Here is a 144,179-nt window from a genome sequence, read left to right on the forward strand (position 1 = left end):
TTCTCCTGTCGAGGAAAAAAACGGTGTGTTCCATTCTGTAATGCAGAGGCCTCAACAATGCTGAAAATGGTACTGCCCTATTTTTTGATACCAGTAAAAAACAAGCATTTGCAATGCAATAGGTTTTGCATTTGTGAGAGTTTAAGCTATTGGCATTGTAAATAACAATGCACTTTACTTATGTTTTAAAAATCAACAAGTAAATAAAAGCCATTGTCATTTACAATACCAATAGCTCAAACTCTAGTAAATGCGAGACCTATTGCATTGCAAATGCTTGTTTTGTTTGGAACTCACTTAGCTTCTCACCCTTGGTCGTATCCGCAAACCACATCTCAGCCGCATATCGGCTCTTTGCATCTCTATTCGCTGCCATAATGATTTTCCAACTCGGGGTTTGTTATCCCAAGCACAACCCTCTCCTGGTATTCACAAGCATGTTACACGCTGTAGCTGAACTCGTTCAGCCATACCGATTTCGCCAGCATCTCTGCATTTGTTTGCAATAGATGGATTTGGGACTCCTCTTACTGCTCCGGTGAATCAGCTGATCGACGGATGTCCTGAAAACTCCGTCACTCGCCTCACAGCTGTTAGCGCTTCACGGTTCCTTTATAATCCTGGTGTTATTTCAAACGTTGTAGTGGCGTGCAGGATACTTTATTAATATGTGACATAGCAATTTTGCGAGTTCTCCTGCCTCTGACGGCTTTGGGCTCACGGCGAGGTAGCGGACCTCCAATATCATCTCCTTAGTTTCTTTGTGCAGAAACCAATGCCGAGCCCAATTCCTTTAACAAGGATGTATTTTTATTTTATACAGCAAAAACATCTGACGCCTGCTGGAGAGAGTCTAGAATAGGTTGGGTTTGTGAGAGTGCTTAGTGTTCACTCGCCAGCCGTCTGCAGGTCCTGCTGGAGAGAGTCTAGAATAGGTTGGGTTTGTGAGAGAGTGCTTAGTGTTCACTCACCAGCCGTCTGCAGATCCCGCTGGAGAGAGTTAAGAATAGGTTGGGTTTGTAAAAGAGAGATTAGTGTTCACTCGCGAGCCGTCTGAAGGTCCTGCTGGAGAGAGTTTAGAATAGGTTGGGTTTGTGAGAGAGCGCTTAGTGTTCACTCGCCAGTCATCTGCAGGTCCTGCTATATAGTCCAGAATAGGTTGGGTTTGTGAGAGTGCTTAGTGTTCACTCGCCAGTCATCTGCAGGTCCTGCTATAGAGTCCAGAATAGGTTGGGTTTGTGAGAGTGCTTAGTGTTCACTCGCCAGCCGTCTGCAGGGCCTGCTGGAGAGTCTAGAATAGGTTGGGTTTGTGAGAGAGTGCTTAATGTTCACTCGCCAGCTGACAGCAGGTCCTGCTGGAGAGAGTCTAGAATAGGTTGGGTTTGTGAGAGAGTGCTTAGTGTTCACTCACCAGCTGTCTGCAGGTCCCACTGGAGAGAGTTAAGAATAGGATGCATTTTTGGGAGTGCTTAGTGTTCACTCGCCAGCCATCTGCAGGTCCTGATGGAGAGAGTCTAGAATAGGTTGGGTTTGTGAGAGTGCTTAGTGTTCACTCGCCAGCCGTCTGTAGGTCCTGCTGGAGAGAGTCTAGAATAGGTTGGGTTTGTGAGAGAGTGCTTAGTGTTCACTCGCCAGCCGTCTGCAGGTCCTGCTGGAGAGAGTCTAGAATAGGTTGGGTTTGTGAGAGTGCTTAGTGTTCACTCGCCAGTCATCTGCAGGTCCTGCTATAGAGTCCAGAATAGGTTGGGTTTGTGAGAGTGCTTAGTGTTCACTCGCCAGCCGTCTACAGGTCCTGCTGTAGAGTCTAGAATAGGTTGGGTTTGTGAGAGAGTGCTTAGTGTTCACTCGACAGCCGTCAGCAGGGCCTGCTGGAGAGAGCTTAGAATAGGTTGGGTTTGTGAGAGAGTGCTTAGTGTTCACTCACCAGCCGTCTGCAGGTCCTGCTGGAGAGAGTCCAGAATAGGTTGGGTTTGTGAGAGAGTGCTTAGTGTTCACTCACCAGCCGTCAGCAGGGCCTGCTGGAGAGAGCTTAGAATAGGTTGGGTTTGTGAGAGAGTGCTTAGTGTTCACTCGCCAGCCGTCTGCAGGTCCTGCTGTAGAGTCTAGAATAGGTTGGGTTTGTGAGAGAGCGCTTAGTGTTCACTCACCAGCCGTCTGCAGGTTCTGCTGGAGAGAGCCTAGAATAGGTTGGGTTTGTGAGAGAGTGCTTAGTGTTCACTCGCCAGCCGTCAGCAGGGCCTGCTGGAGAGAGTCTAGAATAGGTTGGGTTTGTGAGAGAGTGCTTAGTGTTCACTCGGCAGCCGTCTGCAGGTCCTGCTATAGAGTCTAGAATAGGTTGGGTTTGTGAGAGAGTGCTTAGTGTTCACTCGCCAGCCGTCAGCAGGGCCTGCTGGAGAGAGCTTAGAATAGGTTGGGTTTGTGAGAGAGTGCTTAGTGTTCACTCACCAGCCGTCTGCAGGTCCTGCTGGAGAGAGCCTAGAATAGGTTGGGTTTGTGAGAGAGTGCTTAGTGTTCACTCGCCAGCCGTCTGAAGGTCCTGCTATAGAGTCTAGAATAGGTTGGGTTTGTGAGAGTGCTTAGTGTTCACTCGCCAGCCGTCTGCAGGGCCTGCTGGAGAGTCTAGAATAGGTTGGGTTTTTGAGAGAGGGCTTAGTGTTCACTTGCCAGCCGTCTGAACCTCCTGCTGGAGAGAGTCTAGAATAGGTTGTGTTTTGTGAGAGAGTGCTTAGTGTTCACTCACCAGCCGTCTGCAGGTCCCACTGGAGAGAGTTAAGAATAGGATGCATTTTTGGGAGTGCTTAGTGTTCACTCGCCAGCCATCTGCAGGTCCCGCTGGAGAGAGTCTAGAATAGGTTGGGTTTGTGAGAGTGCTTAGTGTTCACTCGCCAGCCGTCTGTAGGTCCTGCAGGAGAGAGTCTAGAATAGGTTGGGTTTGTGAGAGAGTGCTTAGTGTTCACTCGCCAGCCGTCTGCAGGTCCTGCTGGAGAGAATCTAGAATAGGTTGGGTTTGTGAGAGTGCTTAGTGTTCACTCGCCAGTCATCTGCAGGTCCTGCTATAGAGTCCAGAATAGGTTGGGTTTGTGAGAGTGCTTAGTGTTCACTCGCCAGCCGTCTGCAGGTCCTGCTGGAGAGAGTCCAGAATAGGTTGGGTTTGTGAGAGAGTGCTTAGTGTTCACTCGCCAGCCGTCAGCAGGGCCTGCTGGAGAGAGCTTAGAATAGGTTGGGTTTGTGAGAGAGTGCTTAGTGTTCACTCGCCAGCCGTCTGCAGGTCCTGCTGTAGAGTCTAGAATAGGTTGGGTTTGTGAGAGAGTGCTTAGTGTTCACTCACCAGCCGTCTGCAGGTCCTGCTGGAGAGAGCCTAGAATAGGTTGGGTTTGTGAGAGAGTGCTTAGTGTTCACTCGCCAGCCGTCAGCAGGGCCTGCTGGAGAGAGCTTAGAATAGGTTGGGTTTGTGAGAGAGTGTTTAGTGTTCACTCACCAGCCGTCTGCAGGTCCTGCTGGAGAGAGCCTAGAATAGGTTGGGTTTGTGAGAGAGTGCTTAGTGTTCACTCGCCAGCCGTCTGAAGGTCCTGCTATAGAGTCTAGAATAGGTTGGGTTTGGCAGGGAGAGAGTCAAGTAATGGCTGACCTTTTCCATGGTGGGGTACTGTTAGCAGATAAATGTACACACACTTGCTAGTAGTACTAACAGTGTTGATCAGGGCTTGGCTTTGCCCTCACCGTTCCTTTGTAATGCTAGCATGATTCCATTACTACAATGTTTTACATCACAAACCTTGATTTACAAACCTGTGCTGAATATACCCAGCTGGCAGCCCATCTGGACATGGTTGGAGGGGCCTGATCCAGTCACTTATTGCGATCAGTGAGGATGATTAAGTGGTGATGAACAGGTTCGACATTGAAATCCATCGGCTTTGAGTCTCTGTGCCCTCCCCTTTATGATTTGACCAACCAACAGTGTCACATCAGGTCCCTCACATCTCTCTGATGAGGAACACCCAAGACCAGTGGTCTTAAAACCTTTTATTACCACACTCCCCCCTTCCTCCCAGCAATCATAGGGCGCCCCTTAGAATTGTTCACAATTATTCTATTCAATTGACAATGTTTAAATATGTCTAGACTTTTTTAAGCATTGCAGTTAAGTTCTGTTTTAAAGATGCAATCAAATGCATGATTGCCCAACATACTGTTCTAGTGAGGCAGGCCTTACTATAGCTTAATAGCCCGCTGCCGAGGGCCTGCGGCTCGGGCCTAAACCTCAGGTTCAGGGCCTTTAACAACCGGTATACCCTGAGGCAGAAAGGCTATAAGGCTATTAGAAAATTCCACCCACTGAGGGTAGAATGTTCTAAATTAAAAAGGGAGAAACATGAAGACAAACATTGGAACATTGGAGCTCAGGACAGATATTGGTCTCAGGCTCACTGTGCCACGGTATTCAAGCTAGCCTGGCTGATGAGGAGCGATACCTCAAAACTGATCCTAGGATGCTTGTTTCTAGTCCAGGGAGGACCTGCCTTGGCAGTTAGGGCTGGATTGTTTCCATGAGGAGCAGGGTCAAGACGAATTTGTACATTGCCTGCACGCAGACACTCCAGCACGCAGTGGTCTGACATCCCTTGCGCGGTGTCCATCTTGAGACCAAGACGGGATCCTTCATTCTCTCACACCAGGTAAAAGGGTTGGTTTTATCTTAGGGGGATTCTTGGCTGTACACATACATACATGCTAGGTTCATTTAGGTACATCTAGTTAGTGTTTGCATTGTAGAGTGCGCATTATTACTGTTATGTTTTTATAAGCTTGCATATGTTCATTGTTTTAGCACTATGGTAGAAATCTACCATCCATTTATTCTGTTGGTGCTTATAATCGTTTATATCTGTTTCTGTCTTATGGTTGTTTCAGCACACATATTTTTAACTGGAATGATGCTTGTTCAATAAATGCTTATTAAAATGTCCCCACTGTTTATTCTGTGTATCTCTCTGAGACAAAGTGAGCACGAGTGACTGAGCGAAAAGTACTGTACTTCTTTCATGATACGTGATGGGACAGAGAAGTCATGTTCGATAGTTGCCAGAAACTATTCCGTCCTTCGTAAGAGGAGTTCCTAGTGGCACTGTGAGCTAGCTGGTATACAGGTGAACATACCTGGCGGGGGTGTCTGGAATCAGTCTGGGCACCAATCCCACAGTTTATGTTGACTAAACATGCAGATCCTATTTAGATTTAAAGGAACCACACAACAGCGTACGTGAGTCAGAGATATCAAACTGGACCAACGTGGGCTGCAGACAAAACATGGGGACTGTATCAACCTAGAAAAGCAATTATATCAGCAATGACGTCTAGTACCAGCTCTTTGATGCAGTCATCTTTGTGAGTGTCATGTTGTAAGATATTTTTATCTCTGTACTGGCACTATTTCATATTTAATGTCTTTTTATTAAATTATTGTAAATGTTTTATGTACTTTTATGCAAAATAAAGTATTGAATTGATTGAGAGAGGGAAGTGGTCACCAAAGCAACAAACAAAGAGACAGTCCCAAGTATCAATGCCAAGTGGCCGCCGCAAACGTAATATTTTACGAGGCCATTGTGCTCTTAAACCAGAAACTCTACACCTAATTTAGGCCACAACTTCAATCTTGTTCAAAGATGTAAAACCATATTAAATATAAGAAATTTACCACAGATAGAGGAAAACTAGCACGCTTTCCTTAAAATTTTTGCTTTGACACATGAACTATGCCACACACTCTATTTGATCTAGTGCATAAAACTATGTGGTATTTTTCCCTGTTTGCTTTGCTATGAACCGCGCTGTGCTGTGCATTTGAGAAAACCTGATAAAGTTCTTAAAAATTGCACCACAGACCAATAGTCTCATATATTTCATGATATACAATCTGTCACTTCCAGTTGTCATCTTTCTGTAAATACTTTTAGTTCTCGATATTAGGTTTAGGAAGATGCTCATCTGAAGTGAAGCTATAAATAGTTTTCTACAGCAGCAACCAAGTGTGAGGCCTGCACTTGAATGCGCGTATCTTGAAAACATCCCCAGAGCTGCCAAGGTTTCAGATTGCTTATGTGCAACATTTTCATAATTTCAGTGTAATTATGAGTGACATTTCAATGACTTTGAATGACACTTAAAATAAAGCAATGAAATACATAGGGAAACATAAATATCAGAAATTACACCCATTTGAGTAACGAGAAACTCTAAGAAGTCACTGAAGACACAACATTCATCTCATATTTGTTCACGCATTTTTCATTCACTCTTTGTGAATGTATCTAGTTAACCTACATGCATAACATTTGTGTCCGTTTCAAATGAGTGAGATATAAATTAAGAAAACTATGCGACGTCTCATTTTGGTGTAAACTGATTGGAATTACGTCCTACGACTGTTAAAACATATGCCTGCAGCGGTCAGACAGAACTTCAGTACAGACTCAGGGCCCGATTCAGAAAGGGAAACTGAGACGTTTAGACCAAAACTTAAGTTAAACTGAGATAAAAGTCTAACTTTACGACTTTCGCTATTCACAAAGGGCATTTACGAGTAGTAAAGTTAGACTTTTTCTCAGTTTAACTTATATTTGCACTCAGTTAGACTTAAGACCAAAGTTAGACTTTCATCTCAGTTTACATTTGTGAATCGGGCCCTAAGTGCGTGACTCCCCCAGGCTGCCTGTTCACACATGCCTGGGGGAGTGTGTCTGCCCATCGGAGCGCTTCACTGGTGACGTGGCAGTGGTACTTGTGCTGAGGCCCCGGCTCAGGGCTGCTGTAAGTCCACCTGCATGAGAGTCTGCTAGCTGCAGACAGGAAGTCATCTGAGTTGTCACTCTGATATCTGGCGCTAGGATGCAGCAGACCGAATGCTCTCTTGACCTGACTATGGCAGGCTTGAGCACACCAGGAAAGAGTACATTCATAGCTGCTGCCAGCTGCAAAGCTAGTTGCCCTTTGGGGAGGTGCTGGAATGTCTACCTCTTGGCAATCATGAATAAGCGTGGCAAGCCTTGCCAGAACATATCCACAGGCAAGGCGCAGCCTCATGGATCCACGTGTGTCTAACTCTGTCTGCAGGGGATGGCAGTTATGTTATCAACATTTGAGTACCAGCTACGCACGCAATAAGACACGGGCTGACTCAGCTACTAATAATAATTTAGGATTTTTTTTGCCTGCGCCAGAACCCAGACCAGAGTAAAATCGACAACATAATGCAAGCACCCCCTCCCCTGGATTAGGGCTGTAGGATATAAATACTGGTTGTGGCAGGCACTATTGTGACAGAGAAAACCACGGCCCGACCGGAAACCGAAACCGGCCCTGGCAAACAGCTCAGCATTGGGGAAATCATTGCAATCTCACGTGACGGAATGGAGTGCCGTGACTGAATGTAACTGACCCAGAACCTCTAAACATGCGTTGCCAGCTTTGCTCAGTTTTACTTCTAATTATTATCGCATCGTTCCAGCACTTGACAGTTCAGAAAGCTATAAAAATGTGTGACTGCATTTTAGTACGGTGATGCAGATCACCACATTGAAATGTGTTAGTCTAACCCCTGATGCTTGGTACTTTGCAGGCCTGGTCCCCTCAACGCAGGCACCCTTGCACTATGGTACAAGGCTGCCTGCATTGGTGCTCAGCAGCTAAAATTAGCACCAGCTCAGGAAGAAACACAGGGCTGCACTATATTCTTGTAAATACGGTGCACCCCTGCATTTCAGAAGTGGAGAGTGTGGTGTTAAGCCAAGAAGGCTAACGCCGTACTCCTCTAATTGCTTGTAAATATGCCCCTTAATGACAACAGCCTGACCTTTTGTATCAAGAGGCAGAAAATACTCTTATTTCGGGGGATGCTCCACCTTGATGTAGCATTGCTCCAGGACACACACCTGTCACCTATTGAACATGATGAACTCAGAAGGGATTGGATGAGTACGGTACTACATGCCAGCAGGATCCTGACTACCCTTACACAGCCATCTACTCCTTTGGAACATAGAGAGAGTGGGTTGGCCATCTTATTTCACAAATCCCTGGGGGTTTGCACACTGCAGACATGGCGGGACCCCCTGGGCAGATATATAACTTTGTCAAGGTTCAGATGTTCAATGAGTCTTTGTGTGTGGGCTCTATCTATGCCCTGGCGGCTGACCAAACTCCTGCTCTCCTTTGGACAGCCAGGGTATTCATGAGGGGGGGGGGGTGGAATATGGCACCTTGACAAGTCCAGAAACCAAACGACCAGGCAGCCCCGAGACCGGTTCGTCCTCTCTGACATTATTGATGATCGTGCCTTGATGGATCCATGGTGATTGACTCACCTGAGGGACGCGGACTATACTTTCACCTCCTGCGTCCATTGTAAACGTTTACGCCTTGATCCTCCCAAACAGTATCTCTGATCATGATCTTCTGCTACTCGACCATAAACTTCGACGGTTGCAAACCCCTCAGGCCCGTTGGCATATGTATACAGCATTGTATAACGCCCCTGAAAACAAGCACAGATGGTGCCAATATCTGAGCCAGTACTTGGAGGAGAACGCTGGGTCCTTCTCCTCTGCACAGGTGCTGTGAGAGGGCAGGAAGGCCTTTTAGAGGTAATTTGATGAATGATTTGGCTGCCTGTAAGTGCCACTGTGAGGCATAACAGAATTACCCTAAACCCCAACTTTACCTTTTCCGGCCTCCTAATATACAGACCTCTGGAAATGCCAACTTAAGGGCAGCTAACCTAGCAAACTATATCACCCCTTTTCTTCTAGATTTCAAGAATTTTACACTCCTTGGGGACCTAAATTTGCATCTGGAGGACCCGACAAACATGGCGTGCTGTAATCTAATTGATGACCTAGCTGCCCTTAATTTGTCACTACTCAACTCAGGACCCACGCATAAGGCAGGACACTTATTAGACCCTATTCTTTCCAATATCCAAGAACTCAAATGGATTCAAACCAGCCCCATATGTTGGTCAGACCATCATCTCCTCAGTTTCTGCCTAAACCGACCAAACGCCCCCCAAATAAACATAGCATGGCCAGCAATTCCCATGAGAAATTGGAAACTTCTGGATATAGAAAAACTGAACCTAACCTTAGCAAATAGTCCACCTACCCACGACCAGAACATGGAAAGTATAGCTGAAGCCACCAATCTATGGGTAGAAAGCGCAGCCGATAAATGTCTTCCTCAGACTCAGGCAAAAAGAAACACCCATCGCCCCCCAGCCCCCTGGTTCACTGAACTTCTTAAAACCGAAAAATCTAATTGTAAAGCCCTAGAAAGGCAGTGGCGCAAATAATACAATAAAGAATAAAAGTTATTATATAATAAGGCCAGAAATGCGTATCACTCTTCTTGCATTAAGGCCCGTGCACTATATGTGTCCAATACCATAAACAATGCTGCAAATAAATCCAAAACTTTATTCAACACAGTGAAGGACTTTGCAGGTGCTCAAACTATTGCTACGACTCGTCCCTTAAATAAAAAACAATGTCAGGACCTTGCCTCCTTTTTTAATGAAAAAATAGAAAACATCATCCTCAACATAAATTCCATCTCTAATGAATATGGCCCACAGTGCGATGTCCCCGCAATGCCGGTCAAACTGAACACCTTAGAGAATGGCCTCCCATAACAGTGGACTCCCTAAAATCTTCGTTGAAAACTATATCTTCAGGATCCCCTCGTGACCCACTACCCGTTAGAATCCTAAAACAGCTGGATTCCACCTCCCTGACTATCATAGCAAATACGCTAAATTCATCTCTCCAACTCTCCACAGTTCCTTTATGTTGGAAACATGCTATGATAAACCCACTCCTGAAAAAACCCTCAGCTGACCCCACTATCCTGTCAAACTACCGGCCAATATCTTTGCTCCCTGCGTTTTCTAAGCTCTTGGAAAGACATATACACTCTGCTCTCACCCTCTTTGCAGAGGAAAACGACCTCCTCCACCCCACACAGTCAGGCTTCAGAGCAGGATACTCTACGGAGACCGCTCTGCTGGGCGTTACAGAAAACATTAGGAGACTTCTGGATGAGGGACAAACGGTCGCACTAATTTTATTAGATTTGAGTGCGGCGTTTGATACCATCTCCCATAGTAAACTCCTGGCTACACTCGAGAGTAATGGTATCTGCAGGGATGCCCTGAAATGGATTAGGTCCTTCTTAACTGATAGGACCTTCCAGATCAAATCTAATCTTGCCTGCTCAGACTCGTTCCACTCCCTTCATGGAGTACCACAGGGCTTCATCCTGAGCCCGCTGTTTTTCAATTTGTACCTTAGGCCCTTGGCCGACTTAGCGGACTGTGTACGACTAACCCTCATGACCTACGCAGATGACTCCCAAATTATTTTCTCATTGTCAAATTCAAATCCCTCAGTTCCCTCTCTCCTCAAACATGGGCTCCAGAAAATCTTCAACTGGATGACCACCAACCAGTTGAAACTAAACGGTGATAAAACCAAGATCCTTCTGTTAGGAAAAAATAAAGAACTCTGGAACTCCTCTCACTGCCCCCTGAGCTGGGAAATCTTCCCACTCCAGCAACCCGTGTAAGAAACTTAGGAGTTATCATTGAAGATGCCCTATCAATGAAACAGCAGGCAAATAAAGTTGTAGGTCTCTGCTTCACCATAATAAAGTGGTTGAAAAAAATTATATGGATGTTACCACCCGCCACACAAAAGACCGTAGTCAACGCACTAATTACATCGCGTCTTGACTACGGCAACATCCTCTACCTAGGTTCAAACCAAGCAGTCATCCAACGTATTCAGCTGATCCAAAATTCAGCCCCAAGACTCTTGTGTAAAATACCAAAAACTGCAAGAGTGTCAAAACATCTGAATGATCTGCATTGGCTCAGGGTAGAAAACCGTATCAGTTTCAAAACCCTGAGCCACATGTTTAAGATCAAATCTAAAACGGCACCAACCTATCTGCAAGCATTAGCCACTCCCTACCTACCAGCAAGAAACCTGCGCTCTTAAACTGCAGCAAATTTTGCTGTTCCCAGGTTTAGATTGCAAAGAATTGGCGGAAGATCTTTCTCGGTCAAAGAGCCCATCCTGTGGAACACACTTCCCCTACACACCCGGAAAGAAGACAACTACGCCAGCTTCCGAAAGAATGTAAAAACTTGGCTCTTCCAGAAACAACTGTGCTAAAACCATGCTCATCATATACCTTCGTTCATTCACATGCCAAAGGTGCCGGGAAACCCTTTTTGGGTAGCTGTGCGCCATATAAGTGTAAAAATAAATAAATAAATAAATTGGTTGACTGACCTCATGCTTCTCCTGGCTCAGACTTATAACGCATTGCTGACACCTGCTCATCTCAAGGAGCTGCTTGGGGCCAAGTATGATCTGAACTCCGATTACACAGTGGAGGACCAGGATACGCTCTGCTGACGATATAGTAAGGGACGGTGAGTTGGCCCCCTTTGCTACTCTCATGCGTGATTATGGGCTGCCACAGTCGCATCACTGACAGTACCGACAGCTCATGCAGAGCCTGCCACACATGCTGGGTGCTCCCCCTTACGATCTAGAGACTGACCCAATGTTGCATAATATCCTGATGTGGAAAGGATAGAAGGACACTATGATGGGATTGTATGTTATAGCTGCGGGCAGCCTTTTTTTCGAGCACCACTGCCCACACTTTATGCTGTTTGTTGGAGCAGAGGCTGTGCCTCTCACTATCTGAGCAGGACGGACATGACCTTTGGAAAGACCATAGCAGTTTCCTCCAGGTGGTCAGGTTGAAATTCAGTTATTTCAAGTTCCTACACCACTGGCACTGGACGCCGGAGTGGATCTATGAAGCACATGCGGCAGACGATTCCAAGTGCTGGAGGTGCTGAAGGTGTGACGCACTCGCCTGTGACTTTTTACATTTCCTGCGGACTGTACAGTGCTTTGTGCTACTGGGGATCGGTTTGGGATACCTTGATGACCAACCTAGGGGTGGCACCGCAATTGATGGCCCGTCTGACTTTGCTTCACAAAATGTCAGCATTCCAGGTTTTAACCCACCACTGTAAGAGTTAGCTGGCTATGGCCTTCATAGTGGGAGTTGGCTTTTTGGTGGCGACCTTTGGGCCTGGCACCCTGGCATTTTTTTTTCCTGTTCCCATGTCCCTTCCCCTCGTGTTCTCCCTCATCCTCCTTCCCTGATCATCTGCGGGGTTTTCTGAGCCACATCACCTCTATCTAGAGGGGTTATTTCATTTATTGTTTCTCCTGTTTTCAATGTCTTCTCACAAGTTCAAGTTTACACAGTATCTTGGACTCTGCTGAATCGATAAACTTTCATACCTGTTATATGCTCATTGTATATGAAAAATCAATAGAGAAATGAGGTATTAAACAAAGACACAGGGAGTGTTGTCACTTAACATTTGACTTTGACAGTACCAAAGGAAGAAACATTACTGAATTTATAGACATGATGAGAACACATGTAAAGTGATACGATTGACAACCAAGTCTCACTAAAATAGACATTCAATTTAACATTCTACTGAACTGTGTACAGTACTCATGGTGAAATATGAGGAAGGTTTTGCCAACAAAATGTGGGACAGAGGGTCTGCTCTCTGATGAATAGTCATGTGTGAAGTTCTAGTTAATCCCCATAGTTTGGAAGATTGGGCCAGGTTTGAGTGAGACCTCAGCACGACCTCCAAATGTGTTAGTGTCACTCTTGATGAGTGAGGCCTGAGGGCTCTGATGAATGCACGTCTGAATTAATGTCGCTGTCGAGGCACTGAAGGTTGCTTGCATGACAATGCCACAAAGAGTTGACGCACTCACTAATCAATGGTGTATTGATGACGAGTGTACTATGATATAGGGTCCTATGTGAAGGAGTACAATATTTTCGAGTAGTGAAATGCCCCTCCCCTGTTCTTCTGACCAGTAACTCCCACTCATTTCTTTGATACAATGCAAACTGTATGAGAAATTTCTGGTTCATACTTGGTTGCCCTATCTTAGGAATTAATTGTTTCAAAGATATATTGCTTTATTTTTGTCAGTGAATCTTAGTTGAGAGAGGATGGTGGTTACTGTAAACAAAAAAACAAAGCCTGCAAGAGACCGCTATCTTAATATTTTAGGAGACAGTTGTGCTCTTAAACCAGAAACTCAAAACCTAATTAGGGCCTACAATTCAGTCTTGTTCGAGGATATAAAACCATATTAAATATAAGGAATAAGCCACAGACATAGGAAAATTAGAAATAAGCTGTTCCTTCAATTGTTGCTTTGACACATGACAATATGCCTCATTGTCACTGATCTGGTGTATAAAACTCCATGGTATTTACCTCTATTTACTTTGCTATCTAGCATGTTGTGGATTTGAAAAACTGCAAATAAATTATTTAAAAGAATAAATAAGCTGCCCAGTTTAATTACAAAACTGACTGAAATACTCATATATTAATTAAAATACCAACATATTCATTGAAATGCAGATAAATTCTTTGAAATACAGATATATTCATTGAAATACAGATATATTCATTGAAATACAGATATGTTCTTTGAAATACAGATATATTCATTGAAATACAGATATATTCATTGAAATACAGATATGTTCTTTGAAATACAGATATATTCATTGAAATACAGATATATTCATTGAAATACAGATATATTCATTGAAATACAGATATATTCATTCAAATTCAGATATATTCATTGAAATACAGACTGCCACTTCCAGTTGTCACCTTTCTGTAAATACTCTTTAGTCCTCTAAATCAGTGTTTGGAAGATGCTCATCTGAAGTGAACCTATAACATTTTTTTTACAGCAGCAGCAAAGTGTGAGGCCCTGTACTTGAACTGTCTGACCCTTAAAAACATTCCCTTCTGTGACATCTGAAATCCCAGGTTTTTACAGGTATAAATGCTTGTTTGTGTGAAATGTATTCACTGATGGAGCCAGGAGGTGGCAGTTCCGTCTGTGGCCACCAGAGGGCGCTCCTCGCCTGCTGATGAAACCCAATGAGCTGCACATTGAATGAAAGGGAGAAGGGTTTCCTCTTCCAGGTCAGCGGCGGCAGAGACAGCACCAGCAGAGGGGGTGACATCACTTCCGGCCTCTTCTGGTGTGTCCAGCCTGCTGCAGAGGAGGAAGGAGCCCTGTCTATCTGTGCAGTAACCTTCATCTACAGACCCCCACAGACCCCCCCTCAGACCCCAGATCTGCCCCCCCCCCCCAGCCCCAGGAGGAGGAGAGAGCCTGGACAGGTTTCTGCTCAGGTAGGAGAGCTGCCAACTCACTTGGCTGCAATTTATTAATCCATGGATCAGTTCCCCCCCCCCCCCCTGGCATTCACTGTGACGTCAGGAGAGCTCAGCTCTTCCTTCTGCTGAGCCTGAGTGGGGAGCGGAGGAGGTGAGGCCTGTCCAGGGGAGGGGCAGAGGAGGTGAGGCCTGTCCAGGGGAGGGGCGGAGGAGGTGAGGCCTCTCCAGGGGTGCAGAGGAGGTGAGGCCTGTCCAGGGGGGCAGAGGAGGTGAGGCCTGTCCAGGGGGGCAGAGGAGGTGAGGCCTGTCCAGGGGGGCAGAGGAGGTGAGGCCAGTCCAGGAGTGCGGAGGAGGTGAGGCCCGTCCAGAGGAGGGGCGGAGGAGGTGAGGCCTGTCCAGGGGTGCAGAGGAGGTGAGGCCTGTCCAGGGGGGCAGAGGAGGTGAGGCCTGACCAGGGGGGCAGAGGAGGTGAGGCCTGTCCAGGGGGGCAGAGGAGGTGAGGCCTGTCCAGGAGTGCGGAGGAGGTGAGGCCTGTCCAGGGGGGCAGAGGAGGTGAGGCCTGTCCAGGGGGGCAGAGGAGGTGAGGCCTGACCAGAGGAGGGGCGGAGGAGGTGAGGCCCGTCCAGAGGAGGGGCGGAGGAGGTGAGGCCTGTCCAGGGGCACAGAGGAGGTGAGGCCTGTCCAGGGGGGCAGAGGAGGTGAGGCCTGACCAGGGGGGCAGAGGAGGTGAGGCCTGTCCAGGGGTCAGAGGAGGTGAGGCCTGTCCAGGAGTGCGGAGGAGGTGAGGCCCGTCCAGAGGAGGGGGGGAGGAGGTGAGGCCTCTCCCGGGGTGCAGAGGAGGTGAGGCCTGTCCAGGGGGGCAGAGGAGGTGAGGCCTGTCCAGGGGGGCAGAGGAGGTGAGGCCTGTCCACGGGGGCAGAGGAGGTGAGGCCTGTCCAGGGAGCAGAGGAGGCGAGGCCTGTCCAGAGGAGGGGCGGAGGAGGTGAGGCCTATCTAGGGGAGTAGAGGAGGTGAGGCCTGTCCAGGGGTGCAGAGGAGGTGAGGCCTGTCCAGGGATGCAGAGGAGGAGAGGCCTGTCCAGGGGTGCGGAGGAGGTGAGGCCTGTCTAGGGGAGTAGAGGAGGAGAGGCCTGTCCAGGGGGGCAGAGGAGGTGAGGCCTTTCCAGGGGTGCAGAGGATGTGAGGCCTGTCCAGGGGGGCAGAGGAGGTGAGGCCTGTCCAGGGGCAGAGGAGGAGAGGCCTGTCCAGGGGTGCGGAGGAGGTGAGGCCTGTCTAGGGGAGTAGAGGAGGAGAGGCCTGTCCAGGGGGGCAGAGGAGGTGAGGCCTTTCCAGGGGTGCAGAGGATGTGAGGCCTGTCCAGGGGGGCAGAGGAGGTGAGGCCTGTCCAGGGAGCAGAGGAGGCGAGGCCTGTCCAGAGGAGGGGCGGAGGAGGTGAGGCCTGTCCAGAGGAGCAGAGGAGGCGAGGCCCGTCCAGAGGAGGGGCGGAGGAGGTGAGGCCCGTCCAGAGGAGGGGCGGAGGAGGTGAGGCCTGTCCAGGGGTGCAGAGGAGGTGAGGCCTGTCCAGGGGGGAAGAGGAGGTGAGGCCTATCCAGGGGGGCAGAGGAGGTGAGGCCTGTCCACAGGGGCAGAGGAGGTGAGGCCTGTCCACGGGGGCAGAGGAGGTGAGGCCTGTCCAGGGAGCAGAGGAGGCGAGGCCTGTCCAGAGGAGGGGCGGAGGAGGTGAGGCCTGTCCAGAGGAGGGGCGGAGGAGGTGAGGCCTGTCCAGGGGTGCAGAGGAGGTGAGGCCTGTCTAGGGGAGTAGAGGAGGAGAGGCCTGTCCAGGGGGGCAGAGGAGGTGAGGCCTTTCCAGGGGTGCAGAGGATGTGAGGCCTGTCCAGGGGGGCAGAGGAGGTGAGGCCTGTCCAGGGAGCAGAGGAGGCGAGGCCTGTCCAGAGGAGGGGCGGAGGAGGTGAGGCCTGTCCAGAGGAGGGGCGGAGGAGGTGAGGCCTGTCCAGGGGTGCAGAGGAGGTGAGGGCTGTCTAGGGGAGTAGAGGAGGAGAGGTCTGTCCAGGGGGGCAGAGGAGGTGAGGCCTTTCCAGGGGTGCAGAGGAGGTGAGGCCTGTCCAGGGTGCAGAGGAGGTGAGGCCTGACGAGGGGAGTAGAGGAGGAGAGGCCTGTCCAGGGGGGCAGAGGAGGTGAGGTCTTTCCAGGGGTGCAGAGGAGGTGAGGCCTGTCCAGGGGGGCAGAGGAGGTGAGGCCTGTCCAGGGAGCAGAGGAGGCGAGGCCTGTCCAGAGGAGGGGCGGAGGAGGTGAGGCCTGTCCAGGGGTGCAGAGGAGGTGAGGCCTGTCTAGGGGAGTAGAGGAGGAGAGGCCTATCCAGGGGGGGCAGAGGAGGTGAGGCCTTTCCAGGGGTGCAGAGGAGGTGAGGCCTGTCCAGGGGTGCAGAGGAGGTGAGGCCTGTCCAGGGGAGTAGAGGAGGAGAGGCCTGTCCAGGGGGGCAGAGGAGGTGAGGCCTTTCCAGGGGTGCAGAGGAGGTGAGGCCTGTCCAGGGGGGCAGAGGAGGTGAGGCCTGTCCAGGGAGCAGAGGAGGCGAGGCCTGTCCAGAGGAGGGGCGGAGGAGGTGAGGCCTGTCCAGGGGTGCAGAGGAGGTGAGGCCTGTCCAGGGGGGCAGAGGAGGTGAGGCCCGTCCAGGGGAGCAGAGGAGGTGAGGCCTGTCCAGGGGTGCAGAGGAGGAGAGGCCTGTCCAGGGGTGCAGAGGAGGTGAGCCCTGTCCAGGGGTGCAGAGGAGGTGAGTCCTGTCCAGGGGTGCAGAGGATGTGAGGCCTGTCCAGGGGTGGAGAGGAGGTGAGGCCTGTCCAGGGGTGCAGAGGAGGTGAGGCCTGTCCAGGGGAGCAGAGGAGGAGAGGCCTGTCCTGGGGTACAGAGGAGGAGAGGCCTGTCCAGGGGTGCAGAGGAGGAGAGGCCTGTCCAGGGGGTGCAGAGGAGGTGAGTCCTGTCCATGGGGCAGAGCAGGTGAGGCCTGTCCAGGGGTGCAGAGGATGTGAGGCCTGTCCAGGGGTGCAGAGGAGGAGAGGCCTGTCCAGGGGGTGCAGAGGAGGTGAGTCCTGTCCATGGGGCAGAGGAGGTGAGGCCTGTCCAGGGGTGCAGAGGATGTGAGGCCTGTCCAGGGGTGGAGAGGAGGTGAGGCCTGTCCGGGGGTGCAGAGGAGGTGAGGCCTGTCCAGGGGAGCAGAGGAGGAGAGGCCTGTCCTGGGGTGCAGAGGAGGAGAGGCCTGTCCAGGGGTGCAGAGGAGGTGAGGCCTGTCCGGGGTGCAGAGGAGGGGAGCCCTGTCCAGTGGTGCAGAAGAGGTGAGGCCTGTCCAGGGGAGCAGAGGAGGAGAGGCCTGTCCAGGGGTGCATAGGAGGTGAGACCTGTCCAGGAGTGCAGAGGAGGTAAGGCCTGTCCAGGGATGCAGAGGAGGTGAGGCCTGTCCAGGGGTGCAGAGGAGGTGAGGCCTGTCTGGGGTGCAGAGGAGGTGAGGCCTGTCCAGGGGCAGAGGAGGAAAGGCCTATCCAGGGGTGCAAAGGAGGTGAGGCCTGTCCAGGGGTGCAGAGGAGGCGAAGCCTGTCCAGGGGTGCAGAGGAGGTGAGGCCTGTCCATGGGGGTGCAGAGGAGGAGAGGCCTGTCCAGAGGAGTGCAGAGGAGGCTAGACCAGTCCAGCGGTGCAGTGGAGGTGAGGCCTGTCCAGGGATGCATAGGACGCGAGACCTGTCCAGGGGTGCAGAGGAGGCGAGGCCTGTCCAGGGGTGCAGAGGAGAAGATGCCTGTCCAGGGGTGCAGCGGAGGAAAGGCCTGTCCAGGGGTACAGAGGAGGAGAGGCCTGTCCAGGGGTGTAGAGGAGGTGAGGCCTCTCCAGGGATGCAGAGGAGGTGAGGCCTGTCCAGCGGTTGCAGAGGAGGTGAGGCCTGTCCAGGGGGTGCAGAGGATGTGAGGCCTGTCCAAGTGTGCAGAGGAGGAGAGGCCTATCCAGGGGGCAGAGGAGGAGAGGCCTGTCTGGGGTGCAGAGGAGGTGAGGCCTGTCCAGTGGTGCAGAGGAGGTGAGGCCTATCCAGGGGAGCAGTGTCTCTCTTCGGGGGACTGGGCATAGCGCCTTGAGGCTCAGGGCAGAGTGAGAGGTGCTGTATGGGGTGGAATGAAGTCTGGGCTCCTCTGTCCTTAATGAGAATCCTTCACCGAGAGCTCCTGTCCAGTGGGCAGAGGAGGAAAGGCCTGTCCAGGGGTGCAGAGGAGGTGAGTCCTGTCCAGGGGTACAGAGGAGGAGAGGCCTGTCTAGGGGTGCAGAGGAGGAAAAGCCTGTCCAGGGGTACAGAGGAGGAGAGGCCTGTCCAGGGGTGTAGAGAAGGTAAGGCCTCTCCAAGGGTGCAGAGGAGGTGAGGCCTGTCCAGGGGGTGCAGAGGAGGTGAGGTCTGTCCAGGGGGTGCAGAGGAAGAGAGGACTGTCCAGAGGAGTGCAGAGGAGGCGAGGCCAGTCCAGGGGTGCAGAGGAGGCGAGGCCTGTCCAGGGGTGCAGAGGAGGAGAGGCCTCTCCAGGGGAGCAGAGGAGGAGATGCCTGTCCTGGGGTGCAGAGGAGGAGAGGCCTGTCTGGGGTGCAGAGGAGGTGAGGCCTGTCCAGTGGTGCAGAGGAGGTGAGGCCTATCGAGGGCAGCAGTGTCTCTTCGAGGGACTGGGCATAGCGCCTCGAGGATCAGGGCAGAGTGAGAGGTGCTGTATGGGGTGGAATGAAGTCTGGGCTCCTCTGTCCTTAATGAGAATCCTTCACCGAGAGCTCCTGAGAGCAGCACCGAGAGGACTGTCCAGGGGTGCAGAGGAGGTGAGGCCTGTCCAGGGGGCAGAGGAGGAAAGGCCTGTTCAGGGGTGCAGAGGAGGTGAGGCCTGTCCAGGGGTGCAGAGGAGGTGAGGCCTGTCCAGGGGTACAGAGGAGGAGAGGCCTCTCCAGGGGTGCAGAGGAGGTGAGGCCTGTCCAGGGGGTGCAGAGGAGGTGAGGCCTGTCCAGGGGGTGCAGAGGAGGAGAGGCCTGTCCAGATGAGTGCAGAGGAGGCGAGGCCAGTCCAGGGGTGCAGAGGAGATGAGGCCTGTCCAGGGGTGCAGAGGAGGCGAGGCCTGTCCAGGGGTGCAGAGGAGGTGAGGTTTGTCCAGGGGTGCAGAGGAGGTGAGGCCTGTCCGGGGTGCAGAGGAGGTGAGGCCTGTCCAGGGGGGTACAGCGGAGGTGAGGCTTGTCAAAAGGGTGCAAAGGAGGTGAGGCATGTCCTTTTCAGGGGAGTTGCAAAGAAGGTGATGCCTGTAAAGAGGTACAGAGGAGGTGAAGCCTCCCATGGGGGAGGAGAGGAGGTGGCCTGTCCAGAGGGAGTAGAGGAGATGAGGCCTGTCCAGGGGTGCAGAGGTGATGAGGTCTGCGAAGCTGATGCAGAAGAGTTGAGGCCTGTTCTGCGGGGGTGCAGAGGAGGTGTGGCCTGTCCAGGGGTGCAGAGGAGGTGATGCCTGTCCTGAGGGTTGCAGAGGAGATGCCTGTCCAGGGGGAGCAGAAGAGGTGAGGCCTGTCCCAGGTGTGCAGAGGAGGTGAGGCCTGCCCCGGGATGTACAGTGGAGGTGAGGCCTGTCCCGGGGTGCAGAGGAGGTGAGGCCTGTCCTGAGGGTTGCAGGGGAGATGCCTGTCCATAGGGAGCAGAGGAGGCGAGGCCTGTCCGGGGTGCAGAGGAGGTGAAAAATGTCCTGTCCAGGGGGTTAAGCGCAGGTGAGGCCTGTCCAGGGGTGCAGAGGAGGTGGTACCTGTTCCTGGCTGGGGGTGCAGAGGAGGTGAGGCGTATCCGGGAGGGGTGCAGAGTGGTTGAGGCCTGTCCAGGAGGATGCAGAGGAGTGGAGGCGTGTAGTCTGCTGGGATGAAACCTGCCCTGTAGGGGTAGGAGGTGAGGCCTGTCCTGTTCTCTTGGTATGAAGAATGTGGACCGCCTCAGCCGCTGCTCTCACCTCCCAGAGATGCTCCTTTCCAGACATATCATTTTATTTTAAGAGCTCATAATCCGAGTTTTTGAAAAGTATTTGGAGTTACCTTAGAGCCTCAGATGGCTCCTGACCAAGGCAAACTGGCTAATTTCTCTTTCGTGAGTGCCCTGCCTTGTTTTAAGATGTTTATGTGTCGAATTCTGGTAGTTTAGGTGCTCCTTTGGTAACGCCTCCTGTCCTGGTGACGCAGAATGTCTAAAAGCTTTAATTGTGCTTCCAATGAGTAATTGGTTGCATCCCATAGGGCACACTTACATGGTTCCAGTATAGGATTCCACTAAAGTTATGTTTTGCGAGTCCTAATAGCGAATTTTAAGGAATCTCTATTAAAGACTCGCAAAACGGGATGCATGTAGGAATCGCAATGTTATTAGCGATTCCTAAAGATTCCTTATAATGTTCCGCTATTTCAAGGGTGCCAGGGTGTCCAAAGGACACCCTGTTGCACCCCTGAAATGGACCTTTGCACAAATGTTACACACACACACATGACCTAAGGGCATGTGTGTGCGCAACATGTAACTTTGAAAAATGCACAAAAGTGCATTTTTCAAAGTTTTAGCAAATTACCACGAAGTTCAACTTCATGGTAATTTGCTCCCCCTATTAGCGAATTCGCTATTTTTTTGGGTTTCATGCATTGCATTTAAGGAATCTCATTTTGGGATTCCTTAAAGGCAAGAGCAATTTAAGGAATCGCTATTTAGAGATTCCTTAAATTGCGATATCTGCATTTGGGATGATGCATCCCAAATGCAAAAATACCGGGCGCAAACGGCCAGATTCTGAAAATCTGCCAGTTTGCTCCTGGTATTTTCTTTGATGCATCTGCCTGAATGTTTATTCCAATCGTTCAGAAATTATATTCATTTCTTTTCATTTCTTTCATGCTCAGTAAACAAAAAAACTGTATATTTTCATATCGAGTTCAGTTGTTAGCTCTAATGCATTTCGGGCGCTGTGCCCTTCATCTGGGAGCGTGTCTAAAGTAAAAGTAACATAGCTAAGTTTTAGATTACATAGACATCACAAAAAATGTATATAAACAATTGTATCAGCCTGCAACAGTGTCCCCATGCTCTATAAAACGTGAAGTGAGACGTGATTTAAATGAGGTGTGTAATTCGGCGCAGTAAGTGAAGAACGCTCTATGAGTGAACAACAAGCGTGTGGTTAAAAAAATGGTGCACCCAATTACTAATTGGAAGCACAATTAAAGCTCCTGACAAAGGCACACATCTCCTCCAAGCATGGAGTTTATTTTTTAAACCACTGTCTTTAGTAAAGTAACCAAGACTACAACCCCCAGAATGCATTTACGTATTACAGGCATGAATATTCAGGGGATTACTCTGCGGAACTATTTGGTGCTTCCTAGGGCATCGTGGCAGATAAGAGTAGAACAGTTCATGTGCAAGGGTGTTCATTCTCAGCCTCTTTCTGCAGATTGTGAGTCCATTGAGATCTGTGATAATATGAATCTCTCTCAAGGAGATTTCACACAGTTTTATCTGTTTCAGGGAGAAATACAATGAAAAACAGGGGTTGCAAGTCCAGCGCCAGAGTTTCTGGTGTCCTTGGATCTCTGGACTGACCCTTCCCTGGTCCTGCAAGAGAGGACAAACCAGGTGTTTAGCCTGGCCTCTCTAAGGGAGCGAGAGCTGGCTCAGTATCCTGGTCCACTAAGTCCCGTCTCCCATCCTGCTCCTCACACGGCCCGGCTCACGTCCTGGTCCTCACAAGGCCCCGGCTCATGTCCTGGTCCTCACAAGGCCCTGTCTCACGTCATGGTCCTCACAAGGCCCCGGGTCACGTCCTGGTCCACCAGACCCCGGCTCAGGTGCTGGTCTACCAGGCCCACACTCACGTCCTGGTCCTCACAAGGCCCTGGCTCACGTCCTGGTCCACCAGGCCTCGACTCACATCCTGGTCCACCAGGCCCCTGCTCAAGTCCTGGTTTACCAGGCTCCAGCTCACGTCCTAGTCCTCACAAGGCCCTGGCTCGTGCCCTGGTCCCCACAAGGCACTGGGTCATGTCGTGGTCCATCAGACCCTGGCTCACGTCCGGGTCTACCAGGCCCACGCTTACGTCCTGGTCCTCACAAGCCCCGGCTCACGTCATGGTCCACCAGGCTCCAGCTCACATCCTGTTCCACCAGGCCCCGGCTCATGTCCTGGTCCACACAAGGCCCTGGCTCACGACCTGGTCCTCACAAGGCCCCATCTCATGTCCTGGTCCACACAAGGCCCCGGCTCACAGCCTGGTCCTCACCAGGCCCTAGCTCACTTCCTGGTCCTCACAAGGCCCCGGCTCACGTCCTGGTCCTCACAAGGCCTCAGCTCACGTCCTGGTCCTCACAAGGCCCCAGCTCACGTCCTGGTCCTCACAAGGCCACAGTTTAATTCGTTGTCCTCACAAGGCCCCAGCTCTCGTCCTGGTACTCACAAGGCCCCGGCTCACGTCCTGGTCTTTCCAAGGCACCGGCTCACATCCTGGTCCTCACAAGGCCCTGGCTCAAGTCGTGGTCTTCACAAGCTCCTGACTCACGTCCTGGTCCTCAACAGGCCCTGATCACATCCTCTTCCTCACTAGACTCTGGCTCACGTCCAGGTACTCACCAGGCCAAGCCGGAGAGGGAGATCAATTGGTTGTTGGCCCACAATGCCACCTCAAACAGGAAACAAACATATGCAAATTAGCTTTAGACTTCTTCCATTAGGGCAGTCCAGCCTGAAGAGCCAATCCAGATCCTTTCTGAACCGGAACACAATCAACCCAAGACTGGTTTCAGCCTATCTGGGCGTTGACTGTAGGGTGCGGCTTCATTCCAGTGGTGCAGCGAGCACGGGACCCATATCTGGGCACTGATTGCAGGGTGAGACTTCATTCCAGTTTTGCAGTGAGCACGGGACCCACACATGGTCCTTAAACAACAGGGGTAACCCGGTAAACCTATGGCATCTGGGTACGTAAAGATTTTTATAAAGCAAAAATGATGCCTTGGACTCAATTAGCACAAAAATTAATTCAAGAATGGGACCACTCAATTATCTCATTCTCTACCTGATATATTGTATTTGCATGAATCTAATTCTTATATTTCATTTTATCAGATAACCCAACCCTACATACAGAACAACAAATCTTTTTCTTTTTGTTTGATTTTCAATTTATTTGAAAGTAAAGTTAGATTTTTTTATATATCTTCTCAAATCTCTTTTCACCTTATTTCAACAAACAAATATATATACATACACACATTATTTTTTACACATACATATACAATATATACAACGATAAACAGATATTGCAATATTTTTGAAGTTAGCCCAACTTATTACACAGGATGCTTGCTTCTAATATAGCCTCAGCATTCCTTTTAAACAGCGAGTAAGTACCCCAGACCTTTTTGCAAGGAGTCTATCAGATCGTTTTTCATTTTTTGATCTGTCTCATGTCTTTTTCTACTCCTTGTTAAACCAATTGTTTAGTTTACAGTTTTCCAATCTTTTGGCTGGGGTCTTCTTTCAAACAAAGGTGTCGACGCGTTTCAGCCCTCTCATTATGGGCCTCATCAGGACTTGGGCCAATATAATGTTCCGTCTACAAAAGCATACAAAGGTCAACATTTTACTAGATGCATTCGTTACTGAATTTATTTAAAGACAGGGTCCTATATACACTATATACAACTCAACACTCTTTTCCAAAACTCTGGAGTAGTCAGATCAAACAGGCACATCGTCCCTCTTTGGATACCAAACACCATATAGTCTAAAACAAAGTGGTTGCAACCATTTCCACTGACTCCTTATCGCGAGTCTCAAACTCAATCCATTACCGTACAAACAGTGAAAACACCCTTTGTGTAACCTCACCGTTTTTTGCTAGAATGTACCTTATTGCCCATCAGTGTTCGTCAAACACGTGATTTCCGTGTGATTTATATAGGGGTACTTACTCTATATAGGCTTTTCTGACTATCCCAATCGCTAATTCCCTCTTGAAAGGTTCGTCGTGACAACGTATTAAAGCGCTGTAAGGAACAACGTAATGACGTATTTTAGGACATGATATCAATGTATCTTTATACAGCGGTCTAATTCTGCTGTTATCTGCATAGCCTCCCAGCTCTATAAACTTACTTTTCAGTTTTAAACGTCCGTCCAAACTGGCTGTTCTCTGCGTGGGACGGCTTCTACTGCCTCCTTCTTCCCGACAACAATTCAGCCGACCGGAACCAGATTCTAAGCCGGTCACCTCATCCCGTTCCCTCACCACAGACACTATAAGTGGACTAACGGGACGGTTCCAACCATGGAGGTAATAGAAATCCTCACAACTTGTTCTGAATAGGAAAAAAGACGCTATATTAATATAAGGACACCCGAAATACAGGCGCTCCTAATATATTACAAGGGAGTGCTCCGCGATGGACCTAGCAGGCTGCCAACTAATTTCCTCCAAAGTAGGGGCGATATGGCCCATTGTCTGACACTCCGCACAATCTTTCTGATCATATTTGCCATATGTACACATCACAATTTTGTTCCTGCAAATATTATTTCTGAAAATTTAAAAAAATACAAAATACAAAAATACAAAAATACAAATATTTACTCAACATACAGTATGTCGTTTTATAAAGTTCAAACTCTGTCTAATGTGCAGACCTAAAACAGTCTGAATTGCTCTAAATTCCTAATTACATGATCTAGTTACTTAAGTGAGTAATTAAGGGACCTCTCTCTTCTTATATTAATGCCCACATTTCGTCTCTATCATTTAGCCCGGTTGTCGCTGTCTTATATTTTTCATTTAACCTTGCCTCCAACCTGTCCAATCTTGTTTTTATGTCATCTTGTTTCCCTTTGTTCAGCACACATAGGACTGTCCATGTGATGTCATTTTCTGTGTGTTGATGTGCTTCATAATGGTGCACCAATGGTGCTCCGTGTACTTTGCATTTCACCCTCGATTTATGTTGAAGAATGCGTTTTTTTACAGCTTGTGTAGTCTGGCCAATATAAAATCTGTTACACGGACACTTGATACAATATATATTGTTCTTTGTGTTACAGTTCGAAAAACTTTTTTGGTGATGTCTCTGTTCATTGATATCAAAGTATTTTGTATCAGCTGTTTGATTACACGCCACGCAATTAAGGCACCTATAATGTCCTATCGTGGGTGGCAGATTTAATAGTCCCCGTAGGTCCAGCGGCCGCTGTGACTAAGACTTGTCTTTTCTACTTGCTCTTACCAGACTCTGTCTTAAATTCCTGCCTTTTTTGAAAGCAAAGAGGGGCTTCTTTATTCCAAGATGTTCAATGATCTTCCAATGCTTCTGAATAACTTTTTTGACCTTATTGGCTTTTGGGTCGTAGGTAAGTATACATGTCAAAGGGACATCTATTTCTTTGATCTTTGGTACTAAGAGAACCTCTCTTGGAGTAAACCAAGCTCTTTTCAGTGCTATTTTGACTAACCGTTTAGGGTAGCCTCTAGCTACTAGTTCTGCATTTTTAAAATATTCCTTGCTACAATTTCTCTTTATCCGGAGAAATTGCCCGTAGGGCAAATTCTCTTTAAGAGTGCGTGGATGACAGCTTGTGAAATGCAACAATGTATTGCGGTCCGTGCTCTTAGTATATAAACTAACTTCAAGTTGACCTCTGTCTACTCCAATATTGACATCTAGAAAACTTAATTTTTCTCGGTCATTGGACATAGTGAAGTTAAGTTCAACAGTTCTTGTGTTTAGCCAGTTATGAAATTCTTTTAGTGATGTGATGTCGCCTTGCCATATCATAAAGATATCGTCAATATAGCGACACCAAAAGTTTACCTTGATCTTAAAAGGATTGGTGTCGCTATATATCCACTTCTTTTCATATTCTGCCATGACTAAATTGGCAATCTCCGGGGAGAAGCTACAGCCCATTGCCACTCCTGAAACTTGTAAATATAGTTGGCCTTTAACCACTTGGATGCTAAGTCATGCCCAACATTCCCATGTAATTTCCATTGAAATCAATGGAAACTCCATGACGAGTTACCCTTGTCATTAGCACTGAAGGGGTTAAAATCGAAAAAGTTGTTTTTTAGGCAGATAGTGGCTAATGTAACCAGAAAATCAGTGGGTACCTGATGCGGTCGTATCCTCTGATCTAATACATGCTCCATCACTGCAATCGCTTCATCTTGCGGAATGTTGGTGTACAATGATTCTATATCAAAGGACACCAACAGTTGGTTCTCGCAATCAAAGGGGCGTCCCTCTGTCTTAGTTATAAAATCCATCGTATCCCTTACGTAGGATTGTGTCTCTTTAACCAAGGGAATCAGGAAAACGTCAATATATTTAGCTAAGGGTTCTAACATTGAGCCACAGGCTGAAACTATCGGTCTACCTGGGGGATCAGTGGTGGATTTATGTAGTTTGGGCAATACATATATATTTGGTATCTTATTTTGTTCTGAATTGAGAAAATCAAATTCTTTTTGACACAACCATCCTTGTTCCAGACCTTTCATTGTTGTGTTAAAGATTTTTTCTTTTAGTTTTCTTGTAGGGTCCTCGGACAATTTCCTATAATGATTTACATTGGATAATTGTCTATTTACCTCCAAATCATACTTGTCACTGTCCCAAAGCACAATTCCACCGCCTTTATCTGCTGGTTTACTAACCAGCGCTGGGTTCTCTGCCAGATTTTTTAAGGCCGTCCTCTCTTCTTTTTTACAGTTTGAGTTAAAAAAGATTTTTTTAGATTGTAACTCGTCTAATTCCCTCAGGACCAAGTCTTCAAACATTAGTATTTCTGGTGGTAATAATACACTCTCCGGGATAAATGTAGACTTATTTTTCAAGCCACTGATATTGTTGGAATCATTTGTTTCTCTCTCCAAGAAGAAGGCTTTAAGCCTAATCTTCCTGAGGAATGTTAAAACTTCCTTTTTGGTCTCTATAGGGTTTTGCAGGGCTGATGGAACGAAGGACAAGCCTTTAGATAGAATAGACATTTCTGCTTTTGTAGGATTGTAATTTGAAAGATTATATATTGCTATGGTATTTACTTCCTTGGTACCCCTTATCTCACTCAGCGTCTGTATGTTTTCTTGCGTGTTCTGAAAGGTTTGTTCTCCACACATGGGCACACCTGGCGTATTTATGAATAAGCAAAATGATGGGTGGAACGTTTGAGTTCATCTCTGCCACTGGTAATTGCTCTGGGACACAACCCAGCCCAACCTTCTTGTTCGTGCGCTCCGTCACACCTCAGCATACAGCCAATCAGAGAGTTTTAGCTAACATTACTTCCATTGTTGTCTGCTTCAGTAGTCACAGCAGTTCTAACTCTAAGGATCGGCCTGTCTCTCTGCTCCTGATGTTCACCAAACTACCTGAGGCCAGGGTGAACAAGCAGCTCACCAAATACCTTGAGTCCGAACAACTTCTGCACAAAGTCCATCCAGGGCTCCAAAAGAGATCTCTGCAGAGACCTAGCTAGCTAAAGCCACGTGGGATATTAGCGACATTATGTATGGGGGTGGGGAGGTGGGGGCTCTGATCTGATCAGATCTGTCTGCAGCCTTTGCCCTCATCTCCCACTCCACATTACTACAGATATTGCAGATGGTGGGTCTTAGGGGAAAGTGCCTGCTTGGTTCTTATCCTTTTTGAAAGATTTGACCCAAGTGGTGGCATCAGCTAACTTCAGATCAACCCCTAAGACAATTACCCCTCCCCCGGCTGGTTTTGAGTCACAATCTTTTCAATCTTTACATGGCCCACTTGGCCAGCCTGATCGAGTCATTCGATATCACCTCTACTCGATGATACACAGATCATTAGAATAGAAGAAAATACACCTGATCGAGTCATTCGATAATTGATATCACCTCTACTCGATAATACACAAATCATTAGATTAGAAGAAAATACGCCTGATCGAGCCATTCAATATCACCTCTACTCAAATGTACAAAAATCATTGGATTAGAATTAAATACAGATAAAATGGCCACTAATTTCAGGAGCTGCTGCCAGGAAGTTGCTGATTGGATGAGCTCAAACTCCCTGGCGCTAAACAGTGGAAAAACCAAAATAGTGGTATTTGGCACAAGGGTAGTGGCCGGTGTCTTTGGGAGCTCTGCCCACCCCATTCCATCAGGTCAGCAAACTAGGAGTTTGGGTGGACTTGCATCTGTTCCTAAAAGGATACATTAAAATCACCTGCTCTACAGGCTTCTGACTGCTGAAAGTTATCAGAAAAATACTTCCATTAATCCCTGCTTTATCTAGGAGGGACCTGGTACTGGTTCTGATTCTATCGAGAATGGATTCCTGCATCACCTTATACATAGGCATATCTGAATATCGTCTACATAGATTGTTGCTGCTACAAAGACAGCAGCTGGGCTTGTTCTGAGGTTAATAAAATCAAGGTCGATCTCCAACAAACTGGTCAAATTGCAACCGCTTCCTGTCCTGAAAAGATGTCAATATAAAGCACTTTATGTCATAAACGCTGTACAATCAGGGGATTCATTCTTATGTGTCCTCGCCTTTTGCCTGGTATCAGCTGGCCAAGTGGTGAGAACCCATCATGCTTTGCGGCGTAAAGTCTCTAAGTTTATAAAACTCAGAACAGATGGCTGCTCCCTGCCTGTGGTGACTGCAGGTACCTGGAATGGAATGCACTCCCACCTGCCCTGTGTGCCCAAGAAAACACGAGTTCTTTCAGGAAACAAATCAAAACCTTTCTGTTCATGTTCAGGGGCTGTGGGATTTTGATACTAATGTGCTCATACTAGCGCCAGGACACTTCTTTCCCGAACTAGTTATTCAGTGCTATATTAATTTGCTCTCACATCCAGTCATAAGCGATCGATCTCTGGGCAACAGATGCCCTAGGAGGAGGAAAGGCTCCGGGATCTGAAAGTCAGGTGTAAAGTTTTACAAAGCTTAGAAAGAAATTCCTGCCTGAGGTGATGCGACACGGCTATCCCTCCTACGAGAGAGTATAGTCTCCCTGATACAATTAGGATTTGTCCCACATAAATCCACAACGGTTCATCTACGGACAGTATTCGCAGTGCTGCATCGGGAAAACACACACATGAAGGCTGGTGATGCCGATAAGGCGTTTGACTCCCTGGAACAGTCTTTTATGATCGAGACGTTTAGGCGCCTTTGTATGTCAGGGAGTTTGAGATCACGTAGGAAGCTGCTGGACACACAGCCTTTGGCCTGAGTTTACGTAAATGAGCTCAACTCAGACGCCATTCATATCACCTGGCAAAACTGGGTATTTGTTCAAATGATTTTAGTCTGACCTATATGAAACAAACATAGAGGTCTGTTTTTTTTAATTTACATCACTAGTTTATTTATTTATTTAAGCACTAGTGGAAATTTTTCTTTTGGTTATATTTTCATTAGAAACCAGTGTTTGGTGTATAAACACAAAATCAGTACAATGACATATTTACAAGTAATACAAAAAACTGTTGTTGTCTAAAGAGTTGAGGACTCGGGAGTCTGATTGATACGCTGCCGATTACCCAGGTTAGGAGCAAAATACTACAAATATCGAAAATAAACATCAATTTCAGTGGTTTAAGTTGTATAACAGTTTCTACACGTCTACCACGCCAAAGTGCGTTTTTTCTCACCAAATCTAAGATTGTTGGTCCTGAGGAAAACTCCAAATTGGGGAGTTCGAAACGCGTCGACCAGTTGTGTGGTCATTTTGTCAAAAAATTGAAATATTTTTGTTTAAATAGATTCAATAAAAGAAGGTGTAAATATAAAAAAAAAAAAAAATGTAAAATTGTGAATATTGTATATATGTACATTTTCAGAAATTGATATAAGATTTATGTCTATTTTTTTGACATTAGACCTTTAGGATTTGTACTGTTTTTTTTGTTAGATGAATGTAGATGAATGAATGTATCTTGGCCAGTGTGCTAGTTTGGATGTGTGATTTAACCATTGACAAATAGTTTTTTGTATTAGTTGTAAATATGTCATTGTACTGATTTTGTGTTTATACACCAAACATTGGTTTCTAATGAAAATATAACCAAAAGAAAAATGTCCACTAGTGCTTAAATAAATAAATAAACTAGTGATGTAAATTAAAAAAAACAGACCTCTATGTTTGTTTCATATAGGTCAGACTAAAATCATTTGAACAAATACCCAGTATTGGCAGTTGTTTTGTTGTTTGATAGTTTGGACTCAGCCTTGCTGGTTAGGAGTCACGACCCTGTGTCGTTGTTACACATTCATATCACCTGGGGCACTGGGCAGGGACGCCCTCTGTCATCCGTTCTTTATACCAGGAACAAACCCTTAGGCCTGTGAACTCCAGGAGAGGCATACCATAACCATACTTGGCTGACACCTTTTAGACACTGAAACCAAGAAGAAAACACATCTTTATAAATTGAAAGGTTTATAGTCACGGTGGCCAGGCCTGGAGGTGCGTTGAGAGTTGAGAAGGGCAGACAACGGAACTTCAGAGTTCAATTGTTCGAAATCCTTGAAGTTAGAGGTTTTCTGGACAGGTCCGCTGTCCTCTGGAGGTCTGGTCTTTATTGAAGAGTAGAAAATAAAATATCCTCTTGGAATCAAAAGTATCACAAAATAGGTATAGCCACCATTCAATCCACTCTACTCAATCACATCTACACAAGATCCGATAATTATACATATATACCACCAAGAAAGAAATTCCACATAATAGCTTTAATATAGAAAAATACAACTCATGTTATTTCCTTTGTACGTAAAAAGCAGATTATGTATGTGACTCCCTATAAACAGTTCTAGTTTTAATCCCCTAGTACAAATATAATTTGGCGCACTAAAACCCTTCAGAAAAAAATACATGAGGTACTGGCATCAGTGTGGGTTTAATGTGCTGAGAAGTTTGATACCAAACTTCTGAGAAGTTTGATACCAAACTTCTCAGGTTTCAGTGCAGCCATTATGGTGTTGTGGAGTTTGTAGTGACAAACTCCCAGCACCATATACTCTTAATGGCAGGACTGTAGTTACAATGCCTAAGAATGGACTTGGGCACTGTAGGGGTACAGGGCTCTTTCACCTGTACCCTCACTACGGGTATAGTGCACCCAGCTGGAGGGGTGGCTGATCTAGGCCAGGGCAGTGGGTTGTAGGCTTGGCTCATAGGGATGTTTGCCATGTCGACTCTTCACTTTGTTCTGCATCAAAACACGCAGCCTGCAAAGGCAGTGTGTGTGTGTAGAGGTACCGGGCCTCTAAGGGTGGCACAATAAGGGCTGCAGCCCTTAGAGGTTTTCCCTGGTCACAGTGCCCTGGGTACCTGTGGTACCATTTACCAGGGGCTGAACTGTGGCCAAAGATGCCCATTGGGTTAGTTTTGGGGAAAGTACACAGGCCCTGGGAACCTGATTGGCAGGGACCCAGGGCACATCAAGTCAAAGTGCATCAGTGGTCTGGCAAAAAGTGGGGGGCTTACTACAACTGAAACCCAATTTCCTACAGGTAGTCTTTGAACAAAATGTGGAGATGCATACCATGAATTCTCACTTGTCATTTGCTGGTCTATTTTCCAGAAGGGTCTAACTTGGACTCCACCAAGCACGTTTCTTCGTATTTTTCAGCAATATATTTGGGTATCTGCATTCCTTTAATTTGTGCACAAGAATTTCTGCATTCATGAAATAATCACTTTTACCTGAGCAATTCCGTCTTATCTTGATTAATTGGCCGAAAGGCAAATTGTCACGTAAACTGCGTGGAAGATGACTAGTATAATTCAGGGCATTGTTCCTAACCATTAATTTGGTAAACAATGTAGTTCATAATCGGCCATTGTGGCCAAAGACCGCTACATCCAAAAATTTGATAGGTGACTGGCTACTAAACACACAAAATTGTATATCTACTGATCTGGCATTCAACCATTCAATAAACGCATTTAAGATATCATCTTGTGCATCCCAAATGCAAACAATTCCATCAATAAACCGAAACCATTTTCGGATATGATGCACAAATGGATTGTTATCATAGATAAACTTCTCCTCAAATTTGGCCATGAATAGCATGGACAGCTCTGGGGCAAAGGGTCATCCCATCGCTGTTCCTTTGATTTCCTCTCCGTGGGCAGCTCGCTGGTGTGACAGTGTCTCCATGACGACACGTTGAGATGTCTGCCCCAGTACTCATGGCAGAAGGTCCAGCAGTCGCGGTGGGAGGATATCCATCTTGGGTCTGAGGTGCTGGTGTTATTGCAGAAGTGCAACAACGGTAGAGTGAGCAGTGGTTGTCTGCATCTTCGATCTGCGGTCTCCGAATCAGTGTTTTTTATTTAGCAGTTGACAGTGGCAGGACTTCTCGACACTCTGCCACATTTCCTCTGTTCCTTCTAGGCCGTTCCTCACAACGGACTCTGCTGCTGGTCCTCCTCAGAGGGCAGGCAGACTTCTGCTGGACAAGGCTTTCTCCTCTTTCCTCTCATCAGACAGGCATCTCACAGGGCCACTGCCCGAGGCAATAGTTTCGTCCCGGAAGACTTGCAGAAACCAGGCAATGTGCCCTCACCTACGGGGGAGTCACTAATAGTGATACTTATCTTGAAACAGCAGCTCTTCCTGTCGGGCAGTAAAGCAACTTGAGTTACAACAAAGCCTATATGTCTGTGACCCACTTTTCTGTGGTATTTTCAGACCCTGAATGCTTATTCCCTGTCTGGGTTTACTGGTTTCCCTGGTTGCATTTCATTGTCCATTTTCTTCTGCGGCACAAACAAGGACTTTGTGCAGGGTGGTTGCTGCTCACAGCAGGTAGTGATGATGCTGCCTCCATGCGGGAATACTCACAACATGAGCACAGTAAGTGTGAACCTTCTAAAAGGCGGTCCTGACTCCATCCCTCCACTCTTGTGTCCAAAGTTACACCCTTCTCGTCTGGATTGCTGACAATATTGCCCATCTTGTGCCATGTTAGATGAAGGGCAATCGCACATGGATGCGACTGGTAACAACATACATGCACATGTGTAAACAATATAGAGCCCTGCTACCTTATATTATAAAGACACGTCTCGAAATTCAAACGGGATGCCAATGCGGGGTCTGGTCATGACACGTGAATGGAACTTTACTCAATGCCCTGTAGGCATCGCGGCCACCCTCTGACAGGTAAAATGGCCTGTTCAGCTCGTGACCTCTAAGAACATGGCAAGCTGCCACCACCATTCACTGTAGGTGGCAAGAGACACAGACCGGAGTCTTTGCCCCACCAACAGTGTACTTTTAGTGTCTGTCTATGTCCCGAGAGCCAGGTTCTGTGTCTTAGGGTCAATTTTGAGTCCAGTCATGCAGTGCGCACACAGTATCTTCTCTGTGCTGAGGCTAAAATAAAACCAGGATACCAGAGTCACTTGCAGTTCCGTCTCTCAAGGCAAGGGTGCACAGGCTTTGGCCAAGGTGGGGGATAGAGTGACCAAGCAGGGCCCAGCCAGTCTATATTGTTGTCTTCCTGTAAAACAATTGGAATCTGATATTTAAATTTATTTATTTTAGCCTTCATTTGTAAAGCCACAATATACTGCAGCAGAACTTTGAGCTGGACGAGGGTCATGCCAATCAGTTCAGAGTGGTTGGAATTGTAATCTAATGTACACATCTAAAATGAAGAGTAAATGCAAGGTAAACTGTTCTGTATGAAGTGGTCAATTGTTTAGTGTTATAATTTCTGATGTCTTCGTCTCAGACTGGAGGGTCGCTAATTTGAATCCTGGTTGGTGCACTAGTGAATAGTGACTTGTATATTCACAGTGGTATGACATCCCTACCTGTGAGAGACAGCGCTTTGAATATAAAAGCCAATAGTAAAAAGAAGGAATTAAACAACATATAAATACGCTACACAAATTATAGGATGGGATGTACAGAGTATTAGATCAGTCGCGCATAATTTGCAACAAGAGAGAATGTGTAAATGCTTACCATGCTATCAGATGTTAAATTTATAGTAACCGCAATCATACTGTAGCTAGTGTTTACCTTTATTTAGGTTTCCATGAAAATAATGTATTTCAGAAGTACTGGTAACAACCTCACAGTAACCTTAAAAAGAATTACTCTTTGTCACCGGAAACCTCCAGGTTTGTCGCGTCCTCGGGTGGTCTGCTCCATTGCCCGCACTCATCTAGTGCAGCTCGGTGATGCCAGTACAACTGGAACAGCCTGGCAGGGCACACACAGCTCAGCTATACAAGTCCTTATTGTTTGGTTCTGGGTGGCAGGAGCTGTCGGGCATCAAGGATCCCGTATTGAGTGTCCACATGCCAGTTTGTGGGACGTGTTTGCAACCCAACCCAACCATATCAGCATGTTGCGAATCTTTGCCGCCACCACACAAGCAACCTGACTCGAGTTACACATTAGCCATGGAGGCTCCGTGCCATTGCTTACATTGATTGCCCCACTCAGGTCTCTGGCCCTCTGGACAGCTATCTAAACAGAGGACATGCCTTTTGAGAAGCTGGTAACTCCAGTACTTCTTCGAACAGTTGTTTTATTGTAGCGCTCCATTTTATGTGACCCACTCTCACCCCAATGGCCTCCTCAACATGGTGCGATGTTTAACATTTGTTCGCCAAGTCCTAAAGCGTGCATAAAGCACAAGCCCGAAACCCATCAACCTATATCTTCCAGGATCAGCATCTAACGAGAAGAACAAACGCAGAATTCAAATGTTTTGATAGACCAATGTCATAGTCATAGTCACAGTTTGATGCGCTGTAGTCGTTCGCCGTATTTGCAGAACTTTTGTGATTAGGCGCTCCAACCTGGAGACGGTTCTTATGTGGTCACTATTAATAAGGGTTTATTGTTCGTCATTGCGGATACACTGTCTACCTTGATACTTCTGCTTTTCCTCGACCTTTGTGTTGTTCTAAAAGTACCAGTAACCTTTATGAGACAAGTTGGTAAGCTTTATAATGTTGTCTATCAGTTGTCGCTTTATCCCCTTCTTGTAAAATATGCCAACCTAACTTGAAATAAGTACATTTTGTTATGAGAATAATATTACACAACGAAAAGGATGGCTGGGTGACAATTGTGCACAGTTGTGAAGTAGTAAGTTGAATCCACGTAATTAAAGCTCAAAGGATAAAGTAACGGCCATCCACCGTTCACCAAATGGCGTGGAAACCCATACCATTAAACCAAACAAACAATATATCCTGAGCTTATGTTCCCAATAAAGAGTCCTTAAAAGACAAGTTGATCTTCTCATTCTTCTTTTTTATTTTGTAATATTTCTTCAAAGCACAAGGTTTAGCCTCCAATACGTGTTTTGTCCTTGGTGGTGTAAGCCGCGGACTTCCTCAGGGCAAATCACCGTTAAAACCGCTCTTGAATGACCAGCGACATGTACAGTAATAATGTAAGTAAGTCTATCGAACATCCAATAATTTATTTCTTGATCCAAAAACGGACGTAATCATATGTCCTCTTCCAATTGTATGTTCCATAAGTTGCTGTTTTTCAGTAAACCAGTCCTAGCAGCATAACTCGAAACAACATCTCGGCGAAGACTGACCCTCAATACAGCGCGACTCATGGCGCATCATCTTCTTTGGTTCCTAATCTAACATCAATTACTCATTCACTGAGGACGAACCATCATTTTTGTATAAACAGTTTTTTCACCTTGCGTCCCTCGCTGTGTTCACCCACATGTCACTCACGCCGTCACTCTTTGTTTCACTATCACTTAGTGCATAAAGCCCCCTTGGGTTGCCACCGCATTATATGCCTCCAGTGCTGCTTTTGACTGTTTTGTATAAAATATGTCCTTAAATATATGATGCTATATGCACTTCTAAAAACTGAAATATCTGAGTCTCTCTTCCTTTGTGGTCCATGTTCTTTGTAATGTCTTGTACATGCAAATATATCTCCCGCTCTAGTGAATCCAATTTAGATATTGTTTTATGCATATGTACACCCAGATCTCAATCTGGTCTACGGGTTATACTCCTGTTGCTTTTCCCCAAGTTTTCTTTACAGCATGTGCAAGATGTATTGAGCATATTTATAAATGCCTTCCACCAATATTTTCATTTCATGGAAAAAGTTAGAAGAAGGTTGAGACCTTTTCTTTTACCCGTGGAGCAAAAGCTGCTTGTTGTAGTGTAGTGTAGTTCCTATTATCCCAATAGGCTCTGCGCATTGGAATAATATCTTCAATAGTATAGACGTAGGACAGAGGTTTACTAGGTCTTCTACTGACGATATTAGACTTAAAGTTTTGTGTGCCAGCTAGCTCAGAGTTCACTAGAAACTTTCTCGAATAGGCGAGGAGGAGTTTAACCTCCCTGGATAGACAAGAAGGGATTTAGTTTCTGACAACCATAGAACATGACAACTTTGCTCTCCCTGATCAAGAGTATATCTCTAGAGTCGTGTGAAAACAAAAGACAGCTATTTTACTCAGTCAGTACGTGTATACTTAGTTTCACCAGATTGTAGAGAAAGAAGAGATGGGCGTGTTCAATAAAAGGTGTTATTTATTGATCAGTCTCTTTTCTCATACAAGAGAAATGAATCGCTACGATTGCAATACTTATAGTTAAGTAAAGTGCATACAGTAAAAGCAGGATTATAAAATAATACTGTAAAAGCATTGATATGGTTTCTTAGCCATATGATACTTTAAAATGGATAAAAGATATACATACATATATACATTGACTAATCGTACTCAACTGGTGCTTCTAACTACGCCTACCCCGATGTACCTGACCTAAGCCTAACACATGGGAGGGAGTAAATAAGTAGCAGTTTAAGTTAAGTTTGTTTTGCCAAGAGTCTGACTCAAGAATTCTCTGTAAGGGGTTAGTCAGTTCAGTACCTGGGATTTAGAAGGCAGGAGGGCTGGTATCTCTGTCTCAGGACTCGGTATCCCAGTTACCCGCGAGGGCAAGCTGGAAACGCTGGAGGCTGGATTTCTCGGCAAGAGAAAAGGCAGCGTCTTCCTCAGCGCGTCAAAAGGGAGGGGCAGCGTCCGTGGGCTCCTGCATCAGCTGGGCTCTTCGGCAAGTATCGCTGCTCCAAGCTCATCACCACCACCGTGTCTCTGCTTAGGGCAGCGTCGGTATATTTATACCTGAAAGGTGCCGGGTTTGACGTAAGGATGGACATAAGACGTCAATAGGAGATGTCATTAAGAACTGGTCATTCTTACAGTGCTTTACAGAAGTTCTCGAACGAAATCAAAACAATAGCAGCGTGGATTTCCCATGTTTGCTGGAGGCTTGGTTTGTTTAGAGAACTCGGTGTGCTTTCTAGGGGGCTGGAGGAATAGTGCTTGCTCAATGTGACAGCATGCGCTATGACTTAATCTGAAAACGGCTTTCTGCGCCGTTGTATGGACATTAGTGAATAATAACCGGACAAGGGTCAGAAATAGGAGTATCGATACAGGTCCCTAGATAAACATACTACACCCACTCCACGCTTTTATGTCCATATTTACTAACCTAAGCAATAGTAAACATAACCAATAGTGCATGTGTATACCGAACCACCCCAAAATACATTTTTTTGCATTTGAACAATGGCTTATGCGAAATACACGAAATGAGTATAGGTACTGTATGCATTCAAGCAGTGTAATCATTCAAAAAGGATGCACATTTTATATCAGCATGAATGATTTGCGAAATTACACATGAAATGGCTCTTAATACAGAAGAAAAAGTGCGAGACCACTTCATCACATATAAATACAATTACTTGTAACTAAGCTAGAGGTTGAGGTAACGTATTGTCTCTAGAGTTCCTAAAAATATAAGCTCTGTTCTCTAAGAATAGTTTTACTTTAAGCAGAAGATAAGTGCCAAAAAGGTAAATATTTTGGATTGGGAAAAAAGTTTTCACTTTTCAGGGGAAGAAGAAAAAAAATAGTTCACAGTTGCTTTGTTTTCCCAAAGCTGAAGGCCAAATTCAGAGTTCAGGGAACGCTGTGTGCACGTTTGCTTAAAGTTATTCTCTCTGTTCCGGTGGAAACATCATTTCAGACAGACTCTCGAAAAAACAGTCTACCGCTTCTGGTGAAAGTTCGACCAAGGTGGAAAATTTCGCTACCATGCAGTCATGCGCATGTTCGCTTTCAGTGATGGTTCGATCAGCATTGTTAACAGAAGGTCGTACCTGGTTGATGCTGCTTTCATCTTGTACTTCACTACCCTTCAATCGTAGTGGTGAAGTCTCCACGAATGCCGTCATCAGGATAGGTAGCCGCTGGGGACGGCACAATGCATGAGCCTTTACTGGACTCAACAAAGTATCTGCATCCAATGGTACTTCTGATTGTAGTGTAAGAAAGGTGTCCAACGCGCATTCTTCGCCGCATAGCATGCACCTCAATACAGGCATAACACAATTCTGCCATATGGGTCTGAACGAAAGAAACCAGGTCATATTCAGATCTCTTAGCCGGGCTAATCCAAGGACTTTAGTTATGCGGTCCCGATAGCGTATAGCTAGGATCGTTTCTTCCATTGTTGCTGGAGTCTTGTCTGTGACATGGCTTGCCATAATGAATCAGGAGTAGCAAAAATAAAATGCCTGCTGCGAGTCCCAACAGGAGTGGAAGTCCGCCAAAGATGGAATGGACGAAATTAGGAAAAATACCCAGGACTGCTTTGAATGGTGTTAACAGTCCCGTAAAAACGGTCTTAAATACACTCGCGATACCATTTGTATCAGAACTATTTAAGATTTCGCTTAGCATTTCTGCGAAGTGTAGGGGGCAATTTGTTGATAACAATGCATGTATCTCTGTCGTTGTCCTTGCAACTTGGAGATCATACGTTTCTTTTGATGACGTCAAGTGAACTGGCGTCTGTAGGAGCACAGTCTTCATTCTGCTTAAAGTATCAATTCGAATAGAAGAGATATTCAGACTGGGCCAAATTTTTTCCTCCCTGTCTGGAGTGTCATTCGGAAACAATACTCTCTCACAACAAGTGACCATGGAGCTCACGCTTACTAGATAAGGTTTTCCTGGCAGCCAGCCACAACATCTGTGATCCACAATTAGAATGTAACTCCCATTAGAAAGTCTTCTAAAGAATGGTTCTATTTGCGTTGCAGGTGTGCCTAGCTGGTGACATGAAAGGTTATTTGAAGTCCCCTCACAGGCCCCATGTAAACTTATACCCTGACACAGAAGTATACCACTCAGTGATTTTGCACAATTATTACCACTAAGAAATACACTCTGTCCTTTATTACTGTAACATGTGTGTGTATAAGGTAAGTTCCATGTTGACTTAATGTATCCTTTACCCAACCTTTCATACTGGCCTGCCTGTATATATTTTTGGCAGTATCGAAACTAGAAAGTTGTTATTGGAATAGTTATGATTCCGTGTATTATCCATTCAATAACAGGTCGTTCTGACATTGTCAATGGTAATCTCTCAAGTTTTTCAATGCTCAGAATTGTATAATCTGCACCCTTTTGTGCCAAGCTGATTTGTGTATCAGTAAGGTTGAAGATACTGAATAATGACGTTGTGTTGATTAAACGCCAAGGCACGTAGCCTGAACGCAGATTTTGTAACGTCCAGCCAAGCTGTACAATAGAACGTAATTGGGACTGACCGTGTTGCAACATCAGTAAGTCTTGCTCTATTATATCGATTGCGGATGATACAATACTGTCCAGTGAATATATTCTGGAAGACAGAGTCATTAACCCATTGTCCACAACAGAAAGTGATTTCTCCAAATTAACACGGTCAATTTCCCGTATTTTCTCTGCTGTCTCAATTTGAGTTTCTTTCCAAGCTTCGTTGTAAGCTGCATATATAGAGGCCGCTATGAAATGTTTTTGACGCTGTTTGCGTGGTCCCATAATGAAATCACGCAAGTCAGCACCTTCTTTAAGTAAAGTCAAGTGTTGCTTAATTTCAACCAGTGTGGATGTATGTAGCCATTCGAGGCAAAGATTCCCTACACTGTAAGTAGTTACAATCCCTGGATGTAGTCTCTGGGAGTATCTAGGGTCTGGCCTGGTCAGTGTGAACCCCTGTATTTTGTTCAGGAATCTTTCCTGACAGTTATTTGTGTCTGTGGGCCAGATCAACCATTTTTTCCAATCAGGATGCATTCTGTTGTGGTTTAAAATATGGGATACGTCTATCTCAACATCTGTAGTGCTATTACTGTCAGGTGTTGGTTTTGGAATAGACGGTTTGTTCAAGTCTTTAATTTTGGCTAGGCCAAGACAGGTTGTCTGTTGAATTGTATCATTCAAAAATATAATTTGTTCTGGGATCATGCAGGCTCTAAATAATGATTCTATACCTTGCACTTGCCAATCTTTTGTACCCCAGATTGTTTTAGTTTCAATATTTTTATTCCAGAAATCAAAACCGAATGTTTTCATTTTTTCAATAAATGTCTCTGAATAGATTAATTTTGTGTTTGTAAGCATGGTTTTCATTCCTGTCTTATTTAACAATTTGAAATAAAATGTTTCTGCATCGCTTGTGTTAAACCCTGAGAAGCATGAGAATTTTTCATAAAATGTTTTTGAACTGCCTTTTGGTGGAGTTGCACAATGTTCCCATTGGTTATAATTTAAAACATTTCTAGGTTGAGCAGTTTTATGCAGATAATGGTGACCATAGTGGTTATAACAATACATCTGGTCATAATTAGATGAACCTTGCAAATAATCATGTTCTGTAAATTTAGCTGACATCACTAGATCTGACATCATATCATTAATACTTTCAAAGTCCCAATCATCAGCGAATGTGCTTGGTTTTACAAAGTCACTTAATGAAATCTTAAATTGATGAGGATACTTCAGGAGCTCGACCGGGCCATAGATTTCGTAATCAGTTTTGTCCCATGCTACCCCACCGGGTATAGGATTGGCTGTGAAGTTTACTGAAGAAAGTTCTCTTTTCTCGATGTGTGAAGACTTGTGTGGTTTCAGGACCAAGTTGATTTTCTGACTTTCTGTGTCCATTGTAACATATTTTCCCTCAATGTAATGTCCCAAGCATACTACCATGATGAGCCAAAGTATGAGGATAAATACACCTTGTGCCCCCCAAAATTCAATCCATGGAGAAATCAGGTAGGTTTCTTGTAGTTGACGATAGAGTTCTCTTGCTTTGTCTTTAAAAGTTTTTGTTGTTGTTGGCTGTTCCTCAGGTTCACTTGGATCCTCAGAAAAATCATCGAAGTTGATGAAGTAGCCTGATGCTGTTCTGTCAATTGTTTCAATTGCTTCTGGATTCCTTTTTGCTTTTGGAATTTGCTTTGTTTCATTAGCATAGTCTGTTGTTACATCATTGTAGATTGGTGTTTTTTGATGTAAGATTTTGATTTGGGTTTCAAGAGGTTTAAGTTCCATGGCTTTGTTGCATAGTCGTTGTTGATTTACTGTAGGTTTATAAAATGTGATTAGTCTCTCAGTTTGAACCTCTGTGTTTGTAGCAAACTTTGGTGTTCTGCTCATTCTTGGGAGTCCACTTGGCCTACTACTTGTTATCGGCCACATGATTGTGGTTTAACCAGGTCGATGGATACAACTCGGTTCTCCTTTTTACCAGCAAGGGGCGGTAATACTACCGATCTTGTCCCGTTGATAGCCAAGACAGGTACTGCTTTTCTGTAAGAAGGCCCAAATTCCTTCTTTACCGCGATCTTCTCTCTGACCAGATCCCCGATTTTTGGAATCCAGACAGGCCTTGCTGGGACAGGTGGTTTCTCTTCAGTGGTTGTTGGCTGTTGTTTCAGCTTTATGTTGCTCAGGTCTTTTCTTTTTTCGTTTAAGTCCTGTAAAATAGCCAAACGATCTTTGATATCAAAGCATTTTTCTTTCACCACTGAAGTTTGACTATCGAGGTCCTGGATCAACATTCTAGTCCCAAACAATAGTTTGTACAGACTGAGACCTCTCAGAGAATTTCTTGGCAGATTATTTAGACTAGTTGGACACTTATTAAATGTTTGACCCACCCAGCTCCCGAACCTAATACCTTTGCCGTTATAGATTGCTCTATGCCTTGGTTTTTTCTTTACACCATCCCGTTTCCCTCAGGAAGGAAGTGAGAAGAGTCCCGCAATGCAATGCTCATGCTGGCCATGCCCCCCCTATAAGCTCGAGAGCTAACGGCAAGACATTGGTCAGAACATAGCATGCTCCTAGCGTATATGCCATTATAGACTTGCAAATCTTTTTATAACAGTTCAGACGTCAGCCGAGTGCTTGGGTCTACATTATAAGTGAAAATAGTCTTCACTTGTTAATATGACGTATTATTCCTACTGGGTTTTTTCTTTTTATTGTTTAATCCAATCTGGAGCGAAACGCCATGGTAATATACCGTCTCGGTCGCCACTGCGATCTCTGTTGCAGTCTGGGCAGTTTTTTACAAATATGTGATGTTCCAGGCTCATTCCTGGCCAACAGTATATTGATTGTAATTCTTCCAGAGAATCCTTAAGCTTAAGGTGTCTAAGACCCTCACCCATATGTGCGTCTGTTATTTAACAAGACTCTCATGTTCGTGTTTGGAATTACTCTATCCCCCACTCCAGGCATTTCAGCAATAGGAACGGAGTTTGCATCGATTATGTATGTATAATTGAGTGGATATTTGATGGGTAGCGCTGAGCAGTCACCTTTTGATGACGTTTTCACCGCCAGCATTGTTTCCCCGTCAATGTATTTTTTTTAACGCTTTTTGTAGCTACGGAAGCCGATTTAGTTGCTTCCGCTGTGGCTGTCTCAGCCAATGAATTCCCTGCAACGTGAACGCCATCACGCTGATGACTCAGTGAGTGTATCACGTGAGTCTTTGGTAGTTCTTTCTTTAAAAGAACTACTTGTTCCCAAAGCGATTTTTGTTTGATTGTGGCACCTGTGTCATCTTTGTAACCGTTTTGAATCCATTTCTGTAAATCGTTATTGTATGATTTGACGCAGTAATATGAATCACACACTATTAGTGTCGGGAATTCGCGATCGGCATTATCTAGCGCCATTTTTAACGCTATTATTTCAGTTTGTTGTTCTGAAATATTTTCGACTGAGTGTGTTTTCGTAAACAGAGGTCTCAATCTACCTCCGCGCCACACGTCTTTTACAATCTCGCATGTGGCGTTATATGCTTGCTCTCCCCAAACTGAGGGTTGAGCATGTCCGTCTGTATATATTACACAGGCGTACTGTCGTATGGGCAGAATGTCGATTGGCAGAGGGTATTCTCTTTCATATTCTAGATTTTTTAATTTTTTCATTTCCGGATCAAAATAGTATTTTACTTTGTCTGTAGCAAGAGAATTTTCCCATTGTATCCATTTTGGATTTAGTGCCATAGTAGGTAAATTACATGGGCTTGTTAATGCCTCAAAAGCTGATTCTGCTGTTCTGACTGTAATACGTCTGCCGTCAGCTTGGTCTTTTTCTCTTGCTACAGCTGTTTGAACCGCATGAACAATGTTTTCCTTAATGCTGAACGTTTTTTCAGCTTCTGTGTACAAATGAGATTTGTATGCTATTGGTACCGTTTCTCCCTCATTAGAGGTTAGGTATGTGAATCTGCATCTTCCTGGGATGACTCTAATCACAAGGTTGCGTGTGTTATCGCGTGTTTGTAGTTTTGTTTTAACTAACATGTCTGTTTGTAAAGATCTCAAAATTTCTGTGTGTTTTTGAGTCCAATTGATTCTTTTAAAATCTGGTTTTATTAGGTCGTATAGAGGTTTAACTCTCTCCGCATAATTTAGAATGTAAGTTCTTCCGAAATTCAGGAAACCTAGAATTGATTGTAAGTTTTTCAGCGTTCTTGGCGCTTGGATTACAGCACATTTCTCTAGGAAATTATCTGCCAGGCTTTTGCCTTCACTTGATAATTCATATCCTAAAAACAGGACAGTTAGATGGGCAATTCTTGACTTTTTGAAGTTCAATTTGTAACCCTCTGCTGCGAACCCAAGTATTATGGTGTTCACTCTTTTCAAGTGAGTATCCAAGTCATCATCTGTTAGATAGATGTCATCGACATAAGATAATGCCTCATCATCATATATTTGTAGTAACTCTGTTACTCTCACTGAGAATAATCCTGGGCTGTTCTTGAACCCCTGTGGCAAACGACAGAATTTTCTGAGAGCCGTTTATTGAGAACGCGGTCAAATATCTGCTTTCAGGTGCTATATTTTGGCAAAAGAATCCATTAGAGATGTCTAATGTTGTTTTGTATTTTTTTGCGCACTATGCTATTCATTAGTGCTGCACTGTGTGAGTTGTGTACTGCAAAAGCTTTGCAACATGAGTTTAGGTGTCTGTAGTCCAAAACTAGACGATATGAATCGTCTGGCTTGGAGACAGGAAACAAAGGATTGTTCATTTGTGAGGTGCAAGTTTCAATCACCCCTTGGTATTCAAGTTGATCTAAGATCTCCCTGACCTGTTTTTTAGCTTCTTGCTTAATTGGGTACTGCCTCTGTGCAGTTGGTTGTGCTTTTAACTGGATTTTGTGAGGAGGAGAGTCCTCATCCCATCCTACATGATTTTTATATAATGCAGGAGCTTGGGCTACTGCCCACTTTTTGCAAGTGTATATTTTTTATGTATTGGAATGTGATTTGAGAAGGCAGGCATAATCATTTCTTCGCCATGAGGGCACTCCCTGAAAAACTCCGGTGGCCAGTCTTTTTCAGCTAAAAGGATGTCATAACCTTTGGAGAGATTATCCCAAAATAGACCCCTTATTTTCCTAGTCTTATCTCCCTCTATACGCAATGTTATTTCGTATATTTTATGAGGTTTGCTAACTCTGGTATCTGCAGTTTCCACTTGAATGTATTCATTCGTGTCCACTGTCTCCAGATGATTCATCAGGATCTTGCGAGCTATGCTCACTTCTGCTGCGCTGTCTAGCATTGTCTGAGCCCACTCTCCGTTTTTCAGCTGTGTCCTCAGTATCCTCGGCATGTTTGATTACTTTAATACTGGCTACCTTCTTCTTTGGAAATTGTAACTTTTTATTTTGATGAGCAGGTTCCTTGTCTTTGGACTTGACGTGCTCTTCCCTGTGTTCTGACCGTCCTCTTCTTTCCGATTTCTGCGAGGAAGTCTGAAAAGATCGAGAGGGACGTGTATCAATATCTTGATATCTATCAGGTTTCTTTAAATTTTCCCTATTTCTAAGGTTGTATCTTTTCTCAGAGGGCTCCCTCTGGGGAGACTTGTGTCCTTGGTCCGGAGATTTTTCTCTCCGCCGAGGAGACCTTCCTCTGGACTGGAATCTTTTTTCTTTGGGAGTGGATTGTTTATTTCCATCCCAGCTCTTTTTTGGAGTGTTTAGATTATTTTTAATAAATACATTTTCAGGATTTTCAGTTAGTTGGGGTTTCACTGGTTTCCCACCCAAACTATCTCTTCCTAGTTCTTCATAGGATTTTTCTATGATTCTGGCAAGTTCAAATGGCTGGTCTGCTATATCTGTTTCTTTCAGTCTCTGGAGGATCGCCACAGTTGCTGCTTCCCCCTTTATGTTGGCTAGTAATATTGCAGAGACCTGCTTGAAGTCTTTCAGTAATTTCATACCCAGAGTTAAAGCAGGTTCTGGACCGTATTCATTTTGAATCTGTTTTAGCACCTCTGGTATTACCGCCATGGACGAAACACCATGTGTTTTTGTGTAAATGGAAGCAAAGACTGTACCCCAAGTGTCACAGTCCTCCACATGTGGTGCGATCCCCATTGGAAGACAGATAGTCAGAATTCTGTGTTTCTCAACAGTGGTGGTATCCGGAAATACTGCCTCTATTTGAGTGATTTTTTGTGCTAACCAGAATGGAATTTGTTCCCTTTTAATGGGTACTTTACCTAGACAGGACTGTATGTTCTGTGGTGTGATTTTATTTGTGTTCCCCTGATGAGGGGTTAGCTGTGGAATTTTAATAGCTGTTTGGACTGTTGAAGTCCGCATTACATATTGGACTAATTGTCTGTGTATTTTAATCAGTTGTTTTAGCTCTGCTAAAAGATCTGGTATTGACATTTTTTCAATGTCTGGATGTGGTGTGTATCCGGCTAGAACCGGCCATGTTGCTCCTGGTCTACCTAGTGGACCGAGCCTGGAGATGTGATCATTATGTTTTAGGGCGCCTTTAAACCAGAGGAGATGCTCTTGGTATTTTAGTGGTATTTCCACCTCCTCGAAAGGAGTGTACTCATCCGGAGGTTCCTCTATTTTGTAATAGTGGAATTCCTTTGTTACAGTGTTTGCTGCTGGAAAGTTTATCCATGAATAGAATACCTCTGTCTGCCGATATTCATGTGCCTCAATTATGAATATGACTGTACCACCTCTTGATGTCAGTCCATTTTCTATTAGCTTAAGAGTTATAGTTTTCCTTATGCTGACCGGGATGAGTATTGCACCCGGGTCAGTTTGCAGGAGACTTGTGTCATCTGCTAGGAGTTGAGCTGCTATTCTAGCTGCCTCCCTTTCTCCCTCGCTGTCTGACATTTTACTGACAGCAAGGTTTTTTGTTTTTGTTGCAGATCAGGTTTCCAAGGAAACAAAGATTAGGTGCACAATATTTTGGAACACTGTATCCTTCAACGTTGAATAAACCAAAAACCATACATAGGAGTCTCCTCCTACTAAGTTTGGCGGATTTTAACCTTTGACCCACTCCAGACGTCTTTGGAGTATTTATGGGAGAAAGGGTCTGTGTGAAAAAGCACGAATGAGTTACTCTAATGTCTTCTGTTAGATTTATCGCCTATCCAAACCGTTGGGCGCCATGTAGTGTAGTTCCTATTATCCCAATAGGCTCTGCGCATTGGAATAATATCTTCAATAGTATAGACGTAGGACAGAGGTTAACTAGGTCTTCTTCTGACGATATTAGACTTAAAGGTTTGTGTGCCAGCTAGCTCAGAGTTCACTAGAAACTTTCTTGAATAGGCGAGGAGGAGTTTAACCTCACTAGATAGACAAGAAGGGATTTAGTTTCTGACAACCATAGAACATGACAACTTTGCTCTCCCTGATCAAGAGTATATCTCTAGAGTCGTGTGAAAACAAAAGACAACTATTTTACTCAGTCAGTACGTGCATACTTAGTTTCACCAGATTGTAGAGAAAGAAGAGATGGGCGTGTTCAATAAAAGGTGTTATTTATTGATCAGTCTCTTTTCTCATACAAGAGAAATGAATCGCTACGATTGCAATACTTATAGTTAAGTAAAGTGCATACAGTAAAAGCAGGATTATAAAATAATACTGTAAAAGCATTGATATGGTTTCTTAGCCATATGATACTTTAAAATGGATAAAAGATATACATACATATATACATTGACTAATCGTACTCAACTGGTGCTTCTAACTACGCCTACCCCGATGTACCTGACCTAAGCCTAACACATGGGAGGGAGTAAATAAGTAGCAGTTTAAGTTAAGTTTGTTTTGCCAAGAGTCTGACTCAAGAATTCTCTGTAAGGGGTTAGTCAGTTCAGTACCTGGGATTTAGAAGGCAGGAGGGCTGGTATCTCTGTCTCAGGACTCGGTATCCCAGTTACCCGCGAGGGCAAGCTGGAAACGCTGGAGGCTGGATTTCTCGGCAAGAGAAAAGGCAGCGTCTTCCTCAGCGCGTCAAAAGGGAGGGGCAGCGTCTGTGGGCTCCTGCATCAGCTGGGCTCTTCGGCAAGAATCGCTGCTCCAAGCTTATCACCACCACCGTGTCTCTGCTTAGGGCAGCGTCTGTATATTTATACCTGAAAGGTGCCGGGTTTGACGTAAGGATGGACATAAGACGTCAATAAGAGATGTCATTAAGAACTGGTCGTTCTTACATTCTTTACAGGAGTTCTCGAACGAAATCAAAACAATAGCAGCGGGGATTTCCCATGTTTGCTGGAGGCTTGGTTTGTTTAGAGAACTCGGTGTGCTTTCTAGGGGGCTGGAGGAATAGTGCTTGCTCAATGTGACAGCATGCGCTATGACTTAATCTGAAAACGGGTTTCTGCGCCGTTGTATGGACATTAGTGAATAATAACCGGACATGGGTCAGAAATAGGAGTATCGATACAGGTCCCTAGATAAACATACTACAGTAGGGGACTACTGTCCCCACAACCACTCTATGACACTACTAACTACAGTAGTCAGTTTCCAGTAACGTGTCCCTGAACAATGGAGAACAGCGGTGCCAGGGGAAAACACCTGAAATCTCCGGATTCTCCTGTCTCAGAGTTACAGAAACGCGGCAACTTCTTGGTGACGTCAAAGTACAAATTTATTAACTGCAAACAGTAACAGAGATCCACGAAGTACAGTGGCTGTATATTCGTAGGAGACTGCTCAAATTTACAAAGTCAGTCAAACCTTTTTATACGAAATATTACGCTTCAGGCAAACATTCCTTCTTTACAGTAAACCAATCCCATGTGTACAATAAAAGCATTGCATGACAAGCCCACATTTTATTGTCCAACCCAAGATCAAGTATTGCATAACAAACCCACGTTTCATCGTCCAGCCCACCATCAATTACTCGGCAAGACCTAACGTTCTTCATCAGATAAATCGGCTGGACCCCTAATAAAAACGGGCACCTCCTCATCGTAAAACAGGTCATAAAGAACGGAGCAGAGACAGGTGCGTGTAAGATTAGACATAGTTGTGTGCAATAAAGGGTTTATGGTAGGCTGTACCTTGATCCTAATCTCGATCGGCCACTTGTAAAGGAACTGGCTGAACAGGTTTGGCTTCGGGCAGTGGAGTCAGCTTGCCCAGGTCACACAGAAGTCAGCTAAAAGGTGTACGTGTCCCAAAGACTCGTTCGGCCGTAGTCATCAGCCTATGTGAGGGCAACCACAAAATGGCTGCCGTACACAAAATGGAACCCGAGGGTTCAGAACGGAATCTCTGGTTTCACGGTGATCTCGTCACTCGAACACGACGAAAATACTCGTATATAGTATACTCGTCATTCTCGGTCTGCTGATACCAAAATCGTCATGATTCGACGATGTATATGACACGGGTCCAGAATTCACGGAACCACAGACCCTCCTTTTGCCCTTACATAGGCAATAACCTACACTCACGCTAATCTGAGTCCAGGTCTATATTCATAAAGTCATTGAGATGTTGCTGTAGCATCATCCTATTACTTAGCTCGTCCCTCGATACAGGTTTCCTTACACACGATGTAGCACAGAGGCCACATATAGCAGGAGCACACTGTACACAAAGACAGAACAGGAAAAGGATGGCTAAGATCATCCCAATGACCATCAGAATCTTCCATCCCCAGGCGGATAACAGTTCCCAAAACCATCCCATCAACGACCAATCTCCTTTATCCACGTGTATAGATTCGGAGATCTTATGTAGCTTGGAAATGGCCTGGTACACTGTCGGAGCATTATCTGTAATGAAAACGCAGCAACTTGATTGGATCACTTTACATACCCCACCTCGATCTGCAAGTATAACGTCTAATGCAACCCTATTCTGATGAGTCATAAGACGATCTGACTGGAGCTCAGCAGTCAAGTTACTAAGGGCACCGGCAGTATCAACCACAGTGGACTCCACCACTCTCGTCAATTGCCGTATGTTCCTGCTGTTAACCATAGGTCCCCAAAACGGCAGAAAACCCTTCAGAAAGTCTCCCAATTTTTGTCCTGCGGTATCTTCTTTACTGAAGACACCTCTAACAACTCTTGTCTTGTGGTAATCTGCTGCAGCTGTATAGGTGGGAGGCAACAGGAACGAGACAAAACATGTGCCCGAGAAGTCAGGGGGCAACCATGTATATGCTCTATCGTAGCAGATGAAATAGGTACCCCTAGCCGCTAGGAACGAAGGGGAAGTCTGGGACGCAAAGACATATGTCTCGTTGCAGATACTCTTCCCTAGCTGAGCTCTCAGATTCTTGCCATTACCTTGCAGACAGTAGTGACCCTGATGGGGTACAACCCAAATCGGGGAGGATCTTTTCGCTCGCTGGTTCTCACTCAGACTAACTCCATATCCTGTTACGTTCCATCCAATGTACGCTAGTGTCTCATCTCTCGGGATAGTCTCGTAGGAAATAGCTCCTCTAATCATGTCTACTATACCCTTAACTAGAGCACTATTCTTCGGATTATATTTTACAGAACGTAAGGGGTGGACTTCAAGAGCATAGATGAACATCGTTCTGTATGCCCACACAGAACCATTATGACTGAATGGCAGGACTAGATAAGGAATACCTTTATCTGTTGTATGAGGCATAAGACCACACACCCAGCAGTTAGTCGTGTTTAGTACTAATTGGTGTTGATGTAGAAGTTGAACGAAGGAGTTATTGGCAAACTCTAATCTTCTAACAGACTCGTGTTCAGGCAGAGGGTGAAAAGAATGTGAGGAGATAGTAGAAGAAGGCATGGGCTGTACAGTGGGTGAAAACGTCACTCGAAAAGAGAACAAAACATATCCTATTAAAAACATCATTACGCTAAACAGTATCAAAAGGCATAATATCAAAAAACGTTTTCTAATCATTATAGTACACATTTTAGTTCTGAGATTCATTTCTTTGGCAGGTCTCTCCATCTCGAAAAACTCCATCCTCTAACCTTGCTGTTCGCGGAGGTAGGGTGTTCCGTGCTAAGGAATGCGCCTGTCAGTTCAAGGGAAACGCCCAAGAACCAACCAGAACCGTCGACCTTGTGTCTTCGGCTTGCACTCCAAAGACTTGACGACGCAACCCTACAGCTGAACCCGGATGGTGGTTCGAAAAACAAAATCAAAATAGTTCCTCGGATTAGAGAGCTGCACTTTTAAAAATAGCAAGGAAAAGAAATTTTGCTTTATTTGTCCATAGGTCTCGACCTCAGATTGTAACGGCTTTTCAATGGTAATGTCTCATCACGAAATAAAAGGTCAGGCTCAGTAGTGTCCAATCAAACTGAACATGGCACAGCTTCTTGCAGAAGATCGTTGCTTTCTCGTTCAGAATTTGTCCCTTTTAAACGTGCATCACCGAAAGGCAGAAAACGAGGCACAGTCTCAGTCTCTGAATCTGCAATACCCTCCTGGACCCACTGGTCGTACGGCAGAGGCAAAGGGACCCTCTTACAATGTACGCCGTGGATCCAGTTCTTTTTTCCTTGTACTCGTATCGCCGATCTTGTTGATAGCAGGACTAAATAGGGGCCGGACCAACGGGGCTGATCATTCTTTGTCCGCTGGAAGTTCTTAACCAAGACCCACGAGCCAGGATCGATGATGTGACCTGGATCCGTAGAAGCCTGAGGCAGAGTATCGTGAACCTGTTGGTGTAAAACACGCAATTTAGCCGTCAAATCATACAAGTAATCGAGCAGTACAGGGTGTTTAATCTCGCTGTATTTTGTCGGCCTCGGCACTCCCCATATGTTTGCCGGGCGACCGAACACAATTTTATAGGGACTAAGTCCCACTTGTGAATGCACAGTCATTCTTGTCGATAAAAGTGCTAATGGTAAAGCATCGGGCCATTTAAGACCAGAGCTCGCTTGTATCTTGACCAGTTTCAGTTTTAGCGTGCCATTATAGCACTCTACTAGTCCAGCTGATTGGGGGTGATTTGCAGCATGAAATTTCTGCCGGATTCCTAATCCTTCACATACTTTCTTCATCACTTGACCCACAAATTCACTCCCATTATCACTCCAGACCATTCTCGGCAAACCGAACGTAGGGAAGAATTCTTTGACAAGGGCTTTAGCGGATTTTGCGGATCCACGATCCGCGGATTTTGCGGATTTGCGGATCGTGGATCCGCAAAATCGGCGGATTTGCAGATTTGCGGATCCGCGGATTTGCCCTGATGAATGAGTCACTGATTTTGACCTTCAACTAGTTCCAGCGACCATGTGTGTGTTACTATGCAATCGCCCCGAGGGGCGCAGGGGTCCCTTGGGTGAGCTGTCCATCATAGTGGGTCAATGGCGGGAAGACGGTGCACACTGCGAGTGTGTGGGCGGGGCTTCCATGCGAGTGCACATGCCTCTTGTGTGTATAAAAGGTCTGAAACCGATCAGAGCAGTAGATGAAGAGACAGAAGCTCCTGGTCACAGGCACAGCAAAGGGATTGCGCTCGTGAAAGTCAAGGATACAAAGGCTCTATCCAGCATCACAGCTGATTTTCAATGGTAGATTTGGGAAGAAGGCACACCTGCCCAGCCTCGACGACGCTCACAATTGTTTTTGGGCTGATGAATGAGTCACTGAATTTGAGCTTCAACTAGTTCCAGCGACCATCTGTGTGACTATGCAATAGCCCCGAAGGGTGCAGGGGTCCCTTCAGCTCCTGGCCACAGGAACAGCACGAGGATTGCGCTCGTGAAAGTCAAGGATGCAAAGGCCTCTATCCAGCATCACAGCTGATTTTCGACAGTAGATTTGGGAAGAAGGCACACCTGACAGAAGCTCCTGGTCACAGGAAGGGCATGTTGTAAATATTTTACGATGGCGCCGGCAAGCTGCCAGCGCCATCCTAAAATAGTTACTAAATTAGCTTCAACAGGAAGCTCTAATAGATAAAATAAAGCAGGTGCTCGAGCACCTGCTTTATTTTATCTATTAGATCTTCCTGTTGAAGCTAACTTAGTAACTATTTTAGGATGGCGCTGGCAGCTTGCCGGCGCCATCATAAAATAGTTACAACAGGCCAGCCAGGCTTCAACTTTTGCCCCCGGAATCCGCCGCTCGCGGATTTGCGAATTCTCGGTAAATTCGCGGGAGTTTGCGGTTCGCGAATTTACCGAAAATTCGCAAAATCCGCGAGCGGAACGGATTTTGCGCTCATACTTACTGTGGACAAGGCAGTCTTATCTTTCAGGGGATATGCTTCTACCCATCGTGAAACGGCACAAACAACCACAAGTACGTATTTCAGGTTGTTTCATCTCTCCATGTGGATGAAATCTAGCTGCAAAACCTCGAATGGGTACGTTGGAGGAGCAAAATGACCAGCTGGAGTTGGAGTTCCCTTACCAGGATTGTATCTCAAACACACCATACAATTCATGACCACATTTTCTGCACACTTAGGAATTCCAGCGTTTTGCCATACTGGAGCCAACAACTTACAAATCCCTTTCACCCTGATATGAGCCATTCCATGTGCCATCGTAACCACTGCAAGCACGTACGCATCGGGTAACAACTCAATCCAACAACCATTCGCATCCAATTTACCCGTACTTTCTCTCCACACACTCCACTCTTTCTCTGTAGCTTCAGCTTGAATTGACTTCACACTTTCTATCGTATCCTCACACATTCCTCTATCCGGAAACCATCTCGCCGGACCCGCAACATACATTCGACTCATCACATCCCTTGCCACTTCTTTCGCAACTTCATCTGCAAACGCATTACCACAACCAACATCATCGGTAACCTTCTTGTGTGCACTGCATTTCACAATCGCAACTTGCAACGGCAAGGTAAGTGTCTCCAGGAGCTCATTCACCAATTGACCATGCTGTATCTTCGTACCATGTGATGTAAGGAATCCACGTTCCTTCCACAAACGCCCAAAACTATGGGCCACACCAAACGCATACTGGCTGTCGGTATATATGGTCACTTTCTTTCCTTTCGACAACACACACGCTCTCGTAAGTGCAATCAACTCTGCTGCTTGGGCTGAATTATATGGGATACGTGCAGCTTCAACAATCGTATGCAAAGTCGTAACAGCATATGCCGCAGTCGTATCACCATTCGGAAGCTTGAAACACGAACCATCCACCCATAAGGTACCATCACACTTCACAAGAGGAGTGTCCCTAAGATCTATTCTCCCTTTCGTTTCTACCTCTGTCCTGAGAAAGCAATCATGCTGTTCAACATCATCTGTCTCTACTGTAATCGGCAATAACGTGGCTGGATTCAACGTATTGCATCTCCTTATGTGCACATGACTCGCTAGGAGTGTCAACTCGTAACCTGACAATCGAGCACTAGTTAAGTGCTGTGTCTTTGTCCTGTTTAGCAAAGTATCCACTGCATGTGGAACCATCACAATCAACGTATTATTCATCACCAAACCAGAAGACTGTCGAATAGAAACAGCTGCTGCCGCTGTGGCTCTCAAACAACTCGCCAACGCCCTAGCTACTGGATCCAAAGTCGACGAGAAATATGCACATGGACGCTGCTTGCCCCCAAAAGACTGTGTCAACACTGACAACGCACATCCTTCTCTCTCGTGGACATACAGTGTAAAGGGCTTACTGTAGTCGGGGGTACCCAACACAGGAGCCGAACACAACGCATCACGCAATTCAGAAAAACTTTTCTGACAATCTTTGGACCACGGGAGGGGATTCGGTGTGTCTTTACAGGTCAACGCCACCAACAGTTTAGCCAACAAAGAAAAATTCGCTATCCATTGTCTACGATATGACGTAATACCAAGGAAAGCACGCACTACTCTCTGTGTAATTGGCACACTCATTTTCGCAATCGCTTGAATTCTCTCTGGGGTCAATCTTCTTCCCTCCTTCGATAAGAGATGACCTAAGTAGGTCACTTCTTGTCGACAATACTGTAACTTCGAAAGAGACACTTTGTGATGGAAATCAGACAAATGACTTAGCAATGACAAAGTAGCTTTCTTACAGATTTCCTCTGTATCAGCGGCAACTAACAAGTCGTCGACGTACTGAAGAAGAGTAGCGCCATCAGGTAAAACAATCGTATTAAGTTGTGTTTTCAGAGCTTGACTATAGATTGACGGACTCTCACAATAGCCTTGAGGAGCGCGTTTGAACCGGAAGCTTCGGCCTCCTAAACTGAAGCCAAAAATATCCCTACTCTCCTCGGCAATCCGTATGCTGAAGAAGGCATTCTTCAAGTCAATCACAGAGAACCAAGTCGCTGAGGCTGGAATCATAGTCAATAAAGCAGTGATATCAGGAACAACTGGAAACTGTGACACAACTATCTTATTCACCTCTCTAAGATCAATCACAAACCTGTAAACAGGTGGCTGAGAAGAGTCAGTACGTTTCAAAACAGGCAGAACAGGACTATTGCAAACGTTACCTCTTGTTTCTTCAATTACATCTTTCTCAATCAAATCATAAATGATCGCTAGTAACGCTCTTCCACCATCGCTAGAGATCCTATATTGGGGAATGCGTGGCATTTTAACGTTCGCTTTTAACGTCACAACATATGGCGGTATCTCCAGGAGCCCTACATCGTTAGGACCAGTTGCCCAAAGAACATCAGGAAGACAGGAAAATTCAGTTGGAAGTTTATCCTTCGACAAATACATCGGAGAGACCACTTTCTTACCCAGTGTAAGTTGTACTCCCGAGGGAGAACAATACAACGTCGCATACGATCTTTTCAACAGATCCAATCCCAACAAGTTCTCACCACAACCTGTCGTCAGAATAAGGGGTGCTTCGAATTCACGAGGTCCAACAGAAAGGGACAAAGGAGTAGAAATCGGGTTTCTAACTGGGGTTCCAGAAAAACCTACTGAAACGTTCGTTAAGCCAGACAAAGGTGTGCCAGGGAGTTTAGAGTGCATAATAGGACTCTTCGTAGCACCAGTATCCAACAGAAAAGGCTCTGACACACCTGATGTAATCACTTCAACATAAGGTCCACTCTGATCTACTGGAACTGAAACAACTCCCTCTCTTTGTCCATGGCTGTCCTAGCAATCATCATCGTCTACATTCTCACCTTCGACATAGTAGTCGTCAGCATAGTACTGAGTCGTCCTACCAGATGCACCATTGTGCTGATCAAAACTATTCATCGAGTTTTGTGGTGGAAAGGAACGCGCGTTCTTGTTGAACATCTCGACCTCTTGCACCAGAAACACCATTCATACGCTGTAACAAAATAGGGCAACTATACTTGAAATGACCCTCTTCCTTACAATATGAACACTGATTGGGGCCTACCAGAAAACGCTGTTGAGGAGACTCTAACCTTTGCGAGTTTCTCTGAAACTGCTGAGGCTGCTGATAATCACGCTGATTATTACAGGGCGGATACGCTTGCTGTAAAAGCACCTTCGTCTTCAACTCTTTAGTCTTCTTGTCTGCTCTATCTTTCTCGTCCTTATCTCTATTTTCATAATACTGCGCAGTAGCCAGTATTTGTGCTGATGAAGAAACAGCCCAAGAACTCTCAGAATCCTTCAATTTCTTACATAATTCGGGAAGCAAATTATGCACAAACTTGTTAACAAACAACCTTGGCCACCTTCTGTGCTCATATCTTGACCACTGTGGTCGATAAACGTCTCTTCAAACCTGGTGAAGAAATCAGACACGGTTTCCTCTTTCTTCTGCTTACATGCAGACAATTTATCCCAATTCATACGCATCGCAGGCATTAAAGTCTTCATGTAAGTAACGATCTTACCAGGGAGGTCTGCTACCAAAGGCTCAGGTTTAGCACCACCAACTTGTCTATCATTTGCAGCACTAATATTGGCCCATGAGTCACCTAACTCTTGCGCATGATCTGTATGACGAATCAATCCCCATAAAGGCTGTGGTACAACATTCCCGAACAACATGTCTGTATCGCCTAAATTCATAATGCATGAATCTGCAGTCTGTGATAATTCCTTATCGTGCCCTGCAGGATTTTTACGGGGATCAGGTAAAGTCTGTTTAAGAGCCAGAACTTCAGCTCGCTTCCATGGAACATGTACCCAAACACGCTGAAAATGTGGCGGAACAGCTGGATTAGCGTTCGGGTCCCCTTCTCTCCAAACTGGGGGAACTTCTCTCATTGGATATTGTCGCACCTTTCTCCTAACAGAAGAATCAGGTTCAAACAGTGACTGAGAAGGATTCTCATTCCTAAACGACAACAACGTCTCAACTGCTTTCTCAACATCGGAACCCACTATCGTACCTTTCGCAAACTCTGACTGTACACGGATCAACTCAGGCGGAGCCTGTTCCAACTCACCATTTTCCAATTCTTCACAGAGAAGAGTACACATCTTGTCGAAAACATATCTCTGCTTCGGTGCTTCCCATTGACGGAAGACATCCGTAACAGATTCCACATCATATCCTAAAGGGCGTGTAACCCATTTACGCGCCATACGATCAAACATTTCTCTCTCTCTCGAATCAGGCAGTTGGCTACGTGACTGTTTACGCTCCGAACTAGGGGTCATACCAGATGACCCAAAGAGAGGAAGGCTAGCAACCGTATCAGTCATTCTCTGTCGAACAGAAGGAGAAGCCGACAAAAGAGCAGGAAGAAAAACAGGATGAGGCAAGACAGACGCAGAAGCAGTATCAGAAGGAGAATCAGGAAGGGTAGACGATACAAGAGGCAAAGTCGTAGGAAGTATAGACGAAGCATGTAGCAAAGTCGGCGGCCCTTGAGGAGGCTGCGTCATAAGAGTAGGAGCCAGCTGAAGAGGAACTGGTGGCTGTGGAATAGCTGGGAGCTGTACAACTGGAGGTTGCACAACTAAAGGTTGCCGAGGTGCTGTAGCACTCTGCGCATAAGGGGGTGGCGAACTCAACAAATGCGACATTAAAGGGTCTTTCTCAAGTTCCTTCGCTGCCTCTTGCTGAAGAAGCGGCAAAGCTGGATAGCATTTATCGATCACCATTTTACGTTGCCTGTGCAACTGCTCACTCATCTGTTCTTCTTCATTATCTTTAAACTGCATGGCAGCTTGCATTATCGAGATACCCCTTTCTCCCTTATTTCTCTTCGCTAATTTAATTTCCTTCTGTTTGGCTTCCTTTCGCCATAGGCGGAAAGAGTCAAACATTGCCGGCCGGGCTTTCTTCTTAAAGAGTTTAACCTCTAAATTATCTAGAACTTCGGTGTCAAAACTACCATATTGGGGCCTCTTTAGGACACCATCTTTCCTTGTGTACCTAACCCATACTTCATTATACGTGATAGGACCCACGCCATGCTTTACGTAAAGCTCATAGGTTGGAGTTCCAATTGGAGGAACCGGACACGAATCCTCTAATCGGGAGTCCCTATTTCGACCACAACAAAACAAATTTCCAAGTCTGCTAAGACCAGGCATCTTCGCTCACTAGTCTAGCTTCAAACTTCAAAGGATTATCGAAATACGATAGTCTCGTGAATACACGAATCCTTCGGCGTTGGTACTTGCAAGTTCCAAATCAAAGATCCCAAGGGGATACCCAAAACTAAGAACCAAAACTAAGGACTGGGAGACGCTCCACTCATACTTAACTGAGGTATCGATGACGTCACCAGAAGACCCGTCTATCGTCTCGCTCTACAAATCGTCTAAGGCTCCAAGACAGGGGGACAGTCAGGGCAGCAGTCCTTCGTAGCCGTCGGAAAGCGGGGAACCTCGCAGCAAAGACTTTCGGACCACGATGACATACAGGGGTCGATGAAGTGGCTGGCCTTCCTCCAGAATTTTCACACGAAGCTCCTCACGATCTTCAGGCTTTGGACCGGTACCGTTGAAGTCGCCCCACGTAGGGCGCCAAATGGAGAACCGGGTTTTTATGGACCCAGCGGTGCCAGGGGAAAACACCTGAAATCTCCGGATTCTCCTGTCTCAGAGTTACAGAAACGCGGCAACTTCTTGGTGACGTCAAAGTGCAAATTTATTGGCTGCAACCAGTAACAGAGATCCACGAAGTACAGTGGCTGTATATTCGTAGGAGACTGCTCAAATTTACAAAGTCAGTCAACCCTTTTTATACGAAATATTACGCTTCAGGCAAACATTCCTTCTTTACAGTAAACCAATCCCATGTGTACAATAAAAGCATTGCATGACAAGCCCACATTTTATTGTCCAGCCCACCATCAAGTATTGCATAACAAACCCACGTTTCATCGTCCAGCCCACCATCAATTTCTCGGCACGACCTAACGTTCTTCATCAGATAAATCGGCTGGACCCCTAATAAAAACGGGCACCTCCTCATCGTAAAACAGGTCATAAAGAACGGAGCAGAGACAGGTGTGTGTAAGATTTGACATAGTTGTGTGCAATAAAGGGTTTATGGTAGGCTGTGCCTTGATCCTAATCTCGATCGGCCACTGGGAAAGGAACTGGCTCAACAGCTTTGGCTTCGGGCAGTGGAGTCAGCTTGCCCAGGTCACCCAGAAGTCAGCTAAAAGGTGTACGTGTCCCAAAGACTCGTTTGGCCTTAGTCATCGGCCTATGTGAGGGCAACCACAAAATGGCTGCCGTACACAAAATGGAACCCAAGGGTTCAGAATGGAATCTCTGGTTTCACGGTGATCTCGTCATTTGAACACGACAAAAATACTCGTATATAGTATACTCGTCATTCTCGGTCTGCTGATACCAAAATCGTCATGATTCGACGATGTTTATGACACGGGTCCAGAATTCACGGAACCACAAAACCTACTAGCTCTTCCTTCTATGTTTGTGTTCTGAGCCCCTCCTTCTCCCCTCGGACCCACCAAGGATGTTTACTCTGTGTGTAAAGGCGCTTTTGTGTACTGGATTCATGTGAGGTGCAGAGCCCATTTTGGGTGTCTCCCTTGTAACTACGTAGCCTCTAAAGTTGTGCACTGTTCCATAACGTTAGTGACAATCTGCATACTCTCCCCTCACTGCATGCCCTGCCACTGCTTTTTAGACTCACTCCTCGAATTGAAATTCTTTGTAAAGCAGATGAACCTTGTAGGGAAGATTATAATCTCTTGGACACCACTTTGTACCTAATATCCCATACCTGGCCCATCATTTTTTTTACTTTCCATGATTTACTATATGTTAAATACTCCCTTGAAATAGTGCTCATTTTGCCCATGCTTCAGTCCATATGAAACTAGTCTTGGCCCACCCTCCCTCTTGTCCGTACAGTACCCTGGATCCTGCAGCTATTACATGCTCACCTGTCAAAAGAACTTACAGACGGAATAGAACTTTTCCTTCGGCTAGACACTGAACACTTTCTGTTAGTAACTCACTAGATGCAATCCCATTGGTGCCTGGCCTGTGTTATTGCATTGTTTGCATCAGATTCCCCTAGTGCCTGCCCTGTGTTATTGCATTGTTTGCATTAAATTCTCCTATAGCCTGTCCTGTGTTATTGCATTGTTTGCATCAGATTATGCTCGTGCCTGGCCTGTGTTATTGCATTGTTTGCATCAGATTCTCCTAGAGCCTGTCCTGTGTTATTGCATTGTTTGCATCAGATTATGCTCGTGCCTGGCCTGTGTTATTGCATTGTTTGCATCAGATTATACTCGTGCCTGGCCTGTGTTATTGCATTGTTTGCATCAGATTCTCCTAGAGCCTGTCCTGTGTTATTGCATTGTTTGCATCAGATTCTCCCAGAGCCTGTCCTGTGTTATTGCATTGTTTGCATCAGATTATGCTCGTGCCTGACCCGTGTTAATGCATTGTTTGCATCAGATTATACTCGTGCCTGGCCTGTGTTATTGCATTGTTTGCATCAGATTCTCCTAGAGCCTGTCCTGTGTTATTGCATTGTTTGCATCAGATTCTACTAGAGCCTGTCCTGTGTTATTGCATTGTTTGCATCAGATTCTCCTCGTGCCTGGCCTGTGTTATTGCATTGTTTGCATCAGATTCTCCTAGTGCCTGGCCCGTGCTATTGCACTGTTTGCATTAGATTCTCCTGGTGCCCGACCGGTGTTATTGTATTGTTTGCATCAGATTCTCCTTGTGCCTGGCCTGTGTTATTGCAGTGTTTCGTCAGACTCTCCTAGTGCCTGGCCTATGCTCTTGCATTGTTTACATCAGATTCTTCTAGTGCCTGGCCTGTGTCATTGCAGGGCTCGACAAATCCACTCGAATTTTCTGAGGTCGAGCTATTTTTAGGTCCTACTCGCCCTTTCTGGCGAGTAGGAAAATATACTAACTTTTGTCCTCCGTCTTTAAAAACTGAGCAAATGTGACAAGATATCAAGATTTAAAGGCCTTTTTATTGCTCACAAAGCAAATGAGCAATAAAGAGGCCTTTAAATCTTGTCATCTTGTCACATTTTCTCCGCTTTCAGAGACGGAGGTCAAGTAGGTTACTGTTAGGTCGAGGAGTTTTTTTTAAGTACTAGACCTGCAGGACTAGTACCATTTTTCAGATTTGTCGAGCCCTGCATTGCATTGTTTGCATCAGAATCTCCTAGTGCCTCACCCGTGTTTTTGCATTGTTTGCTTCAATCCCAGTACCTGGCATGTGTAATGGCATAGTTTGCATAAGATTCTCCTAGTGCCTAGCCTGTGTCATTTCATTGTATGCATCAGATTCTCCTCGTGCCTGGCCTGTGTTATTGCATTGTTTGCATAAAATTCTCCTAGTGCTCGGCCCGTGTTATTGCATTGTTTGCATAAAATTCTCCTAGTGCTCGGCCCGTTTTATTGCATTGTTTGCATCAACCCTAGTGCCTGGTCTCTGTTGTTGCATTGTTTTTTCAGACTCTCCTAGTGCCTGGCCTGTGTTATTGCATTGTTTGCATAAAATTCTCCTAGTGGCTGCCTTGTGTTATTGCATTGCTTGCATAAGATTCCTCTAGTGTCTGCCCTGTGTTATTGCATTTTTTGCATCAACCCTAGTGCCTGGTCTCTGTTATTGCATTGTTTTGTCAGACTCTCCTAGTGTTTGGCCTGTGTTATTGTACTGTTTGCATCAGATTCTCTTAGTGCCTGTCCTGCATTATTGCAATGTTTGCATCAGATTCTCCTCGTGCTTAGCCTGTGTTATTGCATTGTTTGCATCAAATTCACTTAGTGCCTGCGCTGTTTTATTGCATTGTTTGCATCAGATTCTCCTAGTGCCTGGCCTGTGTTATTGCATTGTTTGCATCAGATTCTCCTAGAGCCTGTCCTGTGTTATTGCATTGTTTGCATCAGATTCTCCTCGTGCCTGGCCTGTGTTATTGCATTGTTTGTGTCAGATTCTCCTAGTGCCTGGCCTGTGTTATTGCAGTGTTTGCATCAGATTCTCCTAGTCCTGGCGGCCTGTGTTATTGCATTGTTTGCATCAATCCTAGTGCCTGGCCTGTGTTATTGCATTTCTTGCATCAGAGTCTCCTAGTCCTGGCATGTGCTATTGCATTGTTTGCATACAATTCTCCTCGTGCCTGGCCTGTGTTATTGCATTGTTTGCATAAAATTCTCCTAGTACCTGGCCCGTGCTATTGCATTGTTTGCTTCAATCCCAGTACCTAGCTGTTGTTATGGCATCGTTTGCATCAGATTCTCCTAGTGCCTGGCCAGTGTTATTGTATTTTGAGCGTCAGATTCTTGTAGTGCCTGGCCTGCGTTTTTGCATTGTTTGCATAATATTCCTCTAGTGCCTGGCCTGTGTTATTGCATTGTTTGCTTCAATCCCAGTACCTAGCCTGTGTTATGGAATTGTTTGTATCAGATTCTCCTTGTGCCTTGTCTGTGTTATTCCATTATTTGCATCAATCCTAGTGACTGGCCTGGGTTATTGCATTGTTTGCATCAACCCTAGTGCCTGGCCTTTGCTATTGCATTGTTGTATCACTCCTATTACTTGGCCTGTGTTATTGCATTGCTTTCATCAGATTCACTTAGTGCCTGGTCTGTGTTATTGCAATGTTTAATCGGACTCACCTAGTGCCTGGCCCTTGTTATTGTATTGTTTGCATCAATCCTAGTGCCTGGCCTGTGTTGTTTCCTTGTTTGCATCAGATTCTACTAGTGCCTGGCCTGTGTTATTCCATTGTTTGCATCAGATTCTCTTAGTGCCCGTCCTGCGTTATTGCATTGTTTGCATCAGATTCTCCTCGTGCCTGGTTTGTATTTTAGCATTGTTTGCATCAGATTCTCCTAGAGCATGTCCTGTGTTATTGCATTGTTTGCATCAGATTCACCTAGTGCCTGCCCTGTGTTATTGCATTGTTTGCATAAAATTCTCCTATAGCCTGTCCTGTGTTATTGCATTGTTTGCATCAGATTATGCTCGTGCCTGGCCTGTGTTATTGCATTGTTTGCATCAGATTCTCCTAGAGCCTGTCCTGTGTTATTGCATTGTTTGCATCAGGTTCACCTAGTGCTTGGCCTGTGTTATTGCATTGTTTGCATCAGATTCTCCTAGTCCTGGCGGCCTGTGTTATTGCATTGTTTGCATCAACCCTAGTGCCTGGCCTGTGTTATTGCATTGTTTGCATAATATTCCTCTAGTGCCTGGCCTGTGTTATTGCATTGTTTGCTTCAATCCCAGTACCTAGCCTGTGTTATGGCATTGTTTGCATCACATTCTCCTAGTGCCTTGCTTTTGTTATTGCATTTAGAGCGTCAGATTCTCCTAATACTGGCCTGTGTTATTGCATTGTTTGAATCAGATTCTCCTAATGCCTGGCCCATGTTATTGCATTTTTTGCATACAATTCTCCTCGTGCCTGGCCTGTGTTATTGCTTTGTTTGCATAAAATTCTTCTAGTGCCTGGCCCGTGTTATTGCATTGTTTGCTTCAATTCCAGTACCTGGCCTGTGTTATGGCATCGTTTGCATCAGATTCTCCTAGTGCCTGGCTTTTGTTATTGCATTTTGAGCGTCAGATTCTCCTCGTGCCTGGCCTGTGTTATTGCATTGTTTGCATTTACCCTAGTGCCTGGCCTTTGTTATTGCATTGTTTGTATCACTCCTATTACTTGGCCTGTGTTATTGCATTGCTTTCATCAGATTCACTTAGTGCCTGGTCTGTGTTATTGCAATGTTTAATCAGACTCACCTAGTGCCTGGCCCTTGTTATTGTATTGCTTGCATCAATCCTAGTGCCTGGCCTGTGTTGTTTCCTTGTTTGCATCAGATTCTACTAGTGCCTGCCCTGTGGTAATGCATTGTTTGCATCAGATTCTTGTAGTGCCTGGCATGTGTTATTCCATTGTTTGTGTCAGATTCTCGTTATGCCTGGGCTGTGTCATTGCATTGTTTGCATCCTATTCTCCTATACCAGGCCTCTGTTATTGCATTTTGAGCGTCTAATTCTCCTAGTGCCTGGCCTGTGTTATTCCATTGTTTGCATCGGATTCCCCTAATACTTGGCTTGTGTTATTGCATTGTTTGCTTCAATCCTAGTACCTGGCTGTGTTATTGCATTGTTTGCATCATATTCTTGTAGTACCTGTCATGTGTTACTCCATTGTTTGTGTCAGATTCTACTGGTGCCTGGCCTGTGTTATTGCATTGTTTGCTTCAAATTCTCCTCGTGCCTGGCCTGTGTTATTGCATTGTTTACTACAATCCTAGTACCTGGCAGTGTGATTGCATTGTTTATATCACTTCTATTACTTGGCCTGTGTTATTGCATTACTTGCATTGAATTCACATAGCGCCTGGCCCTTGTTATTGTATTGTTTGCATCAATCCTAGTGCCTGGCCTGTGTTATTGCATTATTTGCATAAGATTCCTCTTGTGCTTGGCCTATGTTATGGCATTGTCTGCATCAGATTCTCCTAGTGCCTGGCCTGTTATTGCAATCTTAGCACCAACCCTAGTGCCTGGCCTGTGTTATTGCATTGTTTGCATCAGATTCTCCTAGTGCCTCATGCATGTTATTGTATTCTTTGCATAAACCCTAGCACCTGGCCTGTTTTATTGCATTTCTTGCATCAGATTCTCCTAGTCCTGGCCTGTGTTATTGCATTGTTTGCATTAGATTCTCCTAATGCCCGGCCTGTGTTATTGCATTGTTTGCATAAAATTCTCCTAGTGCCTGGCCTGCGTTATTGCATTGTTTGCATCAACCCTAGTGCCTGGCCTGTGTTATTACATTGTTTGCATAAGATTTCTCTAGTGTCTGGCTTGTGTTATTGCATTGTTTGCATCAACCCTAGTGCCTGGCTTGTGTTATTGCATTGTTTGCATCCGATTCTCCTAATACCTGGCCCATGTTATTGCATTGTTTGCATAAAATTCTCCTAGTGCCTGCCCTATGTTATTGCATTGTTTGCATAAGATTCCTCTAGTGTCTGGCCTGTGTTATTGCATTGTTTGCTTCAATCCTAGTACCTGGCTGTGTTATTGCATTGTTTGCATCAGATTCCTGTAGTACCTGTCATGTGTTATTCCATTGTTTGTGTCAGATTCTACTGGTGCCTGGCCTGTGTTATTGCATTGTTTGCTTCAAATTCTCCTCGTGCCTGGCCTGTGTTATTGCATTGTTTGCTACAATCCTAGTACCTGGCAGTGTGATTGCATTGTTTGTATCACTCCTATTACTTGGCCTGGGTTATTGCATTACTTGCATCGAATTCACATAGTGCCTGGCCCTTGTTATTGTATTGTTTGCATCAATCCTAGTGCCTGGCCTGTGTTATTGCATTATTTGCATAAGATTCCTCTTGTGCTTGGCCTATGTTATGGCATTGTCTGCATCAGATTCTCCTAGTGCCTGGCCTGTGTTATTGCAATCTTAGCACCAACCCTAGTGCCTGGCCTGTGTTATTGCATTGTTTGCATCAGATTCTCCTAGTGCCTCATGCATGTTATTGTATTCTTTGCATAAACCCTAGCGCCTGGCCTGTTTTTTTGTTTTTTTTTAGTTCACACATTTTTTTTATTGAGAGAGATAAGCAAGCATTACAATAATGAGCATATATCATGCATGGTTCCGGTATCAACAAAAGCAAGTATAACGGGAACAGAGGAGGGGTAAATTAAATTAAGATAAATCGAAAAACAAATAGTAAGGAAAAAAGAAAACACAGGCATTGCATCAGTACATTTTCAAGCTTACAGTCATAGGTGGTGCAAGATAACCATATAATTTAGTGAGGTCAGTAGCTTGGCCAAGTAGGCAGTCCGATCTATGACATAGCGTAGACAACAATTAAGCTGGTGGCTATTGAGGGGATTCTAGCAGGCAGGGTGCATGTGTGCATCAGATAATCATGGTGGTTTGAATAGGTCGAAGTGAGCGTCAAGCGAGGACCATAGTTTCCTATAGGGGGGACGCCAAGGTGTCGGCTCCTCTGAGGTTCGAAACCCAGTTGAGCCAGTGGGGTAAAGAAGCTTTGCCGGTGTCCTTCCAGTTATTCAGTATGATTTTGACCGCCGCTGTCAAGAGTAGGTCAAGTAGGGTTTTGTCATTTTCATTGAGGATGACAGCTTTGGTAAAACCCAGGACTAAGGTTGCAAATTCCCTCGGGAGCGAAACATGTAGCACTTTGGTAAGGAATTCGAAGATTCTATCCCAGTAGTCCGAGACACAGGGGCATTTGAATATTAGATGTTCAAGGTCCCCACCCTCCGCCATACAGTTCCAGCAGGAGTCATCTTCTTTGATGTTGTGCAAGAAGAGTCTCTTAGGAGTCCAGAAAGCTTTGTGGAGAAGCCAGAATTTAGTTTGAGATAGTGTAGGGCTGATTTTGTGTCGTGTGGTAGACTCCCATATTCTGGCCCACTCAGCTTCCGAAGTTGGTGTGGAAGAGTATGAATCCCAGAAGGACTATGTGGATGTTGTCAGTTTGGTGCTCTGTGGGCGGATCAGTTTGTACATTCTGGACACCTGATGACCCTGTCTATTAAGTGTGTGAAGGTAGCCAGGGAGGGAGGGGGTGATGTCGGTTAGATCTGTTTTGGAGAGTGCCAGTTTGAGGTGTAAGAAGTAATAGAAGTCTATGCTCTGGAGTTGAAACTTATTTTGTAGTTTGTTGAAAGTGAGTGGCAACGGACCATCAAACAGCTGGTGAGGGAAGTGTATACCCTTCTCTATCCAAGTAGGATTATTCAGTGGTTTCCCTTTGTATAGCAGTTTGGTATTGTTCCACAGCGATTCCCACCGTGATTTACAAAATTGGTGCGGTAAAAATTTGCTTACATGAAGGAGGGCAGCCTTCCTGTTTCTGAGGATGGTACCTGAGGATACAGTGGGTTGTGGCTTGGTAGTGAGGAGGGTGGAGGGGGGAAGGCCTTGCAGAAGGGATTTTTCCACCAACAGCCACACCGGGGAGTAGTCTGAGTGTGAAGTTAGCCAAAAAGACCCTTGTCTGGCTAAGAATGCGGTTTGATAGAGCTTAAAGTCAGCCAGATTGACGCCTCCTAGGGATTTATCAAGCGTAGTTTTTTCATGCTAATTCTGGCTTTTTTCCCTTGCCAAAGGAAAGAGGAAATTATTTTATCAAGTTTGGAGAGGAATTCTTTGGAGAAGGTGAGGGGTAGCATAGTGCTCAGGTAGTTGATTAGTGGCGATATCATCATTTTTATAGCTTCAACCCTTCCCCACCAAGTAATAAAGCGTGGGGACCAACCGTCAAGGATTCTTTTAACTTTTGTCAATGTCAACGTTTCGTTGTGTATGATGGTGCTCATTAATTTGTCGGTAAACTCTATCCCTAAATATTTTATAACTCCTGTTTGCCAAGTTAGACCCGAGTTACCAAGAACCTCTTTGGTGGTGAAGATGTTTAGTGGTTTAACCTCGGATTTGTCTTTGTTTAGCTTGTATCCCGACAAGTTCGAGTATTTGCTGATTGAGGTCATAAGACCCTCGATTGATTTGGCCGGGTTTTCTGTCGCAATCAAAATATCATCAGCATATGCTGCTAATTTTATCTGAGTATCTCCAAAGGAGACTCCCTGAATGTCTTCATTCCTTTTGATGTCAGTTAGAAGGGGTTCAAGGGCCAAAAGGAAGAGTGCCGGTGAAAGTGGGCAGCCCTGTCTGGTGCCTTGGTAGAGGCGAAATGGGTTGGAGAGGGTGCCATTGATTGCTATTCGAGCCGAAGGAGAGGAGTAAAGGGCCATCACCATTGTGATGAAGGATTGTCCGAGGTTGAATGAACGCATACAGTATTGAAGAAAAGACCATGATACCTTATTGAAGGCCTTTTCAGCGTCCTGGGTGATCACGACCATCGGAGATTGGGAGTTGTTAGCTTTCTCCAGTATATGGCACAGAAGTCTGGTATTGTCATTTGACATCCTGTGTTTCAGAAAGCCAACTTGCGACGGGCTTATTAATTTGGGAAGAACAGCGTTTAGGCGGTTTGCTAGGATCTTGGCATATATCTTGCAATCAAGATTTATCAAAGAGATGGGGCGGTAGTTTTTGGTGTGGAGAGGGTCTTTTCCCTCTTTAGGGATCACGATTATGTTAGCCTCACTCATTGAAGGTGAGATACATCCACTGGATGCCGTAGAGTTGAGAACAGTGTGGAGCGTAGGGGTAAGTTGGTTTTCAAAGGCTTTATAAAAAGATGCAGTGAAGCCATCTGGGCCGGGGGCTTTGTTATTTTTTAAAGATTTGATGGCCTCTGTGATCTCTGTTTTACTGATGGCGGATCCTAATCGTAGTTTGTCAGCTTCTGATAGTTTAGGAAGATCGAGAGAATCAAGATAGTCGGTGCAAGCTGCTATGTCCAGCGGCTTGTCGTTCTTGTAGAGCTCTTCATAGAAGGATTTAAATGTATCTAGGATTTTAGTTTGATTGGTGTGGGTAATATTTGTGGCGTCTTTTATTGATGATATGGTTGACAGCTTTTGCTTATGTTTGAGATACGAAGCTAGCAATTTACCTGCTTTATTTCCTTCGCAAAGTTTTAGGGCTTTGAAACGGTTAATCCAAACGCCCGCTCTTTTACTAGTTATGGCATTGTATTCATATTTCTTTTTAGTGAGGAGGTCGAGGGGTTTGTGGTCTTGGGGGTTGGCCTTGTGCTGGTCTTCTAGGATTCTGATATCTAGTTCCAATTGTTCCAGGTCTTTGTTTAATTTTTTATTGGTTTTAGCTCTAATATTTATAATGACTCCACGGATTGTGGCCTTAAGAGCGTCCCATAGAGTGTTAGGTTTGGTATTAGCGGTATTGTTTAGGAGTAAGTATCCCTCAATGGCGTCCCCTATCTTGAGTTTGTCCTCTGGGTTGGTTAGAATTTCATCATTAAAACGCCATCTTCTAGGTGGGCGAATCAAGCGGGAGCCTGCAAGTTTGGTGTGAATACATGCATGATCGGACACCAGTTTGGGAGCAATACCAGTTTCTTCAATCAGGTGTGCGAATGAGGTGGATAACAAAATGAAATCAATACGTGAATAGGAGTTATGTGGAGGAGAGTAAAAGGTGTAGTCTCTCCCATCGGGGTTCTGTAGTCGCCAAGAATCTTTGAGACAGTAGCGCTCACAGAGGCGTAGAAGGGGTGGAATGAGCATTTGGATTGTCTATCTAGTAAGGGGTCTAGGGGCAGGTTAAAATCACCCCCCACTATTAGTAGTTCATCTTGGGGGATATGTTCGATGGACCGAGAGACTGAGTCCCAGAATGTGGGATCATCGGAATTAGGGCCATATATATTCACTACGTGAATGGGATCATCCTCTCTACGTAGATGAGTCACTAGTAACCAGCCTTCTGTATCGTGAGTGTTTGATAGCAGTGTCAGATTGGCATTTTTCGACAACAGTGTGATTACTCCACCTTTCTTTTGTGGCGCAGGAGAGGACAGGACATGGGACGACCAATGTATGTTAAGGAATCGCAAGTCATCTTCAGATAGCTTGGTTTCCTGCAGAAGGACGATGTCTCCTTTTGTTTTTGCCAGATAGTCGAACACTTTCCGCCTTTTCACCGGGTGGTTAAGTCCTTTGACATTTAGTGATATTACTTTAAGATCGTCTTTGATTGAGTTGGAGTTAGCCATCTGTGAAATATTTTATCGCTCGGTGGAAAGCTGGCGGTGTGATGTGTGACAAGCGAGTTGTTGTGACAAGTTCGAGCACCTTACTCTGACAAAATCGGATAAGTTTCGATGCAACCTTTATTAATAAGACGTATAAGTAGGAGTATTGAGATGCGTGCCTGCAGCCTGGGGTGTGGATACAATAAGGGATAAAGTGGACTTGGTGTGGTGAGTTGTGCATGGTATCTCTGTGAAACTTAAACATCATCATAAAAAACAGGATGTGATACAAAATGAGGAGGAACCTACTGAGACTCTGACAAGCGTCTGCTCCTATATCCTCTCTCTTTTCCCCTTCCTCTAGGTGACCTCTCCCTCTCCCCCACCCTCCCTCCCCCCCAAATACGTACGTAGGGAGTACGACGACAGTACCATGCTACGCAAAACAGGAATAACAATAACAGTAATGAGTACATATTATCAATCCCAAGATGAATGTAGACGGTTAGTATAACCAACAAGAAAGTGACACAGAATACATTTTTTAGCAAAAATATGCATAAACAGGTCATAAAAAGTTTTGACCTAGTATGAAGCAAGTAGGTAAAGAACTGTTTTAAGATTATGAGTCTATCTAGTAAATACGCCCATGGTATACCAGTTGGGATGAGCTGCCGCCATCAAGTGTTAAGTTTGTGGAATATTAAGACCAAGTTTGGAGGCGCTACCTTGAGATGAGCAATTTGTATTGTTTGTACCCATTGTTCTAATTGTAACAATCTGCGTGAGGCAAAATCATTCAGAATCGTAAACAGTCACATATTACACAAAGTCACTGTGATGGCCATAGAGGCCACGATTACAAACTCACGGTACTGAGGAATCGATGAGCCTGACAGGCAGTACTTAGGAACGCGGCCAAGAGCCGAGTAAAGTTCTACGGTGGAGGATCCTATCGAGGCAACCGCTGCTGGACCACTGGAGGAGTGATGAATGACATGGAACTAACTGGCTACGTCTTGTTGACTCGGACAAGTGGTCTTTCTTTTGTTGGAGAGACCGGTTGATTGATCCATTTCTTGCGTTGGGCATTCTTCGAGATGATGCGCCAGGTCTCTCGGGTCCGTGAAGAATCTTGGACCATTTATCATAATTCTGAACTTGGCTGGTCCTGCGAAAGAGAAGGGGATGTTCTTGGATCTAAGTTTGGGTCGGAGGTCCAGGAAGCCCTTGCGTACATCCACCGTGTCTTTGGAGACGTCCTGCGTGAAGATGATCTTGTGGCCTTCCCAGGTAATGGAGTGATTTTTCCTTGCATATTGGAGAATCAGTTCAGCGTGTTGATATCTGAGCGACTTGCAGATCATTGGCCTGGGCCCTTCAGCATTCCTGCTCGTGAAGGTAGGGATCCTATGTGCCCTGTCCAGTTCGAGGCCATGTTGGAACTCAGTCTTGGTAACCATGGGGATCCATGATTCTAGAAAGGCCACGCAAGAGTCAGCATAATTTTCTGCGTTTTCTGGTATGCCGAAAATTCTAACGTTGCCCCGTCTGTTGCGGTCCTCCAACTCCGCATTATGGCGTCTGAGGGCGTCGGTGGTGTTTTCCAGGCGCTGGATTCTGGATGTTGATTGTCGCGACAGATCTTCCACATCGCTAATCCGTTGTTCTGCGGCTCCCAGGCCTGAGTTTAAAGCGCTCATGTCGGCCCTAATTGCGGTCAATTCGAGTTGCATTGAGTCTGTATTAGCTTTGGTTGATTTGGAGATATCCGTAAGGTCTGACAGTTTCTTCAATATCATCTCCATTGTAGCCGCCATGTCTGCTCTGCTTTTGATGGGTGAGTCGGAAATCAGAGGCTCTGGTTTCACCTTTTTTGGGTTGTTCCTGTCTTCTCTGTTTGCCATTGTGCTAGGGACGTTTGGCACTATTAACCTCGCTGATCTTGTGTAGCAGGAGCTTGGTTCAAGAGGGTCCAGATGGCGAGTGCGATAGAGCAGTGGTCAGTGTCCAATGCGTGGGCAAGAGTTGGTGGGCAGGAGCCTAAAGCCACACGGCTCCAAGGGTGGTACGTGTCAGTCACCAGAAGCACAAGAACGTGGGCAGATTATCGTCTTCGTTAGTGCTGGATTTGAGTTGGTTCAAGACCTCATCAAATAAGGAAGAGCTAATGGGACTCACTTATAGAGGACCGCCTCCACGTGGTAGTAATAGCAATAGCAACACCCCAGCACTCATTCCCCAGCTTTCCGCCTCCACGTGGTAGTGATGGCAATAGCAACTCCCCAGCGCTCATTCCTCATGTTGGCATTGGTGAAAGTAAATTGTTGGTCTGGGGGCTTATGTTGGACGAAGTTACTGCCTCCTGATTTGAGTTTCGCCGACTTGTTAGGGATATCAGGGCCAATGAGGTGCTCTCCCTACTCTCCCTGTACTTAGCTGAGTAGGAGCGTGGTTGGTAGAGATTCCTCTGTTGTTGAAAAACAGTGGGGCAGTGTCCCAGTCGAAATTTGGCTAAGCGCTGGTTAGATCACCTCATATAGTGTCAGGGGGAAGAGGATGAGCACTTTTCCTTCGTTTGCTTGCTCCCTAGTCGCTCGTTTAAGCGCTCGCGTTACTGAGGAGCCGCCATTTTAGGGTCAGGCAGGACGCGCTGATCAAATAAATGATGCGGGCGGATAGGTGGTAATCCTCACCTTAAAAAAAGAGATCTGTGTGGCTTTGGAGCGGCTCATGTTCCCTCGGGTGTTTCGGTCCTGATCTGCGATGGTAGGGTGCGAAGACACTACCTTCCGTCAGGCGACGCCGTCCTGACATCGTTATTTACAACAAGGGGTGGTGATGGACAGAGTCTCTGAATTACGCAGAGTACTCTCACCCAGTCAAGAGATCAGGGCTAGATCCAACACCGTTTTTTAGCTCATTGCACCATCCCAGTTTCAGAACCTGGCTGTATGCAAATTAGTCTGTCCCTGGCCCAGTGCATCATGGGAACAGGGCAGACCAGACTACAAAAGCCAATTCTTACACTGGGAAGGAAACAAGCTTCCGGGGACCGGTTTCTCGCATTTCAGCCGTCTTCGGCCCGGCTTGCTTGAATCCTGATGGTGCAATGAGCAAGGGACTCACATCTGAGTATACCCTTAAACGCTTAGGGTGGACAAAATTATTTACAACAAGGGGTGGTGATGGACAGAGTCTCTGAATAAAGCAGAGTACTCTCACCCAGTCAAGAGATCGGGGCTAGATCCAACACCGTTTTTTAGCTCATTGCACCATCCCAGTTTCAGAACCTGGCTGTATGCAAATTAGTCTGTCCCTGGCCCAGTGCATCATGGGAACAGGGCAGACCAGACTACAAAAGCCAATTCTTACACTGGGAAGGAAACAAGCTTCCGGGGACCAGTTTCTGGCATTTCAGCCGTCTTCGGCCCGGCTTGCTTGAATCCTGATGGTGCAATGAGCAAGGGACTCACATCTGAGTATACCCTTCCACGCTTAGGGTGGACAAAATTATTTACAACAAGGGGTGGTGATGGACAGAGTCTCTGAATTAAGCAGAGTACTCTCACCCAGTCAAGAGATCAGGGCTAGATCCAACACCGTTTTTTTAGCTCATTGCACCATCCCAGTTTCAGAACCTGGCTGTATGCAAATTAGTCTGTCCCTGGCCCAGTGCATCATGGGAACAGGGCAGACCAGACTACAAAAGCCAATTCTTACACTGGGAAGGAAACAAGCTTCCGGGGACCGTTTTCTGGCATTTCAGCCGTCTTCGGCCCGGCTTGCTTGAATCCTGATGGTGCAATGAGCAAGGGACTCACATCTGAGTATACCCTTCCACGCTTAGGGTGGACAAAATTATTTACAACAAGGGGTGGTGATGGACAGAGTCTCTGAATTAAGCAGAGTACTCTCACCCAGTCAAGATATCAGGGCTAGATCCAACACCGTTTTTTAGCTCATTGCACCATCCCAGTTTCAGAACCTGGCTGTATGCAAATTAGTCTGTCCCTGGCCCAGTGCATCATGGGAACAGGGCAGACCAGACTACAAAAGCCAATTCTTACACTGGGAAGGAAACAAGCTTCCGGGGACCGGTTTCTGGCATTTCAGCCGTCTTCGGCCCGGCTTGCTTGAATCCTGATGGTGCAATGAGCAAGGGACTCACATCTGAGTATACCCTTCCACGCTTAGGGTGGACAAAATTATTTACAACAAGGGGTGGTGATGGACAGAGTCTCTGAATTAAGCAGAGTACTCTCACCCAATCAAGAGATCAGGGCTAGATCCAACACCGTTTTTTAGCTCATTGCACCATCCCAGTTTCAGAACCTGGCTGTATGCAAATTAGTCCGTCCCTGGCCCAGTGCATCATGGGAACAGGGCAGACCAGACTACAAAAGCCAATTCTTACACTGGGAAGGAAACAAGCCTCCGGGGACCGGTTTCTGGCATTTCAGCCGTCTTCGGCCCGGCTTGCTTGAATCCTGATGGTGCAATGAGCAAGGGACTCACATCTGAGTATACCCTTCCACGCTTAGGGTGGACAAAATTATTTACAACAAGGGGTGGTGATGGACAGAGTCTCTGAATTGAGCAGAGTACTCTCACCCAGTCAAGAGATCAGGGCTAGATCCAACACCGTTTTTTAGCTCATTGCACCATCCCAGTTTCAGAACCTGGCTGTATGCAAATTAGTCCGTCCCTGGCCCAGTGCATCATGGGAACAGGGCAGACCAGACTACAAAAGCCAAGAGTGGTCTGATTAATTCAGACACTCTGTTCATCACCACCCCCTTTTCTGAATCGTTTTTGGCCACTATAGGTGTGGCAGGGTATACTCAGACATGAGTCCCTTGCTCACTGCTCCATCAGGATTCAAGCAAGCCGGGCCGACGAGGCTAAAATGCCAGAAACCGGTCCCCGGTGGCTTGTCTCCTTTCTGGTGAAGAATTGGCTTGGTATTTTGGTCTGCCCTGTTCCCATGATGCACTGGGCCAGGGACAGACTAATTTGCATATAGCCAGGTTCTGAGCTGGGATGGGGCAGTGAGCTAAATAACGGTGATGGATCAAGCCCTGATCTTTGGACTGGGTAAGAGTGGTCTGCGTAATTCAGACACTCTGTTCATCACCACCCCCTTTTCTGAATCGTTTTTGGCCACTATAGGTGTGGCAGGGTATACTCAGACATGAGTCCCTTGCTCACTGCTCCATCAGGATTCAAGCAAGCCGGGCCGACGGGGCTGAAATGCCAGAAACCGGTCCCCGGTAGCTTGTCTCCTTTCTGGTGAAGAATTGGCTTGGTAGTTTGGTCTGCCCTGTTCCCATGATGCACTGGGCCAGGGACAGACTAATTTGCATATAGCCAGGTTCTGAGCTGGGATGGGGCAGTGAGCTAAATAACGGTGATGGATCAAGCCCTGATCTTTGGACTGGGTAAGAGTGGTCTGCTTAATTCAGACACTCTGTTCATCACCACCCCCTTTTCTGAATCGTTTTTGGCCACTATAGGTGTGGCAGGGTATACTCAGACATGAGTCCCTTGCTCACTGCTCCATCAGGATTCAAGCAAGCCGGGCCGACGAGGCTGATATGCCAGAAACCGGTCCCCGGTGGCTTGTCTCCTTTCTGGTGAAGAATTGGCTTGGTAGTTTGGTCTGCCCTGTTCCCATGATGCACTGGGCCAGGGACAGACTAATTTGCATATAGCCAGGTTCTGAGCTGGGATGGGGCAGTGAGCTAAATAACGGTGATGGATCAAGCCCTAATCTTTGGACTGGGTAAGAGTGGTCTGCTTAATTCAGACACTCTGTTCATCACCACCCCCTTTTCTGAATCGTTTTTGGCCACTATAGGTGTGGCAGGGTATACTCAGACATGAGTCCCTTGCTCACTGCTCCATCAGGATTCAAGCAAGCCGGGCCGACGAGGCTGAAATGCCAGAAACCGGTCCCCGGTAGCTTGTCTCCTTTCTGGTGAAGAATTGGCTTGGTAGTTTGGTCTGCCCTGTTCCCATGATGCACTGGGCCAGGGACAGACTAATTTGCATATAGCCAGGTTCTGAGCTGGGATGGGGCAGTGAGCTAAATAACGGTGATGGATCAAGCCCTGATCTTTGGACTGGGTAAGAGTGGTCTGCTTAATTCAGACACTCTGATCATCACCACCCCCTTTTCTGAATCGTTTTTGGCCACTATAGGTGTGGCAGGGTATACTCAGACATGAGTCCCTTGCTCACTGCTCCATCAGGATTCAAGCAAGCCGGGCCGACGAGGCTGAAATGCCAGAAACCGGTCCCCGGTAGCTTGTCTCCTTTCTGGTGAAGAATTGGCTTGGTAGTTTGGTCTGCCCTGTTCCCATGATGCACTGGGCCAGGGATAGACTAATTTGCATATAGCCAGGTTCTGAGCTGGGATGGGGCAGTGAGCTAAATAACGGTGATGGATCAAGCCCTGATCTTTGGACTGGGTAAGAGTGGTCTGCTTAATTCAGACACTCTGTTCATCACCACCCCCTTTTCTGAATCGTTTTTGGCCACTATAGGTGTGGCAGGGTATACTCAGACATGAGTCCCTTGCTCACTGCTCCATCAGGATTCAAGCAAGCCGGGCCGACGAGGCTGAAATGCCAGAAACCGGTCCCCGGTAGCTTGTCTCCTTTCTGATGAAGAATTGGCTTGGTAGTTTGGTCTGCCCTGTTCCCATGATGCACTGGGCCAGGGACAGACTAATTTGCATATAGCCAGGCTCTGAGCTGGGATGGGGTAGTGAGCTAAATAACGGTGATGGATCAAGCCCTGATCTTTGGACTGGGTAAGAGTGGTCTGCTTAATTCAGACACTCTGTTCATCACCACCCCCTTTTCTGAATCATTTTTGGCCACTATAGGTGTGGCAGGGTATACTCAGACATGAGTCCCTTGCTCACTGCTCCATCAGGATTCAAGCAAGCCGGGCCGACGAGGCTGAAATGCCAGAAACCGGTCCCCGGTAGCTTGTCTCCTTTCTGGTGAAGAATTGGCTTGGTAGTTTGGTCTGCCCTGTTCCCATGATGCACTGGGCCAGGGACAGACTAATTTGCATATAGCCAGGTTCTGAGCTGGGATGGGGCAGTGAGCTAAATAACGGTGATGGATCAAGCCCTGATCTTTGGACCGGGTAAGAGTGGTCTGCTTAATTCAGACACTCTGTTCATCACCACCCCCTTTTCTGAATCGTTTTTGGCCACTATAGGTGTGGCAGGGTATACTCAGACATGAGTCCCTTGCTCACTGCTCCATCAGGATTCAAGCAAGCCGGGCCGACGAGGCTGATATGCCAGAAACCGGTCCCCGGTGGCTTGTCTCCTTTCTGGTGAAGAATTGGCTTGGTAGTTTGGTCTGCCCTGTTCCCATGATGCACTGGGCCAGGGACAGACTAATTTGCATATAGCCAGGTTCTGAGCTGGGATGGGGCAGTGAGCTAAATAACGGTGATGGATCAAGCCCTGATCTTTGGACTGGGTAAGAGTGGTCTGCTTAATTCAGACACTCTGTTCATCACCACCCCCTTTTCTGAATCGTTTTTGGCCACTATAGGTGTGGCAGGGTATACTCAGACATGAGTCCCTTGCTCACTGCTCCATCAGAATTCAAGCAAGCCGGGCCGACGAGGCTGAAATGCCAGAAACCGGTCCCTGGTAGCTTGTCTCCTTTCTGGTGAAGAATTGGCTTGGTAGTTTGGTCTGCCCTGTTCCCATGATGCACTGGGCCAGGGACAGACTAATTTGCATATAGCCAGGTTCTGAGCTGGGATGGGGCAGTGAGCTAAATAACGGTGATGGATCAAGCCCTGATCTTTGGACTGGGTAAGAGTGGTCTGCTTAATTCAGACACTCTGTTCATCACCACCCCCTTTTCTGAATCGTTTTTGGCCACTATAGGTGTGGCAGGGTATACTCAGACATGAGTTACTTGCTCACTGCTCCATCAGGATTCAAGCAAGCCGGGCCGACGAGGCTGAAATGCCAGAAACCGGTCCCCGGTAGCTTGTCTCCTTTCTGGTGAAGAATTGGCTTGGTAGTTTGGTCTGCCCTGTTCCCATGATGCACTGGGCCAGGGACAGACTAATTTGCATATAGCCAGGTTCTGAGCTGGGATGGGGCAGTGAGCTAAATAACGGTGATGGATCAAGCCCTGATCTTTGGAATGGGTAAGAGTGGTCTGCTTAATTCAGACACTCTGTTCATCACCACCCCCTTTTCTGAATCGTTTTTGGCCACTATAGGTGTGGCAGGGTATACTCAGACATGAGTCCCTTGCTCACTGCTCCATCAGGATTCAAGCAAGCCGGGCCGACGAGGCTGAAATGCCAGAAACCGGTCCCCGGTAGCTTGTCTCCTTTCTGGTGAAGAATTGGCTTGGTAGTTTGGTCTGCCCTGTTCCCATGATGCACTGGGCCAGGGACAGACTAATTTGCATATAGCCAGGTTCTGAGCTGGGATGGGGCAGTGAGCTAAATAACGGTGATGGATCAAGCCCTGATCTTTGGACTGGGTAAGAGTGGTCTGCTTAATTCAGACACTCTGTTCATCACCACCCCCTTTTCTGAATCGTTTTTGGCCACTATAGGTGTGGCAGGGTATACTCAGACATGAGTCCCTTGCTCACTGCTCCATCAGGATTCAAGCAAGCCGGGCCGACGAGGCTGAAATGCCAGAAACCGGTCCCCGGTAGCTTGTCTCCTTTCTGGTGAAGAATTGGCTTGGTAGTTTGGTCTGCCCTGTTCCCATGATGCACTGGGCCAGGGACAGACTCATTTGCATATAGCCAGGTTCTGAGCTGGGATGGGGCAGTGAGCTAAATAACGGTGATGGATCAAGCCCTGATCTTTGGACTGGGTAAGAGTGGTCTGCTTAATTCAGACACTCTGATCATCACCACCCCCTTTTCTGAATCGTTTTTGGCCACTATAGGTGTGGCAGGGTATACTCAGACATGAGTCCCTTGCTCACTGCTCCATCAGGATTCAAGCAAGCCGGGCCGACGAGGCTGAAATGCCAGAAACCGGTCCCCGGTAGCTTGTCTCCTTTCTGGTAAAGAATTGGCTTGGTAGTTTGGTCTGCCCTGTTCCCATGATGCACTGGGCCAGGGATAGACTAATTTGCATATAGCCAGGTTCTGAGCTGGGATGGGGCAGTGAGCTAAATAACGGTGATGGATCAAGCCCTGATCTTTGGACTGGGTAAGAGTGGTCTGCTTAATTCAGACACTCTGTTCATCACCACCCCCTTTTCTGAATCGTTTTTGGCCACTATAGGTGTGGCAGGGTATACTCAGACATGAGTCCCTTGCTCACTGCTCCATCAGGATTCAAGCAAGCCGGGCCGACGAGGCTGAAATGCCAGAAACCGGTCCCCGGTAGCTTGTCTCCTTTCTGGTGAAGAATTGGCTTGGTAGTTTGGTCTGCCCTGTTCCCATGATGCACTGGGCCAGGGACAGACTTATTTGCATATAGCCAGGTTCTGAGCTGGGATGGGGCAGTGAGCTAAATAACGGTGATGGATCAAGCCCTGATCTTTGGACTGGGTAAGAGTGGTCTGCTTAATTCAGACACTCTGTTCATCACCACCCCCTTTTCTGAATCGTTTTTGGCAACTATAGGTGTGGCAGGGTATAGTCAGACATGAGTCCCTTGCTCACTGCTCCATCAGGATTCAAGCAAGCCGGGCCGACGAGGCTGAAATGCCAGAAACCGGTCCCCGGTAGCTTGTCTCCTTTCTGATGAAGAATTGGCTTGGTAGTTTGGTCTGCCCTGTTCCCATGATGCACTGGGCCAGGGACAGACTAATTTGCATATAGCCAGGCTCTGAGCTGGGATGGGGTAGTGAGCTAAATAACGGTGATAGATCAAGCCCTGATCTTTGGACTGGGTAAGAGTGGTCTGCTTAATTCAGACACTCTGTTCATCACCACCCCCTTTTCTGAATCGTTTTTGGCCACTATAGGTGTGGCAGGGTATACTCAGACATGAGTCCCTTGCTCACTGCTCCATCAGGATTCAAGCAAGCCGGGCCGACGAGGCTGAAATGCCAGAAACCGGTCCCCGGTAGCTTGTCTCCTTTCTGGTGAAGAATTGGCTTGGTAGTTTGGTCTGCCCTGTTCCCATGATGCACTGGGCCAGGGACAGACTAATTTGCATATAGCCAGGTTCTGAGCTGGGATGGGGCAGTGAGCTAAATAACGGTGATGGATCAAGCCCTGATCTTTGGACTGGGTAAGAGTGGTCTGCTTAATTCAGACACTCTGTTCATCACCACCCCCTTTTCTGAATCGTTTTTGGCCACTATAGGTGTGGCAGGGTATACTCAGACATGAGTCCCTTGCTCACTGCTCCATCAGGATTCAAGCAAGCCGGGCCGACGAGGCTGAAATGCCAGACACCGGTCCCCGGTAGCTTGTCTCTTTTCTGGTGAAGAATTGGCTTGGTAGTTTGGTCTGCCCTGTTCCCATGATACACTGGGCCAGGGACAGACTAATTTGCATATAGCCAGGTTCTGAGCTGGGATGGGGCAGTGAGCTAAATAACGGTGATGGATCAAGCCCTGATCTTTGGACTGGGTAAGACTGGTCTGCTTAATTCAGACACTCTGTTCATCACCACCCCCTTTTCTGAATCGTTTTTGGCCACTATAGGTGTGGCAGGGTATACTCAGACATGAGTCCCTTGCTCACTGCTCCATCAGGATTCAAGCAAGCCGGGCCGACGAGGCTGAAATGCCAGAAACCAGTCCCCGGTAGCTTGACTCCTTTCTGGTGAAGAATTGGCTTGGTAGTTTGGTCTGCCCTGTTCCCATGATGCACTGGGCCAGGGACAGACTAATTTGCATATAGCCAGGTTCTGAGCTGGGATGGGGTAGTGAGCTAAATAACGGTGATAGATCAAGCCCTGATCTTTGGACTGGGTAAGAGTGGTCTGCTTAATTCAGACACTCTGTTCATCACCACCCCCTTTTCTGTATCGTTTTTGGCCACTATAGGTGTGGCAGGGTATACTCAGACATGAGTCCCTTTCTCACTGCTCCATCAGGATTCAAGCAAGCCGGGCCGACGAGGCTGAAATGCCAGAAACCGGTCCCCGGTAGCTTGTCTCCTCTCTGGTGAAGAATTGGCTTGGTAGTTTGGTCTGCCCTGTTCCCATGATGCACTGGGCCAGGGACAGACTAATTTGCATATAGCCAGGTTCTGAGCTGGGATGGGGCAGTGAGCTAAATAACGGTGATGGATCAAGCCCTGATCTTTGGACTGGGTAAGAGTGGTCTGCTTAATTCAGACACTCTGTTCATCACCACACCCTTTTCTGAATCGTTTTTGGCCACTATAGGTGTGGCAGGGTATACTCAGACATGAGTCCCTTGCTCACTGCTCCATCAGGATTCAAGCAAGCCGGGCCGACGAGGCTGAAATGCCAGAAACCGGTCCCCGGTAGCTTGTCTCCTTTCTGGTGAAGAATTGGCTTGGTAGTTTGGTCTGCCCTGTTCCCATGATGCACTGGGCCAGGGACAGACTAATTTGCATATAGCCAGGTTCTGAGCTGGGATGGGGCAGTGAGCTAAATAACGGTGATGGATCAAGCCCTGATCTTTGGACTGGGTAAGAGTGGTCTGCTTAATTCAGACACTCTGTTCATCACCACCCCCTTTTCTGAATCGTCCTGACATCGAGGCGCCATTTTAGCACACACCGATGTCGGCGCGTGGCGGGGTGAAAAAAACAGCTTTCGTTCACCAATAAGGGTCGGTAAGTCCCGTTTAAGGCTCCGGAGGGTGCCCCATGACTTTAGGCAGTAATGTCCGTGAACAGCAGCTGCAGCGTGTCGTGGTATCGGTGAGAAAGGGATCGATGTCGCTCTCCTGTAGTGCGGAGCTCCCGGTTAGGCGGCCATTCCCACTGCCGTCCAAGCCACGCCCCACGCCTGGCCTGTTTTATTGCATTACTTGCATCAGATTCTCCTAGTCCTGGCCTATGTTATTGCATTGTTTGCATAAAATTCTCCTAGTGCCTGGCCCGCGTTATTGCATTGTTTGCATCAACCCTAGTGCCTGGCCTGTGTTATTACATTGTTTGCATAAGATTCCTCTAGTGTCTGGCTTGTGTTATTGCATTGTTTGCATCAACCCTAGTGCCTGGCTTGTGTTATTGCATTGTTTGCATCCGATTCTCCTAATACCTGGCCCATGTTATTGCATTGTTTGCATACAATTCTCCTAGTGCCTGCCCTATGTTATTGCATTGTTTGCATAAGATTCCTCTAGTGTCTGGCCTGTGTTGTTGCATTGTTTGCTTCAATCCCAGTACCTGGCCTGTGTTATTGCATTGTTTGCATGAGATTCTCCTAGTGCCTGGCCTGTGTTATTGCATTTTGAGCATCAGATTCTCCTAGTGCCTGGCCTTTGGTATTGCATTGGTTGCATAATATTCCTCTAGTGCCTGGCCTGTGTTATTGCATTGTTTGCTTCAATCCCAGTACCTAGCTTGTGTTATGGCACTGTCTGCATCAGATTTTCCTAGTGCCTAGCCTGTGTTATTGCATTGTTTGCATCAACCCTAGTGCCTGCCCTTTGTTATTGCATTGTTTGTATCACTCCTATTACTTGGCCTGTGTTATTGCATTGCTTTCATCAGATTCACATAGTGCCTGGTCTTTGTTATTGCAATGTTTCATCAGACTCACCTAGTGCCTGGCCCTTGTTATTGTATTGTTTGCATCAATCCTAGTGCCTGGCCTGTGTTGTTTCCTTGTTTGCATCAGATTCTACTAGTGCCTGGCCTGTGTTAATGCATTGTTTGCATCAGATTCTTGTAGTGCCTGGCATGTGTTATTCCATTTTTTGTGTCTGATTCTCGTTATGCCTGGGCTGTGTCATTGCATTATTTGCATCCTATTCTCCTACTGCCAGGCCTGTGTTATTGCATTTTGAGCGTCAGATTCTCCTAGTGCCTGGCCTGTGTTATTGCATTGCTTGCATCAATCCTAGTGCCTGGCCTTTGTTATTGCATTGTTTGCATCAGATTCCCCTAGTACTTGGCTTGTGTTATTGCATTGTTTGCTTCAATCTTAGTACCTGGCTGTGGTATTGCATTGTTTGTATCAATCCTATTACTTGGCCTGTGTTATTGCATTGCTTGCATCAGATTCACATAGTGCCTGGTCTGTGTTATTGCATTGTTTCGTCCGACTCACCTAGAGCCTGGCCCTTGTTATTGTATTGTTTGCCTCAATCCTAGTGCCTGGCCTGTGTTATTGCATTGTTTGCATAAGATTCCTCTTGTGCTTGGCCTGTGTTAGTGCATTGTTTGCGTCAATCCCAGTACCTGGCCTATGTTATGGCTTTGTCTGCATCAGATTCTCCTAGTGCCTGGCCTGTGTTATTGCATTCTTTGCATCAACCCTAGTGCCTGACCTGTGTTATTGCATTGTTTGCATCAGATTCTCCTAGTGCCTGGCCTGTGTTATTGCATTGTTTGCATGAAATTCTCCTAGTGCCTGGCCTGTGTTATTGCATTGTTTGTGTCAGATTCTCCTAGTGCCTGACCTGTGCTATTGCATTGTTTGCATAAGATTTCTCTAGTGCCCGGCCTGTGTTATGGCATTTTTTGCATCAGATCTCCTAGTGCGTGGCCTATGTTATTGCATTGTTTGCGTCAGATTCTCCAAATGCCTGGCCTTTGTTATTGCATTGTTTGCATCACATTCTCCTAATGCCTGGACTGTGTTATTGCATTGTTAGCATCATATTCTCCTCGTGCCTGGCCTGTGGTATTGTATTGTTTGCATCAGATTCTCCTAGTGCCTGGCCTGTGTTATTGTATTGTTTGCATCAAGCCTAGTGCCTGGCCGGTGTTATTGCATTGTTTGCATCAGATACTCTAGTGCCTGGCCTTTGTTATTGCATTGTTTGCATCAGATTCTCCTAGTGCCTGGACTGTATTATTGCATTGTTTGCATCAGATTCTCCTCGTGCCTGGCCTGTTTTTTTGTACTGTTTGCATCAGATTCTCCTAGTGCCGCTCTTGAATGACCAGCGACATGTACAATAATAATGTAAGTAAGTCTATCGAACATCCAATAATTTATTTCTTGATCCAAAAACGGACGTAATCATATGTCCTCTTTCAATTGTATGTTCCATAAGTTGCTGTTTTTCAGTAAACCAGTCCTAGCAGCATAACTCGAAACAACAGTCTCGGCGAAGACTGACCCTCAATACAGCGCGATTCATGGCGCATCATCTTCTTTGGTTCCTAATCTAACATCAATTACTCATTCACCGAGGACGAACCATCATTTTTGTATAAACAGTTTTTTCACCTTGCGTCCCTCGCTGTGTTCACCCACATGTCACTCACGCCGTCACTCTTTGTTTCACTATCACTTAGTGCATAAAGCCCCCTTGGGTTGCCACCGCATTATATGCCTCCAGTGCTGCTTTTGACTGTTTTGTATAAAATATGTCCTTAAATATATGATGCTATATGCACTTCTAAAAACTGAAATATCTGAGTCTCTCTTCCTTTGTCGTCCATGTTCTTTGTAATGTCTTGTACATGCAAATATATCTCCCGCTCTAGTGAATCCAATTTAGATATTGTTTTATGCATATGTACACCCAGATCTCAATCTGGTGTACGGGTTATACTCCTGTTGCTTTTCCCCAAGTTTTCTTTACAGCATGTGCAAGATGTATTGAGCATATTTATAAATGCCTTCCACCAATATCTTCATTTCATGGAAAAAGTTAGAAGAAGGTTGAGACCTTTTCTTTTACCCGTGGAGCAAAAGCTGCTTGTTGTAGGGGACTACTGTCCCCACAACCACTCCATGACACTACTAACTACAGTAGTCAGTTTCCAGTAACGTGTCCCTGAACACCTACTAGGTCTTCCTTCTATGTTTGTGTTCTGAGCCCCTCCTTCTGCCCTCGGACCCACCAAGGATGTTTACTCTGTGTGTAAAGGCACTTTCGTGTACTGGATTCATGTGAGGTGCAGAGCCCATTTTGGGTGTCTCCCTTGTAACTACGTAGCCTCTAAAGTTGTGCGCTGTTCCATAACGTTAGTGACAATCTGCATTCTCTCCTCTCACTGCATGCCCTGCCACTGCTTTTTAGAGTCACTCCTCGAATTGAAATTCTTTGTAAAGCAGATGAACCTTGTAGGGAAGATTATAATCTCTTGGACACCACTTTGTACGTAATATCCCATACCTGGACCATCATTTTTTTTACTTTGCATGATTTACTATATGGTAAATACTCCCTTGAAATAGTGCTCATTTTGCCCATGCTTCAGTCCATATGAAACTAGTCTTGGCCCACCCTCCCTCTTGTCCGCACAGTACCCTGGATCCAGCAGCTATTACATGCTCATCTGTCAAAAGAACTTACAGACGGAATAGAACTTTTCCTTCAGCTAGACACTGAACACTCTCTGTTAGTAACTCACTGGATGCAATCCCATTGGTGCCTGGCCTGTGTTATTGCATTGTTTGCATCAGATTCACCTAGTGCCTGCCCTGTGTTATTGCATTGTTTGCATAAAATTCTCCTAGAGCCTGTCCTGTGTTATTGCATTGTTTGCATCAGATTATGCTCGTGCCTGGCCTGTGTAATTGCATTGTTTGCATCAGATTCTTCTCGTGCCTGACCTGTGTTATTGCATTGTTTGCATCAGATTATGCTCGTGCCTGGCCTGTGTTATTGCATTGTTTGCATAAAATTCTCCTAGTGCCTGCCCTATTTTATTGCATTGTTTGCATAAGATTCCTCTAGTGTCTGGCCTGTGTTATTGCATTGTTTGCTTCAATCCCAGTACCTGGCCTGTGTTATTGCATTGTTTGCATGAGATACTCCTAGTGCCTGGCCTGTGTTATTGCATTTTGAGCGTCAGATTCTCCTAGTGCCTGGCCTGCGTTATTGCATTGTTTGCATCAACCCTAGTGACTGGCCCTTGTTATTGCATTGTTTGCATCAGATTCCCCTAGTACTTGGCTTGTGTTATTGCATTGTTTGCATGAGATTCTCCTAGTGCCTTGCCTGTGTTATTGCATTGTTTGCTTCAATCCCAGTACCTAGCCTATGTTATGGCACTGTTTGCATCAGATTTTCCTAGTGCCTTGCCTGTGTTATTGCATTGTTTGCATCAATCCTAGTGCCTAGCCTGTGTTATTGCATTGTTTGCATCAACCCTAGTGCCTGCCCTTTGTTATTGCATTGTTTGCATCACTCCTATTACTTGGCCTGTGTTATTGCATTGCTTTCATCAGATTCACATAGTGCCTGGTCTGTGTTATTGCAATGTTTCATCAGACTCACCTAGTGCCTGGCCCTTGTTATTGTATTGTTTGCATCAATCCTAGTGCCTGGCCTGTGTTGTTTCCTTGTTTGCATCAGATTCTACTAGTGCCTGCCCTGTGTTAATGCATTGTTTGCATCAGATTCTTGTAGTGCCTGGCATGTGCTATTCCATTGTTTGTGTCAGATTCTTGTTATGCCTGGGCTGTGTCATTGCATTGTTTGCATCCTATTCTCCTATACCAGACCTGTGTTATTGCATTTTGAGCGTCAGATTCTCCTAGTGCCTGGCCTGTGTTATTGCATTGTTTGCATCAATCCTAGTGCCTGGCCTTTGTTATTGCAGTGTTTGCATCGGATTCCCCCAGTACTTGGCTTGTGTTATTGCATTGTTTGCTTCAATCCTAGCACCTGGCTGTTGTATTGCATTGTTTGTATCAATCCTATTACTTGGCCTGTGTTATTGCGTTGCTTGCATCAGATTCACATAGTGCCTGGTCTGTGTTATTGCATTGTTTCGTTCGACTCACCTAGAGCCTGGCCCTTGTTATTGTATTGTTTGCATCAATCCTAGTGCCTGGCCTGTGTTATTGCATTGTTTGCATAAGATTCCTCTTGTGCTTGGCCTGTGTTAGTGCATTGTTTGCGTCAATCCCAGTACCTGGCCCATGTTATGGCATTGTCTGCATCAGATTCTCCTAGTGCCTGGCCTGTGTTATTGCATTCTTTGCATCAACCCTAGTGCCTGACCTGTGTTATTTCATTGTTTGCATCAGATTCTCCTATTGCCTGGCCTGTATTATTGCATTGTTTGCATCAGATTCTCCTAGTGCCTGGCCTGTGTTATTGCATTGTTTGCATAAGATTTCTCTAGTGCCCGGCCTGTGTTATGGCCCTTTTTTGCATCAGATTCTCCTAGTGCGTGGCATATGTTATTGCATTGTTTGCGTCAGATTCTCCAAATGCCTGGTCTTTGTTATTACATTGTTTGCATCACATTCTCCTAATGCCTGGACTGTGTTATTGCATTGTTAGCATCATATTCTCCTCGTGCCTGGCCTGTGTTATTGTATTGTTTGCATCAGATTCTCCTAGTGCCTGGCCTGTGTTGTTGTATTGTTTGCATCAAGCCTAGTGCCTGGCCGGTGTTATTGCATTGTTTGCATCAGATACTCTAGTGCCTGGCCTTTGTTATTGCATTGTTTGCATCAGATTCTCCTAGTGCCTGGACTGTATTATTGCATTGTTTGCATCAGATCCTCCTCGTGCCTGGCCTGTTTTTTTGTACTGTTTGCATCAGATTCTCCTAGTGCCTGGCCTGTGCTATTGCATTGTTCGCATCAGATACTCCTAGTGCCTGGACTGTGTTATTGCATTGTTTGCTTCAGATTATCCTAGTGCCTGGCCGGTGTTTTGTTTGCATAAAATTCTTCTAGTTCCTGGCATGTGTTATTGCATTGTTTGCATCAGATTCTCTTGGTGCCTGGCCTGTGTTAGTGTATTGTTTCGTCATATTCTTCAAGTGCCTGGTCTGTGTTATTGCATTTTAAGCGTCAGATTCTCCTAGTGCCTGGCCTGTGTTAGTGCATTGTTTGAATCAGATTCTCCTAGTGCCTGGCCTGTGTTATTGCATTGTTTGAATCAGATTCTCCTAGTGCCTGGTCTGTGTTATTGCATTTTGAGCATCAGATTCTCCTAGTGCCTGGCCTGTGTTATTGCATTGTTTGCATTAGATTCTCCTCGTGCCTGGCTTGTGTTATTTCAGGGAGATGGGCAGATGTTATGGCGATAGGAAACCCCCCTCAACTCACAATAATATTCCAATCTTCTAGGTTAGAAGAAATCAGAAGTGCTTGAACCAAGGGAGCAGTTGAAAGTGTCAAAGGTGACTTATGAACAGCAAGGTAAAGACAGGAGTTGGCATTTGAGATGATCTTAAGTGAATTGGAAAGGAACGAGAAGAAGTGTGTGAATGGAGTTACTTTTGTTGTATACTTCGTAAAGAGTTACTGGAAATTTCGCAGCCCAACCTGATCCATCTCTTTTTCTAAAACTATTGTTGTTTAAATTAAATCTTGACCATATGCGTCTATCTTAAGCTATACCCTTAGCACTTGGGTACTCCGTGAGCGCCCTTACTTTGCTAAGTTACTCTGTCGACACTGGTAAAGCACCGCCTTTTCTTACATTACATGGTGGCCTGCCAAGGGTGGTGGATTGGTGTTCCTGTGCAACCACCCAACGTTTCTCATGCTAAACCCAATTTACCAAATACAATAGATTGGGTTTAGCGTGAGAAAACTGCGCCCTTTTAAACTAGGCTCCTTCCTTTTCTGACTTTGCATGCGTGCTGCACTGTGCAATACGCATACAAAGTGGGAAAAGCTTTCCCTCAAGTCTAGGCATAGTATTTTGTACAGGAAGGGTGTCCTTCCTGTACAAAACCAATGCTGGGCTCACACACACACACCCTAGAGCTCTGGTGCTAAGGTGAGTGCACGGCGCGGGGCTGCTGTAATCAGTGCCGGAGCAAGGTAAAGGGAAGGTGAGAGCCATATCTTTGAAAATATGGTGCTCGCCTGTTCCCTTCCTGTCGCGCCACGCAGCTCAGCCTCGTGGGGGGAGGGCTGCGCTGCATTGTGTGGAGATTTGGTAAATCTCCCCCAAAATGTCTTTTACAACTATTGTGAATTCTCATTCCATTATGTTTCAATTTAGTAATTTTAAATATCTTTACATCCAACAGAAAATAAGCCTTGAATGTGTGAAATGACCATCAATAATGAAGCGAATGCTGTAAATCTTCAATAATAGCAGAAATATTGAGCTACAGTATTCAGGAAAACATCAGTGCAGTCAGCGACAGAGGAACCTGCACACAAACTGACAGATCCCGGATGAAGCATCAAGGGCAGTTCAGTGATTGCAAGAGGCTGAGCTGTGCACCTCCACGCCACAAGACGAAGAAATGACCTTAGGAAAATTAAGGCAACAACAATAACAAACCGCCTCCTGTATAAACAAGTGTCCAACACCAGCTTTAATCATCGGATCGGTATGATGTGATTACCACAGTGGTCTATTTAATAAAATGATGACAAGCCATCATTCCGTGCTCTAGGAGAATTGTAAACTCTTTCTGGACAAACCACAGTAACCAGAGAAGAGCACAACAGAGCGGAGCCAAACAACTGTTGGGTAAAGGAAAGAGGAGTTCTTCTATCTACAATACAACAGACTGTCCCTATTTGCACCGGTCAGAAGGAAGATACATCTTTACCCTCAGGCGTGCATAGCCATAATCCAATCTAAAGGCACAATTACCTACAAAAACACCTTCTACGTATTAGGAGTGTGGCAAATATTTGGTGGTCGATATCGCATTTTTTTGTTAAAACAGAAATAAAACATGCAAAATACTGCACATATATAAAGTTTGTGAGAAAAACACAAGTGCTTTATCAGACATGTCGGCCCATCAGAAAATGCAATCATGGGATATAAACAAATATATACCCGACCCACAGACACTAACCAAGAAAAAGAATCATACACATGCAGCAAGAGCTTTAGTATGTCATCACTACTCAAGCTTCATCAGCACACGTACACGGGACAAAAACCATTCAAGTGCAGTGAATGTGTCAAGAGCTTTAGTAGGTTATCAAACCTCCAAAGTCATCAGCGAACACACACATGGGAAAAACCATTCAAGTGCAGTGAATGTGGGAAGAGCTTTAATTGGTTATCAAACCTTCAAAGTCATCAGCGAACACACACAGGGGAAAAACCATTCAAGTGCAGTGAATGTGGGAAGTGCTTTAGTAGGTTATCAGAACTACAAAGACACCAGCGAACACACACAGGGGAACAGCCATTCAAGTGCAGTGAATGTGGGAAGTGCTTTAGTCAGTTATCACACCTTCAAAGACATCAGCGAACACACACAGGGGAAAAACCATTCAAGTGCAGTGAATGTGGGAAGAGCTTTAGTTGGTTATCAAACCTTCAAAGACATCAGCGAACACACACAGGGGAAAAACTCTATCATTGTAGTGAATGTGACAGTAGTTTTCGCTGCTCTACAGCATTAAAGGATCATCAGCGAACACACACAGGACAAAAACCATTCAAGTGCAGTGAATGTGTCAAGAGCTTTAGTAGGTTATCAGAACTACAAAGACACCAGCGAACACACACAGGGGAAAAGCCATTCAAGTGCAGTGAATGTGTCAAGAGCTTTAGTCACTTATCAAACCTCCAAACACATCAGGGAATACACACAGGGGAAAAACCATTCAAGTGCAGTAAATGTGCAAAGTGCTTTAGTAAGTTATCAAACCTCCAAAGTCATCAGCAAACACACACAGGGGAAAAAACATTCAAGTGCAGTGAATGTGGGAAGAGCTTTAGTTGGTTATCAAACCTTCAAAGACATCAGCGAACACACACAGGAGAAAAACCCTATCATTGTAGTGAATGTGACAGTAGTTTTCGCTTCTCTACAGCATTAAAGGATCATCAGCGAACTCACACAGGAGAAAAACCTTTCAAGTGCAGTGAATGTGGAAAGAGCTTTAGTCAATTATCAGGACTACAAAGTCATCAGCGAATACACACAGGGGAAAAACGCTATAATTGTACTGAATGTGACAGTAGCTTTCGCTTCTCTACAGCATTAAAGGATCATCAGCGAACTCACACAGGAGAAAAACCATTCAAGTGCAGTGAATGTGCAAAGTGCTTTAGTCAGTTATCACACCTTCAAAGACATCAGCGAATACACACAGGGGAAAAACCATTCAAGTGCAGTGAATGTGCAAAGTGCTTTAGTGAGTTATCACACCTACAAAGACATCAGCGAACACACACAGGGGAAAACTATATGATTGCTGTGAATGTTTGAAGAGCTTTAGTCAGTTATCGACCCTACGAAAACATCAACAAACACACACAGGGGGAAAGCCACTCAAGTGCAATGAATGTGGGAAGAGCTTTAGTCGACGATTAGAGCTACAAAGTCATCAGCGAACACACAGGGGGAAAACATATAAGGGCACTGAAAGTGAGAAGGGCTTTTGTCAATTTTCGATCCCACACAGCCCTCAGTGAATACACTCCTTCATTTAACTCACATGGAAATAATCCTAGAGATGCAGAGATTCCGGAAAGAACTTAAGAACATCAAAAATAATATTGACCCGTCTAAGGACATAGACAAGAGCAGAACAGTGCAGTTATTGTGAGAGGAATGAATTACGGAAAAAGATCAAATTCAAATTATGTAGGACATTGAAATACCAGATGATAGAAGACCTGAATTGCAGTAAAGAAGAAAAACAGATAACAGTATTTGCAGAATTGTAAAAGTGTTTGTTTCCAGTGATTGTTCACTTCCGTACACATAGCAAAGTGACATGATGTACCAGGATACACAGTGGGAGACAAGCACAATGTGGATTAAAAGAAACATTGTTAATTTTTATTTGGTGAAGAAGAGATACAAAGAAAAACATTCAATCGCACCTGACCACACTGCCTGTAAAAGCAACACTGAACAATACTGGGACTAACAGCGGTATTTTCAGCTAACTTGTCGGATTAGTGATAAAACCTATAAACCCAACACACCCAGAGTGGACATGTTGTCAGGGCTCTGGAGATGGAAGCTTCATTGGTAAAATGCATGTATTACTATTAACAAATGCCACTGCAGTATATGTAATGAACTAAAGCGAAGCACAGGTGTTCAAGAAATAACCTATTTTCAGATATAAAAGAGCATATACCTTGTTTTTAAGTAACGTTTGGTGCATCTTTTACACACTGTTATCGGTTGATGGATCAGCTCGTGCCTCGTGCCTTATTACTAAGTGCGACCCGTGACTCCTCTCCGACTTGGCGATGTGGTGAAATAGCGAAATCCCACATCAAAAGCATATATGTCTCAGGAAAATCAGTTGCACTCCCAGCAACTCGTCTTCCATACTGATTGTCCCTTGTTCTCAAATGTTCTGAAGGATTTGTCATATGAATGACAGAAGTGGCAGTGACATTCATGAAGCTAAAGCTAACAGGAGTGTGTGGGAGATAGAGAGGGGGAGAGATAAAGAGAGCGAGAGAGACAAAGAAAGAGGGAGAAAAAGAGAGAAATAGAAGGAGGGGGAACAGCACGTTATTTGTACTCACCTAAAAATAGAAGAAGCAGGGGGCGCTAGAGGGCGCCAGGCAAGATGACCGCACATCTGTGAGGCTCCGCCGGACCGAGTTAACATCCTGCATTAATCCTGTACATCCTGCCTTTGCCACACGCAGATTTGTGCACAGTGTCTGACTGAACCCAAAAGGCGACATCAGCGGCTGTCTGAGTGCCGCCGACACCTCCGGTGACAAGCGCCGTTGCTGAGCGGATCTTCCGCGTGGAGCCAGGGGCCGATCTGGGACGTCCTGCGACTGCTGGGTGAGCTCGGAAACTGACGCCTGCGGAGAGCTACTACGGATTGTGGAGCGGTGTAGCAGCGGAGACGAGGAGAGCGGTACCTGGCGACGTGCGGTGTCGCCCTGGGCCGGAACGGAGCAGTGCGATGGACTCCGGTGCTCGCCCTTGCTGGTGGCGATGAGTGGGGCGGCGGCCTGGGACAGTCCGGGGCTGCGGAGGCGGCGCAGGGCCGTGCCGGGCTGCGCTGTGCCAACCGCGGCTGGCGGGGGTGGGGGCAGACCGGGAGGCCAGCTGAGCGGCGATAGTTTGGAAGCAGCCAGACCTGACAGTGACGCGAGGGGCCTAGTTACCTGCCTGAGGCCTGTAAATCGGAGCTGGAACTGGTGGCTGAGGGAGTGACCCACGTGTCATTGAGGCCTACTTTGCTGAGGAACAGGGGTCCTGCTGCGCGGTGATAGTGTGGAAGCGGCGGTACTGACAGCAATCCCAGACCACGAGGGCTGTGGGGGGGCCTTGCTACCTGCCTGTGGCCTGTTACACGGAGCTGGAGCCTAGTGGGGCGATCTGAGGCCTATAGTCGAACTATGCTGGTTGCTGGTGGTGAATCCCACGTGGTATTGAGGCCTTACTTGCTGCTGCACTGATACTATCTGCGCAATTGATTTCGATATTTGATTTGGATTGCAACATACGCCTGCTTGCTAGGGCAGGATATCTTTCCCTCGTTTTTAGGGCTCGGGCGGAGCCCGAGATCCTATTACTACAGAAAGAAAAAAAAGTGTGTTAAGGCCTTGGGAAAGACACATTCCTGAATTTTTTTATTATCTGAATGGTCATTGGTGTTCGCGGTGATGTATTTTTAGTAGTCTTGATGCTATTGGGCAGTTGGAAATATCGGGCGCCATTTTGGGCATATTTCGTGCGGTTACGTGCTCGAAAGTGCATTCATCTTAATTAGGAGCTGTCAGGGTGGCCGTGTAATGCATTCCAGATGGTGTGCGCGCGTTCACCAACTAGCAGTGTGTTTGTCGGGCGCGCGTCCTCCTCACGTGCACACAGGCATAGACGCCGTGTGCGGCTCCTTCCTGCCGGCCCGGGGAGCTGCTCTGCCGCTCTTTGGCTCACCCCCCGTCTCCCCGCCTGATTTACATTTAGTTTTTTCAAGTGCGTGCTTTTTTTCCCCCTGGCACCCCGGCCCCTTTAACAGAGTAGCTAAACAAGGGCGTATTTATAGGGCCGGTAAATTACTTTATCCCGCGGTGTAATTTATACACAGTGTACACAGATTCCGCAACACGCGGGTGCGTCGTCGCTTTTTTTAATGATTTGTTTATGATTTTATGACTGCGAAAGAGGCCGCGGTTTTCTATTAATCTGCCCTTTGTTTCCCATCGATCCCCCGGCGGTCAGCAGAGTCTCCCTAGTTTTTGAAGCCGGGAGCTTTATTTGACGTGAACGCGGAAAGACGAACGACCCTCGGAGGCAACCAGACCACGGAACATTACAGGGGCCAAGGGGGCATTTCCAGACTGCCACGAACTACGTACACCCTATGCACGCGGCAAAGCATGCATTTATTTAGCATCTGTGTTTATTTACTAAATATCTCGAAAGAAGGAAGTGGAAATAGTCCCTCAAATAACAGAAATGTAGCGGTGGGCAGTGATGCCAGCGAGATTTTGAGGGGTGGATGGCCCCTGCAGGGCCATTATAGCATTTACGATGAGTTTTATGTATTCGCACCATTAGGCTGTATTGTGCAGCGCTCTGCACTTTACTCCGACTTTTTGACTCGTTTAAACAAATGTGAATTCACTAGGAGCGCAGCTTCCAGCATTTGATGACACCCAGCGTCATTAAGCTGTAGAATGAAACTGGGTGTGGACGCTCTGAGACTTTCGGGTAATGTTCGCGCATTAGAAAATCGCATAAAATAAAATAAAATAAATATTTACACTTCGAGGACGCATTGCAGAGTCGGGCCAAGCCCTCGGGCAAATGCGTGTCCCAAAACAATTTTCATCCATGTTCAACGTGAATAAGTCACAAATTACCACGGTTTGTCCGAGAACACGAAAGTGGGTTGAGGATACACTTAAAATTATCTCCACAGCTGAACCACTGAAAACACCGCTGGTTTAACGCTCCCCACACATCAGCCGGCGCCTTTACGCCACATTCGGCACTTGGAGGCCTTCATTTTGGGAAGAAATATTCATTTCGACAATAAAAGATATTGTTTGTCGCTTCCCATTTTCCCGTGTCGGTAAAAGTACTGAGTAGTGAGTACTGAGTAGTGAGTGCAGAGTAGTGAGTAGTGAGTAGAGTAGTGAGTAGAGTAGTGAGTAGTGAGTGCTGAGTAGTGAGTAGTGAGTAGAGTAGTGAGAAGTGAGTAGAGTAGTGAGTAGAGTAGTGAGTAGAGTAGTGAGTAGAGTAGTGAGTAAAGTAGTGAGTGCAGAGTAGTGAGTAGAGAAGTGAGTAGTGAGTAGTGAGTAGAGTAGTGAGTAGAGTAGTGAGTAGTGAGTGCAGAGTAGTGAGTAGTGAGTAGAGTAGTGAGTAGAGTAGTGAGTAGAGTAGTGCATAGAGTAGTGAGTAGAGTAGTGAGTAGAGTAGTGAGGTGAGTAGTGAGTAGTGAGTGCAGAGTAGTGAGTAGAGTAGTCAGTAGTGAGTAGAGTAGTGAGTAAAGTAGTAAGGTGAGTAGAGTAGTGAGTAAAGTAGTGAGTGCAGAGTAGTGAGTAGAGAAGTGAGTAGTGAGTAGAGTAGTGAGTAATGAATAGAGTAGTGAGTAGTGAGAAGAATAGTGAGTAGTGAGTAGAGTAGTGAGTAGAAAGTAGTGAGTAGAGTAGTGAGTGGAGAGTAGTGAGTAGTGAGTAGAGTAGTGAGTAATGAGCAGAGTAGTGAGTAGTGAGTGCAGAGTAGTGAGTAGAGTAGTGAGTAGAGTAGTGAGTAGTGAGTAGAGTAGTGAGTAGAGTAGTGAGTAGAGTGGTGAGTAGTGAGTGCAGAGTAGTGAGTAGTGAGTAGAGTAGTGAGTAGAGTAGTGAGTAGAGTAGTGAGTAGAGTAGTGAGGTGAGTACAGTAGAGTAGTGAGTAGAGTAGTGAGTAGAGTAGTGAGGTGAGTAGAGTAGAGTAGTGAGTAAAGTAGTGAGTGCAGAGTAGTGAGTAGAGAAGTGAGTAGTGAGTAGAGAAGGGAGTAGTGAGTAGAGTAGTGAGTAGTGAGTAGAGTAGTGAGTAGAGTAGTGAGTAGTGAGTAGAGTAGTGAGTAGTGCGTGCAGAGTAGTGAGTAGTGAGTAGAGTAGTGAGTAGAGTAGTGAGTAGAGTAGTGAGTAGTGAGTAGAGTAGTGAGTAGAGTAGTGAGTAGTGAGTAGAGTAGTGAGTAGAGTAGTGAGTAGAGTAGTGAGTAGAGTAGTGATTGGAGTAGTGAGTAGTGAGTAGAGTAGTGAGTAGTGAGTGCAGAGTAGTGAGTAGTGAGTGCAGAGTAGTGAGTAGTGAGTAGAGTAGTGAGTAGAGTAGTGAGTAGAGTGGTGAGTAGTGAGTACAGAGTAGTGAGTAGTGAGTAGAGTAGTGAGTAGTGAGTAGTGAGTAGAGTAGTGAGTAGAGTAGTGAGTAGAGTAGTGAGTAGAGTAGTGAGTAGAGTAGTGAGGTGAGTAGAGTAGAGTAGTGAGTAAAGTAGTGAGTGCAGAGTAGTGAGTAGAGAAGTGAGTAGTGAGTAGAGTAGTGAGTAGTGAGTAGAGTAGTGAGTAGAGTAGTGAGTAGTGAGTAGAGTAGTGAGTAAAAAGTAGAGTAGTGTGTAGTGAGTAGAGTAGTGAGTGGAGAGTAGTGAGTAGTGAGTAGAGTAGTGAGTGCAGAGTAGTGAGTAGTGAGTGCAGAGTAGTGAGTAGTGAGTAAAGTAGTGAGTAGTGAGTAGAGTAGTGAGTAGTAAGTAGTGAGTAGAGTAGTGAGTAGAGTAGTGAGTAGTGAGTAGAGTAGTGAGTAGTGAGTAGTGAGTAGTGAGTAGAGTAGTGAGTAGTGAGTAGAGTAGTGAGTAGTAAGTGCAGAGTAGTGAGTAGTGAGTAGAGTAGTGAGTGCAGACTAGTGAGTGCAGACTAGTGAGTGCAGACTAGTGAGTGCAGACTAGTGAGTGCAGAGTAGTGAGTAGAGTAGTGAGTAGAGTAGTGAGTAGAGATTGCAGAGTAGTGAGTAGAGTAGTGAGTAGAGTAGTGAGTAGTGAGTGCAGAGTAGAGTAGTGAGTAGAGTAGTGAGTAGAGTAGTGAGTGCAGAGTAGAGTAATGAGTAGGACATCACAGGCAGCAGCTGTGCAAGCTTCTTACACTCACAAGGAGACCACAGGCAGCTGAGGTGCAATCTTCTCCCACTCACAAGAACGACATCACAGGCAGCAGCGGTGCAAGCTTCTCACACTCACAAGAACGACATCACAGGCAGCAGCAGTGCAAGCTTCTTACACTCACAAGAAGGACATCACAGGCAGCACCAGTGCAAAGTTCTTACACTCACAAGGAGACATGCCAGCAGAGGTGCAAGCTTCTCACACTCACAAGAAGGACATCACAGGCAGTAACGGTGCAATATTCTCACACTCACAAGGAGATCACTGGCAGTACACACCACATGAACACACTCCACAACACATAGCAACAATACATTGGCATTTATAATGCCATTAGCTCAAACTCAAATAAATCCGAGCCCGATTGCATTTCTAATGCTTGTTGAATATTGTCGAGGTTATCGGCGCTGTGACATTGGTGGTGGCGGACTGGTGCTGCAATGGGCAGGCCAGAGAGGAATCAACCCAAGATTACCTTTGAGGCTAAAAAAACAGCGACGAATGCCTCGCAAGCGCCTTCAGACATTGAAACGGCCGGGGCTTCGGGGGGATGCCGAATTTGGAGGCCACACTGGTGGCTATGCAAAAGACATTGCAGTCTATTGAGGGCACTATGGAGGCAGTCAACCATCGACTTGACCACATGGCTACGCAATTTGACAGGCAAAATGAGCGGATGGGGGAGGTGGAGCAGAGGGTATTGGCCACGGAGGACAGCCTTTCCACGGTGACCACCAAGGTTTTCAATATGGAACGGGTGTTGGCGGTCATACAAGCCAAGAATGAGGAGTTGGAAGGGAGATCCCGGCGCAACAACATCCGTGTCCTGGGACTGCCGGAATCCACGAATGTGGGCAAAATGGAGGACTTTATGGAGAGACTACTGGTCGACATATTTGGGGCTGAGCATCTGTCCTGGGTGTTCATAGTGGAACGTGCGCATCGTTCGTTGGCGAAGAAGCCGCCGGTTGGAGCGACAACGCGCCCAATAATTGCCCGCATACTCAATTACAAGGACAGGGATGTTATATTACGCCTTGCACAGGAAAGGGGCACCATTGAACATCAGGGCAATAAACTAGAATTTTTTCCCGACTTCACAATGGCAGTGCAAACGGCGCGGAAATAATTTAACGCAGTGAAACAACTTCTCCGAGCGGAAGAAATACAATATGCCATGCTGTACCCGGCTCGTCTGAGGATTGGGGCTCCTTCTGATAACAAAATTTTCACCTCACCGAAGGCGGCCATGGATTATGCTAAAAAACAAAAGAAACGAAAGCGTGAGGCCGCTGCGGCGCAGGATAGGGAGGAGGAGCTGCAGGACGACATAGACTCTTAGCATGTATCTTGGTGGTTCAGATATATTAGGGATCATAACTCAGTTTGACTGAAATACCGTTGCACTCTGCTGGGACATTATTTTCTGTTGCAGTTCTGCTCTGTCTGACTTTTGAGTGGTTATGAGATGGAGGCATGTGCAGTACTGATTATCGAGGGGACTATACTCCATTTCGTTTATATTTTCGGGCTAAAGACTGCCCAGGTTGGAAGGCCATGTGCAAAACTTGTGAGAGAAAAGGTCACGTCTCAAAGAGCTGCAGAACGGGCCACGAGCATAAAGAAGTCAGGGAAGTTTATCTTTATTAAGAAGATTTAGAAGGAATCAATGTTCTCCCTGTCACAGGGAATGCTGGAGATGGCCCTCAGGAGCTAGTTTTGATCAATGATGCTCCAGTGAGCATGCTCTTCGACTTTGGGGCCAAGATACCGCTAGTCCCCAAAACATTTTATGAGTGTAATCTGCTGGGCAAACTCACCCTGTTGAAGCCAGACATTAGACCAAAAGGTTAAGGTATGGTGACTATTGAGTTGCTGGGTTATTTCCTTGTCACAATTGATTTCAAAGGGAGAGTCATCCCTGGTAAAATCTATGTCTCGATGAAGCGGGACTCGCTCATAAGTTGCTTCCATCAACGTGATCTACATATCTGCCTTTATCCCAATGAGATCTGTCTGCCTAAAAGAATTACCACCAGTTAGGGTTGTTAGTAATGCTAATCGAGACTGGATCAAGGAATTCCTTGAGGTCTTTGCTGGTGAACTGTGGTTGTTTCAAAAACTATGTACATGGGATAAAGGTCAAATCTAACGCTGTTCCAAAAACAGCTAAGGTCAGAAATGCACCTCTGTAAGTAAGGTAGAGCATGAAAGTTGAATTAGGCAATCTCTTAGCCAAGTTTATCATGTAAGAAGTTGAAGCAACGTTGTGGGTCTCTCCTGTTGTTATGGCCCGCAAAGCCAATGGGGAGGCTAGGCTCTGTGTGAGCTTGAGGGAGCTCAACAAAGCAGTTATTGTTGATCATTATGCTTTCACCCACATAACTAAAATGCTGTGTTCTCTTGAGTGGGCAAGGCATTTTTTTCCTTGGACTTGACCTCCGACTATCACCAGGCCGGCCTTCACTCCTCTTCAGAACATTCAGAGCATTTACTCCTCTTCCCAGGACCTTACCTCCTGGGTAACACCCTTTGGTACCTTTAGGTTTCTAAGAATGCCTTTCGACTGATTTCTGCAGCCTTAGTTTTTCAGAGGGTGATGGAGGGCATTCTTGGAAGCCTTCAGGGTTTCAAGGTGTACCCAGATGATGTGCTCATCTTTGGTGTGGATCTTGAGGATCATAATGGGAGGCTGAGGTCAGTATTGAAGAAGTTATGTGATGCTGACCTCACCCTTATTGCTGACCAGTGCAAATTTGATGTCAAAGAATTAGAGTACCTTGGGCATTTTGTGTCCGCTGCAGGCATCAAACCTAAGCACCATTTGTAATTTGCACAACCCTTTGAACAAAGAAGAGTTTGTAAAGTTTCTCAGCATGGCTGAATTTTATCACAAGTTCGTTCCGAACTTTGCAGGGAAAACCTCTTGTTTGAGGTCTCTTCTCAAGAAGGGAGGCACACTTGTTTGGTCCAAGGGCTGTGAGGAAGAGTTTGAGTGGATTAAGAAACATCTGAATGAAGCACCTTGTCTAGGAAGTTTTGACCCCACAAAGGAATCTTATCTCATCACTGATGCCAGCTCAAAGGGGTTAGGAGCAGTTATTTTGCAAAAGGTTGATGGGGAGGTTAAAACGATTATGTTCCTCTCTAGGCCCTTGAGGGGTGCTGAATGCAACTGTTCTGTTGTGGAGAAAGAAGCTCTGGGTGTTTCCTGGGCAGTGCGCAAGCTGAGAAAGGATTTGTGGGGGAAAAGGTTTAGAATTCGTACTGATCACAAACCTCTTAGGGAGGTCTTCTCCAAGAAAGGCATTGACTCTGTCTCCCATGGGATACGGAAGTGGGTTGTGGCTCTACAGTTCTGGCACACTGTCTGTCAAGACTGGTGGTGTGGAGTATGAAATGACAGATGATGTTGAGAGGTTTGGAGGTGAATAATTGGAGGAAGGAATTAATTTGTGTGTGATTAGCGAAGGGTTGATTTCAGAGAGAGAGTGGAGGGAACATCACATGATCGGTTTAGACTTGCAGAAAGTCCTCACCATGGTCAAAGGTGGTTAGTGTGAGAAGAAGGACTGTGAGGAGGTCCTCGAAGGCTTTTGGCAAGTTAGGGAAGATCTGGCGGGGGAGGATGGTCTCCTCGTGTGTGGTAGTAAGTTGGTTGCACCCCTTGCTCTAAATGATAAGCTAGTAAGGAGTGCTCACACCTCGCATATAGGCATTGCCAAGACAAAGCAAAGTATCAGGTAACCATATTGGTGGTCTGCCATGGATGTACGTGTAGAGAGGTTGGTGCGTTAATGTGCGTGTTATGACAGGATATTGAAGTGCAGGACTCAACCCATGGTTATTAGGGAACAGGCTACTGGTCCGTGGTGGACACTTTCATAGATATTTTGGGACCTGTGAAGTTGAAGACTCAGGATCTCTATTTGATCGTGTGTATTGATATGTTTTCCCATTGGCCTGATATCAAAGGTGGTTAATTCCGTTGAGTCTGGTGAAGTGATTGAGTTTCTAGAAGAGTTATTTGAACGTGAGGGTTTTCAGTTAACACTCTTGTCAGACAATGGTGTTCAGTTCACAACCTTAGTCATGGAAAAGTTTCGGAGTTCCAGGGGGATCAAGCATAAGAAGGCGTCCCTGTACCATCCACAAAGCAATGGTGTGGTGGAAAGGTTTGTCAAGGTTGTTAAAGAGACTCGGCAACAAGCTGTTGTCTGTGGTGAAAGTTGGGAGTTGGCCATGAGGAAGTAGGTTAGCGAGTATAGGCTCACTTCTTGTTCGTCCACTGGTGAAACTCCCTTTTGTTTATTTAAAGGAAGGGTCCCCAACATGGAGGTTACTCTGTTGTGGGTAATGATCAAAAGAACATTAGTGGATGAAAAGGTGGGTTTTAGAACTGGGGGTCTCTAGTCAGCAATGGCTTGCACCTTTGTCCAAATAGGGACCCTTGATTCTAGTCAGAGTAAGGGGGTGGCACTCCTAAAATAACCCCTGCTCAACCCTGTGGTAGCTTGGCACGAGCAGGAAGGTTTATCTCAGAGGCAGTGTGTGAAGCATTTGTGAACACTTACAGTAATACAGGGAAAACACTACAGATGTACACCACACATGTTTTATAAAAATAAGTATTCTTAATACCTCCTCACATCCCCCCTCACATCCTCATAAAGATGTGCCTGTACTGGGCCGGTCCTCTTCTTTGTCCTACCAGCCATATTTCCGCAACATACACTCGACAGAAGCTGCTGTCTCTGAAACCCCCCCATTGTGCAACATGCCTGTCCCCCCCCCCTTGCTCGTCACCAAGCTCCTGTCTGCACTATATGCAATTTCTCCCTCCCTGTTCTAGACACTCCTATCAGGAAGGCCTTCGCCCTGAACCACCCCTCTCTATGCGTAGCCCAATCTTCCTTGATCCTCAGAGCTGCGTTGATCAACTGCAGATCACTGAGTAAGCACGCCTTCGACATCTGGCAGTCCCTCCGAGACAACAGCTGGGATCTGCTCTTTCTTACGGAAATGTGGCTGAACGACACCACGAATCCTGCCATCTCCCTTGCCTTGCCGGAGGATTATAACATCATCTGTGCAAATAGACCCAACGGTAAAATAGGAGGCGGCGTTGCCCTAATTCACAAGTCCAAATGGACTGTCACTCGTCCCTCATTTGAACAAATTGACTGCATTGAAGGCTTACCCTTCAGCGTCCAAACCTCCCCTTCTTCCTCTTGCTCCGGAATTCTTATCTATCGTCCCCCACATTCCAACACCCTTCATCTACTGGCTCTGACAGACTATCTCATCCAGCTCAGTACACGCTACGCCAACTTCACCGTTTTAGGAGACTTTAATCTCCACGTTGATAATGATTTCTGCGCACATAGCAGCAACTTCATCTCTACGCTAGCTACTTGTAACCTAGTCCAACTAATCACTTTACCCACACACTAGACCTGATCTGTTCCAATCTACCTTCCATCCGAACCTCTCCCCCACTCCGGTCACTTGGTCGGATCACTTCCTTATTCCTTTTGAGATTGACATTCCCGCCAATATCAGACCCGTTATCACCCCCAAATCTTCTTGCAGATACTGGAGTCGCATTACCCCGGAAATGCTCCTGAAACATTTCAAAAAACCTTTGCTACTTTATCATCTGACTTGGACTCACAGATTCACAACCTGGAAGCTTGGATTATTCAGGCCTTAGATACACTAGTCCCGCTGAAACCCACCAAAAATTTTAGGGCGGCACCATCAGCACCCTGGTATTCAGACGAGCTCCGGCAGAAAAAGGCCTCCTGCAAATCCCTCGAACGCCTCTGGAGACAAGACTACTCCATAGATAGCAAATCCACCTATAAATTAGCCCTCAAGGAATACCGGAGAATGATCGAGACGCACAAACGGGATTACCTGGCCTCCAGGATCAAACTAGCCAGCAATGGCGCCAAAGAAATTTTTAATATAGTGAGATCTTTCACGAACCCCAGTGCGTTGACTCGCTCCCAGCCCCCCCCCCAGTCGCTCTGCGACAAACTCTCCCAATTCTTTGAGAACAAAATTGAGGCCATCTTCTCCTCCTTCCCCATCCCCAACATAGAAGGGCGACAAGAGGAAATCATTACTTCCTCTCCCCTGCAGCCTACCCTACTTGAATTTGCCACTATATCTGAAGCTGATTCCATGACAGAACTACTCAAGTGCAAATCAGGCTCACCTAATGACCCCTGGCCAGCCAAGCAATACAGAAATCTTGCGCCCGTCCTCAACCCCCATCTCAACCTCATCTGGAATGACTCCCTCAGAACAGGCTGTTTCCCGTCCAAATGGAAACATGCCTCCCTAGTCCCCATCCTAAAAAAACCTAACCTGGACCCAGATGACCCCAGCAATTACAGGCCCATTTCTCTCCTGCCCGCCCCAGCCAAGATCCTCGAAAAACTGGTTCATTCTCAGTTGTCCAAGTTCATCGAAACCAACGGGCTACTTCACGACTCACAGCATGATTTTAGATCAGGCCATAGCACCGAGTCGGCCCTCGTTGAAATGGCGGACACAGTTAGATGGACGCTTGACCAAGGGTCAAGGGCGGTGTTAGTGCTGCTGGACCTTTCAGCAGCATTCGACACCGTCTCTCACAACATTCTGCTGAAAAGGCTGGAGAATATCGGGCTGGGTGGTGATGTACTGAAATGGCTCTCTTCCTACCTCTCAGACCGCACACAGCAGGTCTTCACTCCCCCGCACACCTCCCCTGCCAGACCACTAAAATGGGGAGTTCCAGAGGGCTCCTCCCTGAGCCCGCTCCTTTTTAATGTCTATTTTACCCCCTTGGCCAATTTGATTGCCCAGACGGGGATCAAATCCACCTCCTATGCTGATGACATTCAGCTTCTCTTCACTTTCGACTCCCCTTCCGCTTCGGCCTTTGACCCTTTGAAATCCTGTCTCAGAGGTATCTCGAAGTGGATGGATGCCAACTCCCTCCGACTCAACGCAGGGAAAACAAAGATCCTATTTTTTAATTCTCCATCCCCTTTGGATTCTAACATATGGTGGCCGGTAGACCTGAGCCTAGCCTCCACCCCCAAAGACTCGGTAAGAAATCTTGGAGTTCGTTGGGATAACCAACTCAGCTTCAACAAGCAGGTCCAAACTGTAGCAGCCTCCTGCTTCGCTAAAATCAGGACCATCAAACGACTCATCAACTACCTGCCGGCGGACTGCCGTAAGACTGTGATCCAGGCATTGATAATATCCCATCTGGACTATGCCAACGCCCTCTACCTTGGTATCACAGCAGGCCTCTGCCATAAACTGCAGACGGTCCAGAACGCCGCCGCTCGGCTGGTGGAGAATATTCCTGCGAGGCACCACATCTCCCCCCACCTCCGCAAACTGCACTGGTTGCCTATAAACAAAAGATGTGTGTTCAAGGCTATGGTACTGGCTTTCAGAGCATCAAAAGGCAGTGGGTCGGCACACTTAAAAAAACATTCTGCGACCTTATGCCAAATCCAGGACTTTACATTCTAACACACTTCATTTCCTGGAAATTCCCCGTTTCAAACGCTCTCGGGCAGGTGGAAAAACCTTTGAGGTCTGCACCTCTCAGCGCTGGAACAAGCTCCCTCTAGCCTTACGTACCTGCCAGTCAGAATCTGCTTTCCGTAAATCCTTGACAACACTTCTCTTTTCCTCTTAAATCTGGATTTCGAACCCCTTGGCCTCCACCTTTCAGAGTTCTCAGCGCCGGGACGCCCCGTTGGGGCCGCTGCGCGCTTTATAAAATTCTCAAATAAATAATATAGACTTAACACAAGACTCAAACGACAAAAATCCACAATACTGTAAGCAGAAATAAAATGGTAGAAGTAGCTCAAAAATAGGTTATTTACTTAAACGCAGTTTTTATTAACAGATAACCCCAACTGAAGTTATCACGACATCGAGGTCAAAGAAATCCCAAAGTACGGCACCGACCGTGAGGTGCTCTGCTTCAAGCGCGTAGTCAAAACAGACCCACAAAGAATAGTACCTTGGAAAAGTGAAAACAAAGACAGCTCGCAGCGTAGTTGGCGCTGTGCTGCGTCGGTTCCTTGCTTCAGGGGAAGTGACGCGTCAGGTCCTCGATGCTTGCACAAAGCAGGGGAGGCGTTGGTTCCTTACGTTAGCGCCGAAACCACGGTTCGGTACAATGTAACGATGTCGATGGATTCTTGACCACCCATGTCGAGGATCGGCTCCACAATGATGTCGGCTTTGAAGGCAATGCAGCATAGCAGCTGGCATCGGGCCTACGTCACAAAGTCAGAGCAGCGCTCAGGGCTTGTGGCAGGTTACGATGTCGCTTGTTGGCGTCGATATGGCACGGAGGCCGGCGTCGGGTCTACGTTGTAAGTCAGAGCAGCGCTCACGGCTTCGATGCAGATTATGGCTTTGCTCACCGGCATCGGTTTTGCAATTTCCTTCTGTAGCAGCCAGAAAAGCAAGTTCCAGATGCAGGCAAGCAGATGGGGTGAAGTCTTTGTATCCCTGAGACTTCAGACCGGAGGCAAGCTCAAATTCTAGCCCTTGGAGATGTTCTGTAAGATGATGAAAGTTTCAATAAAAGTATTTTCGCCTTTCCTTGGCAATAAAGAAACCACTGCAGGCCATCCCCAGCAAACAACACACTGTTATAGGGGTAGTCAAAAACTCCTGCTGATTCTCTTGTTCTTCTCCCTGATTCCCAGAAGTGATCTAAAGTTCTGGGGTCTGGGTCCCCCTTTTTATACACACAAATCCTTTGTCTCTGAAGGCAGAGAGTGTCTGTACCTAGTCTAAACCAGTTCTGGGTGCATCCTGCCAGTGCACAACTTCTTCCTTTGTCAGGGTGGGCCAGGGTCAACAGACACAACACAGGAGGTGGAGCCAGCATTGTGGAAGGAAGACACAGCCCTATTCAGGCCCACGTGCTACTCCCCCCACCACTCCACAATCAGATAGGTCTTTTCAGCCCACTGCTGACTCACCCTGTCTCCTGGAGCCCCGTCAGCCCCTGTCACTCACAAACCAGACATGGAATACTCAGCCTTGCAGAAGCAGGCTTGAATGGTTAGGCAAGAAAATACCTACCTCTAAAAGTGGTAGTTTCAAACACAGAATGTTTAAAACCAACTTCACTAAAAGATGTATTTTATCATTCTGAGTTCAGGCATATTAAATTCGTTTTTCTACCATGTTCCCTCGGATAGTTAAGATTATAAGGTGTTATAACCAAACTGCCATTCTGGCCTATGGGGACAGGTAGCCTTGCAGTAGTGAAGAACAAAATTGGCTGTAATTCACTACCAGGACATGCTACACACATCAGTGCATGTCCTACCTTTCACATACAATGCACCCTGCCCTAGGGCCTTCCTTAGGGGCGGCTAACATGTAGAAAAGGGACAGTTTAGAGACTGGTCAGTGGGTGCACTTTATAAACAACATAAGGCCTCACCTAAAAGACACTTAGTCCTAACGTAAATAACAAATCCAGGGTTTTCAATACTCTTCTCAATTTCCTCGAGTGTGTACAGTTCAACTACTCTTGTTTGTCACAGTGTCTCACTAAAAACAACAACTGCTACCATCCAGACTCCCCACCTTCCAGCAGTGAAAAAATGTGAGAGAAGGGAGAGAGTACCTCATGGTAGAACCGCCAAAAAAAGTGGTGACACAAGTGATAGTGAGACAAAATAACCGTGTTTACTATTGTGTATATGTGCTCAATGAACCCCTGTGAGAAATAATGATCGTAATTCTGTGAGTGGGTGCACTTACCAAATCCACATGGCAGTATTAGACTGCGCACAGGTTCTTCAATGGCAGGCCTGAGACACACTTTAAAAGCTGTTTCTGTGGGTGGCACAATCAGTGCTGCAAGCCCAACAGCGGTACAAAAGGGGGTGGTGATGGACGGAGCATCTGAATCAATCAAACACTCACACCCAGTCAAAAGATCTGGGTTTAATCCATCACCTTTCTTTAGCCCACTCTGCCACCCCAGTTCAGACATGGCTATTTGCAAATCAGTCTGACCCTGTGCCTCATGGGAACAGTCCAGCCCGAACTACCAAGCCATGTCTTCCCTGGACCGGAAACAAGCTTCCGAGGACCGGTTTCTGGCATTCAAGCCGTCTTCAGCCCGGCTTGCTTGAATCCAGTGGCAAAGTGAGCAAGAGACTCACGTCTGAGCATACCCTGCCACACTTATGGCGGCCAAAAGCGGTACAAAAGGGGGTGGTGATGGACGGAGCATCTGAATCAATCAAATACTCACACCCAGTCAAAAGATCTGGGTTTAATCCATCACCGTTTTTAGCCCACTCTGCCATCCCAGTTCAGACATGGCTATATGCAAATCAGTCTGACCCTGTGCCTCATGGGAACAGTCCAGCCCGAACTGCCAAGCCATGTCTTCCCTGGACCGGAAACAAGCTTCCGAGGACCGGTTTCTGGCATTCCAGCCGTCTTTAGCCCAGCTTGCTTGAATCCAGTGGCAAAGTGAGCAAGGGACTCACGTCTGAGCATACCCTGCCACACTTATGGCAGCCAAAAGCGGTACAAAAGGGGGTGGTGATGGACAAGGCATCTGAATCAATCACACACTCACACCCAGTCAAAAGATCTGGGTTTAATCCATCACGGTTCTTTAGCCCACTCTGCCACCCCAGTTCAGACATGGCTATATGCAAATCAGTCTGACCCTGTGCCTCATGGGAACAGTCCAGCCCGAACTGCCAAGCCATGTCTTCCCTGGACCGGAAACAAGCTTCCGAGGACCGGTTTCTGGCATTCCAGCCGTCTTCAGCCCGGCTTCCTTGAATCCAGTGGCAAAGTGAGCAAGGGACTCACGTCTGAGCATACCCTGCCACAATTATGGCGGCCAAAAGCGGTACAAAAGGGGGTAGTGATGGACGGAGCATCTGAATCAATCAAACACTCACACACAGTCAAAAGATCTGGGTTTAATCCATCACCGTTCTTTAGCCCACTCTGCCACCCCAGTTCAGACATGGGTATATGCAAATCAGTCTGACCCTGTGCCTCATGGGAACAGTCCAGCCCGAACTGCCAAGCCATGTCTTCCCTGGACCGGAAACAAGCTTCCGAGGACCGGTTTCTGGCATTCCAGTCGTCTTCAGTACGGCTTGCTTGAATCCAGTGACAAAGTGAGCAAGGGACTCACGTCTGAGCATACCCTGCCACACTTATGGCGGCCAAAAGCGGTACAAAAGGGGGTGGTGATGGACGGAGCATCTGAATCAATCAAACACTCACACCCAGTCAAAAGATCTGGGTTTAATCCATCACCGTTCTTTAGCCCACTCTGCCACCCCAGTTCAGACATGGCTATATGCAAATCAGTCTGACCCTGTGCCTCATGGGAACAGTCCTGCCCGAACTGCCAAGCCATGTCTTCCCTGGACCAGAAACAAGCTTCCGAGGACCGGTTTCTGGCATTCCAGCCATCTTCAGCCCGGCTTGCTTGAATCCAGTGGCAAAGTGAGCAAGGCACTCACGTCTGAGCATACCCTGCCACACTTATTGCGACCAAAAGCGGTACAAAAGGGGGTGGTGATGGATGGAGCATCTGAATCAATCAAACACTCACACCCAGTCAAAAGATCTGGGTTTAATCCATCACGTTCTTTAGCCCACTCTGCCACCCCAGTTCAGACATGGCTATCTGCAAATCAGTCTGACCCTGTGCCTCATGGGAACAGTCCAGCCTGAACTGCCAAGCCATGACTTCCCTGGACCGGAAACAAGCTTCTGAGGACCGGTTTCTGGCATTCCAGCCGTCTTCAGCCCGGCTTGCTTGAATCCAGTGGCAAAGTGAGCAAGGGACTCACGTCTGAGCATACCCTGCCACACTTATGGCGGCCAAAAGCGGTACAAAAGGGGGTGGTGATGGACGGAGCATCTGAATCAATCAAACACTCACACCCAGTCAAAAGATCTGGGTTTAATCCATCACCGTTCTTTAGCCAACTCTGCCACCCCAGTTCAGACATGGCTATATGCAAATCAGTCTGACCCTGTGCCTCATGGGAACAATCCAGCCCGAACTGCCAAGCCATGTCTTCCCTGGACCGGAAACAAGCTTCCGAGGACCGGTTTCTGGCATTCCAGTCGTCTTCAGCCCGGCTTGCTTGAATCAAGTGGCAAGCCCACCAGCAGCATTTGACTTACAGGCCCTGGGCACACGCAGTGCACTGTACTAGGGTCTGACATGTAAACCAAATAAGCCAATCATGGAGTCATTAATCCATGACACCAAATTAAGATAGGGAGCACTTGCACTGTGGCACTGAATAGCAGTGGCACAGTGCTCACATACAATGCACCCTGCCCTAGGGCCTACCTTAGGGGTGGCTACCATGTAGAAAAGGGAAGGTTTAGGGACTGGTCAGTGTGTGCACTTACCAAGTCGACATGGCAGTACTAGAAGTGGAAGGGAGTCTCACGCCACTGCTACCAGGTCTAACAGTGGGCAGTATTGAGGACTGGAAAGAGAGAAAGAGGTGATGAAAAAAATACAGATCTTGTATAATAAAAGGAGGGCTGTGAAGAGAACAGTGGTCGACGTGGGAGACTGGGTCAAGATGAAGTCTCCCAGATCCAAATTCAGTCTTCTGACTTAAGCACAGATCATATAAATACTACACTTTGCACATAATTCATGATCTGACGTGAAGTGCAAGTGCAAACGGATGACGTACATCACTATTAAAACCAATCAATTAGAAAGAGCGGTCATTAGATCTTACAAAGCGTCCCAACTAACAAGCGCATACGGAGGTGCAGACACCGGCGTCTCCGTCTGCTTGTTGCCTACTCAGAGCAATTAAACCTAATAGGAAGCCTGAAAGCTGTCTTATAAACAACAGAAAAAAACGAGAGCACAAGCCTGCTGCGCAAACCTTATCTATTATGTTACAAAACGAGGATTTGACCAAATAATTACAGTTTTGCTGACAGCACTATGGAAATTAACCCTTAGATATGGGCCAATAGACGGCCAACACCTAAGCGAGCATTTTATAAAGTGCAGGTTCTAGTAGAAATGTGCAACAATACCTCTTGATGCTCTGTCCAGTCAATAAGGGGCTCCTGGTCGTCCATTTTGCCCTAGTGCCTTTAATTCCAGAGTCGAGCCACACTCCAGTTTGTGAGGGCAGATCTATCCAAGGACGACCACAGCCCCCAGAGACAACTCGGAAAATGGCAAAACCATCACTACATTTGGTTTATGGTTTTCACCCACTTCCTTCGCTGCTGTCTGTAGTAGGTCTGCGTATACGAAGCAACTGCCTGGCAAATCTCCATACGATCAGTTCTATAACATAAGAAAAGTGCTGCACTGCAGCAAATCATATTACATTCTAGAAAAAGAGGACGTAGGTAGTACCTTCAGGACCATTCTTTATGAGGGAAGAGCTGAAGTCGACCACACTCGCACCCGGTGTCTTACGGAATGAGATCCTCCGGTGAACCCCAGCTCAGCTCTTAATACTGTCATTGGGGTGCCAGGACCCAGGATCAGTACACGTTACAAGAACATTTTCCCAGTTTTTGAACAGCGTGAACCTTCGTAAAATCCCACAGTTAGCACCATAAGAGCCGGCCGCCCGTGCATTTGTCTTGAATGTGTCAGTGTTAGTTTTATTGGTCTCTTGCTGCTTGAGTTAGCAAAAAGTAGTTTTGTGGTGACAAGTTTGTTTCCGACTTCGCCAGATGAGCTTTCCAACATAAATGGTCATCTATTCTTATGCCGAGGTAGCCATGTTTTAATTAGCTTAGTTGGTTTACTATCAATCCTGAATGTCAACAATAACTTTGATTTAGGATTAATTATCATATATTTTTCTCCTTATTGATTATTAACTTCTGTACTTTAGAGAATAGCTCGAAGCCTTCCAAAAGATGATGCATTGATTTTTCAGTATGCGCTAATATTACTGTATCATCTGCAACCAGCTGGATCGGAATATTCTCCTTCTCCAATATCGGAACATGGAGACCAAGATTCCTGTGGGAATCACAGTGAACTCACAAATTGCAAAGAAGCACAGGCTTTTCTTAATGATCTTTTATTGTTAGGTCTTCGACCACACAATGTGGGCCCAACTCATGTGGCCGGACACACCTTAGACCTGGTAATAACCAACTTCCCCAATGTCACATGCATGCCACCCACACAGGTCAGTTGGACGGACCATTTTATCCTTGAGTTTCATACTCCCTATCCTACAACTACTGCCCTCAAAACTACCAATATCCCCGAAATACGACGACAATGGCATAAGGTTAATGAGGCCTCGTTTGCTGAACAGTTTGTTCAATCCTACCATGAGATTCCTGATGACATCGATAAAGCTATTGACATGTTCAATAAAGACACTAAAATTGCCATAGATAAGATTGCTCCTTTAAAGCAATTTAGACCCCGACCAGCCAAAAAACAAGAGATCTGGTTCTCTGAAGAGCTCAGAAATCTCAAGAAAGCAGCCAGGAAACTAGAAAAAATATGGAGATCTACCCATCTAGTAACAGATAGGACACATTACTGGGACGCCCTAAGCATATATCACAAGGCTATCAGAATGGCGCGTAAAACCCATATTACTAACACTATCATGGCTGCAGATAACTCTCCCAGAGTACTGTACCAGGTCCTTCACTCTTTCACCAATCCCACAGCATGTGAGAGTGAAGACACATCGTCGCAATTACTTTGCGATGATATATCGCAATTCTTCTGCAATAAAATAGATCTTATCTATGCTAAAATAGTAAATACAAATAATACCCTGACTACAAACACAGCCCCGATTTTTCAGGATTCAGAACTTGATAGCGGCTCTCATACTTTAGACCTCTTCTCCCCTATCACTCATAAAGAAGTATCCCTGCTCATGGCGCAGATTAAAAGTGGAAGTCCTGATGACATCATCCCGGCAAGACTCATGCCCACCTTACTTGGAATCCTATCTCCCACCATTGAGAAACTTGTTAACCTATCCCTTTCCACAGGTTCTGTCCCTAAGCAGTGGAAACAAGCTTTGGTCAGACCAATCAGGAAAAAAACCACAACTCCTTGGACTGACCTGTCTAACCTTAGACCTATTTCGTTGCTGCCATATCTGGGTAAGCTAGCTGAGAAGCATGTTAATCGTCAGTTATCTAGCTACATTGAGAAAGCTGGCGGCCTAGACTTTTCTTAATCTGGGTTTAGGCCGAAACACAGTACAGAGTCCACCCTCCTGTCTGTGTCTGACGATCTGCACATGTTTCAAGACAAAGGCTACTCAGTAATTTTGGTGTTATTAGACCTTTCAGCCGCGTTCGACACCGTGTCACATAACATCCTCATTGACCGGTTGTCGAACGTAGGGGTTAAGAACAACGCCCTTGCCTGGCTAAGGAGTTTTCTTACAGATCGGACCCAGACTGTCACCTTGGGCAAATACAGATCAACTGAGGTGGGGATTACGAAAGGGGTGCCACAGGGCTCCTGCCTGAGCCCAACACTCTTTAACATCTACGTGGCACCCCTGGCAAGAGTGATGCGCAAATATGGTTTCATCCCCGTGTCATATGCGGATGACACGCAGCTCCTCTTCCCATTTCGTAACCTCACCACAGAAACAAGAAACTCCTTCTCCGATGGCATGAAAGCCGTCGCACTGTGGATGTCCACCAACTTCCTACAGTGCAATGTCAGCAAGACGGAAGTAATGCTGTTTGGAGACGCCAAATTACTGTGGACCCCTGACTGGTGGCCCTCTGATCTCGGTGTCGTTCCAGAGCCTAAACAGATTGTCAAAAATCTGGGGATACGCCTTGATCAGGACCTTTCGCTCAAACAGCACAGCAATATGGTAGCTGGCGCATGCTTCCACGTCATAAGCATGATGCGTAGAATTTTTCCACTGCTACCGGACTCCTCCAGAAGAACATTGGTGCAAGCCCTTATATTGAGTCGTATTGACTATTGTAATGGGCTACTCCTTTCTGCCAATGAAGGAGTTCTAGACAGGCTTCAGGTGGTCCAGAACACGGCAGCCCGCCTTGTTCTAAATGCTCCCCCTAGAACAGCATCAAAACCTCTGCTGCAGAAACTACACTGGTTGAGCATTAGACAAAGAGCCAAGTTCAAGATATGTTGTATCATTCACAAATGCCTGAATGGAAATGGCCCTACATATCTGGAGCAGAAATTTACCTTCTATACTCCCTCCAGATCGTTGAGATCTAGTGAGAATTTTCTGCTGGCTGTACCTCGTGTAAAAAAAACTAGACATGGAGGGAAAGCCCTATCTGTTGCGGGGCCCACACTGTGGAACAAACTGCCCCTGACCCTTAGGCTCTGCACAGATCATTTAAAGTTCAGGAAGCAACTCAAAACTCTGCTATTCACCGATAAAATCTAGACCCATTCTCTCATCTGCATAGTGTTGGACTCTATCTGGTATCACAGCGCAGAGATACTCCGGTTGGAGTCGATTCCAGCGCTATAGAAACCCATAAATAAATAAATAAATAAATAAATCAGTCCCATTGATGTAAATGTTGAATAAAGCTGGGGCAAGTATGCAACCCTGCCCAACGCCAATGTTTATTTCAAACTTCTCTGTGCATTCTCCTTTTACACTGAATCTTACTCTGGAATGATTGCAGCGGGGCAGATCCTTTCGGATACTCAAACAGTTGCTTGGGAATTTCCTTCTTCCAGAAGACTCCGTAGGACGGAGCAGCGACAGAATAGAATCCTGTTGTTAGGTCTCCAAAGACCACGAAGAGCGAGGAGTTTCCTGGGACACGTACTTCATACAGATCATGTACAACCTCAGAGCCGGGTCGATTCTACTTTGGCCTTTTCAGGATCCGGCCTGAAGGTTAGAGAGAATATAGTTCTCCTCTGTGCAGGTCTCGAGTCGTGACTGTAAGAGTTTCCCAAAGATTTTCCAGATGTTGTCTAATTGGGAATTTAGCTGATAGTTGGAGGGGTCATCTCTCCCCCCTTTCTTGTGAATCACCATAGATATGGAAGACTTGCATGATTCTGGAACCAAACCAAGAGTCATTACGGTGCTAAATAAAGCTGTTAAAGACCCTGAAGCACTGAACGTCTGAACTGGCCATCCCTCCTTTCCTCTGAATCCATGCAATAACGCTTAGTGAAGGTGTGGAGGGGGGAAGCCCATGTTACCGCACAGTAAACAAAGTGATGCAATAAAGAAAACAAAGGTTTGCCCAAACTAGTAGACCCGGAACCTGGAGGAACAGCAGGTAACCAGTAACAATGCTTCGCTGTAGACTGATTTCTGAAAAATACCAACTCGATGACTGTGTGGATGCCGCCGCTCTCCACGAACGGTCCATTAACCAGAAATGTACAGTTTTGACATTTGTTGACATGACTTCGACAATTTGGAAAATACAGTTAAAAAGCAAAGATAGAACAATCACACTTGATTCAATCTATTCACAGAATTTAGCAGATTATCCCACCCACCCATAGGATCATGAGACCACCATGAGACAGACCAGATTAACCCACCCATAGGATCATGAGACCACCATGAGCCAGACCAGATTAACCCCCTCCCGTAGGATCATGAGACCACCAAGAGCCAGACCACCCGTAGGATCATGAGACCACCCTGAGCCAGACCACCCATAAGATCATGAGACCACCATGAGCCAGACCACCCGTAGGATCATGAGACCACCATGAGCCAGACCACCCGTAGAATCATGAGACCACCATGAGCCAGACCAGATTGCCCCCCCCACCCGTAGGATCATGAGACCACCATGAGCCAGACCAGATTACCCCCCTACCGTAGAACCATGAGACCACCATGAGACGGTCCAGATTAACCCCCTACCATAGGGACCACCATGAGACAGACCAGATTACACCCCACTGTAGGATCATGAGACCACCATGAGCCAGACCACCCGTAGGATCGTGAGACCACCATGAACCAGACCACCCGCAGGATCATGAGACCACCATGAACCAGACCAGATTACCCCCCCACCCGTAGGATCATGAGACCACCATGAGCCAGACCAGATTAACCCCCTACCGTAGGACCATGAGACCACCATGAGACTGTCCAGATTAACCCCCTACCATAGGGACCACCATGAGACAGACCAGATTACACCCCACTGTAGGATCATGAGACCACCATGAGCCAGACCACCCGTAGGATCGTGAGACCACCATGAACCAGACCACCCGCAGGATCATGAGACCACCATGAACCAGACCACCCGCAGGATCATGAGACCACCATGAGCCAGACCACCCGTAGGATCATGAGACCACCATGAGCCAGACCACCCCTAGGATCATGAGACCACCATGAACCAGACCACCCGCAGGATCATGAGACCACCATGAGCCAGACCACCCGTAGGATCATGAGACCACCATGAGCCAGACCACCCGCAGGATCATGAGACCACCATGAGCCAGACCACCCGTAGGAGCATGAGACCACCATGAGCCAAACCACCCGTAGGATCATGAGACCACCATGAGCCAGACCACCCGTAGGAGCGTGAGACCACCAAGAGCCAGACCACCCGTAGGATCATGAGACCACCATGAGCCAGACCACCCGTAGGATCATGAGACCACCATGAGCCAGACCACCCATAGGATCATGCGACCACCATGAGCCAGACCACCCATAGGATCATGAGACCACCATGAGCCAGACCACCCGTAGGATCATGAGACCGCCATCAGCCAGACCACCCATAGGATCATGAGACCACCATCAGCCAGACCACCCATAGGATCATGAGACCACCATGAGCTAGACCACCCGTAGGATCATGAGGCCACCATCAGCCAGACCACCCATAGGATCATGAGGCCACCATGAGCCAGACCACCCGTAGGATCATGAGACCACCATGAGCCAGACCACCCGTAGGATCATGAGACCACCGTGAGCCAGACCACCCGTAGGATCATGAGACCATCATGAGACAGACCACATTAACCCCCTACCATAGGGACCACCATGAGACAGACCAGATTACACCCCACTGTAGGATCATGAGACCACCATGAGCCAGACCAGATTAACCCCCTACCGCAGGATCATGAGACCACCATGAGACAGACCACATTAACCCCCTACCATAGGGACCACCATGAGACAGACCAGATTACCCAACCACCCGTAGGATCATGAGACCACCCTGAGCCAGACCAGATTACACCCCACCGTAGGACCATGAGACCACCATGAGACAGACAAGATTGCCCCTCCACCCGTAGGATCATGAGACCACCATGAGCCAGACCAGATTACCCCTCCACCCGTAGGATCATGAGACCACCATGAGCCAGAGCAGATTACCCCCCCCACCTGTAGGATCATGAGACCACCATGAGACAGACCACATTAACCCCACTGTAGGATCATGAGACCACCGTGAGCCAGACCAGATTACACCCCACTGTAGGATCATGAGACCACCGTGAGCCAGACCAGATTAACCCCACCGTAGGATCATGAGACCACCATGAGCCAGACCAGATTAACCCCACCGTAGGATCATGAGACCACCATGAGCCAGACCACCCGTAGGATCCTGAGACACCCATGAGCCAGGCCACCCTCAGGATCATGAGACCACCATGAGCCAGACCACCCCTAGGATCATGAGACCACCATGAACCAGACCACCCGCAGGATCATGAGACCACCATGAGCCAGACCACCCGCAGGATCATGAGACCACCATGAGCCAGACCACCCCTAGGATCATGAGACCACCATGAACCAGACCACCCGCAGGATCATGAGACCACCATGAGCCAGACCACCCGCAGGATCATGAGACCACCATGAGCCAGACCACCCCTAGGATCATGAGACCACCATGAACCAGACCGCCCGTAGGATCATGAGACCACCATGAGCCAGACCACCCGTAGGATCCTGAGACACCCATGAGCCAGGCCACCCGCAGGATCATGAGACCACCATGAGCCAGACCACCCCTAGGATCATGAGACCACCATGAACCAGACCACCCGCAGGATCATGAGACCACCATGAGCCAGACCACCCGCAGGATCATGAGACCACCATGAGCCAGACCACCCCTAGGATCATGAGACCACCATGAACCAGACCACCCGCAGGATCATGAGACCACCATGAGCCAGACCACCCGTAGGATCATGAGACCACCATGAGCCAGACCACCCGTAAGATCATGAGACCACCATGAGCCAGACCACCCGTAGGATCATGAGACCACCATGAGCCAGACCAGATTACCCCCCACCTGTAGGAGCATGAGACCACCATGAGCCAGACCACATTAACCCCCTACCATAGGGACCACCATGAGACAGACCAGATTACACCCCACCGTAGGATCATGAGACCACCGTGAGCCAGACCACCCATAGGATCATGAGACCACCATGAGCCAGACCACCCGTAGGATCATGAGACCACCATGAGCCAGACCACCCATAGGATCATGAGACCACCATGAGCCAGACCACCCGTAGGATCATGAGGCCACCATGAGCCAGACCACCCGTAGGATCATGAGACCACCATGAGCCAGACCACCCATAGGATCATGAGACCACCATGAGCCAGACCACCCGTAGGATCATGAGACCACCATGAGCCAGACCACCCGTAGGATCATGAGGCCACCATGAGCCAGACCAGATTACCCCCCCATCGTAGGATCATGAGATCACCATGAGCCAGACCAGATTACCCCCCCACCCTTAGAATCATGAGACCACCATGAGCCAGACCAGATTACGCCCCCACCCATAGGATCATGAGACCACCATGAGACAGACCAGATTACACCCCATCGTAGGATCATGAGACCACCATGAGCGAGGCCAGATTACCCCCCCCATCGTAGGATCATGAGACCACCATGAACCAGACCGCCCGTAGGATCATGAGACCACCATGAGCCAGACCACCCGTAGGATCCTGAGACACCCATGAGCCAGGCCACCCGCAGGATCATGAGACCACCATGAGCCAGACCACCCCTAGGATCATGAGACCACCATGAACCAGACCACCCGCAGGATCATGAGACCACCATGAGCCAGACCACCCGCAGGATCATGAGACCACCATGAGCCAGACCACTCCTAGGATCATGAGACCACCATGAACCAGACACCCGCAGGATCATGAGACCACCATGAGCCAGACCACCCGTAGGATCATGAGACCACCATGAGCCAGACCACCCGTAAGATCATGAGACCACCATGAGCCAGACCACCCGTAGGATCATGAGACCACCATGAGCCAGACCAGATTACCCCCCACCTGTAGGAGCATGAGACCACCATGAGCCAGACCACATTAACCCCCTACCATAGGGACCACCATGAGACAGACCAGATTACACCCCACCGTAGGATCATGAGACCACCGTGAGCCAGACCACCCATAGGATCATGAGACCACCATGAGCCAGACCACCCGTAGGATCATGAGACCACCATGAGCCAGACCACCCATAGGATCATGAGACCACCATGAGCCAGACCACCCGTAGGATCATGAGGCCACCATGAGCCAGACCACCCGTAGGATCATGAGACCACCATGAGCCAGACCACCCATAGGATCATGAGACCACCATGAGCCAGACCACCCGTAGGATCATGAGACCACCATGAGCCAGACCACCCGTAGGATCCTGAGGCCACCATGAGCCAGACCAGATTACCCCCCCATCGTAGGATCATGAGACCACCATGAGCCAGACCAGATTACCCCCCCACTCGTAGAATCATGAGACCACCATGAGCCAGACCAGATTACGCCCCCACCCATAGGATCATGAGACCACCATGAGACAGACCAGATTACACCCCATCGTAGGATCATGAGACCACCATGAGCGAGGCCAGATTACCCCCCATCGTAGGATCATGAGACCACCATGAGCCAGACCAGATTACGCCCCCACCCGTAGGATCATGAGACCACCATGAGACAGACCAGATTACACCCCATCGTAGGATCATGAGATCACCATGAGCGAGGCCAGATTACCCCCCATCGTAGGATCATGAGACAGACAAGATCACCCCCCCATCGTAGGATCATGAGACCACCATGAGCCAGACCAGATTACCCCCCCATCGTAGGATCATGAGACCACCATGAGCCAGACCAGACTACCCCCCCATCGTAGGATCATGAGACCACCATGAGCTAGACCAGATTACCCCACCCGTAGGATCATGAGACCACCATAACGTTTGAGCAAGAAGCAACAGCTAAAACGCAGATATTCGCTGTATCAGAAGTCCACAGTGATGGGTCGAGGAGATGCGGTCATGGATTGACCTGCGCGTATTCTCTTCCTTTAGCATTCTCTTTTTTGTGTTTTCTTTCCTTTCATTCTTCTCCTTCCTGTCTGTTTTTCTTCTTCCCCTCACCCCGCCCGATTTCCCTAAATTATTTCATTTATCAACCAAGGGGTAAGATGTTGATTAAAGCTTAGTTTGAGCCAGTGGTCGCAGGAGGGGCCCATCTGCACTCTCGTTTTGGAGGCCGGCACTTATTTTCCCTCATCAGACTTTGACCCATAACGAGGGAGTGAAAAACACACGAGCGGGAAGAAAGAGGAAGAGAAAGATGAAAAAAGTGCAAAAGCGAGAATGCAGGGACCTACAGGAGTTAGATAAAGATGCAGAGAGTGTATGGGGTGGACTAAAGAGCCAAGAGGTGGAATCAAGAGTGAGATAAAGGTGCTGAGATTGTCTGGGGTGTATTAAAGAGTGTCTGGGGGTGGATAAAGAGCCACGAGGTGGAATCAAGAGTGAGATAAAGGAGCCGAGAGTGTCTTGCAGTGGATTAAAAAGCCATGAGGGGGAATCAAGAGTGAGATAAAGGAGCCCAGAGTGGCTGTGGTGGATTAAAGAGCCACGAGGTGGAATCAAGAGTGAGATAAAGGAGCCGAGAGTGGCTGTGGTGGATTAAAGAGCCATGAGGTGGAATCAAGAGTCAGATAAAGGAGCCAAGAGTGTCTGGTGGTGGATTAAAGAGTCATGAGGTCGAATCAAGATGAGATAAAGGAGCTGGGAGTGTCTGGGGGTGGATTAAAGAGCCATGAGGGGAATCAAGAGTGAGATAAACGAGCCAAGAGTGTCTGGGGGTGGATTAAAGAGCCACAAGGTGGAATCAAGAGTGAGATAAAGGAGCGACCCTTGACCCTGATCCAGGCAGGTCGCTACCCACGCCGCACAGCTCTACCTGTCTGTGCCCATGTCCCTGATCTCGATGCTGCTGCGAGTTCAAGATCCTCCTCCACCCGCAGGCTTCCACTTGCTCCTGTGTGTTCGCTCTGTTCCTTTTTCCTTGTTGTTTGTCTGCTGTTGTATTACTTTTTGCGGTATCTGTTACCCACTGTTGTATTACTTTTTAGTATTCTGCTGCTGTAATATTTTGTTTCCACTGTTGTATTCCTTTTCTTTGTATTCTGTGCTGTATTCTGTGCTTCCGCCCGTTTTTCGCTCTGTAGCCCTCCAGCACGCCAGCCTTCCTCTCCCCTTCCTGCCGCTGTGTCCCCTGCGGCCCCGCTCGCCCAATCTTCCTGCTCCTGCCTCCCAGCTGCTCCTCCCTCCCACCTCCCCTTCTTATGGCAGCCTCTGCCCGGTGAAGAGAGCAACCTGTGACCCTGATCCAGGCAAGTTGCTCCCCACGCCGCATAGCTCTACCTGTCTGTGCCCATGTCCCTGCTCCCTGATCTCACTGCTGCCGCGAGTTCAAGCTCCTCCTCCACTGCAGGCTCCCTCCTGCGCCTCACCCCTGGTGGCCCAGTGGTGAGCCGTAAGTATCTGTGTGCACGCTCTGTTCCTTTTTGCCTGGTATTTGTCTGCTGTTGTATTACTTTTTGCGGTATCTGTTACCCACTGTTGTATTACTTTTTTGGATTCTGCTGCTGTATTATTTTGTTTCCACTGTTGTATTCCTTTTCTTTGTATTCTTTGCTTCTGTCCCCATTTTTCGTTCTGTAGCTCTCCAGCATTCCATTCTTCCTCTCCCCTTCCCACCGATGCGTCCCCTGCTCCTCCCTCCCACCTCCCCTTCTAATGGCGGCCGTACCGAAAGCACGCCAAATGCAAACCTGCCTGCGCTCGTCCGCGCCTGGACCGCAACCAGCATCAGACGACCTGGCCACCCCGAATGCCACTACAACGCCAGCACCCTCCACGCACTCAACACCGGACGATTATACACCTGCTTCCTGGCCACCCCAAAGCGCACCCAAGGATCCTACTCCTGCCGGAGCTGCAGCTTCACCAGCCTCCAATACGCCACCACCTCAGATGCATACTACTCAATACCCGCTCTGCCCACAAGCACGCCATTGAACTCTGGGACCTACCCGACTCATTCTCTCCGGACAATACCTTCCTGACGGTGACCTGGATAAACCCCTCCCCTTCACCCGACATCGCCATAGCCATCCCGGTCGGTTACAAGATCACCCGCAGGGACCGTACCAGAGAAGGAGGAGGAATCACCATCATCCACAGGAACACCCTCAGAATCTTGACCAGCACCGACGACACTCTCAGCGCCACCGAACACCAGCACTTCCAGATCCACATCGACCCCAATACCACCATCAGAGAATCCCTCGTCTACAGACCCCCCCCCCCCGGCCACAGTGCAGCGACTCCATCCCCGACTTCATCAGCACGCACTCCCTTGCATCCACGGACTACATCCGCCTCGAAGATCTGAACTTCCACCTCAACAGCAGCTCTACCACCCTGCTCGACAACCTCGGACTCAAACAGCTAGTCACGACTCCCACCCACTCCGCCGGACACATGCTCAACAGCATCTTCTCCGCCAGCAACTATGTCACCTTCAACCATACCAGAAAACTCCACTGGACTGACCACCGCTGCATCCACTTCACCTTCAAGAAACCCACCATGCACCACCACACACAACGGACCCCCCGCTGCAGCTGGAGCAAAAGTCACCAAAGACCAGCTAATCGCCACCCTTGCCCGAAACCCACCAACTGACACCACCAACACCAATACTGCTACCCGCAACCTCAGGCAATGGATCGACGACTGTGCCAACACTCTCGCCCCAATCAAGAAACCCTCAAACAGATGCACCAACAGAAAAGCCATCTGGTTCACCACCGACCTCCAGGCATCCAAGCAGACCTGTTGAAGGGTCGAGATGAAGTGGCACCATGAGCAGACACCACCGGACAGCAATGCAGCCCAAAAGATTGCCATCCGCAGACACCACCAACTCATTCGAACTGCCAAAAGGACTTATTTCAAGGAACGCTTTACAACAACGCACACAACAGCAAAGAGCTCTTCAACATCATGAAGGAACTCTCCAACCCCAGCTCCAACTCCAACAACATCCTGACAACATCGTGCCATCGCAAGACCTATGCGACTCCCTAGCCATCTTCTTCCACTGTAAGATCGCAGACATCCACAACAGCTACAACAACCAGGCCCCCCGAACAGCCACCGACCCCCAGCCACACCAACCAACTGCTCTCCTGTACCCATGTCAACGACGACAACACCATCAGAATCATGAACACCATCCACTCCGGCTTACCATCAGACCCCTGCCCGCATCACATCTTCAACAAAGCAAGCTCCACCATTGCACCCCATCTCCGCCAGATCATCAACAATTCCTTTGAGACCGCCACCTTACCGGAGAGCTGGAAGCACGCCGAGATCAAGGCCCTACTCAAGAAATCCAAGGCGAACCTCAAGTACTTTCGGACCATCTCCCTACTCCCGTTCCCAGCAAAAGTCATTGTGAAGATTGTCAACAGGCATCTGACCCTCTTCCTCGAGGAGAACAACATCCTGGACCCATCCCAATCCGGATTCCACAGCAACCACAGCATCGAAACTGCCTTCATCGCCGCCACCGATGACATCAGTAACCTGCTGGACAATGGAGAAACTGCGGCCCTCATCCTCCTCGACCTTTTGGCCGACTTCAACACTGTCTGCCACCACACCCTACGCACACGCCTCCACAACGCAGGGATCCGCGACAAAGCCCTGGACTGGACCACCTCCTTCGTCATCGGCGGAACCCAGAGTGTCCGCCTCCCTCCGTTCCGATTTAAAGCCACCAAGATCATCTGCGGCAAACCCCAAGGATCATCCCTCAGCCCGACACTCTTCAACATCTACATGGGACCTCTCACCCATATAGCCTGATCGCATGACCTCAACACCATCTCATATGCCAACAACACCCAGCTGATCCTCTCCCTCACCAAGGGCCCCACCACTGCCAAAACCAACCTCCACGACGGAATGAAGGCCGTCACCGAATGAATGAAGAACAGCCGCCTGAAACTGAACTCGGACAAGACGGCTGCACCCTGTCCGCCTGGGAAAACGCCTGATGGCCGGCCACACTGGGAGCTTCATCAACTCCCACTGACCACGCGAGCAATCTGGGGTCCATCCTGGACTCATCGCTGTCAATGACCCAGCAAGTCAACGCCGTAACCTCCTCCTGCTTCAACACCCTCTGCATGCTCCGCAAGATCTACAGATGGATCCCCACCGGAACCAGAAGAACAGTCACCCAGGCCCTCGTCACCAGCAGGCAGGACTACGCCAACGCAGGAACCTCGGCCAAACTCCAGAAACAACTACAACGCATACAGATTGCCTCTGCACGCCTCAGCCTCGACATCCCCCGCCACAGCCACATCACATACCACCTGAGAGACCTGTACTGGCTCCCCGTCAACAAGAGGATCACCTTCAATCTCCTCACCCACGCATACAAGGCACTCCACAACACCGGACCAGCGTACCTCTGCAGACGTCTCAGCTTCTACACCCCGAACCGCCAGCTTCGCTCCGCTGACCTTGCCCTCGCCCTCACCACCGTCCCAGTGTGGGTGAAATACCCCCTCTATCCTCAAACCCCATCCACTGAGTGAGAGACCCCTGTGTGGGTTAAATACCCCCTCCATCCTCAGACCCCATCCACTGAGTGAGAGACCCCTGTGTGGGCGAAATACCCCCTCGATCAGACACATCCACTGATAGGCTCATTAGTCTTTGTAAATCTTCTCAGCATTCATTGAAGATGTTTGCTTGGTTTCCCCAGGGGACATGAAGCCCTCACAGGCTCGGTCTGGATCAGCATCAGCTCTGCCTCCAATGCATAAATACAGCTGGAGCACACATTGCCTCAAGACCCTGCAGTGGCAGAGAGGGCTGCTGCTGGCTCACAGCCATGTGGGCTACCAATCCAGAGGAGGTGTCTACCAGGAAGATGTGCCCACGGTAGGGAGGGCTGCCCCTGTCCATTGCACTGTCTGCTGGGAGTCATCGCCAGGTATCCGCTGTGACCCCAGCTGAGACTACCACCAGAGGACCCTGGCTCTGCGACAGACCACCCTCAGAACAAAAAGTATGTTTAATTACACTGTATATATGTATATGATATTCCTATTGGGTAAACCTAACCAAAGGAACATTTTTTTAATCAATCAATCAATCAATCAATCAGAGTACTTGTAAAGTGTGCTACTTACCCGTGAGGGTCTCAAGGCGCTGAGGGGAGGGGGTGCTGCTACTGTTAGAAGAGCCAGGTCTTGAGGAGTCTTCTGAAGGCGAGTATGTCTTGGGTCTGCTGTATGTGGGTAGGGAGGGTGTTCTAGGTCTTGGCGGCGAGGTAGGAGAAGGATCTGCCGCCAGAGGTCATTCGTTGGATGCCGGGGACAGCGGCGATGGAGAGGCTGGTAGAGCGGAGCTGGCGGGTGGGGGTGTGGAAGCTGAGGCTGCTGTTCAAGTACGCTGGTCCAGCGTTGTGGAGTGCTTTGTGTGCATGGGTGAGGAGCTTGAAGGTGATCCTCTTGTCGACGGGGAGCCAGTGTAGGTCTCTCAGGTGGGGGGTGATGTGGCTGCGACAGGGGACGTTGACGATCAGTTGGGCGGAGGCGTTTTGGATGCGTTGTAGTTGTTGTAGGTGTTTGGCTGGGATTCCTGCGTAGAGTGCGTTGCCGTAGTCCAGTCTGCTCCTGACGAGGGCCTGTGTCACCGTTCTCCTTGTTTCGGTCAGGATGTACTTGTAGATCATGCGGAGCATGCGGAGGGTGTTGTAGCAGGAGGAGACGGCGTTGACCTGCTTAGACATGGAGAGTGAGGAGTCGAGGATGAATCCTAGGTTGCGTGCATGGTCGGTGGGTGTTGGTGCTGTTCCCAGTGTGGTCGGGCATCAGGAGTTGTCCCAGGCTGAGGGGGTGGATCCGAGGATGAGGACCTCCGTCTTGTCCGAGTTCAGCCTCAGACGGCTGCTCCTCATCCAGTCGGCAGCGGCCGTCCTTCCCTCGTGGAGGTTGGTTTTGGCGATGTGTGGGATGAGCTGGGTGTCGTCGGCGTAGGAGATGATGTTGAGGTCGTGGTGGTGGGCCACTTGTGCGAGGGGGGCCATGTAGACGTTGAACAGCGTCGGGCTGAGGGATGAGCCCTGGGGTACGCCACAGATTATGTTGGTGGCTTCAGATTGGAAGAGTGGGAGGTGGACACTCTGGGTTCTGCCGAAGAGGAAGGACATGGTCCCGTCAAGGGCCTTCTCTTGGATTCCGGCTTCTAGGAGGCGTGTCTTTATAGTGCGATGGCAGACCGTGTTGAAGGCGGCCGACAGGTCCAGGAGGATGAGGGCTGATGTTTTGCCGTTGTCTAGTTGGTGCCTGATGTCGTGTGTGGTGGCGATGGGGGCTGTCTCAGTGCTGTGGTTTCATCTGAATCCGGACTGGGACGGGTCCAATATGTTGTTGTCTTCCAGGTGGTACGCCAATTGCATATTGATGATTTTCTCGATGACCTTTGCCGGGAACGCAGGGAGATGGGCCTTAAGTTCATGAGGTCCTTGGGGTCCGTCTTAGGCTTCTTGAGGAGGGCGTTGATTTCGGCGTGCTTCCAGTTTTCTGGGAATGTCGTTGTTTCGAATGAGATGTTGATGACCTTCCGTAGTTGGGGTGCAATGGCTGCGTCTGCTTTGTGCTTTGTTTAATACGTTGTTTGGGCACGGGTCTCACGGAGATCCTGAGTGGATGGAGTTCATGACCTTGCGTGTCTCGTCGTCATTGACGTTGGACCAGGAGGTCAGGCGGCTGGCACTGGCGGTGTTCACAAGGGAGGTGGAGCCTGGCGTAGTCGGGGCGGTCGTGGTGTTGAAGCTGTCGTGGATGTCAGCAATCTTGCGGTGGAAGAAGATGGCTAGTGAGTCGCACAGTTCTTGTGAGGGCGGGATGTCGTTGGCGTTGGTGCTGGGTTGGAGAGTTCCTTTACGATGCTGAGGAGCTCTTTGCTGTTGTGTGCATTGTTATCCAAGCGGTCTTTGAAGGAGGATGTCTTGGCTAATCTGATGAGGTGGTGATGTCTGCGGGTGGCGTCCTTATGGACTACCTGGTTGTCCGGTGTGCGTTCGTGGAGCCATATCTTCTCCAGTTTCCGGCATGCACGTTTGGAGGTCTGGAGCTCATCGTGAACCAGATGGCTCTCTTGCTGGCGTGGCTGTTGGAGGGTTTCTTGAGTGGGGCGAGAGTGTTGGTGTAGTTGTCGATCCACTGTCTGAAGTTGCGGGCTGCGGCGTCTGGGTTGGTGGGGTCGGTGGGTGGGTTCTGGGCGAGGGTGGTGATCAGTTGGTCTTCGGTGACTTTGCTCCAGCAACGGCGAGGCAGCTGTTGGGTGCGATGGTGCGTGGTTGGTTTATTGAGGGTAAAATGGATGCAGCGGTGGTCGGTCCAGTGGAGTTTGGAGATGTGGTCAAAGGTGACGTGGGTGCCTGTGGAGAAGATGTGGTCCAGCGTGTGGCCGGCGGCGTGGGTGGGTGTGGTGATGAGTTGTCTGAGGCTGAGGTTGGCGAGGTTGTCGATCAGGGTGGCAGAGTTGGCATTGTTGTGCTCGAGGTGGAAGTTCAGGTCCCCGAGGAGGATGTATTCCATGGAGGCGAGTGCGTGGGTGCTGGCGAAGTCGGCGATGGAGTCACTGAACTGAGCCCGGGGTCCGGGGGTAGATGAGTGTTCCTCTGAGGGTGGTGTTGGGGTCGGTGTGGATCCAGAAGTGCAAGTGTTTGGCGGTGTCATCTGCATGGGTGGCAACCTTGAGGGTGGACTTGTGGACGATGGCTATTCCTCCTCCGATTCCGTTGGCGTGATCCCTGCAGGTGCCTTGTAACTGTCCGGGATGGCTATGGCGATGTCGGGTGCCGAGGAGTCATTCCACCAGGTCTCAGTCAGTAAGGCCACGTCTGGGGCGGTGGTGTCGAGCAGATCCCAGAGCTCAATGGCGTGTTTGCTTGCAGAGCGGGTGTTGAGGAGTATGCAGCGGAAGTGGTTGGGTCCAGTTCTTGGAGGTTTGGTGGATCTGTTGCAGGTGCGGCAGGAGATGGGTCCGTCGGTCCGTTTCGGGGCGGCCTGGAAGCAGGTGTGGTTTCGGCCGGCGTTGAGTGCATGGAGGGTACTGGTGTCGTAGTGGAGTCTGGTGTCATGGCGATCGCGGGGTCCAGGGGTTCTGGCGCTGGGTGCGGTCCAGGCGCGGCATATATGGGGAGGTGGGAGGGAGGGGCAGCTGGGAGCAGCAAGTGGGCAGGGGGCGGGGCCGCAGATGGCACAGCAGCGGGGAAACAGTGGTACAGTGGTACAGAAAGCAAAATGGGGCAACGAGTGGCGCAGAGGAGAAAACGAGGCGCAAAAAGGGGGAGACAGTGGTATAGAAGGAAAAATGTGGCACAAGGGATGGAAAACAAGTGGCACAGAGGAGAAAACAGGGCACAAAGAGGGGGAGACAGTGGCCCAGAAGGCAAAAGGACGGGGGACACTTACCAGCGGCAATGGCAGTGGCAGCAGGGGCACACAGTCAGAGCTGCATGGAGGGGGAGCGACCTATCATAAGGGTCAGGGGTCGCTCATTTAAAGATAAGATCTGTGTCAATTTATAATCTAATAGTGTTTGCAACTTCAGCCAGCCCTAACTGGTGTTATATGTAAGGGCAGGTGAAAAAAGAGGCGCCTTATTTAAGTGTCAGAGTGCTTGCCTAAAGTCACAGCTTTAAATCTGATGCACAATTAGAAGATATTCATTATTAAACACCTTGTCAAGAGGGTGAGGAAATTTAAATCACGAGGCAGTCAGTGTCCTGCTCTCCACAAGTGTTCTACACATATTGACACATCTCAGTGGCAGGTTGAAATTATTCATAAAGTGGCACCCTGACCTAGTCAGGACATCACTCAGTGTTGTTTGAAGACCCTCTCACACCCTATTGGTGTCATGCTTCATTATTGGGTCTTATCCAGATCCCTCAACAGGGATGGGCTCAACCATCTCCCAGGGAGCACTTAAGATCATTTCCTGTCCCGGGGTCTAATAGTAGGATGAAGAAGGACACCAATAGGGTGTGTGGGGGTCTTAGAAAGAACACTGAGTGATGTCCTAGGACAGGGCCCACGTGATCAATAATTTCAACCTGCCGCCGAGATGGGTCGATACATGTAGGACACTTAAGGTGAGTGTTGTATTGAAGGGAGGTCGTATCATCTCCTCCACTGCTTTGTTTTGAAAGACACCTGGATACTATTATTAGGATCCAAATTATGCTGCAGAAATCTTACTGTGGGAGCACAGGCTGGCCACACACTCACTAGAACAGGAACACTCATCTGGAACAGGATACAGAACACACACTCACTTCAACTCTGAAACAGGATACAAGACACACACTGACTTAAAACCAGGAACAGGAATCAGGACACACACTGACTTCAAATCTGTAACAGGGTGCAGGTCACACGCTCACTTAACATCTGGAACAGGGTGCAGGCCACAAACAATCCTAAAACCAGGAACAGGGTGCTGGCCACACACTCACGTAAAACCAGGAACAGGGTGCTGGCTACATACTCACTTAAAACCAGGAACAGGGTGCTGGCTACACACATTCCTAAAACCAGGAACAGGGTGCTGGCTACACACCCCTAAAACCAGGAACAGGGTAATGGCCACCCCCCTCACTTAAAACCAGGAACTGGGTGCAGGCCCCCCATTCACTTAAAATCCGGAACACGCTCACTTAAAACCGAAGAACAGGGTAATGGTTACATATTAACTTAAAACCAGGAACAGGGTGCGGGCCACGCATTGAATACGACTGCAGAAGTCGGATGCAGTCCACACATTGCGCTTTACTTTGATATGATACACCGCGGTTAGGAGTATGTGTGACTGTTCATCATAAAACTCTCTGACTGTTGAGATTCTGTTTAAAAGGCATTAGAGTTGTCACCCCTGCTCATTGCGCCATCAGCCTGGTGGGTTGGAGGGGATGCACAGACACCCTCTTGGACCCAATCTAGATGGCCAATATCTCATGAGAAACAATATAATTGTAAGTGTATGTAAGTCCACAGAAAAGCTGTGATAACTCTAATGTAAATGTTGGTGTGTACCTCTGGGGGGCGCTAACAGGTCAGAAGTCTGGCCAGCACATTATCAAAGATAGGATCAGCTTCCCACAGAGAGTGGTTTCTTGGTGCCAGATCACTCCTACATGTTGTGGTGGTGTCACAGGCACCTCTGGAAGTTAATGACAGTTGTCTGGAAGTGCCGTGTTTATTTAGTTTTTCAAACAGCTGAGACTGGGGATATCCTGGGGATGTCAGAGGAGTGCAGGCTTCTAGGAGTAGAAAAGGTTGTCATGTCTTCAGGCTCAAGGGGAGGAGAATGGACCAGATTACTGCACAGACTGCAGTAGAAAGATTTACTAGATTTTGGCCCAGGATTACCAGACAAGGAGGGGAGAGCCGGCCTTATGCATGGGTGAGCTGGGCCCACGCCCAGGGCACCGACACTACTAGGGGTGCATGGAGCTATCTGTGTAGAGGTCATACCCTGGTCTCCTAGTAGGCAGGAAGTACTTGGATCAGCAGTTTCTTGCAGATGTATTTTTATGCAGCCCTGCTCCTGGGGACAGGCTCCCTTCCATTCTCCCCATCACTTCTGTCACTGAGAAGGGACTGTAGCACAACATGTAAAAAAGGTCTTGATTTACTTCAAAGGCGAGACTGAACATCACAGAGTAGGGCTTCTATGTGGCTGAAATGTTACATGCACTGAGAGTGGAAGATGGCTCAGTGACTTAAGCACTCACCAGTGACCTGTGCTTTGAGTGGCAGCTGTCAAACCAGATGTTCATTCTCCAGAGGTTGATAACTGAGTAACACTAACTCCAATGATGATAATACAAAATATACTCAGATCTCTGTAGTATGACCCGATCAATAAAAATGAGTTACACTGAAATCTAACTTCTTTCTGTGATGTTTGTATGAATATTTCTATAGCAATAACAAGGACGGTAAAAAGACTGGCAGACCAGTCTCAAGGAATGTAGGATTTAACAGAACTTAAACAAGTGACATGAAGATAATCCAAAGAAATTCACATGTATATCTATTTCTGACTTTACAACAGAAATCAGTGGGTGTCAGAAGGTTTTGTGAAACTGCTGTTTTGTCCAAGCTGAACACTCCCTGCCAGTGAGATGTTTGCTCATAAGGTGTTGCGTCTACCGATGGCTCATGACCTGTCCTCAGGCGGTGGCCGGTGAGCCCGGGGACTGGACGTGTCTCACTCAGTGCAGGGTGCCCTCTAGTCTGGGTGGATCACCTCCAGGACCAACCCCTGTGGGAAGAACTGGGCCCTGGCTGAAGAGGATGCTGCCCCCTGGCAGCAGGTGCATTATACTAAGGTTGTCCAGGCGCCCATACAATATGGATTCTTCTTTTTACTGTTTTTGTGAAGGATGGACAAGAGTGTGGTGATGGAGACGCCTATGGGATTTCAATGACGATTGTATATATATATGTGTTGGTATCGGCTATTTACCAGGTTATCGAATAAATAGTGATTATTTTCTGCTATTCACCCTGTCCCTTGCTTAATGAATTAGTAGAGATTCTGCACTGATCGGCCGGCGGCCATGCAAATAGCAGAAAAACGTTACTATTTATTGGTCCGCTGGCTAAAGAGTAGAGAGTCTGCACTGTTTGGCCTGAGTCTGTGCAAATAATGAGGAAACGCTACTATTTACGAGGCCACTGGCTAAATAGAAGAGGTTTTGTTCTATTCGACCAGCAGTTAAGCAAACAAGAAAAGTTCACGCATTACCCAGCTGCTGGCCTATTATGCCAGCAGTCATGTGAACGTATATGGCTGCTGGTTAAATAGCAGAAATTATATATTATTTGACCAATAGCATTTCAAGTAGCAAGGAAATTACAATATTTAGTCAGCAGCTAGGTAAATATTAGAAAAGATGTACTGTATTGCTGGTGGGCTGGCAAATAATCTATTTCATTAACTATGTAGCTAGATAAATAGTAGAGAGTGTGCTCAACATGGGCAGTAGCCGTGCAGATGGCAGAGGAACTTCACTATTTACCCGGCTGCTGTCTAAACATCTTAACTTTCCTTTAATTATGCCTTATGCAGATTTCAACAGGTACGTACACCAAGTAGAACTGCAAACAAGGGAGAAAACAATTGGCACCCATCTTCTTATTTAAGTTATGGTCGTGATGTATTACTATTTCATTCTCAAAAAGTGGCAGCAAATACAGCACATAATTATTGCGATTGAAATAGTCATAGTGCTTGCAGGTCAGGCCGCTCCCTCGTCGCACAGCTCCACCTGTGTTGCCCTGCCCTTGGTGACCAGCTGTTCTGCCGCGCTGTGAGTTCGCCCCCCTCCCCCGCTCAGTGTTATTGGCAATAGATAAATGCTATCGTGTTTTACCATCTCTTCAGCAAGAGACAGTAAAAGAGCGTGAAAAAGATCCATTAATGGCACACTTGCTAAATTCGCCACCACGCTATGCGCAAAATGCCACAGCACCTCCGCAACCTTTAGTTGCACCTCTGGTAGCTGTTATGCCGGCTCCTTTACAGCACTCACCAGCCGCTCTTCAGCTGGCTTCTATTTCTCTGGTGCAGCCTCCTCAAGGCTCACCGATCACATCTACTTGTCCTACTGTTCCTCCTACAACTTCGCCTAGCGCACCTTCTATTTCTTCTGATACTCGTTCTACGAATGCTTCTGTTTCTGCTTTGCGTGACTCTGTTCTGCCACCAGTTATTCCTCCACTTTCACCTTCCGTCTGGCATAAAATGGCCAGCATTGTTACTAACATTCATTCACCACTGTTTCGGTCGCCTAAACGACCCCTAATACGGGACAAAGACAATTACGAAGCCAAATGCCTGATTATCAGGAGAGGGAATCATTGAATAAGTTATCACGGAATTGGGCTATGGATACAGCGATGTAAAGTCTGTCATGAACGTCTTCCGTCAATGGGATGAACCGACGCAAAGATATGTTTTTGAGCAGATGTGTGTTTTTCTGTGTGAGGATTTGGAAGATAATGGTCAAGAGAGCAACACGCGAGAATTGTGTAATGTACGATTTAAATTTGGGGAAGGTATGATCATAGGTCCCGACGTCGAAAAAGCAGTTGAGATATTATTATCATATCGAAGTATGGGTGGTAATTCTGGGTCATCATCTGAATGTGGTACATCTAGTAGGAAAAGAGCGAGACAGTACCCCATGAGAGAGGTTCCTCCGGTTTGGAGGGAAGGCGATGCGAATGCAGTACCGCCAATTCTGCCTCATTTCCAGCGTGTATGGGTACACATCCCCTGGAAAAGATCAGAAGTTTTAGCACTCAAGCAGTCACTGCCTGATCCTCGTAAAAACCCGACTGGGTATTATAAGGAGTTATCGCAAACTGCAAGCTCATGTATAATGAATTTAGCGGATGTAGACATGCTGTTTGGGAACGTTGTTCCACATCCTTTATGGAGCAAAATCCGTCATACGGATCACGATCAGGAACTAGGTGACTCGTGGGCGAACATTACGACTACAGATGCTAGACAAGTCGGTGGTTTTAAACCTGAGCCGTTATTAGCTGAACTTCCCGGTAGAATTATAGCGTACATGAAAACATTAATGCCTGAAGTACGTGTAAATTGGGACAAGCTATCTGCGTGCAAGCAGAAGAAGGATGAGAATGTGTCTGACTTTTTCACGAGATTTGAGGAAACTTTCACCGATCATAGTGGTCAAGATATGGCTACCGAGGGTGGTCAAAGATTGTTTGTAGACAAGTTCGTACATAATTTACTTCCTGAACTGTGTACTAAACTAAAAGATTCAGAGAGTGCTTGGGCTGTCTCTACGTCAGCGCAGAATTTAGCCACAGCCCAGTACTACGAAAATAGGCGCAAAGACGAACTAGACAAGGCAGACAAAAAGACTAAAGATTTGAAAACTAAGGTTCTTCTCCAGCAGGCTTATCCGCCTCGCACGGCTAGTCAGCCCAATTATTAACCACAACAGCAGTATTCGAGAAACGCGCAAGGAAACGAGTTTTCCCATCAGCGTCTTCCGTATGGCCCGAATCAATGTGCATATTGCAAGGAAGAGGGTCATTTCAAAGGTAATTGTCCGGCTCTTGCGCGACGTTTAAACGGTGCTCCAGGTGTAAGGGGAAGAGGTGTTCAACTCGCCCCTAGAGGTAAGGGCCGTGGAAATTTCACCCAGAACACAGCTTCTTTTCCGCCTCAGAACTCGATGAACAGCTTTGACCAACAGAATAATATATCGTCTAGATCAGCTCAGTACTATGCTGACGACTATTACACCGAACAGGAAAATGAGGGTAATGATTGCTAGGACAGCCATGGACAAAGAGAGGGAGTCGTTTCAGTTCCAGTAGATCAGAATGGACCTTATGTCGAGGTGGTTGCCTCAGGAGTGTCAGAGCCATTTCTGCTGGATACTGGTGCTACAAAAAGTTCTATTATGCACTCAAAACTTCCTGGCGCACCTTTGTCTGGCGAAATGAATGTCTCAGTAGGTTTCTCTGGCGCCCCTGTTAGAAACCCGATCTCTAGTCCCATGTCCCTTTCTGTTGGCCCATGCGAATTAGAAGCACCCCTCATTTTGACAACAGGTTGCGGTGAAAATTTGTTAGGTTTGGATTTACTAAAAAGATAATATGCAACTTTGTACTGTTCTCCCTCAGGAGTACAACTTACTTTAGGTAAGAAAGTCATTTCTCCAATGTATTTGTCAAAGGAAAATATTCCAACTGAATTGTCATCACTTCCTGATATACTTTGGGCTAATGGTTCTAATGATGTAGGTCGTTTGGAGATAGCACCGTATGTCATAACTTTGAAAGCCAACGTTAGGTTGCCACGTATTCCCCAATACAAAATATCCAGCGAATGCGAAAAAGCGTAGTTGACGATTGTTTATGATCTGATTGACAAAGATGTCATCGAAGAAACAACAGGAAATGTTTGTAACAGTCCAGTTTTGCCCGTCTTAAAGCGTACTGATCCTTCACAGCCCCCTGTGTACAGGTTTGTGATTGACCTCAGAGAAGTGAACAAGATAGTTATCCCACAGTTTCCAGTTGTCCCCGACATTACTGCTTTGTTGACGATGGTTCCAGTTTCAGCAAATTGGTTCTCGGTGATTGACCTGAAGAACGTTTTCTTCAGCATCCCGATTGCTGAGGAGAGTAGAGACGTTTTCGGATTCAATTTAGGAGGACGAAGCTTCCGCTTCAAGTGCGCTCCTCAAGGCTAATGCGAAAGCCCATCAATATTCAGTCAGGCCCTGAAAACACAACTGGACACTATTGTTCTGCCAGATGGGTCAACTCTGATTCAGTATGTAGACGATCTGCTGATCGCTGCAGACACTGAAGAAATTTGCAAACAAGCCACGTTGTCATTATGGCGTCACTTATGTGACATGAAGCACAAAGTCTCTCTTTCCAAACTACAATTTTGCCGACAAGAGGTAACCTACCTAGGTCACATCTTGTCAAAGGAGGGAAGGAGACTGACACCAGAAAGAATACAGGCAATTGCAGAGCTGAGTGCCCCAAGGACACAGAGAGAGGTTTGAGCCTTCTTGGGCATTACATCGTACTGTAGACAATGGATACCGAATTTCTCACTACTAGCTAAACCCTTGCTGGCACTACTCCGTAAAGACACGCCCAATCCTATGCCCTGGTCTGAAGATTGTCAGACGAGTTTCCACGAGTTGCGTGATGCATTGTGTTCGGCTCCTGTGTTGGGAAACCCCAACTACAGTAAGCCTTTTACATTATACGTCCATGAGAAGGAAGGTTGTGCATTATCAGTCCTAACACAACACTTTGGGGACAAACATCGCCCATGCGTGTATTTTTCGGCAACTCTTGACCCTGTGGCTAAAGCCCTACCAAGTTGTCTGAGGGCTACCGCCGCAGCAGCTATCTGCATTCGACAGTCTGCTGGATTAGTCATGAATAATACTCTGATCGTTATGGTTCCGCATGCAGTAGACATTTTGCTAAACAGGACGAAGACACAACATCTTACTAGCGCTCGACTATCCAGTTACGAACTTACACTGCTAGCGAGTCACATACACATAAAGAGGTGTGATACACTCAACCCCGCTACGCTATTACCCATCCCGACAGAAACAGACACAGACAAGATTGATAACCATGACTGCTGCTTTAGGACAGAAGAAGAGACAAAAGGGAGAGTAGACTTACAGGACACTCCCCTTCCTGAATGCAACGATACTTTATGGGTTGATGGTTCATGTTTCAAGTTGCCGAATGGTGATACGACTGCAGCATATGCCGTAACGACATTACACACCATTATAGAGACCTCGCGTATTTCCCACAATTCTGCACAAGCTGCAGAACTTATTGCACTTACCAGAGCATGTGTGTTAGCAAAAGGAAAGCGAGTGAATGTGTACACGGACAGCCAATACGCCTTTGGCGTGGCTCACAGTTTTGGGAGATTGTGGCGTGAACATGGGTTCTTTACGTCACATGGTGCAAAGATACAACATGGTCAGCTAGTTAATGAACTCCTCGAGTCATTAACCTTGCCGCTACAAGTTGCAATTATGAAATGCAGTGCACACAAAAAGATACAGGACGATTTTGGCCGCGGGAATGCATTTGCAGACGAGGTTGCGAAAGAGACTGCAAGGAACACAATGAGTCGGATGTATGTTGCGGGTCCCGCTAGATGGATTACTGATGTGGGAATGTGTGAGGACACCATTGAAAGCGTGAAATCTATACAGGCCGAGGCAACTGAGAAAGAGTTGAATGAATGGAGAGAAAGTAAGGGTAGGTTAGATGCGAATGGTTGTTGGGTCGAATTGTCGGAACACCAGCGATGGCTATTACCTAATGCATACGTACTTGCAGTAGTAACGATGGCTCACGGAATTGCGCACATCAGTTCGAAAGGAATATGTAAACTATTGGCCCCAGTATGGAAGAATAGTAATATCCCAAAATATGCAGAGAATGTGGTCAGAAACTGTATGGTGTGTCTGAAGTACAATCCCGGTAGGGGAACCCCAACTCCAGCTGGTCATTTTGCGCCTCCAACGTATCCGTTCGAGGTTTTGCAGCTCGATTTCATCCACATGGAGAGGTGCAACAATCTAAAGTATGTGCTTGTTGTTGTTTGCGCCTTTTCAAGGTGGGTGGAAGCGTACCCCCTTAAGGACAATACCGCCTTGTCAACTGCCAAAGCACTTGTCAAAGAGTTCTTCCCTAGATTCGGTATGCCTAGAATTGTCTGGAGTGATAATGGAAGTGAATTCGTAGGACGCGTGATGAAGAGAGTGTGTGAGTGTCTAGGCATATACCAGAAGTTCCACGCTGCAAATCACCCCCAATCAGCTGGATTAGTAGAGTGCTACAATGGCACGTTAAAGCTGAAATTAGCCAAGATCCAAGCCAGTACAGGTCTTAAATGGCCTGACGCCCTGCCTCTAGCACTCCTGTCGACCAGAATGACTGTCCATTCCAGATTAGGACTTAGCCCCCACGAGATAGTGTTTGGCCGCCCAGCCAACGTCTGGGGCGTGCCAAGGCCAAAGAAACTCAGCGAAATAGAACACCCCGTACTGCTTGACTATTTGTGCGAATTGACAACTAAATTGCGTGTTTTACACCAACAGGTTCTCAGTTCCTCTCCGCCAGCCTCTGACGATCCAGGTCACACCATCGTACCCGGCACGTGGGTTTTGGTGCGGAATTTCCAGCGCACCAACAACGGACAACCGAGGTGGACCGGACCATACCTGATACTTCTTTCCACGAGGTCAGCCGTTCGGGTGGAAGGCAAAAAGAACTGGGTACATGGGACCCATTGTAAACGGGTCCCTCTGCCCCTTCCATACGACCGGTGGGTCAATGAAGGACTTGCCGACTCAGAGACAGAATCCATACCTCGTTTCATCCCTTTCAGCGATGCACGTTTGAAAGAAACTAGTACCGAAAAGGAGAGTGATCATATTTTACAAGGACTTGTGTCACCGTCTATGCAATTGGACACTACCGAACCTGAGACATTGTTTGAAGACCACACCGTACCTGGGAAACGACGGTACAACCTAAGATCTAGCCCAAGAGACTAATAAAAAAAAAAAGCTAACTAATGTGATTTCCTTTTCCCCTAAGAACTATTTTTAATTTTTCAGCTCTCTCGTCCCAGGGAACTTGCTCATTTTTGATTTTCGAACCGCCATCCGGTTCCGCTGCTAGGGTCGCGGTTGAAGTCTGGGGAGTGCAACTGGGGAAGTTTTAGGTCAACGGTTCTGGTTGGTCCGAGGGAGTTACCCTGGACTGAACGGAGCGCACTCCCTGGCAGAATCAACCTACCACCGCGGGCAGCAAGTAGAGGATGGAGTTTCCAAGGGTAGAGAGACCTGCCAAACTCACGAACTTTGAAAGACAATTGTGTACAATACTGTCCAGAAGAAGATTTTTAATAACATGTATTTTAATGTTGTGTAGCATAACGATATTTTTGACTAGTTATGCTCTATTCGTATTTCAAGTTTCCCTGTTCTCAAATGACACTCGGCCAACGCCTCCTCCCACTCTCTCCCCGCACTCCTTTCACCCTCTACCTGAACACGAGTCTGCCAGAAGACTCGAATTTGTAAATAACTCATTCATTCAACTCCTACACCAACACCAGTCCATAATGAACACATCAAACTGTTGGATATGCGGACTCATGCCACACACGACTGATAAGGGTATCCCATACTTCATCCTGCCATTCAGTTATTATGGTTCTCTGTGGGCTTTCCAGACCATGTTCCTATTCGCCCTAGAACCATACCCGACCCGTTCCACTGAGAGCGATTCCAGTAACAAGGCACTAGTAGCAGGAATAAGAAATATGAGTAGGGAGTTCGACACGTATCTAACGATCCCCAAAGATGAACTCACTCCATACACTCGTTGGAACGTAACTAAATATGGGGTTTACCTGAGTAAGAGCCAGACAGCGAAGAAATCCCGCCCAGTTTGGATAGTACCCCACCGAGGTCACTTATGTTTACAAGGTATTGGTAGGGATCCCAAAGCACAGTTAGGAAAGAGCACATGCACGGAAACGTATGTGTTCGCTTCCCGAACTTCCCCTATACTCTTAGCAGCCAAAGGCACGTATTTCGTCTGCCACGACCAAGCCTACACATGGTTGCCCCCTGACTTCTCAGGTACATGTTTCATCTCATTTCTGCTGCCTCCCACCTACACGGCCAGAGCAGATTACCATCGGACAAGGACAGCTAGGGGTGTCGTGAGTAAAGACGACACCGCGGGTCAGGAATTCGCTGACTTCGCAAAGGGTTTTCTGCCATTTTGGGGGCCTATGGTGAACAGCAGGAATATTCGCCAGTTATCGAGGATAGTTGAATCCGCCGTGATTACTACGGCCGGAGCCCTTGGCAATTTGACAACCGAGCTTCAGTCGGATCGACTTATGACCCTTCAGAACCGAGTTGCCTTAGATATCATACTCGCCGATCGTGGTGGTGTGTGTAGAGTGATCCAATCTAGTTGTTGCATTTTCATCCCTGATAACGCACCGACAGTGTACCAGCCCATCTCTAAACTACACGAAATATCTGGTTCCCTTCACATAGAAAAAGGGGATTGGTCCTTACTAGGGTGGTTCTGGGAACTGATCACTGCCTGGGGATGGAAAACACTGATCTTCATTGGGATGATCTTAGCACTTCTGTTTATGTTCTGCCTGTGTGTACAGTGCGCTCCTGCACTCTGTGGCCTCTGTGCTACTTCATGTGTACGGAAGCCTGTGTTAAAGGACGAACTGAGCAACAGAATGATGTTACAGCAGCATCTCCACAAATTCCTTCATACAGATTTAGACTCAGATTAACATGAGTTATTGCCTTACATAAGGGCAAAAGGAGGGTCTGTGGTTCTGAAAATTTGGACCCTGCTGTTATCCCGATATTGAGGTCCAATACCCGTGTCACAAAATATCAACGTACCATGACGAATTGGGTGTCAACGAACCGATAATGATTAGGACATCATTCCTATGCGTTTGCGTCATGATCGAGGGTTGCCAACACCCCTAAATCGTAGTTTCCGTCCCGACCCCTTAGACTCCATTTTGTAAACGGCATCCATCTTACGTCTTGCCCTCATGATAAGTCAATTAAAGGTCGAGCTTGATCTAAAAGGACACGTCCACCTTCCCTGACTTCCCCCTGACCTGTCCCAACTGACTCCATTGCCTTTAGCCAAACCTGTTTGGGCAGCTCCTCGCCCAGTGGCCTAATACGATAGCATCAATGCATAACATTCCACAAACCATTCACTACATACAGACCATGCTTTCTACAAACATGCACCTGTCCACGTTCCCTGTTTATGGCCAGTTTTATGACTAGGAGGTGCCTTTCTTTATTGGTGTTTCGTCGATATCTGATGGGAGTTCCGGGCCTAACCGGGTAATCTATCACGAACTGGACATCTAAAATGTGGGCTTGCTTACATGACTTCGCTATTTGTATTATTGTAGAAATATGTGTATAGCCATATAATAAACTCAAGAATTCTTGCTTGCAGCTATTATTTCTGTATATAAGGAGAAGGCTGGTTCTGTAAAAACGAACAGTCTCCCGAGAATATACTCCCCGTGTGGTGTACTTCTGGGACACGTGTTACTTGGTAGCTGCCAATAAAACTTGATCTCTGACTGCGACTAGAAGACTCAGTGTTTCTGTGGTCCGGAACAAGGGAGAACTCAGAGGTCTTCGGGTGTTATCCCCTGGCACCACCGGGTTCCTAAAAACCCGGCACCTCAGAAGTTTTCAGGGAAGAGGGTTACCCTGTTAGACTAATTACTGATAATGGAACGCAGTTGGTTTCAGAGGATATGGTCAAGTTTTTGGATGCTTGTGGTATTGTCCGCACCAGCACCTCATTATACAATCCACAGGGTAATGGTATCGTCGAGAGGGCTAACAGAATGGTGAAGGGTGCAATTCAGATGGCTCTTAGTTCTGGTGGGTGTGTGAGAAACATGGTTAACGACTTAGTTTGGGCATATAGGACTACGGTGAATGGTGTCACCAGTAAAGTTCCGTTCGACTTGATGAGGGGTAGTTTGGCTGGTACCAAATTAGTTCCAGCTTGGATGAAAGAGTGCATTGGACTGGCAGATTTGGGTGGTGATGCATCCAAGACAGATTAGGGTGGTAATGCATCTAAGGTTTCTGATAGGTTGATTGCGAAAAGATTGGCAGTGAATGATTGGGTAAAAGTTAAACCTGGTCGTGTTTGTTCAGGTTTAACCAAGTTCAAAGTTAAGTCGGACCATGACAAATTTGTGACACTTTACCACGGTGAACGTTGGAATTTGAGGAGGGTTGCCCTCTACAAGAAAGCGAATGGCGACAATGGTGGTGATCTTCAGTCTCATTCTTTTCCTGATAAACAAAATGGAAATGATACTACCATTCTTGGTGATACTAGGGCTCTTCCACAAAGGATCAGAAGGCAACCCAGTTATCTTCAAGATTTTGTGTGCCATTACGCTTGTGTATGGAAAGTATGTGCATATGTTCTTGTTGTTTTTTTTTCCTTTTATTTCCTGTGTTTTGTTTTTTTACTTTTGATTAGAAGGACCCAGGATATGTTGTATTCTCTTATTTTATTTCAGCTTGCATTTCACTTTAATTGAGAACATTCTATCTTTGCTGATGTCATGATGCTACCTGCTGTCCTTGCATTCTCTGTTTGCCAGTTGCTCCTGAGCCTTTACTGGGTACACCAGCTTCTACTCTGTACTTGCATTAATCTCTTAATCCTTTATATTGCTTCCATGACTTTGTATCTTCGATTATATCACCCACACATGGGTGCATGGCAATGAACCCTATCTCCATAGGCAGACCGTGCCCCAGTTTTTGTGTTTCTTTTAATTTCTGAAACTGGGTTCTTTAGATATATATTGGCGACCCAGTTAGCTTGTGTCGTAGGTGACTGCCTAGTACTCTCATACGGCTGCACCACTCCCGTGTAAACCTTCATATGGGTGATTGCACCATAAAGGCAGAAACAAGCATGGTCCTTTATAACATCGAACATAGAATTCTGTTTTTGATTGCTTTTTTTCTGTCTCTTGTTCCAACTAGCTTCTGTGAAGTGCCATTTCAGCTGGCTGCAGTTTAAGTGCTGGGTTAAGTGTGGTCTCCTTAACACACAGCTTTCCAAACTTTCTATGTTGGTGAGACACCTTTTTGTGGAAAAAATTTCAGGGACACGGTAACGCGAGCGAGCGAGCACAAACCACAACCACCCGATACACACAACCCCCAACACACACACACAACCCATACCCTTACAACCCCACACACCCCCATCCCATGCCCCACACCCTCCCCCACACACAACCCCCCCCACACACACACACACCCCACACATCCCCCCCCACACACACACCCACACACACAACCACACCCACCCAAACACACATACCCCCCACCCCCACCCCCCCGCCCCCCCACACACACACCCCACACACACACACACCCCCATACCCCCCCACACACACACGCCCCCACACTCACACACACACCTCCCACACACACACACACAGCAGCCAGGCCATTGACACCATTTGAGTAATACCTTCTTATGGCCCCCAAGGACTCACGTGCAATATCCAAAAATATAGGGCCTGTGAGAAAGAACTCCACATTATGTCAGACCTCTGGCAAGAGATACTCCAGCGAGGGACTAACTTTATCTCTCATACTGCCAGGAGAGTGCGAACACTCAACAACTTATGTAGGTGGCAATACACTCCAGTGTGCTTTGCCCGTATGAATGGGGAGGGAAGCCCTTCACACTTGGAGGAGTGCAGTGGGGACGTATCTCTTACACACATCCTCTGGACCTGTCCAAAGATTCAGACTTTCTCTGCATGTATTTTGATAGCGATACACCTGATTGAAACAGACCTGCTGCCCAGAATTTATTTTATTGTGAAACCCAGACGACGAGAACGATCTCCTGGGATGTAGAAAAGGACACCTCATCTCCCTCCTACTGCTGGTGGCCAAACAGACTGTGCTGGCCCTACTATGGGGACAGATTGCATCCCCTAAGGAGGCACAATGTATCGAGAGGCTGTGGTGGCTTCTGTCAATGGAAAAGCTTTTTAAGTGAGCTAGGGGAAAACGAAAGATTTTAGTACACAATGGGAGCTCCTATTGCACTACTTTCAGGAGGACTATAAGGGGCTTACCTGCTCTCTAGGCCTGCACACCGCCGCTGAGACTCCAACAATGCCCCCACTGTAGGATCCGGAACTCACTGCAACACTACACCCACTGAGTCCGGGATCGAGCGCCTGACCTCAAGGCTCCGCTCTGCAGCTGCTCCACCTTATGCCTTGCACGGCGCGTGCACGTCGCAATCCTTAAGTGAGGGGGCTCGAGTCGCATTCCCCGGCCTAAAATTGGCCGACCGGTAGACGTCATTGCATCGCATCGCGCGACACACCTATGTGTGGGGCGCGACACAGTAACGTGTCGCGCCACACAGTTTGGAAAGCTGTGCCTTAACAAATGATAAAATGCCTGTGAGAACTGACAGCATTGGCATTTGTAAAACATCACTAGTAAAACAACCACGAGTTGCTGTTTTTACACTGCACATTTTTATTCCAACCACATGGGGGCAGTGTTTATCATTTGTTTTCAGTTTGTGACACATGCTTCCAATAAAAATAAGAGTCCACCTTGCCAAGGCTAGCACCATTGGTTTTGCAAATGCTTGCTTGATCTTGTTATTAGCTACTGTTGGTAAGAACTCCTGCAGCAAGCTAGAGCCTCGAAGGGCTGCATGAATCGAGGGATTTGTTATTTGTAGACGTGCAATGAAGTCCATACTGGCCAGCCTGTGGCATGTTTATGCAGACTCGAGGGGGTGCTTTTCCTATAGTCCCCACTTTGTTTCTGGAACTCAGAGTTTGTTGCTTCGGCCTGCATGGGGGGGCTCTCAGGGGGCACTGTGGATGGTAATCCCCACCCCAGGTGACCCCTAAATGTACATCATTCAAGGTGATCAATAAAAGGCGATGTTGATGAGATGATGTCTGAAGGGTGTGATCGTAACCTTGGCTTCCCCACTTGACCACGATTGCATGAACCTGTGACACGAATGTCTCGTCCTGCACCTCTGGCTCTCTACCTGGCGAGCACCGGCAGCAGACTTAACCTCAACTTCAAGAGTATCTGTTTGGGACCAGCCACGCCTAGAAGTGTCTCCCTCGCCTTATATTGTACTAGTCTCACTATTCACCATCTGGTGAAGTGAGACCACGAGAGCTGTCTCGTCTGCTACAATAATAACCTTTATGAAGCGCTGCGCCGGCATCTAGGCACTGTTCATCGGTTTGAGGGGCATGCTAGGTGGTGGCCACGATCAT

General features: G+C 47.0%; 1 pseudogene across 1 annotated transcript; it reads left to right on the top strand.

The window, feature by feature from the left end:
• Positions 1 to 14,831: 14,831 nt before the first annotated feature.
• LOC144806661 (uncharacterized) lies at positions 14,832 to 92,527 on the top strand (annotated as a pseudogene). Its single transcript, XR_013605867.1, has 3 exons — positions 14,832 to 14,853; positions 15,083 to 15,110; positions 89,146 to 92,527. The product of XR_013605867.1 is annotated as an uncharacterized LOC144806661 (transcript).
• The last annotated feature ends 51,652 nt before the right edge of the window (positions 92,528 to 144,179 follow it).

Source organism: Lissotriton helveticus, unplaced genomic scaffold (genome assembly GCF_964261635.1).
Source record: "Lissotriton helveticus unplaced genomic scaffold, aLisHel1.1 SCAFFOLD_984, whole genome shotgun sequence".
In the NCBI taxonomy this organism is placed as follows: Eukaryota; Metazoa; Chordata; class Amphibia; order Caudata; family Salamandridae; genus Lissotriton; species Lissotriton helveticus.